Source organism: Gallinula chloropus (assembly GCF_964237585.1).
Source record: "Gallinula chloropus genome assembly, chromosome: 5".
Classification (NCBI taxonomy): domain Eukaryota; kingdom Metazoa; phylum Chordata; class Aves; order Gruiformes; family Rallidae; genus Gallinula; species Gallinula chloropus.
The window spans coordinates 70,756,963-70,888,416 of record NC_140090.1 but is presented as its reverse complement, the minus strand read 5'-3'; the positions used below and the strand labels follow the sequence as shown (position 1 = coordinate 70,888,416).

Here is a 131,454-nt window from a genome sequence, read left to right as displayed (position 1 = left end):
ACCCAGCCCCCAGCTCCTGGGGACCTCCTCAAAAAGTACTCCTTTTTGTGCAACACCCCCTAGAAAGCCCTCTCTGGGTGCAGACTCCAAAAGTAATTAATAAATTATTTTTTTCCAAAGCAAATCAAAGCTGGAGAGCAGGACCAACCTCCCTCATGCTCCGTGTCCATCCCAGCAGACTCGGGGTCAGGGCCGGGCACACGGTGGCTGGGGTGTATCCTTATTTTCCCCTTCTTTTACAGCCAAGCAGGTGGAGAACAAGCGCCTGTACCCCTGGAAGAGAGCAGGGGACCTGACCCTGACTGCGGGGGAGGAGAAGGAGGGTGAGTCTTCACACTTCCACAAACCATCTGGGATCCTGGGTCTCTGAGATTTGAGGGTGCAGCAGGTGGGAACTCCCCTGGCACCAGGCTGGCAGCAGATGCCCTCTGACACCCTCCTCACTCCACATCCACCCAAGGCAGCAACACCAGAGCCACTCTGCTATGCTGGGAGGGCGAAACCCCACTCCTGCCCAGCCGGTTGGGTTGGTCTGGATCTGCGAGGAGACCTGCGGGAGTGGCCAGGGTGAAGCATCACCCCAGAGATGTGCTGGGGCACAGGGACCTGCTGGCTGCTGTGGGCTCTGTGGCCTCGCCAGGCTCACTGGCCTTGCAGGGGCCAGCCAGGCTGGAGTTAAGGAGAGAAGAGAGGTCGCATTTAAAAGATGCCATACTCGTTAAGTGTTAATTGGTACCTGGAGTCCGCGGTGTCACAGGGACCTGAATCATCTGAGAGGGGACGATGCCACAGATGGCAGTGCATTCAATGAAGTTCCTCCAGCTCCCAATTGCTGGGGACTGGCAGGCTATTTTTGGGAAGCATGGCTGCAGGATTTCATCGGTCACACGCCCTTCTCAGGGCACTTGTGTGAGCCAGGCTGGCTCTCCGGGCAGCTCAGCGCAGCCTCTCCCATGGCTGCGTGGCACCTCCACGCTGTCAGCACCACGCTGCTGCTGCTGCGTCAAAGATACCACAATTTGTCCCGTCACTGTGTTTGGCAGAGTGCCCCTACTACCACCCAAAATGCACAGCGAGGGTTGGCAGTGCCAGGAGATGGGAAGTCCCTAGAAAGTTAGGAATTGCTGGGGAGAGGGGACACAAAGTATTGGATGGATTTAAACATGGTCTGGAGAAGCGTGAGGAAGGTGGTGGTGAGAGCCCAGCGTGCTGGGAGAGGAGCAGGACAGCATGCTGCTGCCACGCTGGTGCAGGCTCAGCATCCATGAGCATCTGGCCATCTACAGAAGCAGGATTTCGGCTGGAAGAGCTGGGGCTGGCTGGAGCAGGGGGTGGAGGTGGGAGCCAGGCTGAGCCGTAGGGTACGTCCAGCAAGCAAAGAACTCAAAATGTACTTGGCTTTTATTAACTCCACTAACTGGCTGAGATAAGACACGATTCCCACTTTACAAGTGTGCACTGGCAAACACTCCTGTTAACGTGTCAGGCAGAAAGCCTATGGATCTCTAATTGCACTGAGACCAAGCCAGGGATGCGACTGCTTTAACCAGCAACCCAGGCACAAGCTGGTGCCCAGCTCAGCTCAGTGCTGAGAGCATCTCCCTGCCTGCTCCCCGACAGGGATGAGGCTTTCTGTGACCTTAGCTTAAAGCACGAGAAGTCGTTACTGAAAACACATCAAAGGCAGCAGAGACAGCCAGCATCAGATTGCTTAAACATCACATGATTTAAAAATCTCAGTCCCTCTCCCAGGAGAAGATGAGGATGTATATGGGCATCCAGAGTTTGTACTGTATATACTGTGCCTAATGTCAGCATCTTCTGTTACCTACTGAGTTTCTTGATCCTCCTCATGCACCTGTGCAACCCTTTGGGATTTTTTTGAATGCTTTGTATGAATCGATGCTGATTCAGCCATCAGTAGCAGGTACTGTGTGACATCCAAGGGTTTGAAGGCAAAATAATCGTAATTTTCACTCCCTTCCAGCCTAATTCTAAGATATTTTTTTTCTTTAAAGATTTTTCCACAGAGAAAAGTCATCCAAATCACAAGTCTCCCTAACCAACTTGCCTGGAAGGGTCCAACCAGCTCTGCTGTGGCTGGCCAGGCTGCAGGATGTCCTGGATGCCCCTGAGAACCTTGCTGGGTATTGCCAAACTTTGACCCCAGCTACTGGCCCCAGAGCTCCTGTCTGGGAAGGGACTGTGCCCTAGACCCTTTGATGCTCTGTTTCTTCTAACATTTTTATTTTGAGTGTCCATCCTTGTCTGCCAGTGGCAGGACACTGATGCGGCCTGGCTGCTTTCACACTTGGCTGCAGCAGCCCCAAATCACAGCTCCCATCTGAATCCCGGCAGCCTGGGTGCAGATGGGTCCTTGGTGAAGAAGTGTGGGAGGCTGCACCCAGACACCTCCCACAGGGACAGTCCTTGTCCCCATGAGGTTTGTACACAGAGACAGCCCAGGGCAAAGCACAGCTCCAGTGGTGCCAAGAGGTGCAGGAACACTTGCCTGTCCTCTCTGCTCTGGGGACAGCGGAGAGTTACGGTGTTTGTTAGGGAATGGGGTTTGAAGATACCAGTGTTTCCAAGGGAATGGTCCAAGGGCAGGATTTCCCAGGGACCTGGCTCAGGAGAGATGGGGTTTCCAAGGGTATGAGCTGAGGGGTGGGGGTACACTGGAGAAAACAGGTGGGCAGGGGAAAGCATGCAAATAGATCAGAGAAGCAACACAGAAGGAGCAATAAGGGTGGAGGTTTTGCAGTATTCCCAGCTCAACATATACAACAGCTGTGGTCCAGCACCCTCATCCATGGTAGTTTTCTAAATACAGCCATTGCTCTCTTTATTTGCCTTCTCTTTTACTGTGTTTAACTTTCGAGCTCACCTGAAATCTTACTGTAATTTTTTCTCTGCCAGGTGATGGTGATGCTGCTTCTTGGACAACCGAGAGCAGCCCCATGGCCCCACGGGAACAGGAGAAGGGGTGAAGCAGGGCGAGCCACTGGCGCAGCCCCACCGCCGCCCACGCCGTCGGCACGTCTGGCACTGCCCTGACACGTCACCAAAGTGTCACTCACCACATGGGAGATCCCCAAACCTTTTATCAGCAGCCTGTGGCTACATGCTGCCCTTGGTATGGCACGGCACGGCGAGGGGACCATGACCTGGGGGCACGGAGGTCCAGTGCCTGCAGTGTTCCTGCCAAATTCACACTGGTGGAAGCAGGAAAAATATCCACCCCATCCTTTTGGAACTGGGATGGGTAAGGGGTAGGATTGGTGGAGTGTTTTTGTTTTGCAGTGCTCTGTAACACAGCAAGGTGTGGGTTTAGGTGCTGTGAGGTGTCATGAGTAACCCACAGGCTAGAGAGTGAGCATCCTGCTCTGCTCTGCAGTGGGTATTGTGTGGGTGTGGGTGTTGGGGGGGCAGTGTGTGTGTGTGTATGGGGGGGGGGGGTCTCCTTTGGTGTGTGATTTCTGACATTGTCCCAGTGGTATCACATTCTCGCAGCTGCCATTTCCCCACATCACAGGTGTTATCTTCTCAGTTTGCTCCCGTGGCAGCACCAGTGTAAATCACCCCCTGGAAAGACCTGGCAGGGTCTGGAGGGGGCTTGAAAGGGTGGAGGACAGGACAACCTTAGGTTTTGGTCTGCAAAGGCTCCTGGAGGCACTTGCTCCCTCTGCTTTCTGGCTAATCCCACTATAATCCTTTTATAACATTCCACCTGCCTTTAAAAGTCTGGTGTTGCCCTTTTGGAAGGACAAACCTGTTTTCCAAGCGGTAATTGCACTGCCCATCTGCCAAGGGCAGGCATTTCTCACTGCACACGAGTGGTATCAAGATATTAAAAAATTGTTTGGAGGGCTCTCACATCTTTACATCTCTTTTTTTCTTTTTTTTTTTTTTTTTTTTTTTTTAATGGACCCAGTTGTGGTGATGGGCTAGAGCTGGTCTCCAGCAGTTGCACCTCAGAGAGGGAGCAGATCTCTGACAGATCCTAAGTGACTCCTAAAGGCTTAGCTTTACCGTGGGATCTGAGAAGATCATGAGCTCAGGCCCAAGCAGAGAAGCTGCTGCTGCTACCGGGGTGGTTATTCTGGCAGCACTACTGGGCACCGTCAGCCCTTGCAGCCCCTCTGGGTGCCCATGCAGGATGCCCAGCAATGTCCCAGCACTGCATGTGGGTCATGATCTTCCTGCACAACCACCTTGGCTAGGACATGCTGTGGGTTGCAGCAGAGAAGCAGAAAGCCTCCATCCCTGCGAAGAAACATGGCTACAAGGAGGAGAGTTTTCTTTTCAGCATGTCTTTTCCCAGTCTACACCAGCCTTGTCATGACTCTGCTGAGGCCATTGCTGGAAGTCTTCTCTATCATCACAGGTCCAAAGCGTTGCCTCTACAGAGTGGCCAAAACCAGCCTTGGGGTCTGGCTGCCCACTGGTTTGGGCATTAGAAGGTCAGGGAAGAAGTGGTTACCAGCAGTGGGCTTTCCCCAGCCTGGTCTCAGACACTTCCCAGTGCTCCCTCTTTCCTGATGACTCTCATTCCGTTGGTGGGTTATTTATGGGGAAGAATCCAGCCTTACAGATCAAACATTACCCTTGTTCAAGGGATGAAGGCAAAAGGCTCATGGAAAAAGAAAAAAAAAAACCAATCTTGAGGAGAGGTTTAAAGAAGATGTGTTTCACCATGTCCTGATCAGACTCATTTTCTCACTTTTTCGAAGCACAGATAGACCTCCTGTGCCACAAAACTTCCATCCTGATTTTGAAGAGGAAGAGCAGAGGAGGAGGGATGTTCCTGGGTTTCATTCCCTCTGTGATAGTCATCTGATTTGTTTCAAACTTTTTGATGAAAGTTTCAAATTCTACCCAAGGATTTTGGAAGGAGTCAGAAGGGAAGTTTTGCAGGCAATGCTTTATTGGCTTGTGAGTCTCTCCACTCCCAAGCATCCCTTGCCCATCAGTAATTAATGACCCTAACTCTCCCCAGCACCACAGGCTCTCCTGACAGGCCCCTGGCTGACACCCACTGCACCTGCCTGCTGTCCCCATCCCCAAGGACCGCTCTGGGGCTGTGGCAGTGCTGGGGTTTGGTCTCATGTTGCCCGATGCTGCAGTGGGCACAGCAGGCAGTGGGGAGGGTGTGTTGTCTTTGAGATCTGTTGTTTGGTGCCCTCTTTTTCTGGTGTGTGCTAGAAATGACTAAGCTAGAAGGGGTGTAACTGTTCCCTCTTGCCTGCCCCCATCCTGCCCAGCTGCACTGTTCACCTCAGTTCCATTTGTGCTGCTATTACCACTTAGAGTTTCATCCTCCTGGTACCTCTAAACCTCCTGCTTTATTCCCTTTGAAATCCCTCCTCACAAGCAACCTGTGTGATGCCTCCTGATCTCCTCTGGCATTCACTAAACAAACCTGAGCTATGATCTCTCCCTTCACAACGAGCAATTTTCTGTTCCCCACCACCCCCACCTCCTAATTGCCCCCCTCGTTCTCCATCTTTGCAACTCTAAGTTTTGTCTCGGAGGCTGTGAGCTGGCACAAGCTCTTCCTGGCTCTTACTACTCCCTCACCATTCGTGCTCGGCCTTTCACAGCGGTTGCTACGCAGTCCTGATAGAGAAATCATAGAGAATCTTTCGTGCCCACCCCGAAGGGAGAGCAGAGTACACATATGGTGTAAAACTGCGTTGTGCCAGCAGAAAAAAGCACATCTCTTGGTGGGTGGATTCCCTGCTGAATATTCCCGGCGGCTCTGGGTGGCTCTGTAAGGGATCTGCCAGGGTGGGTGGGAGGATGGACGTGGTGAAAAGCCACCCCCCCTCCTATCCCTCCACCCCCATGAGTGTGTCCCTGGGGAAACGGGCCAAGTGGAGGATCCACTTCTCTGGCTGCTGAATGGAAAACTTTACACCACTCCAAGGAGTGCCCGGACTGATCCTTGAGGCTAGGCTGGTGGATAAAGAGAAGGTCCTTTGGCATTGCTCTGGGTGGGAAGAACTTGTAATGTCTGCAGTGTGCAATTGTGCACGCCCTAGCTTTTGGGTGTTGTATGGTGACATCGAACACATCGCTGAGACTTGTGCTTCCTGCACCAGGGCTGAGGGGCTGTTAGGACAAACCTTGCAGGATGCACTGCAGGAAGAATGTGGGATGAGGGACAGCTTCAGCTTCTTCTCACTTTCAAATATCTTGTCTCTACTGGGCAGCCAGTACCACCAGCCATCGTCTCTGCCACACTGGAGCAGGAGCAATGCATTGAGAGACAGCTCTTGAGTCTCACAGTGTAATTATGGTTGCCTAATGATTTCCTTGGTTTTCTACCAGCATCGCCCTCCAACACCTCTGTGGCTGGCGGCATGGCTCATGGCTCTGTGGAGCACCAGCACGCAGTGTTTGGCCCAGGAGCTGATGCAGGAGGGTTTTCCAACATTTCCCAAGAGCAGAAAAAGTGCAGCAGTTCTGGGATGAAGTTTTGCTCATCTTTCCTTGCTCAACATCAGAATATTCAAATAAAAATAGACTGGTCCTGCTGCTACACAAAACACCTGGTGTTGAAAGGGGGGGGTGAAACTGGAGGGGATCTGCTGGCTCACTTAGTCCAACTCTTGCTATTCTGAGCAGCCACGTCATATAATCCCCATCACAAATTTCCCAGCCTCCCGGCAGCCCCCACCAGTTAATACCCATTTGTTTGTGTGCCAATGTTATCTGCAGTTTAAAAGCTATTCTCCTTCCCCAGCATTTCCCTGGGGCTTCCCCCGCTCACTGTAACTAGGAAGGATGGTGCATCCTCCCAGGTTGATCCCTCCCAGCATCCCTGCCTTGGCCCCAGACATGGCTGACCATTGTGCTGGTGCTGTTGGTAAGCCCCAGCGTTGGGGCTGCCAGTGTGCTGCCCACAGCCACCCCATGCAGATGGCTTCTGATTTCTTTCATGTCAACCGAGATCTCCGTGTCTTACACCCACCATATGGCAGCAATCCCTGCTGCTGCCTGTCCCGACTCCCCTTTTGTGTGGGGCTGCTGAGTTGGGGGGGGGTGATGTCCCCAGCCCCTCTGCTCATTCGCTAATCCTCACCTGCTCCAGTTCCACCAACAGCTTCTCACGTGGTGCTGTCAGATACCTGCCCGAAGAAGAGATTTGATCTGTTGCATGTCCTGGCCAGAAACATGGCTGGCTGTAAAGGAAGAAATCAGTGTGACCTGTTCCCAGCACTTTTAACCCTTTCCTTGCCCCATGCCCTGGCCTCTGACTGTTGTTTCCCCTATACCCCATATGCCATAGGATCCCCAAAAAACCAAACTTCTTGCAGAATAAAAAATGAAATGCCCCAAACTGACACACAGGACAGGAGAGAGTGACTGCTCCCCGGCAGGGCCAGCCAGGCAGCACCTTCAGCAGAAAAAGGTTTTCTCTGTGTTATTGACTCACAGCCCTGCGCTGGGTATTTCCCTTCCCGGGCACTCCCAGGGGCACCCTTCACTCAGGGCTCACAGAACACACCACAGACCTGCAGGCACCGAGTCTCAGAAAGCCGATGGCAGGCAGGAGGAATACAGTATTTCTGACTACTGGACCCAGGGGCAAATGACTCGGTCTCCACCAGCAGTTTGAATCCATGGCTGCCAAGAGACCCTGATGCCACTTTTCCCACCACCTGCTCAGGCTGCCAGACTGCCTTGCCACAAACACCACTTCGGTGGTGCTGGGAGATGCTGTTTGCAAAGATACTCCTCTAAATCCAACCAGAAACACTCTCAGCACCTGCAGGAAGTCGATGCCTGAGATTGGTTCAAACCTGCCCCCATCTGTTTGGCTAAGACTGCGAAGGATGTTCCAGCCCACAGGGAGATGTCCCCATCCCTCTGAGCACTCACAGTCTCCAGGGAGTTGAGAAAAAGGATTTATGGGGGTACCTGGGATCAGCAACCAGCTTAATTGTTTTCAAAATAGTTGGTGTGAGTCAGCTTTGGAGGCTGAGGGAGGGAAATGTGAACGAGGTGGGGGTTGTGGTGGCAAAGCAAGATAGAAACAGCAAATCCTGCCTGGGGATGGTGCAGGAGGCTGGTGGTGGGATGGCACCAGCACAGGCTCAGTGCCAGGATCCAGGGCACAAGGGGGCTGAAGGGGACACCATGGAAAAGCAAGGCTGGCTTGATGGGCAACCGAGCTAAGCATTGAATTGTATGGAGGTGTATGGGATGAGGCCATCCAGCCCAGCTGCCAGCAAGAGCAGCGCACGGGGCTGTGAGGGCCTGAAAGTGGCTGGAGAAAGGCAGAGGTGGGGGCTGCAGGGTGAAATCTGAGACCCAAGATGGGCATTGCCAGTCATTCAGGCTGAGCCCAACCTAGAGGAAACTCGCTGGATCCGGGCATCAGCCCCTGCCCGCTCCCTGCCAAACCCTGCCCTGCGCAGGTTTCACCCAGCCGGGCAGCCAGACACAGTGGAGGTTAGAGCAAAGACATAAATAAAAAGGTTAATATTTTCCACCCATCTCTCCCAGTTGCCAGGCAGATCGCAGCTGTTTCATCCCAGTCACGTTGGCCGCAATACTCGTTGGGTTGGTATTTAATTGCCTCTCCCTAACGACACATTAGGCAGGGTGTAATTTGCCTGCGCTGGTCAAACAATACAGATAAACCGGGTTTGCACACAAAGGCAGTGGAGCGGGGAAACTTCTGCTCGCCCTCGGAGCCCGTGGCTCCAGACATGGGCGGGATGCGAAGTGACGGATGTCTCGGGCGGTTGGGAGGAGGAAGGACGATGTCAAAAACAGGAGACTCACACACATGCTGTGGCGAGCTGGGATGAAGGTCTGAGTGTGCCCAGCTTGCCCAGTGTCCCAAGGGCTGGGCTGCCATGTGCCAGCTCAAAGGCTGGCCACACATTGTTACAGCTCAGCGCACCCTTTTCCTTGGGCCTTCTTTTCTTTTCCCTGAATTTCAGGTGTAAAGATACTTTGAGATCTCTCTTGCTGCTAGCTTTTAACTTCAGTGGTCTGAGCACATCTATGGGAGATGGCAACTTGGTTCTTGTTTGGGAACCACCCATCTAGAGATTAAAAGCCCGACAGGTCTTTAATTTAGGAGACAGAAGGGCTGCCATTGCACCGACGTGGGCCCTCAGTGCTTCTGGGGACCTTGCCTTCAGCAGAAGCAGGTAGAAATGAACAAAGAAACAAAAGCTCTCTGGGGCAGGAGGAAGCCAAGGGTGCGTCAACATGGAAAAGCACAAAGCCAGCAGGGAAGCGAGCGGGGTTTATTTATAAACTTTCTAGAGGACAGCGGTGAACAATGGCTGGGCGTTTATTCATCCCACCCAGAAATGGAAAAGAAGTCTGGGTCTGTCTGCCTATGGTGTGGCAGGACAGGCTCCTGAAGGCATGAGAGGGGCCCGCCTGAAACCCAGCACATCGGCTAGCTGGATGTTTAAAGCCACGTGGGAAAAGCCAAGCACAAGGGTGAGAGCCCGGCCCAAGCAAAGCAAGTGTGGGACTGCAGCTCCCTGCTGCCCAAGGCAACTTTACACACATATAAAAATCGAATCTATGTACCAGGGAAATTCTTCTAAGGACTCTTTTAGCTTCAAAAATGTTCTTTTTTACAAAAGATGATGCTTGTGCATTTTTCTTCCCTAGCAGAGATGCCTGAGGAAGGCAGCAATCCTGGAAAAGAGGAACTGAAAGATGGAAACAACCAAGATGCCTTTGCTGAGAACTTCAGAAGTTTTAATGCGTGCGTGCGGGTCTCCACACCTACGTGTATGCACCCACCCTCATCACCCCACACTCCCAGCTGTCCTCCTGTCCATGCTAAATGCTCTCTCTGGTGACTGCAGGTAACGAGACCAACAAGGGAACTCAAGGACAGACACCACACCGACAGGAGAGCAATGGGATGAAAGGAGCTGTCAGGAACTTGGCGTTATCCATCCCACCCGTCAAGTGCAGCACTGGACATCCCTATAATCCAGCTCTGGATCCTGGCTCTAAGGCAGCTGGCAGGAGGAGCATCCTTTATCGCTGGAGTGGCCATCCCAGCCCCTGGCTACAGTCTTGGCAGCACTTCAGTTAACTCGGGACCTAAGAGGTGCTGTCATTCCTTTAGGACCAGGAGAGTTACAATGTCTAATCCTAAAATCAATTCATAATCACATCTATCGAATTAGAGGCAGCTGTCAAAAATGGCATAGACATGTGTGTCTTCCTTGAAGAGTCTGGCTGGCTTTGCACAGCAAAAGCTGCTGTTCAGTCCACGTGCTGGGCACAGGCTGACACAGGGGAGCACTGTGCATGTGCCAGACCTTCTTCTTTCTCCTTATGGGAATGTGCCCCATTTAATCTGAATTTTTCAGATATTAAGCCATTTGTGGGCTGCAGAAACCTGGGCATCAGGGCAGAGAGAGCAGCCTTTGCAGTTTGTCTGGTGGGGAAAAGCTTGTTGCTAACCCACAGATCTGAAGAATTTGCCCTTTCAAATCCCATCCGTAAGTGGGTTAGTTCTGGCTGCCTCCGCCTGCCTGGGCTGCAGAGCAGCATGTCCAGTGTTCCTCCTGCAGCCGGAGTCCACATCAGCCAAGAGACAATGGTGATGGGCACAGCAGCTCCTTCTCTAACACCCCCCTGAATGTCCCACTGCAGCCCATGGCATCCAGGACCACACCACGCTCACATGGTGCCCAGGCAGCAATCACACAATGTCCAAGGCTCGGCTGTTCCTGACGGCTCTATTGCAGGTCTCAGACTCCTGTTCAAAGTTAATTAATTACAGTAAGAACCACTTGGCCTCTCTCAGAGATCGCCAGAGCAGGGATCATCATGCAGGGCTAATTTGCAGCCTCTCCTTCAAGCACCTACTTGGGCATGGAGAGGCTCCTGGTGAGGAGCTTCAGTTCCCAGCCAAGCAGGAGGAGGGCTCGGAGCCGCCTCTCACAGCGTCCCCTCATTTCGTTAGGAACAAAAGTCGAAGCACCAAAGATGCTCCAGATCACAAGTCTGTGTTAAAACCTAATGGCATTTCATGATCTTGCCACTGCACAGAGCCACCTAATTTACTGACAGCTGAGACGAGGCTGTGTGAGCCTGTCCCCTCCACAGGCTTGTCACCTCTTTGCAGCGCATCCGCATCCCGCCTTTCTTTAACACCCTCTGCTTAGTGTCCAGGGCTGTCAAGGCAGGTGCTGCTTCACTTGTGGTGCAGGTGGCATTCATACGGGTGCTGAGGGAGCACAGCACTGTGTTTCCAATCACCCAGATACCACGTCAGCTCTTTCTAGTAATATCAGCTTCTCCAAGCAGATGGTTTCTCTGAGCGTCCGGTAAATCAGTGGTATTGACAGCCTTGATTAGATCTAAGTGACAGCAGAGACTGCACCTTGGGGTATAACCCCGCTTTGGGCAGCACCTGGATTAAAGGCTAAACCTTGATCTCACAGGGTGGTAAGGCAGTACCTGTGGCTTGCCAAAATCCACACCAAAAAGGCACTGAGGTGTGATGAGCCTCAGCAAGTGGGGTTCAGGGGAGGCTGGGAACTCAGACCCCTCCCCATGAGCCTTTGACCTGCTAGCACAGACCCTTCATGGGTCAAGGGCTCAGATGAGATTATTTTCACATAGATAAAGATGCTGATCAGAGGTGTAAACCATACTGATCTCTCCAGCCAAATGCGATGCCTCTTACTACCCTGTGCAGCATGTGACGGGGGACATTCACACCAGCACCCACATGGCTTAAACCAGAGCAAGAGGCTGAAAGGAAGAGAGAAGGCTTTTGCACACCTAAAATGCCCAATCTAAGAAAACCATCAAGAATATTTCTCCTTACTTCCCCTGTTCACACAAAGTTCATTTTAAATGAGGGGATGGGCCTCTTATTTCTTGAAGTATTCATAAAAGCCTCAGAAGCCCCCAGCATCCTTGCCAGACCAGCCTGGCTACCCCAGGTATCCTTGCCAGACTGGCAGGCACGAGAGTACAGGCAGGATGGTCCGGCTGCTACTGAGACAACACCATCCTTGCCCCAGGAAGGCGTTTGGGACATCTCTAGAACCATAAAGCAACTCAGAAATCAAGCCAAACAGAGTAAGTCACCCCAAAACACCTGGTTATAGAAAAAACACTCCGATAACCAAATATTCTCCCTTTACACAGACTATGGCAGAGCAAAGTCTGCCCAGTGTGCCTCTTCCAGGTCATTTGTGAAGTTGCTGCCATTAAACAAATGCAGGTAGTAACAGCTCCAGCTGAGGTGAACGATCGCATCGAGGTGACGCGCCAGCCAGGAGATCGATGCTTAAATGGATGTGGTTACTTACAAGATGTAAACACTGTTGAATACATCTAAATAAAGTCTAATTATTTATACAGCCAGTTGAATGTTGACTCTTACCAGCTTTAAAATAAAACTGGAGCCAGGCAGGGTAAATGATTTAATGTCTCTGTAGATATAATTAGCATGTGTAATATGTATATACAAATATACATAAAATAATTAATAATTAGGTATCTGTGTTTGAGGGAGCTGTCTAGCCAGATGGAAAATGTACTGACAACACTTTGCTGCTGCCTGCTATGGGGCATGGATGCCTAAAGTCACTGCAATAAGAAACAGGTAGATGGTATTTGGAGGAGTTATTCCCTCACAGTCCCCATCTGTTGAGTGGATTTAATGATCATAGAATCATAGAATTGTAGGGGTTGGAAGGGACCTCAAGAGATCATCGGGTCCAACCCCTCTGCCAAAGCAGCTGCCTAGGACATATCACTCAGACAGGTGTCCAGACAGGTCTTGAATATCTCCAGAGCAGGAGACTCCACCACCTCCCTGGGCAGCCTGTCCCAGGGCTCTGTCACCCTCACTGTGAAAAAGTTCTTCCGCATGTTGGTGTGGAACTTCCTGTGCTCCAACTTGCAGCCATTGCCCCTTGTCCTATCCCCACAGAACACTGAAAAGGGGCCGGCTGATTCCCCCTGCATCCCCTGCTTAAGATAATTACAGACTTTAATTAGGTCCCCCCTTAGTGGGGGAGGACTTCTCCTGTCCATCCTTTACCTAAAGATGAGTTGGGGCTGGAAGTGTCTGACCCCTGAGGGGAAAGCACGGTGCCTAAACCATGGCTGCTGCTGCAGCATATCCACAACATCTTCTGTAGGTCGTTTTTCACATCCAGCAAAGACACAACTCAGGAAACAATGAGGCTTTGGTCCTTGGGAGCATCCCTGAGGCCCCCGCACAGCAGCTGCCTGGGGACATGTCTGTCCCCCTCCCACACGTGCTAAGGCAGAGCTTGGGCTGCCTTTACCAGCCCTGCTCTGCTGCGCTCCCACTTGGCCCACACACCTCTCCGCTTGCCCTGCGGATCCCGGAGACGCTGTCAGATAAGCAATCCGTGCAGCAAAGGGCTTACCTGCTGCTGCCTCCTTTCACCCCAGCGCCTGGCAGATGGCACACAAGGAGCGGCAGGGTGAATGTCCTCAGTTCATTGCCCCTGCCCAGCCCGTGGTGCGGGCAAGGCAAGAACGAGTCCTTGCACCTGGACTTGCTGAGGGGAAGATACCACGCGACTGACTGCACGTACAGTGGACACATGTGCAACTGCACCTAGTAAAGCCATGTATTTTCCACCTTTCTCGAGGCACTGGCTGCAATTCCTTCAGTGTCCCCAGGCAGGCAGCCCCTCGGCGCACAGAGGGGCACGGTGACAGCCACTGAGGCAATGGCACAGCGGCAAGGCAAGCCCATCCTGTGGCCTCAGGTCAGAGCTGGGGCCCTTTAGAGAAAGGACTTTAAAAGTGAGCTACCCTCACAGGCAGGCACAGCTGGGACCCGAGCTTATCGGAGTTGAATGAAGCCCTGCGGCCTACAGAACCTCTCTTGTTCAGCTGTCATGGTGGAGGGAAGGGAAGGAGGTGTCGTGCCGCCAGCTGCTCTACCACACTGTCTCCCAGCCTTAGTGCTGTGGAGACGCTTGTGAGATGTGCTGGGGCAGGTCCCCACGCTGCCATTAACGCCAGGAGACCCTTCACATGAAAACATGTTTATTAAGGGTCTGTTAGCTGCTCTCAACACCCTGGAGACCAAAAACCAGCACCCTGCAGCAACCTGCCCTCCCCCATCCCTGGTGAGTGAGAGAGAAAGGGCGTGGCCATGGGGATGTTCTACTGGGAAACTTGACCCTTGCAAAGTCCTCAAGCATAACAGCCAGCCACTGTGCTGCTGGGTTTTGGGGGCTGCTTTCCCCCCTGCAGCTCAGGGGTTATTTGGCTCTTGATGCATCAAACCAAGGGCTGAACAAGCAACTCACCATTCATGGCTGTTCTGGCATCAGTGAGCGTGCTCAGCCATTTGAGGGAAATCAGGCTGTTAACTCAAGCACCTCACTTTAGACAGCGTTTCAACTCTCTGTACCTTTGGGAGGAGAGGGCCGAGTGCTGTGCCTGATGAGGAGGTCAACACCAGCCAGCAGCTTCTTCTCCCACTCAGAGCCAAGCCCGGGACAGCGCTGCCATCCCAGAGAATTTCAGCCACTCCTCACAGACTCCATCCACTCACCAGCCTGACAACCTGGAGCACAAGTATTGTTTTTGCAAATAACATTTGCAAATTTTTAATTTGCATACCAGCATCATACCCAGCATCATCACAGTGCAGAACTACAGGGGCACTGAAACTATGCCACCGAAGTGGGCAAGGCAGAGAGGTCCAAGACCCTTTGGCATCGGTGGATATCTGCCCCCTGGAGAGATGAGGAGCCTGGGAAGGGCCTTCAGCATCCCCTGATCCTTGCTGGGGGGGGGGTTGAGGGTTTGAGCAGCTCTGGCCCAGTGGGGATGAAACCTCTCAGGTCAGTGACTCTCTGTACCCTGTCTGGAACTGACACAGAGCTGGAAGGGGGTGTCCCCTTCCTCATGTGGCCACGGAAGCCTTACCGGTGACAGCAAATGTCTCTAGGTGAGGGGCTCCTCCCAGTGCCCAGTTGAAGCTGGCACATCTGCTTTCCTCAGTCCCAAAGCCCTCCAAAACAAAAGCTTCCCTGGGAGCTCAGCACAGACCACAGCCATTTCTGTGGCAAAACTTAAACACAAGAGTAGGCTGGAGCTCCTAAACTTTGAGACAGAAGAAAGAGTTTCAGCACCCAGTGAAGCTCCTGCAGGCCGGTAGAGGATGCTGAGGTTCTGGCCCTGAGTACCAGCCAATGACAGAAATGCTGGCGCATGAATCATACCCCACCCCCATCCCACTCCCCAAAACTCCAGCAGCATCTTAATGATGAAAAAATGAAGGGGAGTCAGTCTGGAGAGACACTTGTGGGGGGAGCATCGTGCTGTCAGCATCGTATAACCACAGAGGGGAGCTCTGTGTACACACCAGCAGCCAAAACAGCCCCAAATGACTTTTTTCCCCTTTTGTCACTGTTGATTTTTGGCCATTCTCACACAGCTACAAAGCACAAGGTGTCTTTCACTTTTCCAGTTGGACATGACAGGAATAAACCACATATAAATAAAAGCTGATGCTCACCCTACGCAGGCAGGGGAGAACAGGAGAGCTGCACACGGGGTGGATGGTGCTGTTACTCCCGTGGTGCCTGTGCCCGCTGGTGCTGGCAAGTGCACACCACCCATGTCCTGTGTCTGCATGGGCTGTGACAGTGACCCCGTGCACTTACCCTGTTGCACAGTCAGACCCTGTAGTGACTGTGACCAGGGACTTGGCCGGGATGACAGCACGTGTAGTCCCTGCTTGGCCAGCGGCACTGTGTCCGTGGTGCGGCACAGCTGGATTTAAAGGCTAAAGCTGAGAACCCACACGATGCTGATGTGCTAGTGTCACACCCAACCGTAAGCTCCTAGAGGGGAAAACACCTCATCGGTCTCTTGTGAGCTCAAGCCTTTGGTTTTCTCTCACCAAGTTTGATCCAGGGCTAACACGGACCAGTGGTTGGAAGGAGAAACCAGGCAAGGCAGACCAGGGAAGAAGTTCTGTTAAACACAGGCTGCAGATGCTTCCAGCCATCATTCTTCCCTCCTGTGCTTTGTTTACAGACAGATCCCGAGTCAGAAACACACTGACACCACCTTCCACTCCTTTAAAGTCAAATGTGCCTTTTTCCTCTCTTGGAGACAATTCAGAGCACCTGTCCTGTTGACCACCATGTGTGAGATATATTACATAGATATATTACTATATACTATCTATAATAGATACCCATCCTAAAATACGCCTCTCCATCCTCTTCCCCCTTTCCCCAATTTTCCATGCACAACATTAACAGTCTTCCCCTTCTCTAGTTTGACTAATACAGAAAAACGATTGTAGCAAATCAGAAGGAAGGTCCAGCTTGCCCAATATCCTGTTTCCCACAAAGCTGAAGGGAGGACACTTGGAGAAAAGCGGAAAACCAGGGTGAGAGTGCAGCAACACTCCCTGAGACCTTGCCCGCAGCCTCAGCAACGCACCGTTCAGAGCCTGAGAGCGGGATCAAGATGCCTCGTGTCCCTTTGGCAGAACTGACCCTCTGAAGAACAAGTGGACACAAATGGGTGGGCAGCAGCAAAGCACACCAGCCCCTTTAAGAGTTACAAAAGCATAGTACAACCCTCCAAACTGGCATGGTTGAGCTTCCAAAGCAGCAGGTTTTTCTGATACTTCTAAATGTCTTCACTGTAGACCCTTGTAGAGACACAGCTGCCATGGCTTCTAGTTCTCCATTAGCACACCCACAGCTCACCCGATGGGGAGATCAGCAAGGATCTGCCCTGACCCCAAACCATCTGGAGATCTGTGGCTTCTCAGCCCCATCCCCCTACCCCTGCACACCTTCTGCTGGGGTCTCCTGTCACTTCTGGCGCTGCCACTCAAGAACACTGAGCCCTCTTGCAAGGATGCTCAAGAGAAAACACTGAGTATAAGGATATTCTTCTGCTCGGTACAAAGAGTTTACAAGTGCAAAAAACAACGAACATTAGCGAGCTGTGAAAGTATGAAAGGATGGAGGGGAGGAGTTTTGTCTCTACTGCTGGATTTTGAAATGAATCAATAAAGACAACGAATCCCACAGCCAGATGTCCGCTTTCATCTCACCGCACTGGAACAAAGCCCACAAAATCTTCACCAAAATACTTTCTTTGAGAGCTTTTTGTTAATGGCTTTCTGGCTGCAGGGGAACAGGCAGCAAACGTGAAGGTCTGATGCCATCTAAAGGCGGCTTGAGTTTTGACGTTTTAAAGGCAGTGCTTGACTTAGGGACTCTCCATCACAATTGCAGAACGTGAACTCTTGAATTTACGTTGCTCCCTACAGGCACAGAAAGAAGAGAGGCACAGCCAGTTGTAAAGGGACTTTGAGAGTGCATTTTACAAAGAAATACTGTCTCTTACTCCCAGGCACAGCATAACTGCCCTATGTAGCCTCCACCACCGCAGAAGCAGCAGTGTGTTCAAAGGATTAGGGATCTAAGTGGGCAATACTGGGGCTGGGCTGCAGAAACAGGGCTGGAGGCACAAGCTGTGACCGTGTTTGCCCTCCAGTTCTCATAGCCAGACTTCGCTTTGCTCGCTCACAAGTTGATGGAATTTGACAGAAACTCCCCATGCTGCCTGCTGATCCAGGTGCAAACTGCTCAGTGCTCTTGCACATACTGCCACACATGCAAAAGGTAACAGTAATGTCATCAAACCCTTCCCAAGAGCAAGGCTGTAGAAGTTTCTTCACGTTCCATTCTGGCAATCTTTGCTCTTAGAAACCCAGTTTTGCAACTGAGTCTCGAGGCTGTGGCAAAGGGCTGAGCAAACTTTGTGTTGTGGATGTGCTCTCTGCTATTCCTCTGAGGGTCTGTGCAAGTTCAGCCAGCCTGCAAGTCTCTGAACCCAGGAGTTTAGACAGGCTCTGTGCCAGTGAAAATGTCAGAAGGGCTCATCTCCACCAAACACCCTCTTGTTCTTCCCTGCCGGCTGCTCAAGCCACGCACCAGGTGATGCCCATGGGCCGACTGTGCCCCAGCTGCCTGCGCACACATCACCAGGCAGCTTCTAATTAGCGCTTTTCAGTGAGTCCACCCCCTCATTTAACGTACTGGATCTCTGAAAGAACAAACGCCAGCCCACACAACCACCTGGTGGGCGAGGGGATGAATTTCCCTGCCAGTTTGCAGGAAGGGAGAGGAGGAACATCAGCACTTGTATCAGAAGTTTCCATCAGACCCACGTGCCCGGCCTGGGACATGGTGGCTCTTTCTCCCTGCCCTCAGCTATGTAGCCGTACATCGTATTGGGGAAGCTTCCACGGGCTGAGACAGTGAAAACTCCGCCATTCTGCAAACCTGACATGGAGAAAATAGACACCCCACAGCTAAAACCCAGCAGTTTATGGTACGTGCTCAACGCTGCACATCCAGCTCAACTGGCAAGGCAGGGAAATATTGGTCAAAGTGGCCTATCACCACCATCGCTGTGGCATTATCTGGTCTCCTTGCAGCATCTAAAGCCTGATCTAAAGCATACATCCTTCTGCAATTTTTGCAAGACAGGCAAAATCTGGTTTGCTATGTACCACTTGTCTCCAGAAAGGGTGGGAGCCTGTAAGAGAAGTCAGCAGGTGATTGCTCACACTGCAATACATTTTAGTATGGCCAGAGACAAAAGTGGGGTAGAAAGATGCAGAACTCATAAAATCCTGTTATCCCATAGAAGGTTCTTAGAATGCAGCTCGCGTGTAATTCCTCGTAGCACACATTGCTGCTTCTCTGTATTGCTCTTTCTTGGGTCAAGCAGCCTAATGATACTTATTTCCTACAGCATCAGTGGTCCATTTTGCAGCTTGTCTTTCTGAGGGCTCCTGCTTCCCAAGATTTAAGCCTTCATGTATGCTGTGCCTTCTACAAACACCTACTTTATTCCCACACTGTGGCTTGTGGAACCTGAGATCCTTTTCTGTAACACTGAGAAAGAGGAAGATCTAAGTGCAAATGAAGGGCCTGCTGTGGTTTGCACACTCTGGGGAGCAGCGGGAGTTCCAAGGAGGAAACCATAGATGCACTTTGCCTTACAGCATAAGCTGCTCTGTGGTGGCATTTCCATGCTAGTGCAGCATTAAGCAGGCTGTGGATGCTCCAGGAGACAAACAATAGTACGAAAATCCATTGGACCTTGCTTAAGATTTATTTAAAATGCTGAACCGAAATTACCCTCCCACACAGGGACTGAGTTCATGAAACTGTCCCCACACGCAGAGGGCTGGAATTGGACTCTCTTGTAAACAAAAGCAAAAAAAGGCTGATCTGTGGAAGGACAATGAAAAAAACATTTCTCAAAGTCCTTATAGACATTTCGTAGTCTTGGTCTAGCATTAAAAACATAACACTGCAGCTTCTGCAGCCTCAGAGGCTCTGAGGTATACTATACACTGTCAGGGCACGACACAGAGGTCTTCAAACAACTTTGCATGAAATCCTTCCCTCCAACCCCCCTTTGTTTTCATTAATAACTTCCACAAGCTATTTCCTTGCTCTGTACTTACACAGCACGTAAACCACCCAAGCCCTGTGTCTCAGGTCATCATATGTAATCCCACGCTGTGGAGCAGAAGACCAAGGAGATGAGGAAGCATGCCCTGGGAGAGGAAAGCCACAGCACAAACTCAACCAGGGCTCCAGTCAGCACCATGGTTTTGAGCACAGGCCTGTCCTCCTTCATCTCCAGGATCTGTGAGGGAAAACAACTGTTCTCCAACACGATCAGGACGTGTTCTTGCATGGCTTTCAGGATAAACACAAGCAAGAAGCATCATCAGGATAAATTCTTGAGCAGTAATGTGTGTTATCAGAGCATCTTTCCTGGAAGTGAGAGATGTAAGAGCACAAAAGGCTGCGATACAAACCCCATCTATTTAAAATACTGTTTATTTGTGATTTAACATTAATTAGCATTACATCTATGAGCAATTTCAGATAACATTTATATATTTTCCACAGGACACAAGAGTTGGCTGGCTCATTCTTTATGCCAAAGCAAGTAAATAGAGGCATTAGCAAAAGGTGCAAATAGTTCACGGTTGCATTTTAAAAAATATTTATGCACATTGCATTCATTTCAGATATATTTTTAAAAAAGTTATGAAAAGCGTAGTTCACAGGTTACTGTTTCTACATATGTTGTAATACAACACAAATAATGTAGAACATAAAAAAAATAAAACAAACAAACCCCAAAAACAAAGTAAGCAACTGAAAGTTTCCACTATGATTAAGAACACTGATTCCAGTATTTAGTGATAGCTAGAAAATTGGTTCCAGGATCCATTCCAACATCGCATTATCACACTTACACGGTCAAAGCTAACCAGCCCCCAAACATGCTATAATCAACATTTTTGCATGCCAAACCACTCTCCAGCCATATTTAACAATGATATATTGTATAATATTTCAACCGGCAATTTGGGAATCACATGGATCTTTAAAACGTACTTCCTATCGCGATGACTGATTTACAGACAGCTTGACACAGCGAAGAAAACCCTATGTTAATTTCTATGTTTAGTTTGTATTTACAATACAGTAAAAGTACTAAAATGACAATATCAGTAAAAAGGAGTAAGCGGCAGGACCGCCCTTACCCCATGGCACTAGGCTCCGATTTGCTCTGGGTTCATCCAAAGGACAACACGGACTCATGAGACCCTTTTAACAATTCAAATGAAAGTGAAGGGAAAAAAAAAAAAACCCCAAACCCACAAGTGTTGCACTCTGTATGAATCCACACAAATTATTTAAAACATCTAATATGGAAATGTCACGTTGCTGATTTAATAAAAATATCCCGCAATCCATATCATATATTTAAAAAAAATAATCACCAAGGCTTTAACTTTCTTTGTCTCCTCCTATTTTCTTACTATTTCACTTTCCCTTTTAACAGCTTTGTTTCCTTCATTTGGTTATGTTAAGAGATTATTTTTCTTCATTCATTAGCAATACCACGAGAGGAAAAAAAAAACCCAACCCACAAGTAATTTTTAAACATGAATCCAGTCCAATTTTATATGCTTTCATCCTCTGATTTCTAAAGTCCCTGGATTCCTGAACTATATTTAAGTATACTCTAACCCAAGCATTCTTAAATACACTCTACTATTAAATGCTGGGTTCACATGCTTATAATACCTTTATACTGAATGGTATACAAACATTTGAACATATAAAATCTTCTTTTTGTTTCGCCAGTTAAACTAAATTATCAATGTTAAGTGTATAAAACCCCCTTTATTGAAAAATAAGGGTCTCCCCCCACCCCCCAACTGATAGAATAAAAAAGAAGTCTTCAAAAATTATATCTCACTAAAATGAAATATTTGGCAAAAAAGTTATTGAAGAATGGAATTCTTTAGACATTTTGTATAATTCCAAATAAACTTTCTCTTACACAGTTTTCCCCCTAATATTATGTGCCAGTGTATAATATTTCTATATGATCTAATCTTAAAAAAGATTTAAAGGTGTGCTGTTAATATGCACCCACTCAAACAGGGGTACAGGAACATAAAATATATGGTCAAAATCACAATACAAAAATGTATGGTCTGGTTACCAAATGAGACAGCAGTTTTAAAAAGTCATATGATCACTCAACAGCAACTTTAATAAAGACTTCAACTGCACTGAGGAGTTTAAGGTCTGCAAAATACTCTAAGCAGAACTTGCTGCTGCATACCGTGACGGTACTTGTTCTTGCTATGAAGATAATCGAGCACCTGCCAGTGTAGTTCTACATGAACCTAATGGATGTTTCCAACCTTCATAGCATTTTTGGACACAGTTAAAGTGAGAGATGATTTATTTAATTTTCAATTATCATGAAAGGGTTTTTTTGTTTGGTTGGTTGGGTTTAAAGCAAAACCTCTTCCAGTTCCTTTTCGTTTAGGTTAAAAGTCCAGTTACTGCACACCCCTAACACTACGCTGTTAATGGTCAACTGAAAGGTTTAAAATGTGCAATGTCTCCTCACAACAGAGCTGCACTTACACTTCTACTTTCTCCTTCTTTTTGCTCTTCTTCAGGAAAGACGGGGTGCGGAATTTCTTCTTCTTCTTCGACGGGGATTTGGAAGGCGACCCTTCAGGGGACAGGGCCTCTTCTATCTTTTCAGAGCTTTTAATTGTAATCTCTACGCTCTCCACAGTACTAGTGGTTAACTGACTGACCCTCTTGGCGAGATCTTCCACGTCATGCGCGTCTTCCTTGCCGTTCACCACCACAACTGGCAACTCCACAGATATTAGGTTAGCATTCTGGGTGTAGAGGTCTTCGTGATTTTCTGAAAGGACAGACAAGTTTGCAATTATTTATGCACACTGTCATGCAGAAAACTGGTATTGAAACAAAGTCTGTGAGTCTGGACTGTGATTCACAGAATGAAACCTGAAGTGCTTAGATGTGTTTCCCCCCCTTTCCCCCTTTATCTACTCTCTTATGTCTTGTAAGCAGACAATAGCATGCAAATATCATTAAAGGAAAATAGGGTGAAAAAGCTGCCCTTATCTCTGCCAGGTGTGTGTGTGTGTGTATGTATAACTCATATATATCTCTCTATCTATCTCAAGCCCTACGCAGTATATACAGCTGTGGTCTAGACAGCATGTGTGTGTTCAGTCTCAAGCACACTCAGAATTACACTTTACTGCAAGAGACTGATTTATGGAAACACAGCCATTCCATACAGGCACCTTTGGAGAAAGAGCCTTTCAAAACAAAGTCCACCTCGGACTTCGCTGGAAATGTCTTAGGAAATTAAACAATCACAGAATTGTAGGGGTTGGAAGGGACCTCCAGAGATAATCGGATCCAACCCCCCTGCCAAAACAGGTTCTCTAGGACAGCTCACACAGGTCGGCATCCAGGTGGGTCTTGAATATCTCCAGAGAAGGAGACTCCACAACCCTCCTGGGCAGCCTATTCTGGTGCTCTGTCACCCTTACTGTGAAAAAGTTCTGCATATTGGTTCAGTAAAACAAAAATATCTATTTCCTCTATCTCATTAAAAAAAAAAAAATCTAATTTCTGTATGCCCTGCTTTGGTTTCATTTGTGAGAATTATGTATGAGAAAGAAATTGAGAAGAACAGTATCCTGGACAGAGTCCCACCCAGACTTGGTAAGAGAGGGGTCTTTTTGCCTCAGACGACTTCACACAAGTGTAAGAACCCAGCAGAAGAGTGGATGACTCAGGGTATCAGGGCCATTGGCATTGTACAGAAACTGCATGGAATACCTTCTAATTTTTCTGGGACATTTTGCGGGGATTGAGTTTGTGACTGAATTTGTGAGACAGATGACCCATCATCTGAGAACAACTCCTGTTCAGCATCTGCAGGACAAGATGTGAATTAGTAGCCATGCAAAAGTAAAAATCAAGCAAGAATGTCAGTGCTAGTGCTGCAAGATTTACAGCTCTGCTAGCGTTGTGTTCTGCATGCTGACAACATCAAGAAGTTACAGTACACAGCTTAAACTCTATAGAATTATGGATTTACACATTTATTTGCTATCCACCATCATACATTAGTTCTTTAATAGAAAGCATTGCAAAGGGTGGCAGGGTTGCATCCTAAGTAGCACGCCTCATGGTTTAACCTAGCCTTAAGTCACAGAGTTTGCTGTTATAGTAAGCTACTATTGCCCTGAACGTGACATACAGTAAAATTGTTTTAGTACACAATCTTAGTGAAGAAGAACACATAATAAGTGTTAAAAAGTCAACACGGAATTAGTAATTCCCTGTGGAACACTAGTAGTGGAAGGAGATGTAAAAATTGAAAGTAGATGAGTCTTGCACATTGGGAGGGAAGAGGAGAAATAAAATTAAAGCAGCCAAGACCAAGCATCTCAGTAAACTTTTGCTCAGCTGGGCACAGATCTGACTTGGATCTAACATTGCCATCAACTTTGAGGAGGCTGGACTGAGATGACCTTCACAGTCTCTTCCAACTTAAGTTATTCTATGATTAATGGCTTTTCTTTTTTTTGGTCAGAACGTGTGTTTTTGTCAACCCTGTTTCTGTGCAAACCTTTCATTGCTGTAATGTCAGCACTAACCAAAGTAAAAAATGCCAAAGCATTTGACAGAAGATTCTGCCATTTCAGGGAATGATCAGTTCCAAAGTAATTAGCAGCATATAATACTGGCAACTAACTTGTATACCTTTTTTTACAGTAGGTATCTTTAAACTAACAATGGGTTCATTATGAAAATGTGAACCCTGACACTGACCTTCCAATCCTTGCTGCTTGCGCTCAATTGTTTTCTTGTACTCTTCCAGTTCCTTTTCGGTGAGATGGCTGAAGGGGTTGGGTGGTGCTGGTGGTGCATGCTCGTCCTCTTCAAATTGCATTGGCTGGAAAAGAGAAAACAACAGAATTTAACATTTACAGAAACCAAGCAAGCAAGATATACATGGTTAATGACTCTCCCCTGACCAAATTTGGGTCACACCAGGTTGAGAGGGAATCCAGAAGAAAAACAGATGCATCCAGGTGAACATTACTCGATTTAGTAGGCATGAATGCTGACTACTGAGCTGCAAGCCACTATCATTTTCAGCAGCACAATCATTATTTGAAGATATTGTTTTGTATCAAGAGGGAGAGTTTCGGAGAACTTGGCTCAACAGCTTACACTTCAGGGACTAATATACTCTGCAGAGGGTGAAAGGCCTGCAGCAATGGGGAATAAAAATAAGGCTTTCCATATCATTCTGCAAATGCCCCAAGTTCTAGGATTTTTTTGGAGCAAAAGTAACTGTGCTCGTGCTCTCACTGGAAGAGCTCTTCTGAGATGAATCTTACAGTGACAAAATTAAAATTACTCTCATGTTGAAAGCAAGCTAATTTGGAAAATATTACTGTTGCCTGAAACAAATAAGCAGTGTTATCTCCAAAGATGATTGGAAATAGATGTACTAACCCACAGATGGTTCAAAGCTCTTAGAACTATAGAACTGCAATTGCAATTCAACACAGTTTTATTTAATAACCTTCTTGGGGATGCCCGCACTGTTTGGCAAAAAGTATATTCTACTGAAGAAAAGGTGAGTGTGGACAGGTAAGAAACTGGAAACCTTCCCAGTAAGAAGTCTGTTTTTAATGAAAGCTGCCTTCTATGCAGTCCCATCCCACCTTTTAAGCTCAATTATTTCTGAGCCTCAATCATTTCCTTTAGTGGTGGTTCCACAAACTGATGAAAAGATTAGTTTTGGCATCATGTTCATCACTCCTAAGCTTAAATGGTCTTTAGATGGGGGTCCTACTTCATTAATTGTACAGGCAGGCAAATGTCTCATCTCCATTTAAAACTAACATTTTAAACCTCTGAAATGAAACATGAATAAAATGCACCTCACATCCAAAATCTGGCATTAATCACTTGTAACCATTTTCTTTTGTAAAGAAAAGGGTCAAAACTGACTCTTAAAAGACAGGCAGCCAAACAACCAAATATTTATAAATCAATCATCTCCTACTCACTGGACTTGGCTTTTTGTCCACAACGATTCCAGCCAGCAGCTGAGACTGTGGTCCTGCTGTCTTCAGGTCATATCGGTTTTGCTCCCTTATCTACAGGGAAAATAAACTGGGTTAGAAACAGATATGTGTCTTTAACAAATCCTATGCCCACCAGCTTTGGAAAACTGTCTGGAGGATCAAGCTGTATGCTGCTGCACCTCAAAATTAAGATCTCTCCTTGCACCTCTGAAAGCACCACGTATGTTTTTTAGCCCTTTGAATACTCCTAAATATCCACCATAGTCCCAGTTCCCACACTTCATGCAAGCCAGTATTTGGAAGTGAGCTCCAAGGAACAGCACGTCTCTGAACTTGTTCTCTCCACACCCTCCTCCCCAAATAAATGACCCATGTTAAGCTATTGGAGAGATCTCTGATAACAAAGGTTGGTAAAGCTTTTCCTTCTGTGAAGACCTCATTTCCCCCCTACCATGCCAACAGCCTCAGCATCACACTGGTGGTGCTTAACAGATTGACAGATCAGATATAAACGTAAATACAAATATAGACCATACAAAGAGCAATTCCACAGCAGAAACACAGGAATAAACTATCTAATGAGACAGTGACATGCATGAACTTAAAAATTGTGGTCTGCAACTTGTGTTATTAATCTCTAAATGATTAGAGGGTGCCTTTCCAGTTCTAAGGGAGGTGCTCCTTCTGACTCCAGTTCAGTCCCCACGGACACTGATACAGTGCTTTCCAAGCAAGAGAAAAATATGTAATCAAATGGAAAGTGCCCTGAGTATCTGTTAATATAGTTATGCCAAGGGTGGAGTATTTGGTCAGTCTGACAATCAATGTCTTATGTGCTGGAAGGGAAAAGCAGTGAGATACTTGTGTTTACAGAGCAATCCAACAATAATATCTCATTTTCTTCTTTTTACAGACATTGGGAAGCTGATTGGACCATAAAAACACCAGCTTAAGTGCTAGGAGAATTAATAGAGAACCAAGTGAGACTACGGTCTGAGGCTGAATCACGACGCTGATGACACACAGCAAATTGGTTCATGTTGACACCTAATTATCCACTAAATGAATCTGAAATAGCAGGGATCACCATTTCCGGTCTATCATTTCCAGAGTTCATACTCATCTTTCATCCAACTACTGCACCCAGGATTTATATATATTGCATAAGCATCTACAGACCTCCTGTTTATCTTACATTTCAATACATGCTTTTTAGTGCCAATAAACACACACAGTGAAAGAAGCTTCTTGGGTGAATTCAGAACACTTGAAAATGTTATTTTACTGCTGTGGTGAAACATTACTTGAACATACAGTTTCATTTGGAAATGTTGCAACTTTCTTCATTACTCTACTCTTACCTTATTTCTCTTTTCCAGCACTTCACTTGGGTTTGTGTTTAGAGGAACAAATTGGTTTGGATCTTCAATTTTGATTGGCGTTCCTCCGCTGGTCTTGGAGGAGTCATCAGCTTTCATCCACTTAAAGAAAAAGAAAAAGCAGCTAAAACCCCCACCATGATGGGCAGGAACAATTCTCAGTGTTGCCTTAGTGTTAAAGAAGAGATATAAAGAAAGGACTTCCTGAATTTATTCTCCATTCCACATGATGCCCACAAAATGATCCTAGCTCCTTACAAGTCTGTATGCTGGCCCAAGAGGATTTAAGCTGCCTTGAACACGTATCATCACAATTGCCTTTTGTAAACACTGCAGAATGCCGTACTGTGTACTAAGGAAGTCACATTTAGAAAGGCTCATGCTTCCTAGTAACTGGCATACGGGTCCACCAGCTCCAGAGCCCTTGCTCACGCCAGCAATTCATCCGCCAACCCCACATTTTGTCTGTAAGTTTTTATTCCCTTTGTAAAGCAGGGTTTTAAAATCGGTGCCTGAGGATGTCCCTCCCAAGCTGAAGTCTAGAAACTTGCTGGTCTGCCAGCAGGAGGAGCTGATGCTTTTACAGTGTGCCATGCGACTGGGAGAAGCCTGATAGCAAATAACATGCTTCCTAGCCCCAAAAGTGCCACCTCTCTCCAGGCTGGAAACACAGCAGAAGCATCTTGGTAAGCTGAAGGAGGAGGAAAAGTCTCATTCGTAATTAAAAGTAGTAGCACGAACAGACTCTTTGAAGTCTGTTTTCAGCAGGCTCACCAGGAGGAAAAGGGCAGTTAGAGAGGAATTCGAGCTTCTGTCTCCCATGTGAGCGAACAGCCCACACATGGTTTTAAACCTTACTGTGTTTGATGGAAAATTCATAGCACAAAAAGGTATGGTAGAAAAACTGTTTCCAACTTCAGGAATCAGAAGAGCTTGTAACAAAAGGGGCAGCACTGTTAAATTTTATGGTAAGCTGTTACTCTTCCAAAGAGTTGACCCCTCCCTTCCTCAAAAGCGGGGGCCTTACAACTACCATCATTAAGTCTCCCCAAAACCTGTTTTTATTTGCTTGATAAACTTATTTGAGAATCCTGTTAGAGATTTCCTCATCCAAACAGTGCATAATTCACTTTCAAGCAGCACAAAAACCCCAAAGTGACTGACAAAAATATCTACCTACCGTAATCTTAGTCCTGGGACTGGTTTCCCCGTTCCAGGACTCCTCAGGCACGTTAACTTTCAAGTATGTGTTTGGAGAGTTCAGCCATCTTGTCTTTTCCCTCTGCTGCCTCTGTGCCAGGAATTTCAGGGGGGAAAGCGGGACTGTATCATCTTCGAAGGAAAAGGCGGTCACAGTGGCTGGGATCTCAACGTCGCTCTTATGCCTGGGTTTCTCCCTGACTAATGGTTGCCTGTAGGCATAGCCAGTTCTGTACCCCTATGGAGGAGGAAAGCAAGAAAAAATGTTTAAAAAATTAAAAGAAAAAAAATATTCAGTAAAAGGTATCCAAAGAAGTCATGGAAGTTCTGTTTAGCATATATAGGGCAGCACAAGTCCTCAGCTCTTCAGAGAACAGGCTCGTTGTATCATTCATCATTCATTCATACTATCAACATTCGAGAGACCCACTTAAAATACAACACAGTAGCAGCTGGACAGGAGCCCACTCACACCTCACCTGCCTCCCACCTCTGTGACCATCAAACGAACCTCTGCTCATGTTAAGAGCTAAATAGAGCTCATGAGGACAATTATCTGTCCTGGACAAGAGCACGTCCTGGTTCAGGACACTGCCCCATTCCTCACTATCTGTACTGAAGGCTGACCCAGAATTCACAGTGGAGTGAAGTGGGCATTTCAAACAAATAATACATTTCCATCTTACTTCCTAAGGTTAGAGTTAGTAACAAAATAGAGAGGGAATCTGCTAGGTCTATTTACTAGGTGTGATTAAAATACATTTTAACTATTAAGCCACTCTAAAGAGGAAATAGGTTTCTGAGATGGGCTGAGCAAAATTTAAGTTCAAAACATTATAAATCCTTCTCAAGACAGAATATTACTCTTAGATAACTTTAGTTATATCAGTGTAAGCGAAGCAGAAGAGATTTCATATACAATCAAAGCTATTCCATAATATTTTTTTCAAACTCACAAAGAACCCAGAAACCATCATTTTTGACCTTTACAGAAGCTAATCCTACAGTCTCAGAACTATACAGGAGTCTATATGGACAGCGCCATCAACGTGCTCTCACCAGGTTGTCCAGCATCCGCATGAGCGCTTCAAATTCTTGCTCCCCGACTTTCCATTTTTGTTGTGAAGCCATATTAACTCCTCCTCCTCCTGATGCTGCCACAGCATGTGTGGTAGGCTTGAACTTCTGCAGATCCAGTAGTAGGAGATTGTCTATCCCACCTGCCCCAGCTAATGCATGAACCTAGACACATCAACAAGAGCAATTCATTTGTTGAAAAGATGTTTTTGATTCTCTGCTTTTCTGAATTCACAGGACAAACATACTTAAACATGTGCTGCAGCTGTTTCTCAGGCCAGTTTTCTTCTGTGCAGAACTATTAAAATATATATAGCAAGTGATTCTTACAAGAAGGACAAGATATGCTCATAATTGCACACTACATTTTTATTTTTTCATTTTTATACCCATTTCCAAATGAATGAATGGTCAACCTCAAAATGAATGGCAAGGCAAGGGAGGAAAGGAGTGGGAGACTGCCATTCACACCTCCCAATGCCCACTTGGGAAGACAGGATTCACTGTGTTACAGTGAGGACATTTTCAGTGGTCTCTCTCCACAGGTTGTAGATAATACCTAGATACCCAACTACATAGTTAAAGGTTAGATAAAACAGAAACACCTGGTTTTGGGACTCAAGTAATTTTTAAATACGCTACCCTCTACCACTGCCCCAGAGACCTTCAATATATTTGGCTTTACAAATCTTGTGATCACAGGGAGAAGCCTCTTTCCTTGTCACAACATTCAGCTTGGATAAACGAGCTGGATGTCGAGAGACCTTAAGTCACACTTCCACATGCTGTGAGTACCAATGACTCTATTATCTGACAGATTCCCTGCATGAAGCTCACTCTCCACAGCATGGAACAAAACCTGTACCCTTCAGAGTATAACACCACCGGTACGCATTCTAGGAAGAGCGATACAGTCAGGTTTTGTGCTGTTCCTTTTATGTTGTCGTGACTACTCCAATTTCACTGACTTTTACCTAATGTATGATTACTGGATTCCACAACCCCAAATATTTTGTAATATTTGAGATCTTCCCACCCAGGATGTAATCTGTAACTCAGCAGCATAAGTGTTTGAAATGAAATACAGATAAATTCTCTCTTACCTGTGTTTCACAGGCCAGTTGCACATTGAAAATATAGTGGAATGCTTCTTCCAGTGTCTCTCCTAGTGCTACCACACCATGGTTTCTCAAGACTAATACCTAGTAAATGAAGAGACTAATGTTTAATGGTAGAAACTGGCGCAGAACATGAAAATTGTTTATGAAGAGCGTGAATCAGGCTGAATACCTTGCAACTGGGTCCAAGAACTTTCTGAAGCTGAATTCTCTCTTCCTGTTCATCAAGAGATCCCTGGTAGTTGTAATAAGCAACATCTCCCAGAATCAGAGCCTCTTGTGATATAGGAAGGATGCCGCACTTCATAGATGAAACCTGTTCCAAGAAAGTGAAGTGCTGATGATTAGGAGAAAAAAAGAAACTCTTAAAATCCATATCTCAACCACCCCAGCCTTCACAGGTTGTGCTTTGTGTCTTTGCTAGAAGACAGACAAGCTGCCTATAGTGAAAGCTTAGAAACAATGCCTGCCCCCCTCTACCCCGGTCTAATTTGCAGTAGGGTGATAGAGCTGCTGCTACCCAGCCTAGGGACAGTTTAATTATAGGAAAAGACAAATTATCACAACTATTTTAATTTTTGTTAATTTTATCCATGTTTAATTTGCAGCATAAGCCTATTAATATTTTTTTCCTTCTTTCCCACATTTATAAACTTCAAGCTAGTATGTTTGTAAATAAAAGCTAGTTTAAAAGAAGTTATCCCTTCCTTATTGTCTGTGGTCATGAAATACATGTATGTGCTTTTATACATAAAATAATATGAATTCATCTATCTCAAATGAATTCTTTCAAGTCTCCTTACAATTTTAACATCATTATACAAACAATTTTTAACTTAAGTCATAGTTAACGTATAAATAGTGAAGTTAATCCAAACTAATAATTCAACCACTTAAAAATGGAGTTGCATAATGAAAATGATGGTGTATACAGCATATTATATGGTATAAGATGCTATAAATGGAGTCTGTGTCAACTATGTTCTATACAGTCTCCTCAACCAGAGTACAATCCTATCCGAGCATCAATTTATTCCTATTCCTTTCACTGTGGTGGCCCAGCTTTCCTTCTCTGCTTAACTGATAAACTCACACCTTCCTTTACAGAGTTGATGTTAAAAACCAAAATAAAATTGCCATAAGCAGTGATTCAGATTCAGAAAGTTGATCTGAGTTTGCAGTTCTCTTTACACTGGAAGGAAGACTCACAGCTGCAGTTGCTGGGGTATGTATGTGTATTACACATCTGACGTCAGGGCGTGTGGAGTAGATGGCCACGTGTGGGCTGAATCCTGCATTGTCAATACTTAGAGTCGTACTCCCCTGGTCAACTACATCTCCTAGGATGTTTACCTTAACCTGGAAAAGTCAAACACAGGAATAACATTCAAAAAGCTTGCAGTAACTGCCATTATCTACACACTGCCCTCCTTTTCTTACTTGGTACCAAACTACCCCCCATCCCATGTAGAGTACCAAAAATAGTAGGAGAACAGCTGTGACTTTCTACATCAATAAACCATTCTGCTGTCCAAGACCACGACAGTTGTTGGAAGTCCAGCCATGGAACAAGAAAAGACCCTGACAGAAGTTTCCAATATCTGAGAAATTTCCAATAAGAAAATAAAACACAGAGGGAGTTTTCAATTTCATGAGAGCACTGAAATGATAATTCCAGGGTAAACAAATAACAAACAGCAGGGTCATATGAGGTCTTGTCCCCATGTTTGTGTGTAGGTTCTGTGTTTGCCGGTGCGATGCTACCAATCCCAATCTGCTACCCCTTCCAACCAGAGGTAGCTTCTTCACTGATACGTACTGACACGAGGAACATATGGCAAGTTCTGCACCAGAAGATGCATGATTTAGCAGTTAACATTGCTTAAATGCCAATCTGTAACTTCACCCACCTCTGCTCTTGGGGTTGGGGAAGATTATTCAACTTTATTTTTCCAATTGTAAAGATAAGAGCTGATTCTACTAACACTACTCCTACGGAGTTGTTCCACACGTACTACCATATTGATGGGTTATAAAGGTTACTGCTGCACTGAGGCTATTGGATGAGCTTCATCAGACAGGAAAACAAGACTTTGTTGCTCCATGCTGAAGCTGAAGACAAAATGACAGAAAGCAATGCTAAACCTGAAAAAAAAAATGCTGAGGACAAAGATGTACCAGTATCTAAATAGTTAATCAGCTTTTCACCCAGTGGGTAAATATTAAAAACCAAATAACAGCGTGATTACAGTGCAGCAGCCACAAGAGTCTTTTAGAAAACAGGTTGAGCCTTGCTGGTTATTACAGCAGGTCAATCACATACCAAATTAGATGCTGAAGCTTCAGAAAAGGACAGACCTCTTGGAATGATTAGAATATGGTCATGTTCTTTGCTTACTCTTACCTGCAAAGGAGGAAGAAAATGGATTACTGATCTATGTTTAAATTCATATTCAGGGGAAAGATAATTGGAATGAATAGGTAAGAGTCCAAATAAAATTGTATTTGCTAAAATACTTACTGTGATATAGGCATTTGGCAAATGTGCCCACCCAAACAAGTCAGCCAATCTATATAAACTGGCTAACTTGCAACGAGTAAGCTTTTCTCCCTTAACAAAAGAGGAGGTATCTATCCCAGGTAGATCATTGATGGGTGTAATCATTCCATGGCCTGAAAAACAGATTAAAAAAAAGATGATGGACAATTAAATAACTTCTAGCTATGCCACAACCGTCCAGAAGCAGTATACTTAAATTGTTAGCACAGCAGTACCAGCAATTACTAGATTGAACTGCTGGGATTTCCAAGGTCTTTACTGAAATGTCTGTTACTTTAAGAAGGTAGGAACCATACCCTGAATCTAAATCTTCATCTTTTTTTCAAACATGAGAGGTGAAATACAGATTCCCTTTAAGTACCACTTGGATTTTGAGCGCCCTACTGATTCAAATCCTACACGGGGGCTACTCTGAAAACTAGAGAACACATTCTTGACTGACTTCTGACACCAGTATAACTAATTTGAAGAGATGTCTCAGTCTGAGCACCTTAATTTAGTCTTAATGAAGAAATTAGGAGTAGTGCAAAAGCTCTCGAACTGCTGGACAGAGGACTTCACTTCTTAACAGAGCAAGCACAAAGAGCAATTCACCTCTGACTTGTGACTACAAAAACATATACACCCCTCCCCTTCAGCAACACAGGATACCCCTTTGAGAGCTACAGCCTTTGCATACAGGGGAAGTTAAGGTTAGCAGAGGTAAAAGTAATTTTGGTTTTCAACAGAAAGAACATGCACTTTCAGCCTACTTGTCCTGTCAGAGTCCCTGGGCAAATGCAGCAGAGATTAACAGCTAGACCTGGAGTCTCACCGACCAGCCAGAGGCAAAAAGACAGGATTATTCGGGGACTCCGTTGTTCTCTTCCACTTACTTTGTTAAATGAACTCCAATGAGCCATTTTGGGATCAATTTTCAAGAGACAGTGAATGCTGACAGCTGCCACTGTACTTCAGGCTTGTAAGCTCCCATAGGATGTCCACCCACAGAACTGAAATCCATTTTAATGTTTCAGTGCTTCATGACTTGGAAAGAAGAACTTGGGTGTTAACTGGAAGATCCTAGTGACATCTTTCTAACTAGAGTGCATACTATGAGCTGTTTTTAGCTGTGGGAGTTGCCTGTGTAACGATTCAGTTTCCCAGGCTATTCCCTCTTAGCTTTGAGAAAAAAAATCATAATTTATATGCAAGGGTAGAAAAATAAACAGCCAAAGTTGTGATGTATTTCACATCTCAATTTACCCATGTTCTAAACTGTTAGTAGTGAAGGGGTGCAGCATTTTGATCCCTCTCAGCTAAATATTTATTAACAAACTCTTGAATAACTGAGTGCAACGACTGCAAACATTTTGGGTATCATTATACAAATCGGAGAATTTGAGAGAAAGGAGCCTAAAAATGATAGCTAAGGCCACCATCTGCACTGCTTCACAGCTGAAGCAAGCTCTGACAGAACTTTTAATCAAAGCAAGCCCTGGTGATAATAAAAAAAGGAAGAGAAAGCATATGCAGTTATAAGTATAATTCACTTACTGAGTGAAGAGGAGGAAAACCCAGCGAAAGAGCTCGCTGTAATGTATTCAGCAATCTGTTGTAACGCAAGCAGTCCAGTGGGGTTATTGCCCTTCTTCATTTGTTCCTGAATAAGGCATTCCAGATCTTCTCTAAAAGCCTGTAGAAACAGTTGAGAATCATCAAGAAACCTGGCTTTGATAGAGGAAGATTATTATAGGTGGGGCTGGCAGCTCTGCCTGTTATTCATGCTACACGACACTTCCTCTTAGACCTTGTTTTTAGCTGCTTATAACTTCTCCAAACTTTAACACTCTGACCTAAACTCTGCATGCTAAGTATTGGCATCTTTGGGGGGTTAACTATTTCCCCAGAACAAGACAAAACATTACAAAAATATTTTTTGTAAATGATAACCTCCTCACACTATTTATTAATAATTAAAGGGTTCTCCATATTTTGGAAGAGGTACTTGAAATTTGATCAGGATGTGTTGCTTCTAGTGCTGGATATTTTTTAAATTCTGTAATCCCTCTGAAAATCAATCCAAAATTTGATAAAGTTCTAAACAATTGGAAAACTGGAGCTCATCCATGCTCAAGTAGTATCACAGATATGCAAAAACTAGAAGGAATGCCAGGATGTCATGTCCTCTATTTCTTTCCTTCTCCCAAAAGGAAAAAGCCCTTCCCTCTTCACTTGTAAAAAATGTCCACAACCCCAGGAAACAAATTCTTGTATAATATATCATATAAAAGGTTTTCACAGTATCAAATTTAATATACTACACGCTGTTAACAAAGCCTTTCCCTTCTAGTTTATAGGCAGATCAACCACTATCCACCACAAGCGCCTGTCCTACTTCAGCCCTGACATTTCCAGGCTGAGTAAATTCTGTTCCTTCAAGCTTTCCTTCTAGGTTATATTTTCTAACCCTCTTGTTATTTCTTGGCAGCACTGTCCAGTTTTTGTCTGAACGAGCAGTACACAAGGCTGCACGCAACACGAGCTGAGGTGGATTGTGAAGGCTCTTGCTGGTTCGTTCCAGAAGGACATCTGGTGCCTTCACCATGCAGCTGACTCCTATTGTAACTCCAGGCTATTCCCAGTATGGGATTGTGCCTTTCAGCTTGCCTGCCTTAGCGGAGTACTTGCTCTCAATCAAAAAAAAGGAAAGTAGTTCTGTATGGCAAATGCAACTTCTTCACTGAATTTTAATTCAGACCTCCAAACCACCCACTTCATTGGGCAGAATCTACCAACCTCAAGACACAGTCTTGGAGTCTCCTTCTCTGGAGATTTCACGACCCATCTCAATGCTTACCTGTGCAACTTGTCCTGCTTTGGCAGGGGGGTGGGACTGGGTCTCTTGAGGTCCCTTTCCAACCCCTATGGTTCTGTAATTCTGTGTTCATCAACAGTTTTGACTTTAGAAGAGAGCGAGTGCTACCAGACCCCTCAAAAACAACCTCAGTACTCCATAGAGTTTTCAGATCCCCGTGCATTTCTTTAGAGTGGTTATGTCAGGATTGTGTGTACCTGAGACTTTCCAAATTTCCATAAGTAAAGCCTCTAAAAATTCACATGGACTGACTAAGCAGTGCTCTGCTACACCGATGTCTCAGTGCAGCCCAGATTCTGCACACAGCATACCCCAAACAGCTGAACCACCTCTCGCTAGCTTGAAGATACACAGGCAAATTCAGATTTCTCTCTTTAGCAGCTGCTGTAGGTAAAACCTGTGCAAGCAAGGGGAGGGAACAGATGGAGGAAAAGGAAAGAAGAAACAAGGAATGGAGTAAGGAAAGGAATCTAAATGGGACTGGGAGAAAAAAAAATGGAGGTATGGGAGGTGGATCAGCACTGGAAGCCCTTAAGGGGAACTAATAGGGGGTGATTATAGGGAAATAATTGCCAGAAAGGCAAATAAGGATTTGTGGAAAAGAGCAAGTGTTTGAAGAAAATATCCCAACTCTCATCCTTCATCTATCAACAGATGACTATGAAACCCGCTCCAATCTGATTCAACTCTGAAGATGGCCATCAGCATTGTGACTGCCTGAGTTCCAATGGCAGCACAAGTGCCACCCTTCCTGACAAAATGATGAGCACTGTCCCCCGCCTGGAACCTGAACGTGGCTGCAAGTCTAGACTGCTCTAAGTCAGACATGCAGAGCATGTTTCTTCCCTTGTCCCTGTTGCCCACAGATAATAATCTTTAAGCATACCAAGGTCATCTTCTCCCTGTGCCTCTTTTGGCACAGCATGGCTAGTTCTCACTAGCAAATAAAATTGAGCATTTTTGCCTCTTCTCACAGCCCAGCACGCAGCCCTATGCCTTTTGTGCATCCTACTCATACTCTGTTGAGATGACAGTTATTATTTATCTGACAAGATTTTCTCTGGGCAGATAATTACTGTAAATCCAAGTGCTTCACAAGCATTAACTCACTAATCCTCAAAACATGCCTTTAAGATACAGCAGGGTACTGCCATCATTTCCACAGAACAGCAGCAAGGAGGTTGAGGTCAGATACTTCCCTGGGTTTGGGACATTGATTTTGAGAGGCCCAGAGCCACATTTGCAGAGCACTGGGCACTAAGTAGCCTCCTACATACTCAAAACACAACTCTCAGTGAAAATTCAAGTGCAGCACTGAGTGCTTAAGGCCCAGTTGTACCTCAGGGTAACAAGGGGGACACGCAGAAAATCATAACCTGATGAAACAGGTGATTGAGCATCACCCATGACAGCCCAGTTTAAATCCTTGAGGCTGGTGAGTACCTGAATCTGAGCACCTCTCACTACAACTGAAGTGGTTTTGAATGAAATTCAGATGTGTGTGATCTATATAAGGCATAAGGATTTTTCACATAACTAGAAGAAATCGCTTTAGTATTCAAACAGGACAGAAAGAAGAGCCAAGGTCCAACCTTTCTGTTCTACCACCCTGCTTGCAAGAGGTACTTCCTTGGCTCTGTGCACATCATATCCCTTGCGTTAGAAAAGGCTTCCCCCAGCCCCCAAAAAGAAACCCAAAACACATAAAACAGACTTTCAAGCACCAGCCATCCCAGCACCAGCTTGCTTTTCTGCTAATGGTTCACCATGTGGCTGCAGTTTTACGGCACTTTCTCCTTCTGTTACTGTGATCTATCAACATAGACAACAACTAGCCAATATTTTTCATCAACAAGCTATACACTTTCACATTCTGTCATTCCAAGACACTCAATAACTCCTCAAATATTCCTGAAAGAGGCCCCCCACGAGAAAGCTCTGCCATTTCACACTCTGCAAGGTTGAAATACTCTTTCAGTCTTGTTTACAATCTGTATGTAAGGAAACTGCACATTTGTAGCCTCCCAGGGGCCATGTGGAAGACAGAATTCACAAAATTTATGGAAGCATTTGCTTGGGAGGGGATGGAGAAAAATAGTTATCTCCGTTATATTAAATCACTCTCACTTCAATTCAACAAGGACTATAAAAAGGATCTGCAAAAACATTCACAGCAAACCCTTATTAGTCATATTCAGATTTTTTTTAAAGCTGTAAGAGTAATATTACTTCTACAGAAGAAAAAAAGGTAGTGCAATATATTTCAGACAATTTTTAATGGAATTTTTTTTTCTTTATTTCTTTTTGTACTTTTAATTCTGCTTTCTGGTCATGCTATATTCAGTCTCCGGAGCTTAGTTTTGCTCTCTGAAGCTAAGAGCAGTGTATTATACACTTGCTGAGGTTACTACAAATGAGGATTCAGTGTTGTATCAACAATTTTGTTAAACTGGACAAGCAGCTTTCCTTAGAAATAATTTCAGAATTCATTGAAGATAGGTAGGGTGAGTAGAAAATATGGAGGTTTGGGATGAGCTGTAAAACAGAGGTGAGGATATGGATGAAGTGCACAAAGCACAGTGTGCAATTTCTCAGCATGCCAATGTGCAACAATCTTTTCCAGCAGACCAGTCTTGAGCATCACACAGAGCTCACACACATTCCTCCATGCGTACTTATGAATATTTCAATAGTTTTTCATTCACTGCTTCAGACCTTTAAAACTCAGATCTGTATGTCCTTAGATAACCACTCCACATGTGATAACACAACCTTCCTCTGTCTCCAATAACTCATAGGGGCTCATGGGAAGGGCATGACCTCCTTCTGGAGAACAATTTCCTTTAAATATTAGCTATTAAATGAATGCTATTTATTGGAGCTTTCACTGTACAGCACTTATTTTGTAAAGCCACTACCATGCAGGACTCTGAGATTTCGGGATCTGCTTCTGGAAACCTACCTGCAGCAGGAGGCCACACAGTTTGATTTTGCTTTCATTCACAGGACTGTAACATATCTATGGCATTCTGCTGCAACTGCCCACAAGTGACCAAGTAACGGCCACGCTTGAGAGAGATGTTTTCAGAAGGATGACAAACACACTGCTCCAGCACAAAGCAGTTGTTTTTCATGTAGAAAGGTCACTAGTAATTTCAGATGTAGTATCTGACAAGAAAACGCTGACAAAGTTAAAAATGTACTGTCAGATGGATGAAAAATGATGTTATTCAGCTGTATGCTCAGCATTGCTCAATAAAGAGAAAGTTTCAGCTCTGGGATTTAAATACCTCCTTGGGCAAGTGTGGGGTTTTCATTTTAAAACACTAAAACTTTAGACGTAAGATGATAAATAAGAGCAGTGATTTTTTTTTGCAGCAGGGACCAAATCCCAGGTCAATCAGCACAGCACCTCATGGCTGCCCATCAACACCACTTCTGGACCAGAACAACCTGCCTGTGCCTGCACTGCTGCTACAGCAAGGCTGCCTCCTGGATAACCCACGTGGCTGAGCATCATTTCACATTTGCACAAACATCCTGCTGCCTTCAGTGGGCTTAACTGCCCAGCCAAGCATCAGCATACCCCCTTTCTTGTGCCAAAACAGCCATTCGAACATCCTATTGAAAGTTTGCATAGGAAAAGGTCTATGGTGTGAAAACTGGGCCCATGGCAGCTCTTGGAAAGGAGGCAAAGCTGTCGTGGGCCCAGTTTTCATACCACTGCCCAAAAGACACACAGCTAAGAGGATGTTGAGCAGAGCTTTTATTTACCTGGCAGCAGACAGCCACCTGAGTGAATAGCCTGACCTTGGTATGCAGCAGCCTCCTAATGCCCCTGGCACTACTGGCAGCTGAGGCAGTAGTTACTCCAGCGCAAATAATGTTTCCCTCTAACACCATAAACCAAAGCATCCCCTGAAAAGCCAAGCCTGCCAGCTGCTGACCTGGCTGCCCAGAGCTGTCAGTGCCCAGCTGCTCTGTTTCCATCTTACCCAGCTTCCAAATGCCACTCTGCTACCTTGCACCGAGGCAGCAGTTTCCCCACAACTCACCAGTAAAAATAAACAGGGTAGCTCAGCCTGTTCCTAAAACCATCTCAAACTCCACCGTTTCTAAACTCCCAGGCAGCTCTTTTACACCATCTTACACAGCCTCCTTAGAGAGTACTGCAGCCTGCAGAACAGACATAGCTTTTCTTCTTAGGGTCATTAGTTGCATGATTAGGTCAAGGTCTTTCTGACATCATAAAATTACTTCTCCAGAAACATTTGCAATCATCTTGCAAATATGCATCATAAACTCCAGCAGTTTAGATGCAAAAATCTTTCAACTTAAACCTGCAAGGGCTCTCTGAAACTCACGAGTGAAGTTAGAAGCTTCAGTTCTGACTCATGTGCTTCCATTTTCTTTCAGGAGGACAGTCTTAGAGTGAGCTGACAGTATAACCCGGGGCTCTTAAGAATCAAAGCTGTACTTGCATGTACCAGTGGACAACTGGCATTTTTCAGTCAACATAAGCAGAAAAACTAGAATATCCAACTTGCAAGAAAAAAAACCTATTTTACATATATAAGCATCTCTATATAGGAGAGAATAATAACAATGTTGCTAGACAATTTTAGTATTAAACCCTTCATATCAGTAGGCAGCTCTCTGAGGCTGTTAAGAAGTATGCAGGCTCGTAAGTATATTGCCTATCTTTCCATGCTGCTTCTTGTCTGTTGATCATTTATTTCTCCATTTAGTCCTTATACACTCAAAAGAGGCAAAACACCATAATAAGAAAATTATTTTCTCTACACACATAGAAGAGAATGACATACAGGTTATCTTCAGCTACTCCAAACCATCGCAAATCTTTGAAGAGCAGAAAGCACATGCTCACATCAAGACTAGTAACAGTAAAGGTCCAAACAGTCTGATGTATCCACTCTGCAGAGAAGTAGCTAGAAACACATGTGAGGTTCCCACATTTATAATAGCAGCGCTGCTGTTAGTCTAAAAGCTGTAGCATCATGCAAGAAACCCTTTCAGCCATTTTCACTGCTGCACATTTTTGACCAGAGTTTATAGATCTTAAATATTAAAAAAAGAAAAGAAAAAAAAGAGCTTAATTCAGCTTATCTACATATCAATGTGCCCACCCAGCCTTTTTAAACCAAACCACAACCGCTGAAGAAAAGTTTCAAACCTTAAACTGGTATTTTGTTCTTGAGAGCAAAGGGAGGTTAATTCTAACTCTCCTGCTGTAAGTGCAGCTGCCCACGGAGAGAAAGGCCTTCAGGAAACAGCCGACACGACTTCACAACCGACTTCACAACAGGCTGTTTCAAGACTGGCGCTTAGACACAAACAACCGGCGGTGCCCTAAGTGGAAAAGGGTGGAGCTGGCCACAAAAAAACCGCCACTGGGTTAAGGCTGGTGAGGAGAAGATAAGAGTCACAGAAAGTGTTTGCTAAAGCTGTGAAAAATAAAATAAAAATAAAATAAAACAGGGGACTTCGGTGTTAAGATAGAACAGGCTCAGTAATCGATGTGGGGAATTAGGTAAGGTTATAATAATCTCTTCACTTCCAGTGGGATGGATGCAGCGGCTCGGCAAGCTGGCCCCATACAGCGCTCAGCCTGTGCTGGTTTTTCCGGCTCTCTAGGTACATACAAGCTCCTCTGCCTGAGCTGAAGTAGCATGTTTATCCCTGTGATAACCAGCCTTAAGATACCCTATGATTAAAGCAAACCCCGAAACATTAAACTCCTTTGCAAAGCCCATCTTCAACACACCCAGCTCCCAAAGTCCCAGCGCCAGCAATCCCCATGCTGACACAGCTGCTGCCATGGCACAGGGGGTCTGGGTCCCTCCCTTATCTTTCCTCATGGAGTAAAGCCACACCATGCAACTTGCTAGATGGAATCTAACTGCCAAAATTTAAAATGCTAGAAGAACTTGTTGGGGGTCTTACATGTCCCCAAACATAATTAACTGCTTTTTTTTCAGTAAGCCCAGTAGTAGGGCAGGCAGGAGCACACATGGTGGTGATACACCAGGACAATGAACAGGCAGAGCTCTTGCAGGGTGTTATGGATGCAACCAGGGAGGAAAGTCATCAACTTAAGGCACCCAATCAAACTTGAAAATTAATACAGCTAAGTTATTGTTATCCTTTACTTGCACTGCAATGAAAACCCCTCTTCTTGCTCTCACCAGATCAACTTGATACCATTTTTGGACAGAGTTTGCAAGACTAGTGAATGAAAAAGATGGTGGATTGCATTACAGTGCATTTTATTTTCCATCTCTCTATCACTTACCTAGGGAATTAACTCAGACTGGAGTGTTATTTACAATTAATAACCTCAAATACATACAGGACCATAGAAAAGTTGTCAGACAAAGGAGGATGGATATGCTTGTTTAATGATTTGAATAATCTAAAAAACATGGTGCCAAAAGGAGTTAAAGGTAACTTTCATTTCTAACATCACAAAGCCAGGAACAGCACAAAACTCTCAAGCACACTTGCAGTGCTGGTATGTGTCAGAACATGGATACAAATTTGCCCTATCACAGCTATAGAAATGGAATTTAGGCAATGGGATTTCTTGGATTCTCACAGAGATCCAGTGGATGGGCTTGAATTAACACAGCATTACCCTGAGCACACATTCCCCCCTCAATTAAAGTGCTGAACTTGCCTGGCCCCCCAGTCTGCCCCAGGCTCAGTAGGATATGGTCATGGCTCAGAAGGGGTCTTTAAGAGACATTTTCTGACATGTCTTAAATGATGTGCCAAGTTGAGCTCATCTCCCCTGGTAAATAAAATGCTGCACAGGTCGTATGACAAAAGCATGTGATTAAAAAAGCTATTGTGATGAGAAGAGGGTCATGACTCCCCAGCAGTATGTCATGAAGATGTCAGAGACGACCAAAGCCAGAGAGAGGAGGGAGCTGCAACGCCAGCAGCCCAGTGAGGAGGTTCCCAGGGGTTGTACAGGGTTGTGAGCCCTTCCTGGCAGATCTGAAAGACTTTTGAACTTCTGGGGAAAGAGCAGAGGAAGCTGAAACATGTAAGGAACTGAAAGGACTTTGATATTTTAAGAAAATAAGCTGCCTCAAAAGGGAGGGGTGCTGTGAAAATACTGCACGCTCACTCGATGCAAAGTAAAGAAAGCTAGGCAATTGCAAAAGCTGGGGGAAAAATAAATCAAACCATCCTTCATCTCTGTCCTGATGGTTTGAAAATAACACAGCCAGAATAAAAAAAACCCACCTCACGTGTGGGTGGGTTTGCTTGTTTTTGAGGAGAAAAATCTGCCTGTGTGCTGCATGCTAAGGCAGACTTCTGAATAGAGGAGCTGCTAAGCAGGACATACCTCCCCACTTTTTTGTGCAAGACCAAGCTGGCATGGGAGGCAGGGGCGTGTGTGCATGTACAAGGCAGGAAGGAAGAGAGGCAGAAGAGAGAAGTACATTTTTAACCTCAACATACCTCCCCGTCCCGATTTTGCAGTGTGGAGGACTAGACCTTAATCAGTGCCCTCATCTAATGGCAGCGCCGAGCCAGAGCCACGCTGAGCGCCCTGCAGCCACGATGGACTGGTAGGCACTCTACATCCAACATGGAATTAAAGCAAAGCACGGTGAGATCCTGCTGGCAAACCACTCAAAACCAAGCAAGCTCCAAATAACTGTGTGTTTCATGTGTAAAAATAGCAAGCCCACATGCAATGGTCTCAGCAAGCTGCACAAAACTTTCATTGGTAAACTGAAAACATAAGCTAGGCATTTAGATTCCAACATCTGGGCATTTTTATATTTATGTAGTTCATCCATTCAAGTCACTTTATACACAATTTTGATTACTCCAACTATCTCTCATATAACTGTATATCTTATGTACAAGAATGCATCCTCTTCCATTTCTGCTCTGGCCTGTAGCTTTTCTCCAAATACAATAATATAAAGTTTAAGGAGTGATGCTTATTTCCCATCGGGTTACACAGGTAGCTAAAGCCTGTAGTTAACCTTCCTACTGGTTAGGCAACTGTTTCGTGTGCACTTACTTGACTGGAAGCAGCCTGACACTGCTGCCCACCTGCAGAAACTCCCAACACCTTCCCTGGCCACTCTGGGAATGCTGTGGGGAGTTTCTGTATACACACAGAGCAACTTGATACTGAACTGTTCAGTTTTCATACACCTTAATTGCACAACCATTTCCTTTCTTTTTTTGGTGTGTGTGGTTGCCATGGCGAAGGCACCATCGAAATGGAGAAGGAAATGAAGGCTAGGAGGACTTGCATATCATAACTGAAGTACAGGACTTGATAATACAGCAAATAAGCGTCGACTCCTTAAAAGACATAGTTACTCTGTGTAACAAGCAATATAAGACTGGTTAGCATATAAAAAGACAGAACTTTTTAATTTCAGAGTTAAATTGGAAAACATAAAAATCCCAACTCCACCTTTTCAAATTGTGGGTCTGAGATACTTGACCCTTAAGATATCCAACACAAAGCAGTAACGTCAGTCCACTGCATAAATGCATTGCCTTTCCTTTAAAAATGCCAGCATAGTACCTGAACCTTCCAGACGTGCAGACAGTATTGAAATAAATGGTTTTATGCTAAAAATTGGCCAGCAGTACCACTGGATGCTATCAGACTGCTCAGACCTAGCTCATCTTAATGTGTTTCTACCTAACAGACACAGAACAGCAAACGTGCAGGTTCTATCAGATTCTCCATGGGTTACACGTAGTATTAAGAAACACATCTCAGAATGCACTGATAATGTCAGGACATTCTTTGTGGACAGTGGTCATAAAACTCTTGTAATCTGTTTAAGACTTATTATGAGCAGACTCTAAGACATTAGCAAACATCAGAGGTAATGAGAATAGCTTTTCAGTAGCTTTTAAATTTTTTAATTTAGGAAAGGGAAATCAGAGATTAGTCAGTCGTCAGCTTGCACATCAATATGTGCATCAAACAGCACATCAGAGACGTGCAGCAGTTTGATGTCTGGAGATGTCTGGTCAGGGCTGTATCCCTTACAATAACATGCACTGCACAAAACATACCGTGGATCCTAATTTATTTTCCTGCTAAATGATTTAGATTTTCTTACTTGAAAGAGAGAAAGAAAAAAAGCCTGTTAATAAAACAGATAAAATCAGTACCTAAGCTTTACAGTAAAAGACAGTGATTAACCCTTTAGTTTTATGCCATAATTCTTTGCTCATGTTCAGACAAGTTCACCTCGAGTCCATACATGCTTGTTTATTTTTAAGAAAAGTATTATCCTTGCTACATACATTACATACTTCCTAATACTTGCCAGATGATGAGTCAATGACTGTTTCTCTGATCTGAATGTACATATCAAGGCTGGGTGAAGATATGAATACATGTGTCTGAGACTAGGTGAAGATATAGCAGCAAGCAAGCTGTGCTTTAAATTGGGTCTGATAACCTCTCTTCCTCTTCTTCCAAACACCTTCAAACCATTTCCTCCTTGTCAACTCTGGAACTAACCAGAGAAGCAACAAAACTCTATGCAAACTTCTAATGCAATGTAATTCTACAGCTACAGAACAAACCCACTATGCACAATACCAGTTATTTCAATCCTAAACCTGTGTTATGCAGACTGGTAAGAGGAAAAATGCGTTCTGACCCTTTTGTGACACGTATTATGTTCAGGAGGGGACAAGGTAATTATTTTCAGTCTTGACTCTCAAGAACACTATGCCACATGGCAGCTGGAACCTGAAAGAAATAATGCAGTATCCAAACTCAAATTAGTTATGAGATTCAACCGAATGTCCATCAAGCACAGATACTGCATTAAACATGCTTTTATTTCCCCACCACCCAAGAAACCATTGCAGAGTTCCTCTAAACTTTCTATTTCAAGAAAAGAGACAATAAAAGGAGATACTTAAGTGAGGGTTAGCTCAGACACCTCCTCTTCATGCCTGGTCACACACTGAGCTCCCACATTCCCATTTCTCCCTGGCAGATGCCAGGAGCCGAGCAGGCAGCAGGCCCCTGGCTTATTTGGACAACTGCTCCCTTACACAACAAAAACTTGGAACTTACTGGCAGCTCCAAACAGCCACTTTACAAAAAGTGCTGGGGTCAGCTTCCCTTGCAGCAGGACACGAGCAGCAGCCCAGCAGCTCTTCATTCTCCAACCTTCTATTAACCAGTTACCTAGGCTCAGGAGTTGCCCCTCTTTATCCCTCTTCCTAAAATCTGCACGCTAGCATTGTATCTATTAAAAAACCCCCAAACCCACAGAGGCTGTGGCAAAGGGACATTTCTTATGTTAGGCAGACTTGGCACAAGGTCACCCAAACCTGTTGCCAAGGTCAGTTATGCTCATGAGATCCAATACTGCCATCAAAAGGGCCAAAGAATAACTCACATACAAACCCAAACAAGATCTCTGTAACTTATTTTTATCTGTTAGGCTAAAGATCTAGTCTTTGCTGTGAGTATTGGCTGTTCATAACATGAATATTTTAACAGGAAGGAGCAGACTCTGATCAGATTTTATAATTGAGTGTTTAACATAAAATTATCATGATTAAAGCATAATGCAATACCTCCTTAGAGTATTTTCTTTTTTTTAAAAAAAAGATTGTCTGCAAAACCAAACTTACACAAATTGACTTGCAAGTAATAAATTCCTTAGTCAACAGGTTCACATTATACTCAGAGCAAGACACAGATCCAAGAGGCACTCCATGACAACACTTTAGCAAACAATCCTGTTATTCATGGATGACTATAATAGGGTGATTACTAACAGCTGTTTGCAATCTCATTACATATGAAAAAGCTTTAAAAAACCTGCAGAAGAAGCACCCCAACTTACAGAGGAACCAAAGAGAGGAAGATCTGCAAAGCTGCTTAACCCCCTTCCCAGTCCCGTTATCCTCATTACCCACAGTACACCCCAACACCCCCAAAGGCTCACCCTTTCATAGTCCTTACTCCCTACGGCTTCAAAATACTCAAGGCAACAGTATTACTTTCCAATGTACTTGTCAGGTTAAACACAAAGAATGCATGCATTAAAATATAAATTAAAACCACTTTCAGGGTGGTTCCACAGATTTATATGTAGCCGACAAGCACTGAGCTTACAGAACTAGCAGATGAGTGCCAATATGGCCATGTATGGGTATGTTCACCCCCAAGGACATGAAAAGAAGACACAGTCTAGCTTTTAAACAAACTTAACCTAATTAAAATTGTTAATTAAAGCATTCCTAATGCAAATGATAGGTTAATATTCAAACCCAGAAAGCAGAACATTACCCAATGCCCTAATTTGTTCCTATTTGACTGGTGACTCCTTCACTTTCTTCCCTGCCCCTAAGTATTAATTAGGTACCCTGCAGCCAGCCAGATCTTTCTGCAATACTGCAAGGAAGCATAAGACCATAAAAGCATTAGAGGAAAAAACAACACAATAAAGGCTGCTTGTTCACAGGCAAAAAACTGTGCAGACAAAATGTTGGATGATCTGTTTAGTGACTCTTCTTAAAAGATGGTCCAGAGCTATTCTAGCTAGCTGTGATGCAGATTTCTTTTTTTAAGTCTCAGAAAATTAACCAGGAATCTCAACAAAACAATACTCCTTCATTCTGATCCCCCCCTTTCTCCCAACTCACAGGGCTCTGCAGTATCTGAGTGACCCTCTTCCTTTGCTCCATCATATTGAAGTCCTGCCTCAAGTCAGGAGACATGTTTCTCTCTCGAATATACTCCGGGTCATTCTCGTTGATGCGATCGAAGTACCGCTCTTTGTGAGGCATCGTGGCCGGGGGAGGAGTAGTGATCACCACCTGACTGGCATCAGCACTCATGCTTCAACACTGAGGATGGTAGGCTTCACCTGAAACAAAGAAGGAGAAAGAAAGACTAACCATTAAAAAGAGGGCACTGAATATAACTCAAGTCTGGACACAACTAACGTTCTTTTTAACCTCTGTAATCTCTGCAGAGCAAGATCAAAAATTAAAGAAGTAAGAATCATAATCACAACAATAATGAAAGATTTTAGAAAAGTGTTTAAAACCATCAATGATTTCTCTGATAATGCATAGCCATCACTATTCAAGTTCAAATAGAAACCCAGCAGCATACAATTAAGAATTATGACATTCAAAATGACCATAATATATTTTATGACAAACTTTCCTGTATCATTTTACACTGCATTCATCAACTCCCCCACGGCTTTTTATATAGCTCTCCTTCCTGACATGTTCAACCAAACACACCCCGAAGACGGGGCCTCTGTTTAACATCCTCTCAGAGCTCAGATCCCAACTCGAACGAAGACATTCCTCAATTACAGCATTTCCGAAGCATCTTGTAACCCCAGCTTAAGGGGAAGGCGCCGGGCTGCTGGAAGACTGACAGGGGATGTCTGCAGAGCTCCGCTGGTGCCTGCGTTTTCAGGAGGAACTCAGAGATACTGAGGGAACTGCAGAAAAGGTTGTACGTTGGGTTGCACAGGACTGCAGCTGCACCCACAGCAAACAGCTGAGTTTTAGCTTTCCTCCTCTTGTGCACCACGATCCTCACTAAAGCTCATTACATTAGGGAAAGCAAACCAAAAAACTTTCATGTCTTCATTTAGGAAACCTGATAAGCACTTGTAAACACAAACCAAACTGGATCAAAAGCAGGAAAGCAGACACCTCAATATAAAAAAAATCAGGCTCAGAAGCACTCAGGAACACTGTTCCTCAAATGGGTACTGAAGAGGGATGTCTTCTCAGGTGAGAAGAAAGAGAAGCAAGATTTGTAGTAAGAGATAGTGTGTTATGAAAATACGTTTTAACATGTAAATATCTAGATTCAATATATTTAATATAAAAGTATTTGCATGCAAATGTATGTGGTATGTAAATAATTCACCTCTTCAGAGGAAAAAAAAGCCAAACATGAAGGAATGAGAGATGTCAAGCAACATTAAGCTATCGGTGGTTTAAAGCATCCTTGCTCTGTGGTACAGTTCTGCATCCCTCCTTTGGGTCAGCAACTTCTGTTCGGGACGTTCTGTAAACAGTGAACTGACACGGGGCATCTGAACCCTGCCAACTACAACCTTAACATATTTTCCAGGTGAAACATTTGGGGACATCCCTGTTAAACCCAGTTTCAGTGACCCAAGCTGTCCTCCTGCCTGTGACAAGCTGTTTCAGTCCTTGTACTACACCCTCTTCTGTGCAGCCACACCACAAACCAGACTGGCAGGAGGATGCAAACTGGTTTTCTGCCAGTTTCCCACACTGACGCCCAAGAGGCTTTGCTGGCATGCTGCAAGGGACAGCACAAGGATGGAATCCTAGGGCACTGCTGCCCTGCTACCAAACATATAGGTTATGATACATTTGGGGATTGAGATGAAGTACAACCAACACCCTTCTAAAAAACAATCACTACAGGTTGTCATTACTTTCTTTCCACCGTCCTCCTTTTTTGTTGTTGTTGTTTTTGAGGGAGAAAACACACTCTGGGATGCAACATTATCCAGTGGCACGCAGAGCTCACAAGATGTACCTGCCATACTGGATGAACATACTATGTTCTGGGACACATTACTCACATCCAAGCTCTATGAACTCTGACAGTGTTGTTACAGAGGCTGTGGAAGCACACCAGTGAGCTTTGCACTTGCTGCTTGAGTACCGCTCAAGTTCATTCTGCATTTACTGACTGATGACTGTGAAGACTGCTGCGTGCAATCAATTTGGGGATGCTGGGGAGAAGACAAGGGGCTTGCTTCAAAGAAGTGGGGGTTTGGGAATAATCTAGTAGAAGTATAAAGGGGCTTAAGTTATTCTAAAGAATGAACTATTGTCTTTTCCATCCAGGAGCACTGAAGCAGAAGAATAAACCTCTTGGGACAGTGTTTGGGGATACTATCACAGCTCAGCATCCCTCTGTTCAGATTAGAAGATACACCCTAATAAATGTAACCATATACAATGTCTTCCCCTCCCCCTGAAAAGCAGGGTTTAAGAAGTAAAAGAAAAAAAACACCATAAGAAGACACAAGACCATGAGCTCACTCTTCAAATGCCACAAAGTATGAAGACCTTGAGACCAGACTTCTCAACCTACACAGTTCTCCATCTGCAATGGGGTATAGACCTCTGAGTCACAACAGACACCTTCCAGCACCTGCTGGCAACTCTAGAAAAGCAGTCTAGAAATGCAGATGGCAAGAACCTTGATTGAACTGGCAGCCAGCTGCGACTCCTGCTCTTCAGTTACTTCTTCCCAGAAGTTGCCATATCCAACTGTTTTTTTCCTAAAATGCTCCTGAATCCCATTAACCCCAAGTGGCAAATAGTTGCTCAACTGCTGATCCACTCGGGTGGTTGGACCAACTACACGCATGTCTGAACTTCAAAAACTTATTGTTATTATTATAGGTTTACAGGATATAATTAGTTCAAGTCCGTTACTTTGCAATTCATTCTTACAGTGAGAGAAAAGCCCATTCAGCAGTAAAGAGACACAAATGTGACAGGCAATACCTAAAAATCCACAAAAGAGATTTTTCTAATTGCTTTGGACTTCATTTTTTTCCCCTCTTCCCTTTCTGAGTGGTTTGTTACCTCTAGCCATTAAGATTACAACATTAAAGTCCTTGTACTACAAAAAAACCCCTCAGTTACTGAACATAATATGGGTATTGGGTCCGGTTGTTCTTATTAGGTCTGGTTCAATGCCCGCTCTGTTGGGCCCAGGCTGACATTCATATAACCCCTACTGTTCTGCTGGAAAAATTTCAAACAAATCAGCCATTCTTTTATTATTTATTTGCATCTTGCTCTGATTTTTTTTTTTTCCTCCTTTTTTCTTTTTAAAAAGGACACTTGTTAAAAAATGTGCTCAGCTTTTGGGGATCTAAAAATCTGCACCTCCTTCTCAGCATGGGACTGGCAACAACACAGAAGTATTTACAGAAAATACAGATCTCAAAGGCTGGGAATTGCGATAGGGGATTCTCTCCACTTCTCCATTTTTTGGGTGAAATTCTTTTGCCTAAAAGAAAAGTCAGCTTTGCTGTAAGGCTACTTTTGGATTCTACCATGGTGATCATCTTCCTGTGTGGTACTAGCTTGTGTTTCCTAAGTGTGCTATGCTGCTTGCATTGGCAAGACTGGTGCCTACAAAGACCAAGGCACAGGTGGGAATGAGGGATCCTACACCCCTGCAGCAGCCAGGCACTAAATGTAGACTGCTCAGAAAGGATGAACACACACAGAGAAATCAAACGTAAACTAAGACCTCATTTTGTCCTGGTGGGAGCCATCACTCTTGCTCAGCTGACTCACACATTTTAGCCCAATTTAGCCCAACACACATAAGCTGTCATGCCAAGATGATTCAAAGTAAACTGCTCCTCTGCATTCCTGGCCTGCAGCTCAATTACTCCAATGGGAGGCAAAAGAAACTAGGAAGAGCCAGTGATTGTGTCACTTGTTAATCTAACTCTGCTTCCCCCAGCCTAGTTAGGCTCTCCTAGTTGATACTGAAGTGAACTTTGATACTGCTACAGAAGAAAACAGGTCATGTCCTCCCATGATTTGATCCTTATATAGCTCATGGCGTTGGCCTCCCTATTCTGTTCCGTATTTTAGACCTGTAATTGGGCTACAGAGAGAAACTAGTACATTGCACCTTCGTCAGGAGGATATGCATTTCTCTACTTAGAAGTAAGCTCTATTTAACAAAAGCTTCCAATTTATTCCAGGAACTTGGAACTGTTGATTTTAGGCTGCAACATTAAGTCCTTAGAATCCCCATCTGACACTTTGTAAAGTCTAAGTAACATGCTGTGCTGCTTTTGTTGGAATAACTGTTTTCAATGCCAAATCACAAAAGCAGCTCAAAAATAATAATGAGGTCAGAGAAACAAGGAGGACTGAAGGAAAAAAAAAAATAAGAGCAAGAGACCAAATGCAAGGAAAATTTATCTTGCCAAAGAACACCCCAGAAAGCACTGACTTGATATGTTTACATCTTATATGCATTCAGTACGTTAAGAAAGAATAAATACCACCGTAAGAGAAAGACAGAGCAAGAGAAAAGAGGTGAAATCGTTAGATCACCTAGCAACAAATCTTTAACCTACCTTCTATGCTGATTTTTTATGGCTGTTTTCAGACATCCCCATTCAGTTTCTCTATGCAGTGCAATCCATCTCCTGTTTGAGAGTTTCCAGCACTGCAAACCAGCAGTGCGCACACCGCATCGCTAACGGGTACGGCTGATTTCAGGTCTGAGCATCTGAGCTAGACTGTGCTGCATCTGAGCGTTCCTTCTTTAAGGAGCACCTTGTGTTTTTCTGCTCTTGCTATTTCTCTCCTGCTTGTTTTTAAGGAACAGCCTGGTCTTTCTTCCCCTCCTCCAGTATCTTGTCTGCCAAGAGACTTGTTGGAAGCAAACTGGGTGTCTCTTGATCTCAGTTCCAGCCTCCCTATGAAACAGGCAGGTTCCAGTCTGAATCAAAGCCTCAGCTTTAGCCAACACCGTCAGCTACACAAGTAAGCTGGCAGAAACACGCCTAAGGAGTATGAGGGGATGGTTAAGAGGAGAGGGTCACCTTCGCTATCTTCTGGCATTAGGAAGTCAACTGTTCATCCTCTCTCCTGTAAGTGTTAGTTATGACATAGAATTGAGTAATTCAACCTGTTCTAGGGAAACAAATATTTTTGGAAAAACACCTTAAAATCTTTTTGTTTTATTCTCCTGATCAGGGCATCAAATATCATTAATATTTGACAATATGTTGACGTATATATATATATTTTAAATGTTACAAGGGGGTTAGGTTTCATTTATGTCTCACCTTACACACTGGTCAGATAAGTAAGGTGTACATTCAGACGTAAGATTTTCTAACTGCAATGTGTAAAATGAAAAATACTTCAATTACACTAGGTAAGTAGCTTTGTTCAAGATTATAGTAACTGATTTTACTAACAAACAGTGATTCTGTACACAAGCACTCAAGTCAAACTGTTGAGTTACACTCTTAAACTGACACAAGGTAGTATTTGCAATAAATAAATAAGAGCAGTCACACCTTCCTCTAACCTTCCCAGCCATTCAGTCTTTCTGCCTCCCCAGCCTCATGCCAGTAGATGTCTGTAAAGTCAGATGGTGGAACGGGTAGGAGAAACTACTCTTTGGATGAGTTTGAATATTTGTTTTAACTTCTGGGTTTTTAAAATGGTTTTATTTTCAGCGGTATCAGTTCCCCCAGCCAGCAAACCACACATCTACACAAGTGTTTGTTCCGAAACAAAGGCGGTGTTGATATGGGGGTGTCTATTACTGCTTCTTCCAGCAGCGACACAGGCATAAATAACTTCTCATACTACAGCCCAAACGGGTTACAAATCAAATATTCTAACCCAGCGCTGCATATTTCATTCAAGTCCTTCTTTACACAGAGTAAGCTAATGAAATAATCATCATCTCCTTTCAGATACCACATTAAAGAGACTGTATGGCGGCAGTACATACTTTTCCTAAGGAATAAGAACTTGAGTGTATTTGAACCTTGGTTTTGTGTTCCTGTGTTAAATCTAAAGCATTCTTTTTGCCCAATTATGTACTGCAATATTAAAGTCAACATAAATATTCAAGCTGTGCAAATCCCACTTTACTCAGTGTAAACAGGAACTGATCCAGCTACTCTTTACTGTCAGAAAGTGCGATGACGTAGTGGGCTACTGACAGCCACCCAAAATATGAGGGCTATACCTCTACCTTTAACTGAAGATGTGGTGTCTTCTCTGTTAAGGACGGCTCCTTATAAACACACCCGCCTGGAGCAGGTGCAGTCTGCACCTCCACATTTGCAGGCCAGCAGCCTGCCAACATTTTTCAGCACAAGCAGTGCAGGGAAGAAAAAAAACCCAAGGAACCCAAGCCTTAGAAGGATAATTTGATGTATCCAATATGTTCTACCACATGGCTGTAAGTGCTGTTTGCATGTGTTAAGTCTCATAAACGAACTTCTATGCTTAACCCTGTAGACCCAAACTACTGTGAATCATTCACGTTTTGGTATTCCTTCACTGCTGTGTGAACAGTTTTAGTGACAGAGAGAACTCTGGATGAGCAAGTTATCCAGTTAGTATCATCCAGCGACAGGATGACAGAAGACAAAGCCAGTCTCGAAAGCACAACCCCTAATTCAGATCCAAGTACTGAACCTCCTATGCTGAAGAAAGGCTCTACACAACTGGGCTATTTCCACTGTTTTATTGCACGACCCTTAAGCAGTCAGCAGCATTAGAGGCCTCCTTGCTTCACTCCTAAAAATAATGTTTTCTGTTTTATTAGCACATTGTTAAGGCTGTGCAGACAATAAGAACACTTGGAGATTATACTGTTCTTTACAAAAAAGATTCAAGTCAGAATAAAGCCTGTCACACAGCTAAACCAGTCACAGAGAAGTTAACAAGAGGAGGAATTGTGAGCTTGTTGGTGAAACGATGCACAAAGGTACTCCTGCATCTCCCCAGGAAGGGATTGGCTGCACTGGAAGAAACAAAGCATAGAGATGTCAGAGTGGAAGCAGGGGATTCATGTCACACCTTAACTATACATTATAAATACTCTTTTCTCCTGCTGGGAAGTTGCCCACACCAGTTTTCTGTAACAGTATGACAGAAGTAAATATAAACTATTAATTTGTAATGTCAAAGAGACAGAGTAAATTGTCACCCAAATCTCGCTCTACAAGGTCAGCCACCCACAGATATCACTTGGTTTGTGGTTTCCCTTTCCCTAAACTTGTTACTTTAAAAGCAAGTTTTCTTCGCAGTAGTTGTATTTCCTCCTTTTACTTGTTATTTTTAACAAGTTTTTTTTATACATATTTTAATCTAATTCACTGCAATTTACCAGAAACAGTTTTAAAGCCAAGTTATATTTTGCTCAGCTGTGTATTATTTACATAGGTAAGTGTCTGCATATATCTTGAAAGAATATTAAGCTGCATTGTGGAGTGCCAATAGCTGTCACCTCTGCTCAGGTACACAGGGCAAGTGGTTCTATGAAGTGGTGTGGAGTCCATGGATGGGGACTTTTTTCAAGGTAATTACAAAAAAAAATTGAAAAATAGCTTCCCTAAATTGAATAGAAACACCAGAACAGCTATAAAATTAAATTATTTGGTAACTGTAAATCACTTCTGTACTTACAAGACTTGAAAAGCCTGTCAGTCCTACCTCACACCCACTTTTCCTCCTTTTTCTTTCATCTTTTATGTTACACTGAAGTTGGTGAAAGAGCTCAGTAAAAAGGAGCTCAATGATGAGAACAGAAGTTTCTCGTGGTTTAAGCTGTTTTTCTACGGCGGCATTAAATTTAAATTAAGATTTTTAAATTAAGATTTCACACAGAGGACATGAGACCCCTCAAAAATATCAAGCACTAACTTAAATAACCTGCTTCTGTCCGAAGGCAAGACCGCTGCTTGCAGAGTGGCCTCCCAGCAGCAGAAAGCTAAGGAGATGTATGGGAGCTGCTGGGGAAAAGAAAACCTCTCCCTATGGCACATGCAGAAAAGCTGCTCTCCCACAAAGCACAGATGCACTCAAAGACAACAACGGAAATGAAGTCACTTCCCCCTTACCATTCTTCTGCTCATTCCCACTTTGCTGCAGAATAAAAATCCACCTGCTGCTCACACAACTCCCTCCTCCTCCCCCCCCCCCCAACCTTCTCTGCTCCAGGGCATTTCAACATGAATTGCTTCAGATTTCCAAGCTGCAAGAAGCTTTATTCCCTTACAGTGTTTTGGACTTCTGCAAAGAATAAGGATCTGACTGCAAAAGACCTCTGGCAAGGATCCAGCCAGGACAGTGATGGCAGAAGTGCCTCTGCTCCTGACCACGCTCAACCTGTAACAACTCAAGTCTCTTCTGGAAGTTATTCCTTTTGGCCAACCCAAATGAGGACAAAGCACTGTCTCTTTCCTAATGCCACCTCAGAACTTAAGACACTACAGAGAAGAAACTATTCATCCAGCTTTAATCACTTAAAAAACTATTAAGAATACACCTGCTAAAATCATCCCTTAACAGCAGTTCTAGAAAGCACATAAATACAAGTGTAATTCCACTGTGCCAGCAGACCATGGGACATAGGAAGGTCCAGGCCCTCTGGAACATCTCCCAGCTGCATAGCCTGCTCCATAGAGACTGCTTATGGGTCAGTGCAGCCCTGATGGGCTCTCCCAGGCTGGCAGTGCTTTTCAGCTCTCACTGACACTGTTTTGTTACCCTTTTTTACAGATGACAGTGTTTACCCATCCACATCAAACATGTTTAGATCCTTGGAACAAAAGCCATAAATATTATGAGCCAATATTTACATATTTCAAAGAATCCATTAGTGATCTTGGCACTTACTGGGCATTAACGTCCTGTCTTTATCCACCCCAGACAATAACTGATACTCTGCAGAGTAGTATCAACATGGGACACAAGTAAACTACACTTGCAGAGCAAAAATCAGATGATTTGTGTTTGATCTTACTTAAGTCAGGGAACCCCACAAAATAACGTTAGGGAGCTTTAACCCTAAATGTATATTTCAGACCTGTTTCAAAACCAGAAAATAAGACAAATCCCAGTTTTCAATAGGAACACCTGCTTGGCTTTGGGGTTTTATTTTATTATTTTTTTAAGGATGCTGATGAAACTCAAATGCTGCAGCACCAATGCAGTTTCAACTTTTGGTTCTCATGACCCAGCTCCTACCCATGCTACAAAGAGAGAGTAGAACACAGGGTGTGTGGGAAGGACAGTGTTTTGGATTCATCCAGTTTTAGGTATATCTGGGATGTTGGTAATGAAAAGCAAAGGCAGTATTTTCCAAAACACTGCAACTTTAAGATAACAAAAAGCTTTGTAAAAAAATTTTTTTTAAAGACTTATCTCTGCTTATCTGCATAATCACTTGTGGCTAAGTTAACTAAAAATATTTCACGAGTCAGTAGGCAACAGAGAGCTAAATTAAAAGATTACGTCCTGTTAGTACTTATCCCTATTAAGCTGTGAAAGTACGCAAACACCAAACCCCCACACATACACAAGCAGTGGCTGAAAAATCTCCCTAAATCCTTTGAAAAAGATGAAACCTGGGTTCCTTTACAACATAAACCAAGTACCCATGCAACAGTAAAAGCTGACGGCATTCAAAACCTTTCACATTTTGCAACTCTTCCTCTCCCTCTTGCAATGCTAAGCCTCCAGCTTCCTCCAGTGACTTTTTTTCTTGGGCTTTCTCTGAACTGCACAGATGCAAGGGCAGACAGTTTCATAACTCCACGTACATCTGCACAAAGACTGATGTAGAAGAGCCAAGTTTTTAATGAAAATAATTTTTCTAAAAACCCCGTTGATTTACACCAACCTGGAAAACACCATTTGGAGTAACTAGGGCTACTCTTGGCAATCTGCAAAGGGCCCTCCTCGGTCACTGGTACAACGTGTGACATTAGATATCAGGGAAAACTCTCATTGATCCCAGGACACATCAAAAGCCTTCTTGATTTACGCCAGTTTGATTATCCTGAGAAATGTCACGGCCAAAGCAACTGCCTCCTGGGTTCTGCTGGAGGGTCAGAGGCTGCAATAGTGGGCAACCCAGATGATCGACACAAGGCAACTGCTGGATTTTACACATGTTTACACCAACAGCTGATCTCGTGTATGGCAGCACGCAGCCAAACCTTTTTATAGCCCAAACCCCTGGAGTTCATCCGCTTCACATCAAATCCTGACCTTTAGCACCACCAACAGCTCAGCGAATACCCCCATTTAAGACCACCACCATGCACTGCCCATATAGAATTGCAGCTCAACACCCTCCGTGAACGGGAAACCCACCCAACAGCTAATCTCCGTGGGGACATTTGTAACTGGAGACTTAAGAAAGGCAGACAAAATAGTGCCAGGCCTTCAATCATAAAGTCTTCAGGACAAATTGCATCTTCATTGATACTCTATGCACCACACCCCACACGATTCCCCCCAGTTCATCTTGGGATTTCTGAATCCCTCTACTATAAATTTTAAATAGGGAACAATAACATAAATCACATTAAGACACAAATACCAGCTTGACCATGTCAAAACAAATTGGCTAACTTCTCAAAAAAAGGATTTTTAACGTTTTACTGATCTGTATGTACATCCTCATGCTAAACAGAAAAGAACATTTTGAAAAAGCTGATTTATGGTAGTTTTAGTCAGTAACTAAGAATGATTTAGATAAAATGACACAATTGCATATACTGATTTCACATATGAAGAACAGGCAGAGTGGGAACATTATTTCTTCAGGTTTTTAATCCTGACTGTGCAGCAGGCACATTACCATTGACTGGCCATGAGAAACATGGAAAAAAAAATCCCTGGGCATCTGAAGAAGAGCTACATGTTTATTAGAATAAATGCTCAAAAAATGCAAGCTACAAATAGACATGTAGAGGGAAGGCTGTTGGTTGGACTTTAACAATTGGTATCAACTGTAAGTCACTATTCCCAAACTATGCTGACAGTGTATTTTCTCACCTCTTTCAGTCTCCAAAGGATCATCCTTTTTTCTTTACTACTGGAATTAGTTTTGCTTTAAGAGACAAGACAATTTTTCCCCTCCTTGGTCCATTTGTAAACATAAATGTTAATGTATGTTAAAGTGTAACATGAAAGTATTAACGAACACACAGAATTTGATTGAGGTTATAGTTGCATACCTAATCCATACAAAAGTATCTTTAGAGAACTTAAGTCAAGCACACCTTATGCTACAGGTTTTCATGTCTTCCTGGTTGGCTTGAGACAATCCCTCCCCTCCCAATTCACGTGTTGCAGCTCCTCACCTCACAAAATACCATCCCTAGCTGTGCCAGCACACCTCTTCATGAAGGTAAGGTCTAAACAGCACACACAAAAAAACCCAGGGGTAAAAATAATTTAGGGGAGAAGGGAAGTGGAAAGTATGGAGCAGAGAAGGGCCCCATGAAAGTTCAGTGGGCAGACAGGCCCTCCTCCTTGAACATTAACAAGGTAGGTACTTAATTAACTGCATTCAAAGCATGTGGCTTTAATTATCCTTTCCAGGAAAATCCCTACAATTTATGGTGGTACGACAACTCTTCTTCACTCACATTGCTAATATTGTTTCCTGCTCACTTTGAAAGAATTAAAAAAACCAACCAGCTACCTAACAGCTAAATACAAAAGACTTTCATTTGCAGTCAAAGGAAAACCTATATAAATATGCACATTAATCTCAATTTACTTGGCCTGCATTTGACCTGCTTCTCATCTCTGCCGCCTTTCGCTCACGGTACTAGAAAAGCAAATTGAATTTAAAAAGCCAAAGGTCTGCTACTCCTTCAGGAATGGAAAACTGCTCCACTGAATTTCAAGAAAGCCAGCCTGATGTTAGAGCGGCATTTTGGACTTAACCACGGCACTGATCAGAGAAGCAGGTGTGACCAGAGCAGTGGCCAGCACAGGCCTGAGCAAGTACTCAAGATTTACTAACAACAGCACATAGAAACACAGAGGAGGGTATGGTGAGTAAGCATTAAGCACAGTAGAGAATAGTTGTTTAAAAGTAAAAAAGCAAAACATGTAAATACTTTATAATTAGGTTACTATTATTTTCTAGTGCATGCAAGCATTTACCTACTTTTAGCTCCTAACTCCCATCATCACTTGTAAGCACTGAGTCTAGATAAGAGACACACCACAAGAGACTACTCCAGTGTCACAGAGAACGGATGCGCCCTGGCATGCCACACAAAATCCTAGGGACTAGTGTTCTAGAAAAAACCATCGCAGATGTTCACAAAACCAGCCAGCTATTGAACACTTCTTGAGATGAAAACCTTCCTCTCTCATGTCCTAAGCATTTGCATGAAGCATGAATAAAACTGGCAGATTTTTCACATCTGAAGAGGAGCCAGTCCAACGTACCAGGAACAGGATTTCCTAGCAGCCGAAGCGGCGCAGACCCACACCATCCACCACAGACAGCTTCAGGAGACACTTTTTACTAAAACACGGTCATGCAACTGAAAAAAAAGCTTCCTCATGGTATCTCTTGGAGGAGAAACAAACCAGGCACTCAAATTAGTTGTGGCACCCACAAGTAAGAAGTCCAGTTGTGAAGATCTTGATTACAGTTTTGAAGACAAGGTGCTCCCTCAGATCTTTTCCCAAACAGTTCTTCCAGGTTTGACTTTTGTTTGCAGTTTCAAGATAGGAACATCTTACACAGCTAAGAGGGTTTTGCACTGTTTGCAGGAAAGTATAAAAACACTTTACAATAGAGAATTTTAAGTGGTCTTAGTTCTGCAAGATCACAAGTTCAACTAGTTATGTGCACTTACACTGGACTGGTTTGGGTCATTATGCTATGATCAGATGGAATGAGCAACTTTTACATCTCTTTAACCTCAGCACCAAAATCCTACATCTTTCTCTTCTAACCAGATACCAACTTTCATAGTGTGCAGAAGAAAAACTTTTTACCTTTGTACCAAGTTTGGCTTAAAGGAACCAGTAGGCTCAAATGTTAAGTGTCAGGAGTGAACACATGCACAGTGTGATCAGGTAAGAGGTCATTTCCATAGAGCTGCAGGTGAACAAGCAGGTACTTGGAGCTCTCACTGGCACACAGCATGAGCCCAGACACAAGTGCAGAAATTAATTTAGGCCTTGAAAAAAAAAATCTCCCAAAATAATTACACTGAACGTATGACCAAGCACAACTTTGCAAATATGGACAGTCAAATGGGAAGTTGGACAACCATATAGAAGACCCAATACTCCTCTTTCTTTTAGTAATTCATGTTTGTACCTATGGTGGTAGTACTTCCTGGAACATGACCAAACAAAACAATAGTTATGTTTGGAAATTTAAATTTGTAGTATAAATTTTAAACCATCATGAAACTCTCAAAGCATACTAAAGGCTAGTCAATGTTGAAATGTATTTGTAAACAGCATAGGTTCATACTTCTCAGAAGAGATGACATCCAAAATTCCACAAGTGCCAGTGAACGATGACCTGAAAGCATCCACAGAACTGGGAATTGTACTAGTAGGGGCAGAATAGCTTGAATTTTTTTCTTTTGTGCTTTGTTCTTCCACTTCTAGCTGCAGCATTATCACTAACAAAAAGATAAATCAATTCATAGTATCATAGAATGATATGAAATGCTTGTGATATTCAAGCAATTCTATGTTAAAAAAGAAAAAAAGAAAAAAGGAGGCCAAAGCAAAAATCTGAATAATTATTACATGGGCTCAGAGTATCAGTTAAGAAATATAGCTGCTCTGAAACATTTAAAAAGAACACAAAAGGGCCTCTACAATAGTATAACCTTTGCCTCTGTCTGCTAGCATCACAGTTTACATGGTTTCCATGGAAACCCTCTGCAAACATATGAATGTGCTTGTTGCATTAGACATCGAACAGAAAATCCTTTGTAGCAACTCTGGAGGGCCATGGCCAGTGCCAACCTCCCAGCAGAATAATGCCCTTCACTATGCCTTGCCCAGCAGGCTCATGACACACACTCTCACATGGCACAGCTGCTGCCACCGCTTGTTTTTCCTCAACTGATAAAAAAAAAATAAATAAAAAAGAGAGAGAGGGATGCAAATTATCACTATTAAATATTTCTTCCTGCATGGAGAACCTGCTTTGCCCCCATCAAATTGATGGCAAAGTCTCTGGCATGGACCTGCAGAGTGAGGGCACTGACTGGGAGGCTTCCAGCAGGCTTCCAGTCAGAGCGTCAGGGAATACATTTACATAATGAGGAGACAACTGCCCAGAAAGGGAGTGCCACAATTCTTCATCATAACATGTTTTTGAGGAAAAAAAACACGTTAAAAAAGTATGCATGTAATTCTCAGCATGTGACAGGTACAGCAGAGCAGGCGACAAAACTAGTTTCATCACCTTATCATGATGGAAAGTTCAACAGATCTACAAATAACTCATCTACTGGATGAGCTCCTCCTCCAGCCACGGGGGCAGGAAAATTCTACCCAAGACAGTCTGAACTACCATCAGGAAGGCTAGTTTCCTTTTCTGTTAAGGGTATATGTGCAAGGGAAAGCTGAGAGACCAAGAAGCATGTTTCTGTTTTACAAAGGAGGAGCTATGGGCAAACATCTGAATGCTGTGTCTGATCTGATTTTCCTCACAATGCATGTCCACTCTGCAGCTCTTACATATTTTATCAGCATTGAAATAAGAGCACTGCTAATAAAAATACATCTTTAAGACTAACAGCAGATATAGCTGGAGCATACCTTATTTGCAGATTAAATCATTCCCTTATATCCTTGTTTCTCTGAAACAAGAAATTCCAAGTACAGCAAGTTTGACTCTAGTTTCTAAGGTATCAATGGCGTAATTTAACTGCTTACAGATGTGCACAGTTTCAGGAAGGACATGGGCTCCAAAGACTGCATTCAGGATAAAATCAGGTCTGCAGAGTCTGCATGGGAGGTGAAAGTCTGCCCATCCCCTTCCATGCACAACTGGGGAGGCCGTTACCTTCTTGCTTGTGGCTGGATACTTCAGCCACGTCCAGACACTCTCTTACAGTCACAGTGACCAAAAAAAAAAATCAATGATGTAATAGTTTTGTCTTAAAAGCTGAAGAATGAAGAAAGGTTTTGTGCCAGGAAGAAAACACAAAAGCCAAACATTTACTTTCCCACCACTGTTTCTACATTTGTTTCTTTCCCTTTCAGAGGGGGAAGCCCTCCATGCTCAGGCACGGCCACCCTCACTCACACCCACCACCAGCCCAAGCAGCCAGATTACCTCTGTGGGAGACCAACCTCTCCTTTTAGCTTCGCCTGCGCAGTGAAGTAATGAGGGGATCTGTCAAACCCCACGTTCTTCTAATGCTCCAACAGCCTATTGTTCTCTTCCCTCGGCGAGATAAAACGAGAGCCGTGGTTTCCTGAGGGGAAGCGAATTCCCACCATGAGTCGCAGGATGTTGGCCAAGGGCTCAGCTTCACCGGGGGCCAGCCTGCCCTGCAACTCGGCAGGGAGATGGGGGGGTTTGTTTTTGTTAGCAGGCAGTTTGCAGGAACATCTGCTCAGCAAAGCTATGGTGTGGCTCTTGCCCATCACCACCCGCCGGCCCTTCCCCACAGATCTGTGCAAACCCATGTTTACTCCCCCTGCACGTGGCTATTAATTATACAGATACTATACTGACAGTACTACAGCTAAAATTTGGATCCTAACAGATCAGAGCTTATTATCTGCTCCCCTCTCCTTTAATTGGAGAAAACATAACGGTTGACCCTGAGCTGTAGTAAGTTTCCAGGGAGAGGGGAGCCACAGTGTGGACTAAGGGCAGAATGGCCCAACAGCAGGGCTGGGGCACCCATCCATCCAGCATCACATCCAACATGTTACAAGTAATAATGTTTGAGTACTGGGATGGGAGAGAGGACGCAACAGACAGAAATTAATCCAACAATACAGGAAATAGGATCGAGAAGTCACTCATTTTATATTTTCACCACATCCTCTCATCCAATAAAGAAGTGCACTGAACATCATTAAGGTCCCGCTAATGAGACATCCAACTGCCCAGAATACAGCCATAATGAACATGAGCTCTGTTTCCACCAAGTCTACCAGAAAGATTTGTAAGAGCCTGCTTTCCCACCAACACAAACACATGACTCCCATTAGCTTTAATAGAGGACGAGCGCATTCAGTGGGAGAGAAATTTCCCAAGGTTGCATAACTGAGCGGTGGCGAGCTGAAGACATAGTATAGACTGCTCAAGGAAGTTAACCATCCCAAAACTACAGTGACAGGCCAAACCCCTTCAGGATTTTCCTATTAATTTATTCAACTCTTGCCATAGTTAGGACTCCCTCACTTTAGGCCAGAGAAAATACTCAAAACTTTTCCTATGCCAAAATTATGGAAAAGGAAGTCAGATAGTGGGATGTTTAGCTCCTATTTTTAGGCTGAAAAACATACAACTTGAAATAAGCACTTTCTTTATCTTAATGCATTGTCCCCAAATACTATTCTTGACTCCACGGTATGTAAATTCTTACTTCTGTAACAATGCAAATTTGTTGACAGGATGATAGGTTAAAGTTTATCTTTCAGGCTGCTTCCCTTGCACCAGTCAGAAAAATCTAGTTCTGTCAATTTATGTCCCTTTCAGTGCTCAGCCAGGCGAGGAAACGGAACGGAGTGCCAGAATGTGGAAACAATGCAAATAACCTAATGCCAGAACAGAGTGCCTGATTCCTAAGGCTAAACTATGCGTACCCTCGCAAAACTTTGGGATTAAAACGGCATCTCTCAAAACTGTGTTCAAGAAAAGCCTCAATACCAGATGTTGAAAACACGATTAACTCACTAAAAGGTAGAAACTTTTCCTTTCTCTTTTCTCCTTGGTTCAAGTTCATACATTTTGAAATATTTGGGTGCTCTGCCATTGTTTTGGACAACAGAAAATTGATTTTCATAGGCAAAATAGTTAGTCATATGTTTATCATAAGAAATCTCTCTCATGTAATCTAAGACATCCAATGCTAATGTAGTATATATTAACAAAGGCTGCTTCGTGCCTTCTGCTTTAGCTTTAAATGAGAACAGACTACTCTATTATCTCCCACTGCAATGACCAATGCAGGAGAGTATCGACTCCGCTACTACTCGTACACGTGGTAAAAGTCCATTAGCACACATACTCACAGAAGTTGAGCTGCTTTGATACAACAGAGATAGGAACTAGAGTGAAACAATTGCTGCAACTGTGTGACTGGTGCTGGGCTGCGTTTCAGATCCACGTGTCAGAAATATATCTTCCAAATTAAATCAATTTGTGCTCAGCTGTAAAAAAAAACCAAACCCAGGAACAAAACAAAAGCCACACAAAACCCAAAACAACCCCAACCACAAAACATATTCTATTTCAGAGATAAAATTAAAACCTCAAAGGCCAGCTTGGCAAACCATGGTACTGCAGCACAGCAGGATCAGCCCTGTGCCCGATGAAGTTGAGCTCACTTTAGCTGCCGGCAAAGACTCAAAACTGAGCCCAGTCCCACTAAGGCTGGCATTCTCCTTGCTTTAAGTGGAAGCAAAATCAGATCACGTGTCCTAAAAAACCCAAATATAATATTCAGAACAACTGAGGCAAACAAGCTAAGTTACAGTTTGTGCACATACTGACTGCACTGGAAAATGTCATTCAAACACAGAAATTGTAACTCACCAGTCATGTCGCGACACTGAAGATAAAAATCAAATAGAAGACAATCAAAATACAAGACAACTTTCTGCAGCATCCATCCCTGACTGTTCTGTCAAATACACAAGGGCAACAGCACAAAGCATCTTTATGACAGGAATAAAAGGCTCTTTAGACGCTCCTTTTATTTTTTATTGAATGAACCCACTCTTACACAGAGTTCACGCAACGATGTCTCGAGCTTTAGTACTGCCAAATCCTTTATTTGATTAGTCAACTAAGGCTTGTAAGTCACATGCAGAACAATCTGAAATATTAAATGCGTGTCATTACTTCAAGTAGCAAGTCAGGTGGTTAAGGCACTGGACTTTTAGTATATTGAGATAGAGAGTCATCAGGAAGACCGAGATATTTTCAGTGTTGAGCCATAACTGACCAAAGACTCCTCAGCTGTAATTCCCCAGCCAAACCCACAGGGAGTTAAGAACCAAAGCCACAGACTCCTCCCAGCTACAGCAATAGCATTTTGTGTGGTTGACTCTTCTCACAGAATTAGTAATCTCTACTAACAGTGTTCCTCCCTCCAAGGAAGGACATTCGCACCACACCTCCCAATTGTTTTAAAAGCATATATATACACACAAAGACCAGGTTGAAAAAGATACCATCAGATCCGGCAAGTTCAGAGAAATCTTAAGTACTTTTCAAGTTTATTCATGACAAAAAGGGTGGAGAAAGAAACCACAGCTACAAGATTGACAAACACAAACTTATTTACTGGTTTGCAAAGCAAATCATGCCACCAACTTGTCACGTAACCCACAGGGAAAATGCAGCTGCAGACTCTCTGGAACAAGATATTCACTGAAATTAAATTGCTCTGCTACTGTATCAGTTCTTAAAAACTGGTTGGGACTTGTGGCACTTTTAACCTCTCAGTCAGACAGACACTAGATTAAAGTGAAGTAGGAAATAAATGAAGCCGAAGCAAAAAAGCATTCAGTTTCTAAAGTTTAACAGCTTCTTGCACTACAGGCCAGTTAAGAGTACTGTTCTCATGTATTGTTTAGTGAAATGGACACAGTTGGTTACTGGCCATAAAAAACAACTGCAGCTTTATAGTTTCTTAAATATCTACCAAGAAGATACATCAGAGTATGAAACCCAGAATCGTGTCCCTGATATTTAGACCTGTCTGTCAAAACACAAGGGGACTAGAACACCTTACAGTAAAACCCCTCCAGAAAGCTTTCATGTATTGGACTTTAAGTACTGCCTTTTTTTTTCCCCCTCCTCAAACACCACCCACTCTTCCAAACAAATAAGTAATCCAGTGTTGCCCAAGAATTTTAATCATTTCCATAACTTCTGTTACCTGCCAAAAAAAGTACTTTCTGTGAGATGGACAGGACAGGATGTCTATGATACACGTGTATTTAAAATAACATGAACACACTTATATACACACACGCATACGTATAACACATGACTTATGTAATAGTTAAAGCTTGTATAGCTATAAAAGCTAGAAGCCTTTGAAAGAGGCAGCCTTTATTCTTTGAAGTAACAGCCATGGTTCACGCATACTTGGCTCTCTGGCTGAGATTTACAATCGAGTTACTACAGCTGAATTTCCTGCATGCTGTGTGAGCCAGGCTTGGTTTGGTGTCTACCTGCGCGCTATTAGCCATGACAGATGCAAGTCTGCAGAGGGAATCCCTTGCATGGAAGGCTAAACTGGGATGAACTCCTTTGTATTGCTGCACACAGAGTCACATCACTCTCTGCAAGAGTTTGGCTGATGTAGGTGCTGTGACTGACAGCCTGGCTCCTTTCAGAAGTTGTGTAAGGTTTGGGGTTTGGTTTTGGTTTTTAGGGTTTGGGGTTTTTTTTGGTTGTTTGGATTATTTGGGGTTTTTTTAAGATCTTCATGTGTCAATCCTTCCTCACTCCACATAGTATCTTTTACCACAAATAATGGCTCTGGTTTCTTAGTTGGACCTTTGAAATGCTCATGTTGTGGTAGAAGTAATTGCACAACACAAACTAGCAGGGACATTTTTCAATGCATTTGTACAACTTAATAAATGAAGTTATTAGGACCAGGTCTTGAAAACACAAAAACATTCTCTACTATTTGTTTAAATAAACAATCTGCTCTACATATCAGCCTCTTTATAAATATACAATAAGCAATTACTGTGTATCTGTAAAATCCCTAGGACAGTTTTAGCTGCTTTGGCAAAAGAGCTCATAGATGTTCCCTGGAGTAAATTGCATGGCAACATAAGCCTGCTAGTAGGGGAGGTCTAACAATTTCCATCAAACAACAGTGCATTTAGAACAATTTAATAAACAAGGGGAAAAATACCTGTGGGACCTACAGGGAGGAACCTAGTAAAATATTATTTTCAGCACTAGATACTACACATTTTTCCACTGATTTTACATCTGAAACCAGCATGCAGCAGCTCCTGACACCATTAGCGCTCAGAATCTACTTTTGACAGCATTTTTTGATTTGTGATGGGTGGTTTGTTTTTGCATTGTTATGGGCTGGGTGAAGCCTCGAGGCAGACACGCAGCCCTGTTGATAACATGCGGATTTTCCAACCCTGTGATAAATTTCCCATAACTGCTGGCCTGGAACATGATTTCAGCAACTTGACTGTTTCACATTTAGCTAAAGCAGCATCAGCCCATTTCATATAGCAGCTCCAAGACTGTAGATTGAAGACAACCATTTTAGGAACAGATTACTTTCAGTGCTCAACTTCAGACTCATATTTTCAGAAAATACTGACTGTTGCTTTCAGAAAGCCAAATCTCCCCTAGCAGATTTTTTTTTTCCCCCAAGCTGGAAATCCAAATTCAGAAATTATTTTTGGAAAGAGCATTTGGAATTTGAATAGTAACGTCAACAGTGCTGATTGTTACAGCTCAGGACAAGTTTAATTTCGTATGTAAATCCTAGTAAGTGTAGGTTTTTCTCTACCACTGCATCACTACTGCAGAGAGGTCTGTGCTGTTTTCAAAGCCTAAAAACTTGTCTCTCACAGCTGCAAAGGAAATGACAAGAGAAGCAAAAACACAGCCAGTGTATATCAGCAATTAATTCCATCCACAACTGCCCAGCTGTTTTGTGCACAGAGGAACCGGCCTGTTTCCTCTCTGAGCTTTTGCCACTGAAAGCTGATACGGCGCTTTCAGAGACGCAAGCTGCTGGTAACACGTTAGGAATGCACGCGAGATCGCACGGAGCTAAAGGAGAAATTAAATCCAGACCAGAGCCTTGCGTATCTGTGCTATGAGGATAAAGTTATCTGGGGGAGAGGGCGGCGGAGGGGGCACGGGGATGGGGAGCTGCTGGCAAAGCCAGGCTAGGGAGCGCAGGGCGGACACAACTGCCTCTGGCTGAGTCAGGGCAGGACAGCCTCAGAAACCCGCATGCCTGTGTCAGCTCTGCTGAGATGTTTTCACATTGGCTGATGCCAAACAGGTGTCTTTTGGGGCACTTCACAAAACCCTTTCTTTTACCTTGGGATCAGTGCTTTTGCAATGAAGAGGCTGGAGACTTGGCTCCATCTTTACTAGAATAAGACTCAGTGGACATTAATTACTACTTACTGGTAAATTATTACTTGTTAGTAAGCAATTTTACTGAGTTACGCAGCCCTGAATCTCCAAAACTTGAGAATTCAGGCCTCTAGAGTCTGTCCTATGAATAAACCCCCCCTCTTGGGATTTCAGGAAAGGCAGGATGAAATGATAAGAAAGCAGGATGCTATGGGGTAGCATCTATAAACACCACCCCATCAAGCACCTGGAAATTTCATCCCACTCTGGAATAAACTCACCAGGCTACACAACAGCTCATCTTTTTCCTCTAACACATTAAAAAACCCCACCTAACCCAGATGCATTTTTTCCTCCCTTAAACCAAGCCAGCCCTATTTAAAAGTTCTAAATTATCCAGATGGATTCCTTATTGCTGGGTAAAGCCACACACAGCAAGGCTCTTCTAATATATACTACTGGCATTTTTTCCTTCAGCTCCCATACCACCAGTTGAAAGGATCATCTTTGCTCTTTACTAACAGCAGCTCACCTCTTGATGCTCTGGACCACTCAACTAGGGGCAACATGCCCCTACACTGTACAGGTGTTCAAAAGACCAGAAGTAATAAGAAAATACTTGCACCTGACAGTTTTCAAGATGAGTACCTAAGGTAAGAAGTAACTAGTGAAGGACTACTCCTTCCTTTTACTAAGAGGCATGCCAAAAGTACTACCTTGCATATTTTGCTGACCAAATTTGTCCTGCTAAAACTCCAGGCTAGTGTCCCAGTGTGTGGAAAGAAACACACTCTGCAGGAAAAAGACTGTGATACTGTTACGGTCACAATAACAAAACTGATGAGAACAACATTCTTTTAGCAAGCAAGACTGATGAAATATTTAAACATTACCTTTTTGAGTATGGATGTCTACACTTAAGATCTATGCTTCTGGAATACTGGTATCCTGTCTGAAACATCTACACAAGCATGCAGCATTATGAATAGGAAAATACAGAAGGACACGACTTCCAAGAATTTACAGTTTCTCAAGGAAAGTAAATTCAAATCTTATAGTTGACTGGAAAATAGGAATTTGTACAAATGGCTTGAAATACTTTCTCTTTTTATTCCCTTGGAACCTCTGATTCAGCAAGGGGTAAACAGAAGCATCACAAAGTGTTTTTAAATTGGAAGGGCATCACACTTTACACTGAAAGTAGCTGCTGTATCTTCTTGTGGGAGTAGTTCCACTGCTGCCTGAAAGCAAGAACAGCACTCATCATTCTTGCAATTTCACTTTTGGCACTTTCTTGCAATTTAACGTCTCACAACATCAGGTAAATCCATTGGGGATGATTTCTTATGCTGCTGTCTGTCTGCTACAGCAAACCCAGGCTTTTGCATACATTAGAAACACACACAGAAAGTTCCTGCATGTGATTGATCCAGTTTTACACTGGGTAGAAGGTATAGGGGGGAAGGATGTGGAACCAAGAGCACACAGCAGCAGTTGCACTGAGCACAGGCACACAGTCCAGCTCTCCAAGACTGCTAGTTTTTTCCACATGAAGTGCTGCAGTACTACTGGTTATCATAGAATAATAGAATCTTCTATATTACTTAATACATTATTTATCAAAATATCAGGCAATACAAACAAGGCTATATATAAACACTTAATATATTTTAATACATATTATTATATATATAAGCATTTTTAATCTATAAAAATCCCAGAGGGATTAAAGGCTTTATCAGACCTTCCTCAAAGACATTTCAGCAAACTAAGGGATGGTGACAGCGCTGGAGCTGCTTCTCAATAAATTGCATATCTTATCAGTGAATCTCATTCCACCCACAATTATCGAAAAGAGTATTATATCAATAGGTATCAATTTTAAAATTGTTCCTTGGGCTCAGTTTTCAGTAATATTTTGATAGAAGGCTGTGAGAATACTGGTAGGTATTAAGGTGCAACAGAGTAGATTTCACTGCATCAGTAAAACTCATCTGAGCACTACAAAATAGAAATTATTCAAGTGAATCTTGCAGGTGCACTTATGCCAACTGACTAACCAAAACCAGCTTTTCTGAGACTAGTCTCTTTCTTCTTTTTCCTCTCCATTGAAAAGTTCTCTCCTGCGTTGCAAGCTTATACAGGTTCCATACATCGCTTAAAAGCATGGAAGATGTGTTCCAGAAGTAAATACCACATTTCTTCTGCTCTAAGGATTTAGCATTTAAATTCAGGCATGATGCTTCAAGCTAGAGACAAATTTAAGTGACTAAGGGTAAAATTCAGAAGTAGAGAAGGCTCCAAGCCTGTGTCGTACTATTTACATCCCAGAATAGACTTACTGTTGAACAGTAGCGAGGTTAAGTGGTGCACAGCTCTCAGATTTGCTACACAGCAGAATTTCATGGTAAAAGAATTGAAAAGGGGTTTAGAAACCCCCCTAGTTTTCACATTCAGCCACAGCAAAAGGAGGCTGCATTTACTCATGCTGTAAAAGTGCCTGCACAAATGGACAGGCAATACGTGTAAGCATATGTTGGAATAATTACTCAAATATGGAAGGTGCTTGACAGCACCTAGGAATACCCAATTTACATAATGGTTAAGGATAAATAGCACCCATCAGAACTTGCAAGAGGAGTTCAATGGGTGAATGACCACGTTTCATACTTCATCGGTAAATAATTTGGGTCACTTGGGATGATTTAAGCTTTTCTCTCTCTGGAATTTGAATCAGGAACAACGTTGCCCAATGTCTAAAAGTTCCCAGTCTGAAAGGAAAATTCCTAAGTCCTAAAGTAATAGTGTGCATTTATCATTCATATTATGTATTAACTACTGAAAGGTAACGTTTTCACATCCAACATTTGCGTTTGCGAATTCACAAGGTCCTAGATTGCGATTCTTTTTTGTTTAACTTTAGGTATTTGCATAACATTTGAATCCATTATCTAATTTAAGCCTCTCTCTAGGATGAAGTGAATAATCTTCTAGACTTCACTTGCTGCACTGCAGACTTAGTGATTGCAACAGAGGCACATAATTCATAAGCAGACAACCATATTGCAGACATCGCAAGTTATGCAAGACGCACGCTGCTCTCAAACACTTGCAAGCTACATGCAAGACTGAGGAAACACATCAGAGGAGATCGCTTTGCTATTTTAAATACCAAGGGGGTGGGGGGAAATAAGGGCATATGGTGGATTTAAAAAACAAGAGCCTACCTATTAAATTCCTGTAAATCACACAGCACGATGGGTAATACATTTTGGCACGTGTTTTTCTATGCGTCTCACTTACAGGCAAAGGGGTCTCGTGCTCTGCTCCAGTCCACAAACCATACTGAATACTGATTTTCTGCACTGCGACACAAGGCAGCATAAAACGAGTACTTCCCAGCATCAAGCAAATACCAAGATCTGGCAACAGTGGTGTGAGTGCAGACTGAAATATGTGGTGAGAAAACGTCACCAGGCACGGACTAGCTTTCAGAACATCAACTGCAGAAGTTGTTAACATAACAAACATTAAATGAAAATACACATCTGATTCCTTAAAAAAAAATATAAATAAAAAGTCAAGATGTGGGGAACGGAACAAGAGGAGAAGCAACAGGAGCAGGAATGGGGGAAGCGTAGAAGTAAATTTTATTTGGTTTGTGATCAAAAATATAAATTTACGTGATTAGGAAAAGGTAAATCCACAGAGACTACTGTATAGCAAACAAGTTTAAGAGAAAATGGTGTTTAACAAGTCCCGTAAAAGATTTTTAAAGCAACGTTAATGCTTTCCCTCCCACTCCCAGTAAATTCTTGAAGCTAAATGTACATCTCAAAGACTGTCTTCTGTATTTCATTACTGCTGTCAAGAAAGACAAACGATCCAACAAGTTAGCAAGTGCATTACGCAAGTCACACTCCTGGAGACCAACATGGTACTGAAATCTTTACTTTTCAATGTTAGTGTGACACATAAATAAGAAAAGTACTCCTTTACACTAGAAATCCTTTAACAGCCATGCTGAAAGTTAAGTAAAAGCAACAACAAACCTCTTGCATCCATCAGCCCACTACAAGCACCTTGTTATACTCACCGCAGTACGTTGTAAATTACAGTGAAGATGAAAGGATTTTTTGAATACTTTTCTAAATCATGCCAGTGTATCAGCACTCACCTGCAAAAAACATGCTTTCTTCCACATGGCACAATGTGTGCACAATAACAATGGTGCAAAGTCCATGTTTTGAAGAGAAATAGTAACATAAAGATACCTTCAGTGTACCTCTCCAAAGCCTGAAGGACAGATATGGCCAAATATTCCAGTGGAAGCAACCTGACCTCTTTGGCAACAGTTCCTGATTACAGGATTCCTTGGTAAAACATTGCTATATAGCTGGCAGATGCAGGAGAGGGCTTTGAGTCTGGTCTAGTAAATCTGTTTCACTTTAAAGCTATTTCACCATCATTAAGGTATTACATTTTTTTTTTCGGTTTTTTTTTTTTAACCACACTACACAAATCAGTTCAAAGACTTCCCTCCCTCCCCAGTTACTTATCTCTTCAAACATCCCACAGGTCATCAGCAAGTTTACACACAATTGGTGAAATTCAAGTTCTTCCTGCTTAAGACAAAAAGCAGAAAAAGAAATCCTCACAGCCTTATGGCTTTGTGCAACTATTTACTCATCAAAACAGGTGTATCAAACAGCTCTTTCTTTTAACCAGCTATTTATTCACTTCTGCAGAAAAAGTGAAGTTGGTAAAGTGCCTGTTTCTGCTTTCAATTAATGACTTTATACACTTAGGATGAACTAGTAGGAAAAAACCCTGATGTTTAATTCAAACTTTTCACACTGAAGAAATTTAAAATGTATTTGGTCTACATGCAAGGTCAGACACCTTAAAGAGGCTGAACCCATGAATGAAAGTAAGTTGCATGAGGCCACTATTAGTTTGAAGAATCTTTTTTTCCTGAACCCTTGTATCCAATGCCAGGATGACACTATACCTTACTCATCTTGTATCCTCTTACCAACAGCAGCATGTTACCAGCCACATAAAAAACTCAATCCAACCCAACCAAAACAAAACCCAAAGCACTGTCATCCAGTCAGCCAATGAAGAGAGGAGAAAACACTTGGCCAACTTCATAGGAGTCTACTTACCAGCCACCACATTCAACACAAAGTAAGCAAGCTTTACCTTATTGTGGTCAGAACTTGACCAGAACTGAACAAACTTTCACATCTCAATTAATGCACATCAGCAGCCATGGATTTTGACTACCTGCAGGTCATTTGGTGCACTCAACGCACCACAGTAATTTCAGTCCACTATTTCTTATGATCCAATTATTTGCTGACATGTAGATTTCCTGTTTGACATGCACACATGCACTTTCCTCAAATCATGAGATAAAAAATACATACCCCCATGTTTACCAATTCCATGGCCTTTGTTCCTAATGAAACATACCAACTTGCCTGTACAGACCTGCTGGTCTGTGGTACTTTTGACTATGTCTGGAATGCTTTTAATACATTGAAACGGTGTTTGCCTGTTTTCCTGCCTCTGATCCTGCAGCAGTTTTACGTAACAGATCACAGTTGCCAGATCAGTGTTGTCACATGCAGTTCCCTTCAGATCTCTTGGGCTACTCCTGACCATTTGCTACTTGTTTTTTTTTTTTTCCTTTTAATTATTTTTTAAAGTTCTAAAAATATTTTCTACCAACATTTCAGTTTCAGACCAAACCTCAAAATATCACCTACAAAGCAAAGTCCCTGCATTAAAACTTCTCAGGAAAGTCAACTTGGATACAAATAATTTAACTTTAATTCTGTGCCTTATCTTTGCAGGCACTTTACAATTCAATCATGTGTCAGCTCTCCAGTCTGTCTGGCAGGGCATCCATTTCTGAGGTACTTGAAATGATTCAATTTAAATGATTTATTGTAGGCTCTTATATCTTTAGGAAATTGTTTCTCAGAATATCTTTTGGCCAGACTTATTATACTTTAAAATTTAATTTCTGAGAGGTTGGCAACGGCTTTTTTTTCTATTTTCTTTGGACAAAACTTCAAGTTTTGAAAGATGTCTCTTTGTTTCTAAGAGATTCCTTAACTCTGCTATAAACCCCTCCTTATCTCTTAAAAATAAAAAGTAGCAGCAAAACCAAAAAGTTGGAAGTCTTTGAGAGATGAATCTAACTTATAATTCACAGCCTTTAAAGAGACACTTTACTACCTGCAGGCTTCAACTTCCTTGTAACAAATCTTCTCACTTTAATGACTAGCAAAGGCAGAAGGCTGGCACAGGAACCGCAGCGCTCAGTTCCCTGGCTCAGATGTTACCAGGAAACTTGCAGTTCAACCATGCAAACATAACCATAGTCTAAATTTCCATTGGGAACCAGGTGAAACCAGCTCTGCTATCCCAGACTCCATGCCAACATACTGAAAGGGACACTGATGCTTTCCAAAGTCACTGCCTTCTACAGGCTGGAGACCGGTATCAACAGGCTTCCTCCTTCAAAAGCACTCATGAACTCACCTCCTTCTTTACCCTCATGGCAGCAGGTTACTCCTTCAAACATGGAGGCCATTTGTTGACTGTATTATAGCCAGGATCAGAACTCTTCTGAGTTAAAACGTGTTTCAATATATTATGTATATTTTTTTAAAAGAACACATATTCAAAGACTGCAAACAGGACGAGAAAAAGGGGGGGTTGTTCTGTTGTTAAATTGTAATATTTAGGTGGTGAATGTTTTAGCTTATTAAGAATTAACTCAATTTTGAGTTAAAGCCTATGTCAAGTATAAATGGTCTAATGCCATCCCTACAATTAAAGATGGTCAACTGAGAAGAAACAGATCTGATTCAGTGGTGATCAGCCACTTATTTGTGTAGTTGCACTATTGTTAATCCAGAAACATTGATAACTTCAACTTAAATTTAAAAGAATTACACATTACTACAATTGCCTGTACAGGCAAACTTCAAACCAAACTTTTTTTACGTGAAACACATCCTCCAAATTGAGGTGTAGACGCCAAGCTTTAATAGCAACTGGTCAGCACTAAAAACAGTTCCTGCATGCAGACAGAGTATACAGAAATCAGACTTGCACTTAGACTACATAAGAGATTTTATTTTTACCCCCATCAACAAAGAGTGTCCTTAGCCTAAAGATGACACAAATCACGTTTCCCAGCACTCCACACTGATAACACGCAGAGATTATGGCCCTGAAAGGCTCAGTTAATGGCATAAGGCCTTTAGAAGGAACAGAATGAAGAGCGTGTCAGCTGCAAATAACTCAACCGGCATTGTTTTAACCTGACGTGCCAAGGTACACAACTAACCCAAATCTTCAAACTAGTTCCACATTTAACAGGGTTTTTCTATGAAGAGTCACTGGTCATTAGCAGACAGAGAATCCCTCATGTTATTCCAACTGAGCTGTTAAGTAGTAAATCCAACTTCAGCAGAGGGCAAACAAAAAGCTGTATGTTTATTAAACTGACATTCTAAATATCAACATTTGCTAAGGAGGTCATCATTACTGAACACAGTTCAATAAATGAAGGGGAGGAGAAAATCCTAAAAACACAGGCTGTTGAAATTATTAGATCAGCACTGAGTGGAAGGGAGTTTTAAGGCTTATAACTACTTTGGAAAAAGTTCACTTTTTAAACATTTATTCTTCACTCACTCCACTCAGCTTATGAATAAAGCCAAACCAGACTGTCTGGATAAAAATCCAATCTCCACTGCAGTGTCACATGAAATATTGATATATTATTTATCTAAATATTTGGTATCACAAGGCAAAGCTGTATTTAAACATCTAGGTACATTTTTCTGTGCTCACAGAGATTCAGTGTTGTTAAGCCATCAAGCAGACACTTCTAAGCTGAGGAGCAATAAAAAATAAGTTTAAGTACCGTGTGATAGAGATAAGGTAACACATTTAAACCTGTGTTGTTAGTAATAGTTAAAATGCTAACAAAATAGCATAATTTTGCCTTTTGGAAATTATGTTTAATTATAAGCTATACCTGTTCTCTTGAAGATTTAAGTTTATTGATTTAAAATATGCCAGTCTGCAGTTTTGAAGAATTTTCAGTTTTAATTCCAGCATCAGTTAAGAAGAGCTGGAAGTCTGATGGCTATGTCACACGCTGCTGAATAATTATATCAACTCTTCTTTTTTTTTTCCCCCAAGAGCTGTTCTTCATAGTTAACAGGATTTGATAACACAATCTGTACTACTAACTTGTACCAGCCTGCTCATGTCAACAGAAAAAGGACAACTATTTTGTTTAGTGAACTCCAGAGTTCCAGCACTTCTCTCCCATGCTCAGCAGCACCCAGTCCCTGTAATTCCTTCTGGAGATGCCTGCCAAACTGCGTTGACCCCTGCTGCAATCAGAGACTTCACATGAATGCTGCCCTCTTCTTCCTCCCGCCTCACATGAAACTGCTTTATCACACGAACTGAGGAATTTGACAGGGAATGAGATATAGAAACTTATCTGCTGCCAGCAAAATGCTTCCACAATAGGGGCATTGGAAAGGGAAAACAGCAGAGCAGTCTAACACTCTTTAACATGTTCCAGGCACTCATGGCAGGGGAAAGAGCAGCACCAGCAATTCAGGATTGTTGCTTAATGAAAACAATGCCTTCAAATGATACACTGGCTGGGACTGCCTGAATGTCTTGGTCCTGAATCTACAGAATTTCTGCACAAACCCAAGGGTCAGCAGTGTACCTGAAGAAGCAGAAGCTTCAAGTACCCTATTCACATTTTAAAAGGTTGCATGGGTTTGGATAAGCCTTCCTTGCTTCTTCTTTACTACTATGGATCATATAAGTAGTGGTAACTCTGAAAGTATCCTAGGATGATGCTTGCCTGTTTTACTTTACAAGTTTCTTCATCCTCAGCAACTAAACTCTCCCCTACTCTAGCTTTCCATCACAGTGAGAATAGCAGTGCAAGTACTCAAGCTTAGTCTCTTGGAGACACGATGATCGGCTTGGTTCTGGGGATACAGAGAATCAGAGTCTGTTTTGTAATGGCTACGTGGAAAATTATGGTGTTTTAAAAATAAAGATTAAACCAAAAACACAATGAAAAACCACATGTGTAATAAATCAACAGGAGCTACACCAAGAGCAAGTGCTTTTTCAGGAGAAAGGCAACAACTGTAGAAACATTGACCAGGATCCTTTTGTCTTTTTTTTTTTTTTTATATTCTCTTTGATTACTTTAGCTTGCTCAATATATATCCCACATTGTATTTTATTTGTTTAGGAGTATCTGGGCAGAGCTCCAGTGCTTTGATGCAACTGGACACAGCGAATGGCTCAGTTCAGCATGAGCACTACCACCAATGGGGAAAGCTGGAAAGGTGGAGGATACACAGCACTGTTGTCACGTCCACTACACGACAGGGCTGAGAGCAGCCAAGCAACCATGGACCAAATTCCAGACAGTTCCTTCACCTCAGCAGGAAAGAAAGAAGTCCAACAAATAAAGGACTCCAGAAATATATAGTTGCCTTCACGGTGAATGCAGTTATCTTTTTCCAGTCTAGTTGAGAAAAATGCAGAATGCAGATACATTATGAGCAAATATTAATGTCTGCAGGTATGGATATTTAGTGACAAGATTAATTCAAAAGCTCAGATTTTTCTGTACTGAAACTTCTGATGCTTGGAACAGAAAAGCTTCAAACTGATTTGCTGTAGAGAACAAGGTGTCTGGTTACATTCTTTTATGAAATGTGCACAAACACAACCCTATGTTTAGTTTTGCTTTTGTTAACAGACTGAAAGATCAACTTCTTTTTATGAATATTTACCAGAAATAGGCATTTAAGGCAGAAATACACTCGTATCTCATATTCTGCTTCATCACTCATGCAGACAGGATTATTTAGAACCACTGACATTTGAAAAGCCCCACCTGGGTGACTTAAATGGCCCCAATTACAAGACTGACCAAAATAACTAAGTTCATTCTGGCCATGGGGCTCAAAGGGACCAACAAAGGCACATTTAACAGGAGGATCCCAGGCCTCTAGGGTGCTAAGGGATGGTAACTGACAGAAGACATAAAGAGTTTTCCACTTTTGCATGAAGTGCCATATACAAATATGTATTAAACAAGCAAGGTTCCCTTGCTCAAGCCTAGGAAGGGGTGTGCCTAAACAGATTTCAAGCTGGTGTTCATCCCAGTTTCTCTCTGTTGTAGTGGAAGGCTGAGGGCTGGTAGGAAGATGCAGATATGTGCTTGGTGTTGGTAAAAGACCGACATGTTGAAAGAGGCATCAAGAGCATGATTAAATGAGCCCCATAAACAACATCTAAACCTCTCTCTAAATTTAGAAAGACCAGGGTCCCTAAAGCACCAGAACTAGACCAGCCTGGTTCAAATCACGACCTTCACCAACGCTGCTACAGTCATCCTGCAAAACAGAGATCTCCCACAACATGTGTGTACATGCATGTTGGGGGAATGGGACACTAAGGACTTCCATATTAAGTAGGGGGGAGACAAAACTTCTGGTCAACTCTACATTAGTAATAAGCAAACCCCCCCCCCCCCCAGTTGTAGTAAGTGTCCTATTCTGCCATAGCTTGGCCTCTTCCTCAGTATTCTGTGGAAGGGGATTTTAAAAGTCTAATTTCTAGTAAAATAAGTAATGGTAACTGGGGCATAGAAGTGTGCTTTATATTAGATAAAGGCATTACCCACTACTCCCAAAAAGCATTAAAAAAAATCAACTTAAAAAAATTGCTGAATCTCGGAGTTTTATAAGATGATTTCAAAGAGTGGCCCAAACAAGTCCCTTGAATGTTTTAATAATTCAAGGTCTAAGCACTCTTCAGACTAACCACACGGGACAACAGAAGCTGAAGTGAGCACAGCTTGTCCAACAGCTCAGAGCCAACGCTGAGTTCCATTTAACCTGGTTAAATGGCTGAGAGTAATGCTGCCAGGCTCTCTGCATTTCAGAGAGAGCTTGGGGTTTGGGGTTTCTGTTTTAAAAGAAAAATCAATTCAGGTGATAAATTTGAACACAGATTGAGCTTAATCTTGTATCTGACTGTATTTTTGTACCATTTGACTTTAGACTGTTCCTTAGAGCAGGAAATAAAAAGGCAGTTGTTTTTACTGGGTTGTCCCATTGTTATAATGTGATGTACCAGATTGGAGTTATTGAATAAGCTCATAAACCCCCAGGTTACATTCTTCTTCATCTGCAGCCTTGCCTTTCAAGTGAGCTTTACTCTTATTAAAAGGATCAGAAACTGTCCTCAGGCATACCTTGTCTTTGAAGATGAAGCCCCAGCTACATTTTATGGAAAAGACATCTCAGTTCATACCTTTGCCAAACTGCGTGGCAGGTTTAAACAATTATGCAAGACAGTGGATTTCAATTCCAGGCTCCTCTTACTCACTCTCAAGTTTTAAAAATAATATTTTTCTTTCTGCTAGGGCACTCCTGAAACAAATGTTCCAAAGAGTGATGATCCAAAGGCATTAAAGAAAAAAGTTACAGTTTAAACAGTGTGACAGAGATTATGAATAAAGAAACCCTTCCCATATGGAAAAGTTTTTAAAAATTGACATTTCTTTTCAATATGCATTAATCAGAAAGACAGTAGTGAATTCTGACTGCTTCAGAGAGAAGAGAATCAAAACTCTTGGGATTTATTACACATAAGAGCAATTGCAAAGAAGGAAGAACAATCCTATGGGTTTTTAAAACCTACCATTAACGGTGTTTTCTCAAATGGCTGGGAAAGTCTGCAGTTTGGAGCCAGCCACATGTTACTTATCAATGCTTCAGATGCAGGGTGAGTAAGAAAGGCCGTGTCTGGTTCCTTTTGCAATAGGGAAAAATCCCTTTTGAAGTCTTTCTGAGCGACTGACGGGGAAGAAAGTGTCAGGAAAAGGATCTGACAGGTTTTGCACAGTGAGGGGTAAAAAGAAGTCTGGAGTAAAACCTCTTGTCTAAATTGGGCAGAGATAGCAACCTCTCCTGCAGCACTGGAGACGCCAGATAAAGAGTCTGAGACTCCCTTATATACTTTTTCCAGCCACACATGAATTCCTTCTTATGCTTTTTGCCAGCTTCTCATCTTACCAGGAGCATGAAGGAGAGGCCAGTCCAGTACAGAAGGGAACGTAGCCATGCTGGGGCACCATGTGCAGCAGACAGTCTTCCAAGTTTCCAGGAAAACAACTTGCATTTTAAAAACCCCAGGCATCACAAAACCCCTTCGATTTAAAGGTCGAAGTGATCACCTGAACGGTCTTAAGGTCAAAAGACTAAGAAATGACTTGAAATTAAACATATTATCGATTAACGTGTCACATCGTCATTTTGCTCTGAGAAAGGCTTTCTCTCCTATATTTTCAATTCTGTGCAAATAACTAACCTGAAGTTCTGCATTGCCTGCAATGTAAATGTAATTATCCACCAGCACGTCATTTTTACCAGCACTGCAAGTTGCTCTGCCCTTTCTTTTAAATTTCCAGTTTGAAGATATGAAAACAGCCATTATTTTCCTCATTCACAAAGATAAAAAATGCCTGATATAACCAGACCCTAACAGCTGAATTCAAAAGGGGAAATTTGAGAGATTACTTCTCTAAAAACTCTACTCTTATCTATAGCAAACTGCACAGCTAAAAATATGCAAACTTTGCATTAACTTCTCAACAGGGCAGAAAGCTCCAGAGTTCACTCCCTCACTCAAAGAAACAATCTTGTGCACTTCTAGTGGAAGGCAGCAGCTCATCCTTGGTCAATTTGAAGTGCACAGAAGAATGCAGTATGCTTTTAATAAAAGCCATTGTCTCTACATTTTCATAAACTGATAATGTTTTGATTCCTCCTTGCTTCTGCCTTATATACCTTGCAATTACAAGGTAAGGTGTACGGAGCATTTTGCAGACAGTTTTTCCTCTATTCGCTATGAAATACTTCCTCCAAATCAAAAAAATTCCCCCAACAAGAATGTGAGCCAGGTGTTAGCAACAGGATTATTTTAATACAGTCACTTTATTTACATAACAAGCATGAAAACATAAGTTGCAATGCACTGTCTGACTTTAATCGACTGGGGAGCTGTAGAAAACATTGGTAGAAAAAGATAATACTTCAGATAAAAGATTAGACACTAAAAGCCCTTAAAGATTGCTCTGCAAGAATGTTTGCTGCCTATCACTACAAAAATGAAATCCACACCACAGTATATGCTAACTAACCCACAAGTAGGACTTGTAAGACAGAAGTGTCTGAAAAAGGTACAAAAAATCCCTTAGTTGTACAATAGAGGTTACTGCTCGGGTTCTGCCTTCATACTCTGCCTTTCGTGTCTTCAGGAACTGCACATGTAATGGTCAAGTAACATGTTGAAGTCAGGTAATCACTGTTGAATGTCAAAGCTTTATATATCTTTGAGGATGCTTATGAGCTGGTCAGTGGTACAAGCAGGTAGCATTCACCTTACTGTGGCTAGAACCTGCAGGACACCTTGACATCCTTACACACAAGAAGTTCCATTACATCTTCAGAGCAAATATTAGGCAGTATTGTTCAGCCTCTTGCACGCACACCAAAGCTTTTTAATAAAACCACTTTAAAGTGGCAGTTTGCTAATTCAGCTCCCCTCCTCCCCCTTACAATAATTACACTAAACAACAAGCAAGAACACAGCCAAGAATTCAGACAATGAAATGTTTTAGCTACCTTGATTTTTTCCACAGCGCTCCTTGCTCTAGTAGTGTAGTTGACCTGTAGAACAGAAGAAAGAGGTTACTGACTCCTGGTAGGCTTTATTAGTGGAATATACACTTAAAAACTAGAAAAGCATCAGCACAACATTTAGTTTCTTGAACTCTTTTTTCCAGAATATTTAACTGAATTACATTTTACCACATTATCATATAATGCATTTTTCATATTAAAAAACATCTCAAAGGGAAGTCTCCTTTATAAACACCTAGTTGGAAATTTCACCATTCTGCCTCATGCACACCAGGTTACAGAACAGAATGTAAAGCCCAGTCTACCCGCTGCAATCTTAAATTAGAGCATAACAGCCACAGTCCACACTTTCTCTTCCAGCCCAGCAGAAGTGGAACTCCAGAGCAGGTGCCCTGTGCCCCCTGCTCCGGAGGGTGGGAGCGAGGGAAGGGAACACAATACTGCTCTTTGAAGGTTGTCAACCATTGGCATGCAAAGTAATCAGAAAACAACTGCCTTGCTTAGTGATGGAAAAGGATTGGAGCTGCTATGGGTTTTCTTCTTGCCTTAATCTTCTAACATAAAAGTAAAATGAGTAAATAAACCAGCAATTGTTTACTTATATCATCTTTTGACTTCCCAGTCTTTGAGCACAAGTTATCTTCAATCAAATCTGACAAATCTATTTCCGTCTACTTCCCTTTCTCCTCAAGCACTCCTTGAAGGAAAAGTAGTTATTTCCTAGGGGACAGGAGCCAGACTCCTTGATTTCATGCATGCACACAAATCATATGCTATATTTTCCTTTTTAAGATATGTACATTGCAAACTAGACATTGTATACATTGTGAAAACACTAAGCTCAGTCTACCATCAGCCTGTTAACCCATTTTTTTACATCAGGTTGTATCAGCCTCTTTCAACCACCAGCAGCTTTTCCTTGTTAGTCTTCCATGACTTCAACACAGTACCCTCAAGCATTACTGTTTTGGTCTTCTCAGTATATTGTACTAGAAATACCTTACCAGTTTCAACAGGCTGACTATCCCATTCCCCATCACCACTAAAACCTGAATCAAGTGACATTCTTTAGCAAAGAACCAATTTCCAAAAAAGCACCAGGTACAAAAAGAATGCAAGCAGAAGTATACAAGATTACTGTAAGACATGGTCACAAGATGCTCTGAAGCAAAACCCAAAACTTCCAAGAGAACCATGGTTTAAATAAGACACTACTGAATGTTGTCTCAAATCGTCTATGTTCCCTGAATTATTTTGCTACAGAAAGTCAGTTCCTTACCAAGTTGGAAAACAAGTGTTGCCATAAATATGGCATTATTTTCAGCAAGTTCATATTTAGGAATGAACAGTGTACTCATACACAGTATTAATATGGGTGAACAGCCACAAAACCATTTAATCTACCTTTAGACCTGACAGGAATACAAATGTAGGGGACAGGAGTGGCTCTAGCCAGGTGCTCTGCGTGGGGCTTCAGCATATTTGCTTATGTGGCTGTCCAGCCAACTGCTCCCTGGCAGAGCACACAAAGCAATGGCAGCGACCGGGGAAAGACGAGGAAGTGTATTGGCATCAAAATGTTGTGTTAGAGCAGGAGTCCTCCACAGCATCAGGAATTTAAACGCTTTCACGTGACTGTTCATTCTTGGCCTGAGCACGGTTTACTTTTCATCTACTTCACACGGCCAGAGATAAGGGAATGCTATTTCTATGCAAGTTCCCGATACGTTATTTTAAGCACAGCCATCGCCCGCAAGAAGAGCTCCCATCTTGAAGGCTGGCAGCTACTGTTTCTAGAGGGTATTGGTAGACCACTCCAACAGGAACATTTGAGAGTTCTCTCCAATTCTGTCAGCTCCATGTCCAATAGCACTGGCTGGCAGAGCGCAGAGGTGCCCATTTATGATGGCACTTAAAGCTGCTTTAGCCTCACCGGAGTTACACAGCACCGCTTGCTCGCTCCCACAGGGGCCAGTGTAGCCCCAGGTCAGTGCCGGACACCTTCTTGCTTGGCTGTATCTGTGTCCCCACCTCTGGGACCTACTGCTCTCAGCAAAAGGAGGCAGTGGGGGAAACAGCTGAAGCCAGAAGCCATAATGCTCCAAACATTCTATGCTTTTGAGCAGACTTTTCTGCCCTTTGTCACAAGCTCTTTTCTACAATCCCTTCCTTCTTTATACTCCTTCTCCCTATTATCACTTAATGCATTTCACAAGGTCTTCCTCTCTCCTCAATTAAAAATTCTTATTAAAATGAAACCCCAAACAAAACATTCCAACAACACAAAACTATTGTGCCACTTGGTGCCATAACCTAATTCACTTTGCTTTATTTGTCAGTCTTTCCACCCCACTCTACCCACCCCTCGAGTATGGGTAAGAAGCTTTTTGACATAGGCCCTGGCCAGCAGTTGTCCTCATTGTGCTCAACATTGTGTAGGCCATGTTCATAGCTCTTATTCATTAATTAAATGCCTCTAAGAGAAATTAATTCATACATCTGGTAACAAAGGACGTAGCAATGCAAATCACAACAAAGTAACGCAGATCATATCATGAATGGGAAAAAGAAAATCTGAAAAAGAGTAACAACAGCCACACAGTAAAGCAGCAACTCAAAGCCAGTTTTTCCCTATCAGGGCAATTATCAACTGAAAGATACTCTTGGATGAATAAATTTGGAAGAGATGTGGATTTAAACTCAAGATGTGACAACAGTAAAGCAAACATTGAATATGAGCAGCTTCCAAAAAAATTGGAATACATCTGAATTAATGCACAAGTGCAAAATCAGGCATATTACATAAATCCTAACAGGATATTGAAAATGCAAGTACAAATTAAATGTTAAAGGAGGACTTCAGCCCGTAGGACAAACGGATTCATGTGTCAGCGGTACCATTTTTCTTCTTGAGAATCCAAGTGCTAAAGACACTTGTTTATTTGAGAGCTAGCTCTCTCCCACTCAGAGAAACAACGTTTTAGAGCTGCATCCAGAAACTATGAGTAATACAATGATGGATAGTCAAGAAACTGATGGGATATCCCAAAGAAACAACTCCAGGAATGAAAAATATAATTTTCGTCAACTACTCATAATGGCTGATCAGTGTATATTAGGAAAATACACTTCTGGTTTGAATCCAAGCCTTGAGTATAAAAAGCAAAGCACTAGTAAATATTTAAGAGAATTTCGAGTTCGAGGCTGAAGAGCTGGCAACTAATTTCTTTTTTTAACAAACAAAACCATGAAAAGATTGTGCAACTCTAAGAGCCCTTAAGGAAACAATTGGGAATTTTTCATAACATGGTATTTCCTTATACCGCTGACCACAGGAATGCAAACAGTTCCACCAAACAGAGATTTCTTCATTGGAAACAACTGACAATCTAACCATGTTTCCATCTTTTCCACTCTCAGTGCTCAGCATACAAAATAGATGATATAATAGGATACAGGAGCATTGTACCAGGACCACAAGATACCTTTACTAAAACTCAACACCCAAGAGGCTTTACAAGAATATATTTCCTGAGGGTACAGAGAGAGATCTCTTATATTTAATTATTGAGTATCTTTGTCTAATCAGTATTTTTTGTCTATTGTTATTTTGACTTACTTGTTAGATCTTCCCAAATTACTGTTAGCATCCCACTGAACCAGAAACAGACCTCTAGCTCCAACCATAACTCGGTGTATCAGTACCATGCCTCAGTCCTGCAGTGTTCTCTGGCAGGAAGGCAGGTGATGCTAGCAAGGAACACTAGCATGAAAATATGGGTTGTTACTCAACTTGCCAAGCGGAGAAAAAGCAGTACTACTATCAGCATACACCTTGTACCTTATACAATATCCCCCATGTTAGTTTAATGAATATATTTCCTCCCCAACTTTTCTGTGTGGAAGTGTGATTTGAGGAACGTCAACTGACACCGAGTCCCTCCAAAGGCAGCTGGAAAAAGTGGCATGTTGATATAGGCAATGTCACTCAGTACATGTGGTGTACTGGCCTTCAGACCCTGCATGAGACCAAATGTGAGAGTATAATCCCAAGGGAAAGGCAAGACAAGCTTTGCAAGAACATAACTTTCTTGACAGCTAAATAACAAGTCACTATCATGGAGAAACCAATTCAGACCCTGTGCTGAGCTTCATGCTGCAGAGAAAGAGAGAAGAAATTAACATAATCAATGGTAAAACCAGAGAGCATCATCAGAACTCAGGAAGGCATCAGGAATGCTAAAAGGTACTAATCATTGGCACCCTGACAAATATCTGTCATTACAAATTTGCAACTCAATTAAACGAAGATTTTAATCAGGGCTACAACTGTACTCAATTCTCTCCAATGCAGCTGAAGGAAAGCAAGGGGAACAAGTCATAAAAACAGAATAAAACTGAAATGTGCCGCAAAGAGACCAAATTGCTTTCAGAAGGAAAAAACCAAACAAACAAAACCCATGAAAGACAAAGCTTTATGGAGGTATGTGCCGAATAAGGAAAGAAATTTTCCATAGTAGAGAAGTCTGAAATACGTCTTAACTTCAGATAGAGACGTTAAGACTTTTCTTGTGTGGGAGGGTGTTTACAATCTATGGCAGAGGTACTATTACCCTGGTAGTCAAGGAAACCACCCTTCCAATTACAAGAGTTCAATTTTTGGAATACCCTGATTAGGTAGTGTCATGGTTTAACCCCAGCCAGCATTTAAGTGCCACACAGCTACTCACTCTCCCCCCCAGTAGGATGAGGAAGAGAATTGGGAGAGTAAATGTGAGAAAACCTGTGTGTTGAGATAAGGACAGTTCAATAGGTAAAGCAAAAGCTGCAGCACAGAAGCAAAGCAAAACCAGGAATTCCTTCCCCACTTCCCATGGGCAGGCAGGTGTTCAGCCATCTCTGGGGAAGCAGGGCTCTGTTGTGTGTGTAACAGTTACTTGGGAAGACAATAGCCATAACTCTGAACTCTTTCCTTCTTAGTGCCCCAACCCCTTTATATGCTGAGCATGACATCATACGGTGTGAGATATCGCTTTGGTCAGTTGGGATCTGTTGTCCTGGCTGTGTGTCCTCTCCTGGGTCCTTGAGCACCCCCAACCCACCCACTGCAGCAAAGGCCTTGGCTCTGTGTAAGCACTGCTCAGTAGTTACAAAAACACCCCTGTGTTATCAGCACTGTTTTCAGCACAAATCCAAACCAGAGCCCCATACTAGCTTGCTGGGCAGAAGATTATCCCGGTGAAAACCAGTACAGGAAGGAATATGAAAAAATCCTCCATGCTCCTCAAGAAGAATGGGATACAGCTCTGGTGTCCCATGTGGACAAATAGGGCCACAAGGCTTTGTCAACTCGTCCATAATGGCACCCCAGAAGAAGAGGTGATATGTGTCTATACTTTTCTGAGATGATAAATGATAAAATAGCCATTGCAAGTCTCCCATAATATTATCAGGTACAAAAGCATTTACCAGAAGTTCCTGAACAGGAAGCTAAAGTTTCCAAGCTAGGTTTTATTTGAACTACTACATCTCTTGATCTTCTCTTTCAGACAAAGCACGCTGATCTCTCAAAGCACTGACCTTTTGCCACAGAACACTCGTGGTTCTGGAGAATCCAACTTTTCAAAAGTTACAAACATATGAAGCCTCCTGACCTTTTTTACATGATGAAGAGCTAAACATAATGGATACAAAGAAGCAGCTTGGTTTAATTGAAAACAGCACAGCAAAATTAATTTTTCCATTACCTTCACTACAAAAAACCTCACATCAGCTGATAAGTCAAAGTCTGACTGACTTTGAAGATCACTCAAAATCTATTCTATTTCTGTCAGTGTCCTAGAAAAACATCCACTAAAAGCTTTTAAATTTAACCTTACTGGTGATGCTGTAAGAGAACTACCCAAACTCTGCGGTAGTTAAGAGCACACCACATATTTCCACAATTAGAACATAGTAATATCAACCTACACAAGAAATTATTTGCTGGTTTTCATTAAAATGCACAGTTCACTTATTTTTTCCTACAGCCACTGCACCAAGATGCATGTTCAGAACAGCAAGAAATGACAGGGCAAAGTCTGTGTAACGTTCAAACTCAAGTTGAATCGACAGTACAATCAGTGGAAGCTCTGTGGTGTTGATAAAGAAGCAGAAACTGATTTGAGAGAAATGTTGTGAGTCAAAGCTATTGAAGACTATCTAAAAAAGCTTTAATTAATGACTTCTGGCTGAACTAAATACATATGAAAACGAAGATGTTAATTCACACCTTTGTCATCTGATAAATCCCACTTACTAATGGCTCAATACTCAAATTCGGTGGTGTAAAGAATATAGCTGCTGCTTGGTATCTATTCTTATATCACTAACTGTTTCTCAGGAAGACTGTAAAAATATTTTTAAGTGGGTATTTTAAGTACTGCATTATTAAACTGTCACGTAAATACAGTCCAAGCAGTGGGAAAAGGCAGTTTCAGAAATAATCTGAATGGCCTTAAGGATCCAGATGGCAGATACAGTTCTGCAACAGGCATCCTAACCAGCCTCAGGAAAATAATTTCAGTATTATATGCTTCTGCTCCCCTCACTCCTTTAAAAGGAGGTGAAGTCCCAATTGAGATGGGCACTAGCCAAGCTGTATTCATTCATATGTGTGAATATATTTAATCTTTTCAAGCCAGGCAAAATACAAGTGCTAACTGTGGCTTCAGAAAGCCTGTCAAGGAGGGGTGGACAGTGCTCCTCTAGACTTCATTATGAAAAATGAAAAAACCCACCCACCACGTACTACAGCTAGACACAATACATTGAAACAAAATAATTTACAAGCTATATTAAAGGTTTGGGTAATAGTGAACAGAAGACCCTAGCATTTTCCAGCTGCCAGAATGCCCCTGAACTTGCATCCCAACGCACTCCCCTGCTTTTTTACCTCATTCCACATATATTCTAGCATTCAATGTCTTCAGATTTTAACTCTCTACTGGAAGAAACAAACAAATGCATATATCTTACACTCAATTTTTAAGAGAGAATGAAGCATTCAAGCCCAGTACAAGTCCCTTCTCACCTTTTGTTAGCTTTCTTCCTGTCCCTGAGACCCGAGAAGAAATCTTTTACTTTCTACCAGTCTTTCAGTGGCAACTCTGGCTCATTAGCTTTTGCTACAGTCTTGTTCCTGCCATCAGATTTCACCTACTAACACATCATACTCACTTCACACTTTAAAAGTTGCTCTCAGCTTCTCACCACAAACCATCTACTCCAACCACTCCTACGTAGTGGTTTGCAGATCCCACCCTCAGCCACACAGAGTTGTTCAAAACTGCCAAGGCCGCTAACAAAATCCCTCCCTCCTTTCCTGCTTCACTCCTACTTCAGCATTCTGTTTCCAGCACCAGCCCCTACACTTAAAACACTTCAGCTTTGGCTTGCTCCTCCTCTTCCATTGCCATGTGTGCTCTTGGTACGAGAGCTGCCCCTAAGCATTGCTTTGGTTGACCTCCCATGAATCATAAATACACTGGCTTGCAGGTAGGAAATGGCCCTGCACCTACCCAGCCATTTTCATTCCCACTCTTGACAACCACAAAAGAACATTTTAATGTTTTTAATCACCTCAAACTCATAATCAGAAACACCGTCTTGGTGCTGCATGCAGACCACCTACCTCCTACTCTGTCCAAAACACCCACTACAGCGTCAAAGCTTCAAGAGTGCAATGGGCCCCTCAGTGAAAGGTTTCTGCTCCCTTGGGCTCCATCACTCACACAAGGAGGGACAACCAACTTCCCAACTCACTCAGAGGCATGCATTTTATGAGCCATTCTCATTAGACTTGCATGCAAAAAATACTTAAACATTTGCAGTTACAGTGCTGGTACAGCAGAAGTGGTCTGCCTAAGGATAAAAAGCAGGCAAGTTTCATAGAGAATCCTTCCATACTTTTTCAGATGAAGTAACAAGACGACCTAGCACGTCCTCACACTACATTCCACTGCACAGCATGTTTTTTTGCAAACTGTCTTTGCCACTTCAGTCCTAAAAGAAAAATGACCAATCAGGATCTTTTAACAAGTGACACTTGATAACTCGATGCTTCAACTACCTGAGCAGCGACTGATTCCTGCCTCATCCCATCTTCTCCTTTAATGCTGTATTGTTTTATTGAACCTATAGCACTTCTACACCAGTTCTAGCACAGCTTTCTCTTTCAGCTATGCCACTGAAGTGTTACTCCCATTCTACTTCAGCATCATTACTTCTGTGCGTTTCCAGCAAGGTTACAGGCATTATACAACTCTCTCCAAGACTGTCCAAACTTGTCTCATACCATGCCCAAAAATGAGGAAGGCACAGAAACACAAAGGAAGCCCTGCAGCTGAAGTTTTAAGGTGCTGGGGAGGATTTTCCCCACAGTCCCAAAAGCAATTGAAGAAGTTGTCCCAGTCACATCAAGGAACAGCACAGCCTCCCACGAGGAGTCTGTGTGCCTGATGAGATGATCAGATTATGTTTCACAGTAAGTGTCAAGCGTATGGTAGTACTACTACTTTCTTCCAGCATTAATTTATGGTTAAAGCCATTACTGGATTCATTCTTCATTCTTGCACCATTGCTGCAAAACTAATAATTATCAATGAACATTCAGATATTTAAATATTTTTCCTCAGCTATAAGGCACCAAAATCCTTATTTATTGAAGCAAGCTGAGTTTGGAAGTTAAGATTATGGCTTGTTTGTAAACTGACCAGCACCTCTAGAAAAAAAACTGGGTTGTTTTAGTATTCTTCATATGTTATTCTGATATTATAACCAGAAACTGTGCTTCTTCATATTCTTTAATTTAATCACTTTAATGAAAGGCTTAATCCAACCCCCAAACCCAAAAAGAATAGAAACCAACTACTATTTTTTTTAATAAACTCTGTATCTCACTTGTTCACTTTTGACTTCTACAAAGCTTAATTCATCCAACCTCCACCCTAACCCCTGGGAGCATCTTGTACTTTCCAGCCATCTGGACTATATTTACTTTACTAAGAAGAAACTTTAATTTGTTCATGAACAAAGAAAATCCTTTACTATCTTCCTGTCTTGCCTGCACAGTTATTTTCTAAGTTCTTATAGTCTTTAAAAAAAAAAACACCTAAAAAATTAAAAATTACTATGCCCTCTGGGGAGCTCTCACAATTTTCCTTGTGAGCTCTACTGAGGTCATACAGCTTCATTTTCTTTAACACTTTCCAGTGCTGAGCTTAAAAAAAAAACAACCACAAAACCCCCAAAAAGATAAATTACTGTATCTCTCCTCAGTTCTCACCATCTCTTCACAAAAGCCATTACAAAGAGCACAGAAGTTCACGTGCATGAATGATACCAACAATAGCAATAGTACCAAAGTGTTTGTTTACACACTAAAAGTGACAGTTTTGCAAATAAAACAAATTGTTGCCAAACTCAGATTGGAGACAATTTTTAGGAGGAACCCAGACAAATATCTGGTTTTGAAGCTGTACCCAGTTAGATGGCACCCTTCTCCAGTAGCTCACTGCCAGCGCAGGATTGCTGCATCTCTGTTCCTCCAATTTTTCTTCAAATATCTGTGCTGTGACCCCTCTGCCAACACTGTGGATACAAATGTGCTGAGGAAGAGTAGCAGGAAAAGTGAAAATTGCAGAAGACAAGAAACTAAAACTGTTTTTTTACTTTCAACCCCATGTTCTTAAAACCCATGTACCTTTACCTGGTTTTAACTGAGCTGCTCTATAATGCTTCCCTTTTAGTGCATTTTATAACCCTATTTTTCAAGGCACTCTATCTCTTTCAAATCAAAGATAGTCAACCATAGCTTATCATTAAAAGCTATTTTGAGGCTTTTCTCCTGCTCCACCAGAAATCTGCATCACGTTTTAACGAAAGCCAGATTGGTCCTTTTCTTACAGAGAAAGTCAAGGAAAGCAACAAGCAGTGCATGACACATGGCTAACTTTTTAATTAGGAATGAGAGGTTCCTGATGCTTGACATACACATCAAATTAATTTCAAAAATTAATTCAGTTGAGTGAGCTAGTTTAATACCTAAAATAAGGAAAAAATGCCACAGTATAACTATAGAATCACAGAATGGGTTGGGTTGGTAAGGACTTCAAAACCCAAGTAGCTCCAACCTTCTGCCATGGGCAGGGACACCCTCCACTGGCCCAGGATGCCCAAAGTCCCATCTAACTTGGCCTTGAACACTGCCAGGGAGGTGGCAGCCACAGATTCTCTGGGCAACCTGAGCCAATGCCTCACCACCCTCATAAAGAATGATTTCTTCCTAATATCTAGCCTAGATATTAGACATTTAACCATCTAGATGACGGTTAAAGAGAACTACCTGCTTCTATTTATTTTCAAGTTGAGCCTCTGAATTTAATTTAAAGAGGTGAGCCTTCAGAGGTGTGATGATATTTAATGATCATGCCAAATGTCTTCTTGTCTCTTCAGCAGCTCTTGTAGAATACCAAGATGATGATCAATCATAGATGTGTGGGAGACTGCACACCACAACATTACCACAGTAAATTCATTAGAGTAGGAAATACACAGTGTAGAGATTATAACAAGCTAGGAGCGAAATTGAATGTGCCCATGTGAAAAAATAACTGCTGGAATAACTCACCCAAACACCACCACATATAAGGCAGTTAAAATTTCACATAAAGCTCTGTGGCCACACGAATACTTGGACCAGCATATTTCAGGTGACCAAGCTAAGGCAGAAATATTTCCCTTGCAGCATTCACCTCTTCCATGCCTATGAAATAAGAACTCAATAGGGTGTTAACAAAGCCAAACAGCCTGCTGCCAGTTTCTAGATTTATTCAGAATTACCCTTTCCCAGTTTTTCCCTCCTTATCTAAAACTCAAAGGACTATCAGTATGATTAAACATAGTTTGTCATTAAAGTTAGCTGAATCATAGCAAAGATGCAACACATCTCTGCTTTAGGAAGCTTTGCCAAATTATTTACCAGAAACAAAACCCCAGGAGATCTGTTACAAGTTGAGCAATACTTCCACTAGCAAGGACGTTTTCCCTCCCCTTTATGTGATTTCAAGCTGTTCAATTTTTTCCCCAGAATTTGTAATTCTTTTTTACTTTTTGGAACTGAAGGCACGGACAATGATCAATTAGGCAACTGAACTTCCTTTTCTTGAGATGTAAGCTCAACATTTCACGTGCATTACTAAAAATAAGTTTTACTTCCATCAGTGACAACTCCTCACAGCTTAATCAAAGGAACATCAATCACAGCCTAATGGGCTCTGTTCTCTAGAGCACCTGAATTGGAAGAAGATCAGTAAGGGGAGATTGACTGCAGAACAAAAATCTGCAAAGAAGTGAGGACCAATACATTTGCACTTGGTGTGCATCAATTGGATTTTACTTGTTTCTGCCAGAGAGAATGTGAAGTGACTTGTTTCTCCATCCACAGCTGTGGTACCAAAGTAGTTTCTAAGGAAATGGGGCTGAATCACAAGGAACAAAGTTTCTGGTTTGTGTCACTTCTGTAGCGAACACAGTATCATCTGCAAAAGGCACGAGGCAAAATCCCTCCAAACCAATTAAGGAATCCAATCTTGAGCATCCTGAACTAGCAATTTCACGAGCAGCCTCACTGCCAAGGCATACCCATCTATTCGGGGAGGGAGAGCACAGAGGTGTAAACAAGATGCACACCCGCTCACCACCAGTACCAGCCTACTCCTCCCAACAGCAGCACAGGGAGAGACACTAAAAATAAATGCAGTTGGCACTTTATAGAGCTGCTTGTTCATGTGTGCTGCAGTTCCTCTATGACTTAAAAAAAAAAAAAATCTGAGTGCCCATATCTCATGGCTCCTCTTCCAGAGGGAAAACAACTTTTTAACCAGTGAGGCAGCTAACATTTCTTTCCAAGAACTCAAAGGGATCCAGGTAAAAGGTGCTGATTTTCAGAAGGGCATGAACCCCATGAACCCCAAGCAGGTTTCTTGCCACAATTTGTTCTGGACTTCAGTGAGGGTCTCCCCAAGCCTCCTCACCTGTGGGGCTGATGGCACAGGGCTGCTTTGGATGCTCTCCCTAGCTGGTGCTGCACCCCATGGACAAGGGTCACACTCAGGACACAAACAGACCCAAAGGGCAACTATGCCAGGGAATTCCACAAGATTGATTCCTCCAGACCAAAACAAACAGAATAGCTTGGAGAATTTAAAACTTCAGAAATACGTGATGCACTTCCGAAAGTCTGAAATGAAACATTCCTTCTACCAACCAGTCACACAACCCACTGCTTAGTAATGGGGTACAATGAGCATATGTGCCTGCAAGAGGCAAAACAAGTCTCGTTATCCATCATTCTCACAACACAGCAAGACAGTTTCTCTGGGTATACACTGGATTTTAAAGAAAAAAAGTTACCTTAAATTCACATTTCCAAATAAACCCAGGTCTCCTTTCCATTCAATAAAAACTGGACCATGAATTGAAAGTAAAATTGTTTTGAAGCACTTTCAATACAGGTCTTCAAGTGAGGTTAATTTCAGCTCCAGAGGGAACACTCCTTGGATTGCATACATGCTGCCTGGGTTGGGGTAGAGACAATTCTCTTGCATAGCTGTCTACTTCTCAAAAGGAAACCGAAACATCAGTTTTAAGAACCTGCTTCCAAAAGGGTTTGCCCGAAGGCTAGCAGCCCAGAGATACCAGCCCAGGCCTGAAATCCCAAATACGTTACCACAGGCCAGGATATTCTTTCCCTGTGCTATCCCACTGCAGACTGCATGTCAATACTCATCTCTCTCGCTAAATCAATGGAACCTATTTTAGGCACAAAAGCTTCAAAATAAATCCTTTTGACCAACCTCCCAAATTAATTATGCAAATGTTGTATGAAAGCACACAGACCATTATTGCTTCAAATTTTTAAAGCCCTGCACAGATACTCTAAAGGAGAGAAAGCAAATGCCTAATTATGCACATCGAATAATCCAGATAATTACTTGTCACATGCACAGCTCTGAATGCAAAATCAGAGTGATGGTTTTAGCTGTAAACACAATGTGGAAACGTCAAATAACTTTGATCTTGTCTTTGGCAAGAACACGCTTCGTTAAGATACCATTCCGTAGTCAATGGGATATATGTATTTATCAGGTTATTTTCCTGTTGAGCTTCAAAGGCTTTCCTTCCAAAAACCTACCCCTATAAGACATTCCAACAGAGGTGAATAATCGTATTTCCCCAAACAGAAGAATGCTGCTGCTCACTGTACTGCTAAAGCACCAGAAACAACAATGCTCCATTTTCTGCATTACTGTCATTCGAGCAAAGCATGACTGGTTTTGTATTAAAAATGCCCATAAAGGAAAACTGTACTCAAAGATTCTTGTGATGGGGGGGGACTCACTTCTTTGGAGAGAGGAAGTACAGTTACAGCAAGTAACTAACCCATCTCCTAACGACTGCCATGGAGACAAGTCCCCAGCAAGCACTGCAGGCGTATTTAGCAGGTAGGATTTTCTTCATTTCAGACTTTCTTCACACCTTGCAGATATAAAGCCATAGGAAAGGGAGGGCGAAAACTGAACAGGTAGCAGGAGATGAGAACGTCAAGGCCAGCTATGCAAGGGAGGCAGCAGGGAACACTGCCTTTCCCTTCATGCCTGGCAGTAGGGAAAGTCTTTGTACCACTGCCCATCCCATAAAGCACACGTTAAAACACATTTCAAGACAGTGTTATTAAGGGGAGATTAGGCTTTTAGTGAGAGCTCCACAACTCAAGCAGTTTAGTCTACCAGTTGGGAAAGGGGCAAATAAAGAATTTCAGTGGCTACATGAGGACAGTAGCTATTACAGGCATAAATGCAAGAAAACTGTCTGTCTGCAGGATGGCACCACAGTCTTTCCCTCCCCCAGTCCCCCACCCCCAGCTTTTCTTTTCTTTCTTAGACCTGCTGCCGCTTACAGGTAAAACACAAGGTACTAAACTTCATATTGGGATTGTATTATGGTATTAAGAACATCTATAAAGATAACAATACAGGAAAATAAATGCACAGTTTCTGAAATGATAGATAACTGCAATAAATTTAGGGGTCAGTCCAGAGAAAATACTGCTTCTGTAGAGTTTTTTCCTGGTTGGATCACCACATTAAGAGAAAAAGTGAGCCTGTCAGATACCGCTGCAATAGCTACTATAACAAAATTAACTGATGCAATCCTCATCTGTCATTCACCATAGGGATTCCAGCTTTTCCAAAGGGGAAAAGAAAACAAAAAAATCCCACACCCACAAATAGGACCATTAAAACTACATGTAAGTGTTATAAGTCAATTTACAGAAGATTTAATGAAGAAAAATACCTCAATTTACTCACATTGAGAAGACAAATCCCTACTTTGAAGAATGCCAGGTCTGTGCAAAGCTTCCAATGATTGCTCAATTAGTTTAACTTATTTTGCCACCAAAAGCAAAAAGAATTACGTTTGGACTTGGGAAGAGATTTCATTTAACAATACACACATTATTCCCCAAATCTGATAATCCTAACTCCAGATCAGTATAAACATTGCAATTTAACACAGATCAGGCATTCTCAAAAATAGAAGTTATCAGGGGGTAAGAACACTAGTTAACCTTTCTTTCCCCTTCACCAACCTTTTTTTTTTTCCCTCTCCCTCCCTTTCTCCCTCCCCCCCCCCCCGATACAGAAATTATTTGTAATTTAGTCAAACCAACTCACTTCCACAGGCTCCTCCAGCACACTTAGCAAAGCCCTTTTGGAAGGGGATTGTTTTTCCTCTAAACCATAAGTTGAAGTGATAACTGCACAGTTACAACAATAAATTCTAATTATAAATTATAATAAATATGTTCATTACAGATATACAAAGAGGATGCTATTCAGATTTCTATGGTCCTCCATCAAGAAAGGAAGGATGAAACTTCATTTTGTTTTTGTTCCTGCCTTTCCAACAAGATCCTCAACTTGGGCGAAGGGAATTTATTCAACAAAAATTACTTTAAAAATGGAAGAAAACGAACCGATCAGAGTGCTACATGCAGTGGTGATGCAAGACTGTGCTAGGTATATGTCAGTCAGCAGAATTAATCTAAGTCCAGATCTAAAATAAAAAATTACTACAGAAGTGTATGATTTCCTGAGCATGTGAACCTCAGTCAGTTTACACAAGCTCTTACTGATCTTTGCATCTCACTTGCTTCCACTGCTAAAACTGCCAAACTCAAGGAAAATCAACCCAGTAATTTTTATATTCTGCTTCTAAACCACTGCCACATTGAGAACTTGTCCATCAGTTACAAAATAGAGCAAAACCAGCCTAAAATTGACATCTTCACCCTGAGTCCAACTGTTGAATGTTTTAACGATTCAAGTCTGATCTTGATGTTTATCCAAAGCTTTTCTTTTTACTCTTATTGTAAAATTTGCCTATTCAGACCGTTTGGAAAAGCAAACAGAGGCTTGTTACTCAGCTGAACAGAAATCCTGCCCAGCATAACATTTTATTAAGTCAACCCTTAACAGCACGATTCAACAGCACTATCTGTGTTCTGGCCTCACTGTGTTGCCAGTCATCTGCTCCTTCAGTTGCTGTTCCATTCAAGGAGCTCCTGCTTGTTAATTTCTGTTAGCCCAAATCCACAGGTTTGGGTTTTGTAGGAAAACAACCTTAACTGCTTGACAAACACAGAAGGAAGTTGTAACATCGTAACATCTCAGGAACTTTCTCCTGGGTTTCCATCAACCTAGCAGAAGTCATGTACAAGTTTCCTGTTGTAATATTCCCCCTTTCCTTTCATAAGTAAGGTTCTTCTCATCCTCAGAAACAGGAAATCATTAAGTTCAAAATGTTTATACTAAATGAAAACATACATATTGCCATAAATGCTATTCAGTGACTACTGGGTGGTCTCAATCTGAACCCACTTTCTGACCAGCAAGTGCTTCCCTTGGAGAAATTATCAAAGCACAACCTCAAAGACCAAGGGGTTGGAAAGGTATAAACAAGCAACTATCATAATCACAGTTCAGGATTTAAAAAAAAATTTTAAAGACTTTAACATGCCCACAAAACCCTCCTAAACATCTGCTTTCAGTAAGTATTTAAATAAATGTTTTCTCTGAATTATATCAGGAATCGGCTAGTGCTGTTCGTTTCCTGGATGAAGTCAGTAACGTGCATTAACACAGCACTTTTGCTGCAATAATTAGTGGGCTCTATTTTGCTGGAGTGTGGCTGAAGAGGGAAATTCATAGCCCAGTCGCATCCTCCAGCGATAACCTTCCGAACACCATCTGCAACTACCTGTGAACAGTGCCTCAGCATGCCAACTTCTGGTCATACTGCTCTTTTTCATAACCTCCTAAACCACTTCACATTTCCTCTTAAATTTGATAAGCATTAAAAAAATAAATTGTCAATTTAGTACTTTGATCATTCTGCCTTAATGGGTGGCTCACAAAGACTTCCTGTCAACAGGACATCTGACTACAACTTTCTCCAGCCTAAGAAAAAAATCTGTCAGTTGTGATTCGAGTTTACTCATCCCAATTTACTACAGCTCGCTTTTTGCTGATATAAATTAGATTACAGGAGAAATCAAGTTCTGGTACATCACTACAAATTTTTGATTGATTTTTCAAAACTCTCTGCCCTTATTACAGGAAAATGTACTTCCTCCCAAGCTCAAGGTTTTAATTATTAAATAATATTGGGAGAAGTGAAGAACTCCCTTCTCTGAAGAGAGCTGCAAAGCAGTCCCTCAACAATCATGAGCACTTTCAGGAAACTCAAATGCTCCTCCAGCACACCCACTTGCTTCCCGTGAACAAGCAGTGCTCAGAATTATCTGGAGAGCCCTTCCAAAGTGCTGAGAACATAATTTCTGTGCATTTCCATGCTCTATGAATCACCAAGAACAGAACATGAAGCCAAGAAACAGCAAAACGTGCACACGTACAAACAACAAATAAGAGCTGTTAGGACTAACATTAGACCTACCAAAATACATCCTGAACATATCAGGAAGAGACCAACAGGAACTTACACAACACGGCACTTCCACGTGAGCCCCTCTACTTTTGTTTGGGCCCACAGATCAATACAAATGTCAGGAATTAATAAAGCTAGACGTACAGATCAGCTCTCCAGAGAGCAGCCACATCTGTTCAGCAATGCCAAGCTGCCAGCTGGATCGAATCCCAAAAGCCTTTAAAGGGTCATCATGCACAGCAAAAGCTCGTACTCGGCTAAAAACCTTTTAGCCTAGCAACTAAAAAGGTAATAGGTATTCTGTTAATTACATTAAGTAATTAATGTGTTTAGCCCCGTTAATTAGGATGCCTAATTTTAAAAAGCCTAAGAGCCACAGTATTTAAATTCCTGTTTTATTCTGGTATTGCAACAAATATCTACTCTAAACCGCTGCCATTCTCACGGCTGAGTCAAAAATGTGCTGTTAACACAAGCTGATCAGTTGAAATGGAGAGTCACAGTAAGTATTGCTTGCTGTGTACTGCATACTCTAAGCAACTTTAGGGTATGAATGATCAATTAAAAAATCCCAAATGAAAGACACCCTGGATGTCAGATGAGACCATTAAATGTAGAATTATATTTTATGTAGGTGCAGATTGCCAAAGCATCCTTTTCTTGTGCAGGAAGAAAACTCCACAGTAGATGATATTTGCTTCACTCCCCAGCATGTCCCTTACTCACACATTAGGGTCTTGCAGGGCATGAAATCCCCCATCAAGGTTTTGACACAGAGAGCTGTTTCTGAAATAACTTGTCTGCTGGCGTCAGTGGAAACTGCTCCCGATTTTGAGGTATTTGGAAGTAGTGTAGAACCATACATCCTTGGTTAAACACTATCTACAGTTTTTTCCACAGCTGTAGGTGGCCCAGTTTACCTGTGGGAAAGACACAGCTGACACCCTCAAACACCTTGGTGGGCACATGCTGAAGAGCTCCAGTGTTTAGGATTACAACAGCTACTGTATAGCTCCCCCTGCTCCAAGGGCATCACAGCCTGATACCCATTCAATTGCAGGAAATCTCTGATGCTCATAAGGTAGTTCCAATCCTTAACTTGCCGTCATTTCCCAAGGACAACCCAAAGGGTGAGGTCCAGGCTGGACCTCTTCACATGCCCCACAGAGCCATCTCCTTTTGTATATGAAGAAACCATTTTAACAGTGTAATTAAGATCAAGTTGTTGAAACTAGCCTGAAAAATTCATGTGAATTACTGCTGTGCAGTCTATTTTATTGAAAGCAAATTATTGCTCCCAAATTTTACTCCTATCAGTGAGCAGTACCCAGGGTTCCCTAACAGTATGAAAAAGCACTGCATCTGGCAGTGTTTGTCACTGCACACAATGCCTCAGGAGCACTACCAGCATTGCAGGGCCACTACAGGATGTGGGACACTACCCAGGAAGACACCTGGAATCGTTAGACTCCATTCGATTAGCAATTCAGCTATGAACTTTATATCCCTTTAAGCTGGGCTTATTAACCTCACTACACAGCACCCCAGACCAGCCATCTGGAAATGCAGATGTCATCTGCTCACCTTTGTAATCTGCTGTGAAGTTTTTTCAGATGAAGGCGTATTTCATCTTGTGGTGCTATATAAATAAACAAAAGTACTATAAACAATCGTTTTTATCTGACTGGGGTTATGTCATATGGTTTGCTTTCTTTATGAAAGAAAACACATACACAAAGTGCAACCAGATGCTGTTGGCAGAGAACAGATTTAATATGGACTCATTTCTGAAAACATGATTACAGATGTGGCCTACATCTTGAACCCAATGTTTAAGGAAAAATTCTCTCTATGCATAATAATTTCACCCCTCTCCTATGCTTTCTCTAAGTTTATTAACTCACAAAAAAACAGTTCCTGGAACTAAAAAAAGCTAAGAGGCCCTTCCCTCTCACGCTTCTGCCACAAAAATCACTCAGGCATACCCTTACCAAAGCAATGCTGAGCAAGTTACCCAGGAAACACTGCTTTTGTAGCAGCTTGCTGCTGTACCAGCCATCAGACAGCAACTCCACAGGTTAGAACTAAGTCTAAACTAAGCTTATTTAAGCCAAACAATGCTTACCTAGGACTGATTATATATGTAACATGTTTAAGAAAAATCTTTTCTCTACATACTTCTTCTACTCTCACTCTACCTTCATATAAAAGTAAATTATTACAATCCCCAAGTGATCCATGTTACTAAAGTTATTGCCTTAGCAACATATTTTTCAAGGGAGTTAAAGTACTTCAAACTAGGTTAGTTAACTACCAGTGAAATCACTTATAGTCAACAGTTGAAAGAAAACAAACTCCTTCCTTGAAGTACCTCTTGGTTGGGCCTTTGAAAGGTACAATTAACTCTTGCAGAGGACATCAACGCTTACGAGCACCTATTTATTGGTACCGGTCAGACGGCAATCTAGATTAATCAAGTATCTTCTACATGCAAGGTACTAGAGAGGTCATATGAAATGATGAAAAACTTTATAGCAGGAAAAACACTTCTATTTTCACTTACAAAATACAGTGTCAGATGATGTGAATGGAGCTTCACTTTTAAAAATCCTCATGACAAGCTAATTTCTAATCAACAAGTATGCAACTCTATTCACTTCTGAATGCAGGAAAATGGGACAACTGGATTCTTTCACAGCTGTTTTAAATGTCTCAAGCGACCTTTAACAAGAACTTGAAACATTGGTTACATCTGAATTGAGTGTAATTTTCAACAGGATTGAAAAAAAATAGATACTTGCATAAACACTGTCTTTAGTGATAGAATCGGATTGATTTAGCGTGTGGTTAGAACTAATGGCTTGTTCAGAGAGGGAACTTTGGCGAGGATGGATAAACAAGGCCATCTGAGCCCAGAGGTGAGCAAAGCACTTGTTTCAGCTCCACAAAGGAAACGTTACTTCAGCAAGTGAGGCTGCTGGACTGTCCGGGCGCTGAGGCTCAATTCTGCTCTCACCCAAGCCTTTCCAGCAGCTTTGGTTGGGGTGCTTGGTGCAGGTGAGCAGCTCTGATTAAGACATGTAGTCTTTATCTGTGAAGTGCCTAAAAATTACATTTAAACTTAACTGCTACAACCTTACTTAAGGTAGGTGCACTTACCCACTATCTATAACAGAAGCCTTGCTAGAAAAGCTGCTTCTTCAAACATAAAAGAACCCCCTGTTTGAGAATAGTTTGAGTGATTCTGAAGCCTACTGATGGACAGGGTAGGAGAAACAAACCAGGATGTGTGAGCATTTGTTTATTTACGTAAGAAGGAAGACAGATTGAACTGCTTGAGAACCCAAAACATACAGGTGGTTTCTGGACACATAAATAAATTAATGACAAACCTTCATTCATTTACTAGGTGCCAACTATTTCCCCAGGAACGGTGAATACCAGCAGCTGTCACATCAGTATGGGATAAAGTGTCTTAAAAGGAGAAAGACACGATACCACAGCATTTACACAGCTTGTTTAGAAAAGTTTAGGAAAAAAAAAAGTCTCACAGCCCAAGTCTTTCCTGAGGTTAAGTCAATACTCAGACAGGATATTTAAGTATGAGAGCAAGCTGAATAATGAGCTGAGAACTAAACAGAGAATTCTTATCCAGGTGGTTTCTGAACAGAGCTGAGGACTGACCCACTGTACAAGGAATCTGTATGCAGGCCTAGTAACCTCAGTGTGCTATTCTCAGTACTTCACTGAGGCACCTTAATTAGCCTACCAAGCCTGAGTTAGGTTTGCCTTGTTTTAAGGCTTCCGGCATCCACAGAGAGTTCTCCAAAAAGCAATTCAGAGCAGGAATATGGTTAAGGGGAGAATCTCAGATGGCCAAGCCAAGTGGCATGAATACCTCCTGCCTTTTCTCTAACTTACGGACTGAGCCAAGGAAAGATGCTGTGACCCAAGAGAAAGTCTCAGTAGCTGTGGATCCAAGTCCACAGCAAACTCCCCTCTGTGAGGCACTCCAAGGAAATCACTGCATCTCACAATCAAGACAGTTCTACTTTTATAAACACCACCACCCCACCCCAATCTATCAACTAAGCTAGAGAGAGCACTCTAATCAGAAAGCAGAACAATTGCACGCTTTCGGTCAAGTCTGTGCTCATTCACTTTACCACAAAGAACAGAGAAGTAGAAGATCAGATCCTCATACACTAAATAATATCACTCAGACCTCTCAGGAAACAAATTTTACACAATTGAAAGATAAATAATTTGATGCTCTCAGCTCTAACCTTTTGTTTTTCATACCAAGTTACACAACCTTGCAACCCTCAAACTCCACAGGCTCCTAGGGATGACTACAATTCTACAATGCATTCATTCTTGTCTTGCCTGTGGCCAGAAGTGGACACTGCAATCAATTTACACACAGATCCTACTTTTACAAATGCTTTAATAATTTAGGCACCTTAGGGCAAACTCCTTTGCTTTCTTACGTAATGTCCATTGCTGTAATCCACAGAAATACTTCCAAAAGTTTATCCTCAGGGCAGTATGTAGTTTTACCCCTTCTATCAGCTTTCTTTTTTCATCAAGCAGAACCCTCTTGTACCACATGCATATAATGGTGCAAAAACAGACTAAAAATGCTGTGTTCATTAAATTCGACCATCAGGACAGACTACTAGTGCACCGCAAGTGCTAATCTCAAATCTCATACAGCTTTTTGCTCCATGAGGAATCCAGTTTTCATCTTCCAAATTGCTACAAGATTAGCCACTGCAAGGGAAGTGAGTAACTTCTAACATGAGTAGTAAATAAGAATAAAAAGAGTTAAAGTTATGCAGTTGAGCTTGAATAAGAGAAAGAGCATTAAGAAAGTCTCTCTGAAATTTCTAAGAGGTAGATCAGGTATGCTGAGTAGCACATACAGAAATAGATGGGGAGAGGAAACACTTCTGAGCATTGTGTATGATTCAACTGTCACACCCAATTTCACCAATGTGCAAAGACACAGAAGTTATTGAAAATAACAAGGGGGGGAAATATCCCCAAAACATTCTAAAAATTCAAGAGGCCATTAAAATGACGGCTACAGTTGAACTTCAACAGCTTTGCTGTCCTATCTCTCAGTTTAGAAGTGTCAAAGCTAATACTACGCATTTTCCTCCTTCACCCCTCTCCTTGAGAAGTATATGCAGAAAATTGCAGCTCTGCACTCTCTATACCCTGAAAGATCAATGTTCTGGCATAGCAGAGGCAGCCAGAAATGGATTCAGCATCACTCGTCTTCTGGCAGTGCTCAGCATCAGAGAAAGAAAACCACTGGCATGCTCTCTGCCTTCTTGCCTCACGCTGTATTTCTGGCTGAGAGGCATAGTCATTTATTTATAGAATCTCTCTCAGCAAATTTGCTTGCGTCCTGAAGTAAGCTTTGATGCCTCCATCCCTATTTTAGCACACTACATTAATAATATTTTATTACTGTAGTAGAAGGGGAAAAAAAAAGAGATCCCATTAACAGCTAGCAGACAGTTGCAGCAAGTCAGAGGTAGCAGCAATCAAGGTCAAGTACTCACTGTGCCAAAAAGCAGCACTGCTTCTCGTGGAGCCCAAGCTGAACGCTTGGAACAAGGTTTCAGGAACCTCAGGCACAGCCAGGTCTATTATATTTGCCTCGGTTATGGTCCTTTCAGTGAATCTGGCTGCCTCCCACTGAATTTACTGCTCTAATGGCATTTCAGTCAAGACTTCCTGAGTAAGCCAGAATTCGGGATAAATGCATCAAGATAGGATACAGCGATTAAAAGCACTGCCCAAATCATCTGCTATTGCTCTTTCAATTACTTCAGACACTCGAGCTGCCTCAGTTTTAAACTCTGCTTAAAGCAAAATGAACAAATGCTGATAAAAAAAAAATCTGATGGAAAAGCCAACATCAGCCAAATCTTGGGATTGTTTGTTTCAATTATACAGAATCATTACGTCCGGTCCTTGGATCCTCTTTATTATACCCTCATTTCCCCTGACTGAAGAAACCTCTGAAACAAAAAACCCTCAGGAGCAGTAGTTTAACAAAGACACCATCCAAACTTGATACAGTGACCATATGAATGAAACCAGTGATCTGGGTATGGATAGAGTTTAAAAAAAAATAATTCCAATGGACAAAATGAAAAACTACATTTGACAATAAATCTTCTTTTTATGAGCAAGCTTAATACCCTTCCTCTTGGTACAAGAATGTTATACTGTCTTCCTTGCCAAGAAACAAAAGACAGAAAACCCACATAGAACTAGAACTGTATTAAATCAAGTAAGGATCAGATATACATACATGATATTTTCAGAAAGTTGGGGTGGCTTTTTCTGCATATGGCCTATATCTCACTAACCAAGACTTCTTAAGAATACCAGTGTTTTAAATGAGTCTTCAGAGCAGCAGGAGAAGTCAGAGCCAAGCCAGGGCTGTGGTGAGAAGAGACAACTGCATGGGAATTAACGAACGGGCCCCTCCACACAATTTACTATGACGAGAAAGCAACAGCCTACATGAATGCAAGCATGGCAGTCACACACAGAGCAGTCCCAGGCTGGGAGAGTACACACACCACCTTTCTCCTACAGAAACCAAGTGGCTGAGAACTCAAAACTATTGTGCTCAGGTGAGGGGGGTGTTTGCACCCAGCTCCAGACACCAATGCTTTGGCTGCCCAAACAACAGCAGAAGTGCTGCTGTTCCCATTCTGCACTTCAAAGGTGCCTGGTACAACAAGCTCTCTCCAAAGACATTCGGCTAATCATGTTTCAATTTCAGGGGCTCTGTTTTGGTTTATCTAACACCAAAATGCTACCAACAGCAAACAAGTTCACACCGAGGGCAATACCTACAACAGGCAAAGCAATTTTCAGAAGCTCTTTCTGTTGAAGTCGGTATCAGGTCGTTCAACGCGCTGACACAGCCAGAGCTGTTATTTTTAACCACAGCCACAGTCTATTTAACTAAAGCATCTTTACTCTGACTGAGCCAGTATTACTTTGATAAGACTCCTTAAGTATCTATGCTGAAGCCTGCATATCACTTCAAGCAAAGAAAACACAAACTTTTGAAGATGATGCTTCATTGAAGCTAGCAAAAGAGCAACAAGGAAAAAGAGAGGTGCAGGAAAAAGCTAGGAGGACCCAGCAGTGAAGACCATAAAGTGTTATCTACAGGACAGCTAGACACATGCTGTGAATGTGTATCAATCACCACCTGCACAGAGACACAAACCGGAACAATTTCCATCAACTCAAGCAGAAAACAGCTTTCTGCCATTGGAAACTCAGCATTACATTTCTAAAAATTCTTTTGCCAAATTTGTTTGTAGCAACACCAGGTTTCCTTACACATCATTTAACCGATGAGAACCTGGATGGAAGGAGAAGAGAGGCAATACCGTTTTCAAAGGCATGTAAGAGACCGCAAGTTACAGTCATGCAACGTTTTGGGATGCAGGCTGAACTATGCTAAAAAACTTACTTGTATACTTTTTCCTCAATGTAATTCTTCCTTCTTTGTAGAGAAATTTGTCTTGTAACATCTGTGTAAGGTTATTTCTAGAACCAAGCACAGCCCATCATTTCCTCTCACCAAAGAAATAGTTTGTCCTACATATCCCTGAACATACAGACACATTGTGTCTGGCTGATGCGATGAAGTTTTCTCACAGCGATATTTCACCTCCATTTCTTATACAGAACTATGAAATGGAACAAAAAAAACCAACCCTGAGACTGAAGTATGTGCCATTGTGCAGTAAAAACCTCTTTATTTTCTAATATAAAATATAGTTGTGCACCTTGTGCTGCAGATGTACCCCGCAGGCTCTGGAGATGAGGGGAGGCTGTCACAGAACACAATGCCAAGCACCCAACACCTCCACACCAGCCAGGACTGTTGCTTGCTGGCAGCCTCACAGAACTGGGATATGGGTGCGTGACATGCAAGTCAAAGCAGCCAAAGCAGCTCAGCTCAGCATGCTGAAATTATCTTAATTAAAATAATTTCAAATTCTATGTAGTGACTCCAAAGTGTTGTGTTTATATCAAAGAGGCTCCATTTAAAAATCACCATTCCCCCTCAGATTTTGAGAGTACTGGGAAGGTCGGAGGAACCTGGTAACCTAGCAGCTGCCACATAATATCTCAGAGCCTACAAAACAGCTTTTCCATTCTTACTTTCCTTTAAAAAGCCCCCTTGTAGAAGGCTCAACTCACCAGCTCCTTCTGGTACATTCTCACACTGCCTCCCAGTATGGGAGGTCCCAAGCAGGACATTGCAGAGCTGTCACCACCAAAGGATTAAGGGGCTGGAATCAACCCGAATCTCAGCACTGATGGTCCCCCATCTCTCTATGCCTACAGGTTCTCACCGCTGCCTTCAACACCTTGCACTCACTCTAGCGCTCACTCAACCCTCTCTTGAGCAAATTCCACTTAGAAAGGGAATTATAAGTTCAGGCGGGGCGGGGGAAGGAAGTATTCTGCTGCAATTCACAGCAAATTGTGGAGTTCAGCAAGGCACAGAGATGAGGGGGCAGGGCCACACTGCCAAAAGGGAAGAGCAGGATGTCCCCTCTAGCACGGTTACAACGTACAACCCAAATATTTTAATCAGATGTAAAACAGAGTACTAGAGAGGAGTTGCCGTGTTAAAGACGTGATTGTATTTATTGGAATGCTGACATGCAGACTTCTTATTTGACTGGGTTCTTATATAGGATTACAGGGCTTTAATTTGTTTCTTTAAATCAGTTTTGGAGAGAAAGAGGAACCCCGTAAAAGTTCAGAGAGAAGGTGGAATAACCTTGGAGGGAGTACTCTACCTTATGCTGCGTCAACCATAACAGTTTCCCCAGCACAAATAAATGCTAGCACACATTCTTCAGGTTAACTAATAAACAGAAGAGTCATAAAAAAGAATTACATACACTATGCATTTGCACACTGTAGCCAGTAATTCTGTAGCTTTGATTTCATCTTTGAACTATCAGTTCTATTGACGAGTAAGTGTCAGCAGCGTGCATTACAAAAGGAGTAAACAGATGACCTTTATCTAACTTTATTAATGTAATAAAAGGCAGACCATTCTTCCCCCCCCCTCCCCCCCCCAAACTTGCTTCAAAGAGAGTTTTATAGCCAACTACCAGCAGGGTGTGGACTGAAGCTAAAAAACTTTGAAATAGTTCCCTGTGAAATCTGAAACCAAAATACAGCAAAGGTCACCCCTCTGAAGAACCCTCTTGTCTGTAGGTACACTATAAGCAAAGCTCTGTTAGCTCAGCCTCAGTAATAATGTAATTCAACTTACCCCCTGGGAATAGCAACATCATTCTCTACTACAGAGATAGATTTACTGCATACAATACCTGTTACTATACATCTGCAGCATGTTTGATAATAGCCAGACACTAGCGTTACATGGTATACCTCAAGCTATTCTTTCTTGTTAAAGGCTACCTCGGGTTATAACTATGGCATTGTTATTCTTACTCCCACCATTAGCTAATTCTTTTTAGTCAACTTTGTGTGTAAAGTATTATGTGACACACAAGCCAATATTAACAGGAAAAGGAGAAATACGTCAGATTTTTAAAAGTTTTTACTATTTTTCCCCCTTAAGGAGATTATCTTAACCCTTTTCAACAGAAAAAGTTTCCAGTGGACAGACAGAATCTCTGAACACAAGTATCAGGATAATATAACCATTATACTTTGCTCTGTCTTGTGGACTAGCATGAAACAATTCAGACACTCAAGCTTAGAGATGAGTGCCACATAGTAACTGAGGCTGTTGAAAAGGGTTGCCCGTTGATCTGCAGATCTATATGGGCTAAGCGTTCTGTTTTTCCAACTCCAGGAAAAGACCAGGCAGCCAAAGCTCCTGGCACTGGAGCCACTGGGTGAACTTGGACTCCTGCTCACCTTGCCTACAGAACAGAACACTCCTACTCCTGGATCTCCTCTCAGAGCTCTCCATCCCTTTTGCTCAGGGTTATGTCATATGTGTTTGCCAACTGAGGAGAAATTTGGCAGTCTTCACATCTAAAGAAGAATTTCAGAAAGCGTAGGACTGGAATGATGATTGCCATTGCTGGGCAACACTCCCCTGGTAGAGAGGACATCTCAGTGCATTTAATGGTCTCCATTGGCCACTTTCAGTTCATTGCTGAAGAGACAGCCAACTGGAGACATTCTGACTTAAGATATTTTGAAGGACACAGGATTCCACCTGGCAATACGTTAAAAGTCACTCAATTTGATTGGAAGCACTGATGTGCAATAAAACTCTCACGTTAAGAATAGCAAGAAAAGGAACATTTTCTGCTTATCAGACAATTTGGAACGGCGTGGTCCTTGAAGAATTTACCAGTCTTTGAAACCCAGCCTTTAACCAGGAGTTGTCTTAGGGCATGTAAAATCAGGGACACTGCTGTTTAAAAACATCTCAGCTTGAGCAAACACACACAAAGACCATAACATGCATCCAACAGCCATTTAAAGAGGAAGCAGTATTTCAGTTTTCCTCCAAGCACTTGGCTCAGAGGAAAACATCTGATGCAAAAAGGGAACACACACTGCCCCTCTGCCACCTAAGGGCAAATTATCCAGGCACCTATAAAAAAAGCCTCCTGGAGTTTTACAGCTTAAACGTTTTATATAGTTAAACCAAGCTGTCCTGAGTTCACATGCTTTCTGTTACTTGCTCTGTTTTAACTAGGAAGCTACCTGGATTCGTTTCAAGATTATTTTTTTTTTCAACTAACCTGGGTTTGAGCACAGACTTACTCATGCTAGCACTACACAGATGTATTCAATCTCTTTGCTTGATGCAAAACTATTTAAGCAAAGTTCGAAACAGATTTTAAAATTAAAAAAAAAAAAAAGAGGAACCTGACTGCCAGATCACTGGGTTTGGTTTCTGCTTTTTAACTTATTTTTTTAAAATCCACAAATTGCAATGTGTTTGCAAGTTCTTCTGCATTCTTCTTATTTTTTGCTCAGTACCAGACCCATTATTTCGATCAGGTTGATATGTAACAAGCCAAACATATAAAAAAAGGCTCTTCTGATTACAGGCATATTTTGCTTTACAAACACAGTGCTGGCCAGTAAAGCGTGTATCACAACTTCATTTTTCTTCCTCATCTGCTCAGGATTAAAATTTTGCAATAAAAATATTTATGAAAACTTGACTGAGCCATCCACTTTGGACACTTTGTCTTAGAAGACGGATTTTTTGTGTTCCAAATCATGTACACACAGACGTATCTGCCAAGCTCTCCCTGTCACTCCAGTCCTTAAGCCATTTAACACAGAACATGCACGTGTCCTTCGAATGCCAAGTCAGCTATACGTCAAAGGCAAACAGCTCTGGATAGTCAATCCATAACAATCAGCACGACAGTAAGAAGCCTAATTTGTATTCAGTGCTATGTCCATCAATGGGAATGGGGGAAAAAAAAAACCCAACACATCAACACATACCCACAAATTCTTTCATAGCATCAACAATTTTAGGATTAAGAAAATTATACCACCTTTGGCACGAAAATACACAGTTTGTCCTAAGAGACAACAGCTCCCATTTAGTCAATGAATTAAACACCATGAACATCCTCTGCTTTCTACCCTGACAGCTGGATCAAAACAAATTTGAGTCATCAGAAGAGTTTTGCCTTTGCATATACTTTTAGACAAACAGGCATTTAAAGTCAGCTCCTGTTGAAGGCCAGAAATTGTATTGAACTGTGAACATTACAAAAGCAGTTACTCTATACCTGGGTATTTAATACAGCGCTTCATATACAATCAAGATCAAGAGCAGGATGATGGGCTTTTTGTGAGTACCATCTCAATTTAATCATGGTAGCAGAAATATCTATTTGACTAGTTATTCATTTATTATGGCAGTTCTGCCCAGGACAGTGGTTGAGTCACCATCCCTGGAGGTATTTCAAGAAAGAGTGGATGTTGTGCTTGGTGCTATGGTCTAATGTTGGACCTAGCAGGACTGGATAGATGGTTGGACTCAATGGTCTTGAAGGTCAGGTCTGGCAGAAAGGGAAATGGCACAAAGCTGTGCCAGGGCAGGTTCAGATTAGATGTTAGGAAAAAAATTTTCACTGAAAGAGTTGTCAGGGCCTGGAACAGGCTGCCCAGGGAGGGGGTTGAGTCACCATCCCTGGATGTGTTTTAAAAAAGGGTAAATCAGCTACTTAGGAATATGGCTTAGCATAGGACGGGAACAGTAGGACTTGATGATCTTAAAGGTCTTTTCCAACCTTGTGATTCTGTCTTTTCCAACCAAAACCATTCTGTGATTTCTATAACAATACATCGGAAGGGGTAAAGTTATATTCAGTTAACATGTGAGTGGTGTTAATTTCATACACAGCTTCTTATATCCTAAATTTCAGGAGCATCATAGAAATTGCAGATAATATTGCTGAAAACAGTCTTAGAAGCACACTGAGCCTTACCCTCCACACGCTACTATATCATGTAATCTCCAAATAAAGGTTCTATGTTCTAAGAATTGAGGGGTTTTGTTTGGTTTTGGGAGCACAGCAATATGGTACGTTGCCTAGTGTGTAGCAATAATTGGTCTATTAAAAGAGACCTGGCTTAAATTGCACTTGACTCCTGTTCTAGTGTTGACCAAGAGTCTGGAGAAACCGTTATGCAACTCACTAGTGCTCCTAAAAACGGTTGTGTGTTCGAGTCAGGAAAACACAAAGGTACTTGTGAGGTCATTACTTTTGTGTCATTGTATTCAGTTCTAGACAGAGCTGGATGCACTGCCTAGTATTGTCTTCTGCTTCCGTCCCAAAATCCTATTTTCAATTTCACTTAATTTTTCATACATTAGGTTGAAGGTTGCCTCTACTAAATGTCAGCTAGATCTGAAGGATCCCAGTCAAAACACTTCTATTCTTCCTGACATGATGGCTTCAGGACAATTTACTTTCCAATGCCATAGTTCAATCAATCTTTTTAATCCAGTATATTTTATTTGGAAAACACTGGCCAGCTTTCAAATACCAGACTTTGTGGCCTTACTGATGCTTTTTAGAAGTACAGAGGTTTTTGTATATAAATCCAAAAAGACTAAAAAGTTACATGGGTTACTAAGGAAACAACACTGAGTTACTGGATTATATCAAACAATTTATATTAACATCAGCAATGTCTCTGAACCCAATTTATAACTTCCATTGATCTGGAAATTATTTGAATTACACATGCAACTTCAGTACCAAATCTCTTCTTCAGCATTTTATCAATAATTCTAGAGCCGCCAAAAAAGCATTTCTCCAACAAAAGCCAGTGCACATTTGGAGGGGGAAAAATAATGTATATATTTCAAACTATATTTTCCCCTTCTTGCTTTCACTGCATTAGAAGTAAAACAAGCTTTATTGAAGTAGCAAGCTTTTCTATTTTGCACTCTATTTACCACGCAGGAGGAGACAGACAGGAGCACTTGGTTAGGTGGTAGTCACCCTGCTTCCAGAACTGTGCAAACACAGGATGCAGATCCAAATGGCCTCTAAACTCCATTGTATTTAATGTAGTAGCCGTGGATGATATGGGTAGGAACGTTTGTTTTCTGCAAAAACCCCACCACATCATGTAATAATTGAATATATGCAACAAAAAATAATTCTTGAGACAAATTGCTACAGATATTGAGGAAGATAACAAGTACAGATTGTCAAAGCAATTCAACTGAATCCTCTTTTTTTTTTTTGGCCAATACAGCAGATAGTTCAGCTCTTGGCTGAAGTGCCAGCTACCCTTAAGACAGATCTGTGCTAGGTACTGTTCAAGACAGTACAGTGACAATAAGAGCAGCAGTAGGCTGCCATCAACTCTACGGTAATCAAGATTGCCATGTACTTCAGCTGGAGATGGAACTTCAGGAGGTAGGAACTGCATGAAGGAAAAGGGATTTACCAGCTCTTAGCTGCTGCAGGTCAAGAAAACACAACGTGAAAAGCTACAGAGGAAGCTGGAGCTCTCACACCAGTTTGCAATTTACTGATCTTCACCTCAACCTGCTAACTGCCATGAAAACTACCTGCTGCTTTGATGTCGCTAGGATTTTGGCACAATAAATGATACAAGGTAAGACAAGAGCTTCTTCCTAGCTGAGGCCAGAACAGTTTAAGAGACTGGAACAATGAACGAGGCTATTATAATATTTCCCTAATTACACTTTGTTCCAGTTGATTGCATCCTTGCCAAGCAGAATTGACACTACTGCCATAGGACACATACTAAATTTAATATACTCCCAGAGTCCTACCTAACTAGATTCCCATATCACATGTACCAAACTGTGAAGATTTGGGGCAGAAAAAAAAACCCCAAACCAGAAGCCATCGTTCTCAAACTGAGGTTTGAGGCTCTCAAGCCTTATCTAACTCTTCAGTTAATCTGAAGAAAATGTCAACTTTTTAGCAGTAAACATTATCCAGTTTACTGATGAGGTGACACTCCCCACCCCCACCCCCCATAGTTGAGATTAAGATGCTTTCTTTGCTAAGCAAATTTATTCAAATTGGTTTGTCTTAACTAATAATCCAGACCACAAGTTATCCTCAAACCAGTCATGTACTTGCTAGGATATCTTTAAAAGAAATACCCCAATCTCATTCACGATGATGTACAATGACACGTGTTATCTTGAACACAGAAAAGAATTAACAGTATTCCCCATATGCCAAGTAACTCAAATTTAATACAGCAAGCAGAGTAGACTCTGTGGCAAAGAGATCTAACATTAACACACAATGAGTAAGTTACTGCTTGCTCCCCAAGGGTCAAGTAGCTTTTATTCATCTTCATCTGCCAAAAAAATGCTACACAGAAGACAATTACCGCCTCCCCCAAGAACCCTACCAGCAGCCACACCACCAGCGCTTATACAGCAACCAGCATTTCAAAACAGATTGGGGAAAAAAAAAACCCACCCCACCAGTCTGTGATGTAATGGGAAGCAATGTTATTTAATAGTATAGATTGAATTCTTCAAGTCAATACCAAAACAATGGCTGACACGGGTTTATGAAACAGCAGCACTACGAAAATGCAAAACTGATTTACCAGGGAAATAACAGCCAGAGGTTGCTATGGCTGCTGAAGTTGCAGGGCATTTTTTTAAGAAACTATTTTTTTTAAATCCAGTTTAGGAAAAAAAAAAAAAGCTAGCAATTTTATGCACAGGTCAAAGTCACAGGAGTTGTCCACTTCAATTAAAATTGTTTTTTTAAAAGCAGCATCATTCCACCTCCCTGGCAAGGACACTTGTTGCAGTTTTAACTGGCAGCAAGGATTTCAACAGGGGAGAAATTAGCAGCCTTCTGCCTTCTTTTATTTCAGCTTTTGGTCTGTAAAACATGGCACTTTCAAAATGAAACAAAGTAACAGTTATTTTTCTTTATGTTGTCTCACGCATGTTAGTTTCCGCTGGTTTTCACAGCAAACAACATCCTACACCAGGTCATATGGCCTGTACCGAGTGAAGCTGAACAAAAGCAGGCAGCCCCGCGCCCAATGTCACCTCTAACATCACATGCAACAGGGACCGTTCCAGCACAGCGGCACTGAACCCAGCTCGGCTGATCCAGCCCCGTCCAACAGCCCACGCTCATTTCATAACCAGCCAGGGGTCGATGGGTGAGCTGCAGTACACCTTGCTGACTGACTGCAAAACATCCCCATTCACCCAGGTCGCTCAAGTTCACCCTCTCTACATCAATGCAAAGCCTCTGGCCTGAGAGGCACCGCCTGGACCCCCTCTTTGGGATTAGATGATCACGGTGTACGCAGCAGCCTAAAAGCACCACCCTAAAATCAGCGTTTCCTTAAATAAAAAGGTCTGCTGCCTCAATCCTCAGGCAAGAGTCAAGGATAATGACTGATTTAACCAAGAGACCATTAAATCCCCAGATATCCTAAGGCGTAGCAGCACTCCATCTATTGGTCAAGACTTAAGGACGTGCTTAATCAACATCATCATGCCCTAACCGAAGTCATTAAACACTCAGCCCCTTAAGTAGCCCACCCCTTCCTCCCTGCTTTGGGCTTCACACTCTCCTAGCCAAAATTAAATGCAAGCAATAATGTCTTCTGAAAAATAATGCATCACTACAAGCACCAACGTGACAATCTGTAAAGCAAAAACCAGTATAGGCTATTAATCACACAATTATCATTGTGCTTCACTGAGGAGCACACGCACTCCTTACTGAAAGTAGGATTGACCAGCTCATCTGAAAACAGTTGAAGAGCCCACATCCTTCCCAGATTTCACACCTTCTTTCCCTCTAAGTACTGGATGCCGTTGAGGCAGCTCTAACCAGGAGCCTTCAGCCAGGCCAGTGATGTGATGGCATGTGCAGACCAGAGAACTCATTGGCAGAAGAAATGTGCGGGCAAACCCTGTCAGGACAGCTAAAGGGAGCCTTTCACAGAGCAGCCACATGCAGAACTGCCCTGGCTCACACTGCTGCCCCTTCCCTGCAGATCACACACAGCCATGTGTCCCTCACACCCATGGCTTCATTCCAGTCACCAGCAACCGGACCAGGAGTCAGGTGAGACAGCCTGAAGCTGGCCCAGGCTCACCAAAGCCCTCCTTTAAAGGCTAAGGTCACATTCACCAGCTTCATTCCTCTGGTACCAAGGCTCATTTAAGCAACTCCTTCTCCCACGCAATTACTATTCATCAAACAGCCAGGCTTTTATAACCTGTTGGGCTATTATTTTTTGCCCAGGTATTTCACTGCCATTTATTTTACCTATTCCTTTTAAAACTCAGCTCCTCCACAGTGGCACCACACTGACGAGGCATAATCCTACACACTTTCCCTCTGCCTGGTATCACCTCACTGCCTTCAAGACACAAGTCCAGGACCAAGTGGATGGACACCAGCAGATTCACCCTCAACTCCCCTGTCACGTAACGATGCTGAGAAGACAGAAGCAAGAAGGAGCCCACCCCCATGACCGGCTGCGGTGGCTGTTGCTTTTGTAACATGCATGCTCTGCTCTCTTTACAGAGCCAGTCCCAGGCTTGCTTCCCTGCTAAAATCACATCAGTTGGCCACGCAGCCCCCCAAGCCCGGGACAAACACCGACTGATAAACCTGCTCCTAAATAAGCTTTTCACTGCCAGGTGAAAACCGTGAGACCAAACCCAAGCTCCAAACTCCTGAAAGGCCCACCAGAATCCTCATTTCTGGCGCTCGAAGTTCAGCCGAATTGCGGACCCGCCAACACCAACGCGCGATGAAGATAACCCACAGCGCGGGGTCCTTCCTCCCTGCGCGGCCGCGGCGCAGCCCCGGGCGCAGGGAGATGCTGCTGCCGGCGGTAGGTGCGCATCGCCGTGACCAGCATACGCCTGCCTGCGCTTGGAAATCGCATTCCTGAGCTCCCCGCACCATTATCGGCGGCAGAGGTGGAGCCGTGCGCGGTTAAACGTAGGAAAAGCCTTGCGAAAATTAATTTTTTAGGAAGTTGGGGTTTTTTTTTGAGACTCACGGAGAGTCCCTGCGATGGACCAAGGGCAGCCCATGATTGCAGTAGTTACTTTCCAGGTTCTACTCGGTTAGCAGAGTTCCCGGGCAGAGGCGCATTATTTAAAGCCCCGTGCCTTCCAGCCCAGCGCTGAGGCAGAAGGGCGGCACTGCAGCATCTCCCCCGGCCCGGAGAGCAGCCCGCATACCCACGGAGCGGTTCCCCCCCGAGCCCCGCGGCGACCCGCAGTCCTCCCCCCGCCGCCGCCCCAGCCCGCTGGCAGCCACGGCCCCGCGGTAACCTCACGGCCGGGGGAGCGAGCCAGGCCTCCGGCCGCCGCCGCCCCCCTTCCCCAACCAGCAGCAACGCTTCGCCCGCAGCCTCACAACAGCGGGAAGGGAGAGGATCCCATCCCCTACCTCCCCTCCCCGCCTTCTCCCCACGCCGCGGGAGCGTTACCTCGGCGGGCCCGCGCCTTTGTGCTTCAGTCCATCCCTCCTCACCAGCGGCGGGAGCCCCAGCACCACCGCGGCGAGCGGGCGGGCGGGGAAAGGGGCGGCGCACTATGTGGCAGGAAGGGACACCTGGGCTCCTCCCCCCGCGCCCGCCCGCCCGCTGTGGCTCACTATTTGGCAAAGAGCAGCGACTCGCCCGTCGCTGTCTCCCCATCGCCCCGAAGCCAAGTTTGAAGCCGGGGGAGGGTGAAGGGGGCGCGATGGTTGAAGCCCGCTCCCCTCCCCCGGCTTCAAACTTGGCCGGGGGGCGGCGGCACTGCCAATGTCCTCCTTCCCGGCCGCCCTCCATTGTTGTGCCCGGCTCGGCTCCCCGCGCCTTGGCCTCGGCTGTACCTGCAGTGCGGGGCGGGCAACGCCGCAGGTTCCCGGCGAGGCATCCTCCGGGGAGCGGTTATCTCCGCAGAGCCATGGCGAGCGGGGTCTGACGCGGGGGGACGGGGCTCTGCAGCGCCCGGTGCACAGCTAAGGGGGAGGAATAAAACGCGTGGGATCGGTGAAGAAAAAGAAAACCGAACCCAACCCCAAAATGGGAAAAAGACTTGTTTTCAGATGAAAATTTAAGGGATTTAAACAGTCGTAGGGCTGAAAGGCAGCAGAAGGCTTCTCCAGATGGCTCATGCTGCCAAGGAGAAGGATCTCATGCCATCCGCGGGGAGAAAGCAGCTCTGGCTAGAAGCAACCTGCCCGAAATGCCATCCTTATTTTGGCAAAAGCTGCCCTTTCTTTTCTTACTGTTTGCTTTGGGGGGTTAGGGTTGTTTTGGGTTGTTTTTTGGTGTGGGTTTGGTTTGGGGTTTTTTGTATTCTGTAATCATTCTACTTTGCAGCTGAAATCATCTCTGCTGTTGTTCCCCACCCAAAGTTACTGGTTTCTTGGTTTCGGGGGCAGTTTGCTTACATCTGAGTGGTTCTGACCAGCCCTGGGAGTTTCAGAAGCACTGGGTGATAGTTGTCCTTTATATGCAAAAAAAAAAAAAAGTCCATATTTTAATTGTATTTTTAATTACTTCTAAAACTCAGAGTTTGTCTAAGATATATTTGGAAGGCTTAAAAGTTCCCTTTGAAATCGGCAATATTGCTTACCGGTGTAAAATTACCCTGACAATTAACTTCATAGAGGTTCGGGGACAAAACCTTTTAATTCTGTGTACTGCTCACATTTAAAAGCCTTCTTGGAGACTGTGATCATGGGGAAATGAGCAGGGCTGGAGCAAGGGCAGGGTGAAGACACCACATGCCTGCGGCTTTCTTGTCATGGAGTCACCAAGGAGAGTCCAGCCCATCGGTGTGGCAGCTACAAATCCCTCACAGAATGGCAAGCAAGGCCCCTCAGGAGCCTTGGAAAGAGGTCCTTGGAGAAAAAAAGTGCTTGAGGCACCAAACTATTCAGCCACAGAATGTTTGATTTGGATATGAAGAGGATGCCGGATGCATTTTACCTTTGCAAATTTATAACCAGTGCTGAGCTGACTCTTCCAGACTGGACCAGTGCTATGGGAAGCTGTAGGCACCGGCCACTAATGATGGGATGAGGTGGTACAGCATCTGTTATTTAACACAAGACCTCTAACTATCTGGTGGCTGTAGAAAATTAAAGCTTACCTTGGGCACAGGAAGAACATGGGTGAGTGTGTTTAGAGACACCTACGTACATGCAGAGTGAACTATGAAGGTTGAAGCAATTGGCTTTCACTAATTTGCCTGTTTATTCAGTATAACACTCATGGGATTAGTAGGTCTGTTCCTTGCATGTTCATCCCCTCTTTTGTTTGTTTCCTTTTAGGAAAAAGTCCAGCTGTATCATGTTTTAATAAACTTTCAACCTGAAAAGGCCAAGAAATAATAAACTTTAGGTGTGGTTTTGAAAGCGAGGGTGATACTGCGATGGATCAGGATCAGGACTTGCTGTGCTCTGGTCCAGACAACTGCTTATCTAGCAATGGTGCTGGCACAAGAGCAATTGGGTATGAACTGGCCACACAAATTTAAGCTCAAAATTATATGAGAGTTGTTAACCATTAGAGCAATTGAATTCCGCCTTTCCCCAGGGGGGAGTATTGGGAATGGAAAAATCTCACTGCTTTCTAGATGAAGTTTATTACAGTCATTATATGATGCATTGTCTGCAACAGCAGGGGACAGACTTGATGTCTCAGGAGCTTGATTTGAGTGCTGAGGTGCTGCATTGATCACACACCTCGAGATTTGAAATTCAGAGACAGCAGTTGCTTATCCCGGCAGAATGTTTGCAGGCATGTAAAGAGGCCTTTCATGTTTATTGTAGGGTGAATTTTCTTCTCCTGGGCATGTGGATGAATTTTACTTTAGTCCTGGGAAGATTATGGAGATGACAAGTCCTCACGATGTAGGCCATAAATGGATTACAAGTGGGATCAAGAAGAAACTTTCCTGCATGGGAGAGACTTCTCCTAATAGTTCTGGAGGTTTTGATCCCTCCTTTGAAAGAACAGGCAGGTGCTGCTGGAGAATCATTGGCCTTGGACGGTTCTAGTTAGGCAGGTCTCCATGCTGCAGCTCCTGGAGGATGCTGCACAGGGAGATCTCTGCCTGGCCTGCCTGCCTGCGGGCTGCCACTGTGCCTGGGGCCAGTGGAGTAGGAGAGGTAACATCTAGTGCAGGGAGGGCTGGTAACAGCCAGGACTCTTCAAGTGGGGGCTGGCTGTAGCTTAGTATTAAAAAAAAACCCAAACCACAGAACACTTAATGAGTGAAACCAAACCTGTAGTAAGATAACAGGGCACTGAATTTTCGGAGAGAGGGTCCTCAGACATACATCCAGCCCTGTCATGCTCTCTGGACTTCACAGCACTGATCCCTGTCTGCTGTGTTAGCGAAACCCTCTCTGTACATTTCCTGCTAAATACATTGCAAAACCCCCCACACCACAGGTAAAGTGTTCCCATTTTGGGAACGCGATGTGGCAGAAATTCTTTGCCAACTTACATGGTACTGCAGCCTTTTCACCCTCCATGTCTAATCAGTGGACCTAGCTGAGCTACTCATTAGAAACTTGGCCAAACCACAAACATTTGTTTCCTTGCTTTATGCCAAACTCTGAGAAAGGAGGAGGGAGTGGCATGGAGCTCATGTTAATGAGTTCTTCATTCCCCACAGAGAGATAATCAGAGCACTGCTCAGAGTTTCATCAACATTTTTTATTAGCACTTTAATGACCTACATGTTGGGGTTTTTTAAGGGTCTCCTTTTTTTTAAAGTTTTTGGGTTGGGTTTTTTTTTTTTCAGCTAAGAGCTAGATAATTCCTCATGCAGCTGTGGTTTAGGAAGCAGCTCAGGGGACGTGCATGCCAAATTACTTTAGCTCTAGTTAAAAAAAAAAGTATCACAAGGTTTTATGGGTGCCTCCTTTTTCAATCAAGGGCATTATGTCCTCAATCCGTCTCTTCTGGGTTATGTGTGTGGGGGTTTGGTTTCTTTTGGAATCGTTGCAGCTTCCAGAGCCATACAGCAAAATGCCAAACAGTGGTGGTACTGCATGTTCCCTGCAGACAAAGGACCGTAACAGCTCACTGATCCCGGTCACTCTGGGAGGCAGGCTCCCTCCAGAGCAATGGAAGGCATTTCCAGGGACCAGCACCCATCCTACAGACCGCTTCAGTTTCAGCTGGCTGTATGAACAGCAGTTTCTAAATGCTGAGGGCTGGAGCCTTTTCCACGATGCTGCAGGGTAGACCTCTGGCCAAGGGATTCCCCAGTGCCTGCTGAGGAATCTGTGACCCCACGCTTGTGGTGGGAGACCTCGCCGCAGCCATCTATACATTACAGTGAGAGCTGATGTCAAGAGAGTGCTCTTGACTTGGTGGAGGCTGCCTAGAAATTGCCCAATGTCCTGTACTTGCAGCTTTCCCCCTGCAAGGAGCCACCATGGTGGCAGTTGTGGCAGCTGCTCCAGAGGCCCTTTGGTTTAAAAGCGAGAGAGCTGCTGGACTTCTGCTGTCACTTAGGAGGGCCATCGGATGGAAACTGCTGCACAGTTTCTTCCCATGCCTCCCCCGCTCCCCCGTGGCCAGATTTCCTTCTGGTCTTCTAGAGAGAGCTGTGAGAATATATACATTAAAGACAGGGATGTAGTCAAATAGTGCAAGATAACTGAGGTTACGAGAGCATTATAAAGGAATACTATTTACTTTTTCCTGAATCAAACCCCAAGTGTTTCCTGTCAGACCTCAGTACAATGGGACACAAATGTACAGTCCATTACGTTCACATTTCCTCTGAACAACCGTCTCTTTCCTTCAAACACAGGGGACAGGAAAGGATGCTTTCTGCCCCCACTTATGTCTCTCCACTGATTTAATCTTGTTCGAAATGGGATTTGAGACATTCAGCATTTGCTGTCTTCAGTAGGATGCCTCCCTTCTAATGCCTCAGGATGGGAGAGAGATTGTAAATATGGAGGAATTCCTTTGAAATCAAAGAGAGCTTCACTGGGTTAACATCAGCATGAATGGAAGCAAAATGAGGTCCATGGGGAATAAAATGCTAAGGCTGGGAGCTGGGGGAGGGGAGAGAGGGAAATCAAGATTCACAGCACTAGTCCAGAAGAATAGTAGCTCATATCATATAAAAATCCCATAGTTCTCATTTCCTCCTTATCCCTTCAGGACAGGAAAGAACATCCTGCTCTTCTAATATGAGCAAACTACAAGTTATTTTTGGAAGCAAAACCTCATGTTCAGAGCACATTTTAAAAAAGATGTCTCTAATCTGTGACGCTGAGGGTGAATGTGAAGCACAGCACATCCTTCTGCATCAAGAAACCACGTCTGTTGGCTCAGCACCATCTACACTTGGGCAAAAGGCTTATGTTGTTTGAACAAGAAGTCAGGAATTCTTTGTCAGCATGTGAACTATGACTTGAACCTCCTCCTCTAACAGGGATGTGCAGTCGTCAGACTCATACCTGGTGGGAAGCCCAGGATGGCTGCCTGGGGGAGAAGAGCATGGAAGTGCAGAAGTGGAAGGTCAAGGGCTGGGGCCTGTGAGTGTTGTATCAGTAGCTCTGAAAAAGGCTTTCTGTACCTATCCTGGACTCCAGGCTAGGTGTCCACTTTCTTTGTTACCCCCCAAAAAAGTGGACTTAGGACAAAGATGGAATCACCCCCACTCTCAGTGGTGATGTATATTTGCATGCTGCATGTGTTGTTCTAAGTTGTTCCAACTCAGGACCTGCAGAGGAGCCTGTGGCATAATTTCCTGGATACAAGCTTTGAAGTTTAGAGCATCAAGTCAAAATCAAGGCCTTTGGGGCAAACTGTTGGATTTCATATTTGATGGATGACTTGAAAGGACAGCAGAGAGCTGAAATCAGCCTCAAATTTGTTATATGCATAAACAATACTAATTCACAAATGTTTTATCTTGGAATCTGTGTAGGTAACTCTAAGTCCCAAGTAAATTTTGAAGTAAATAAGATGGAAGAACATATGTTAGCACAATCTCTAATGGTAAAGATAAACAAATCGTAGAGGAGTTAATCATTTACCACCACAAGATTACAAACTGCTAATGTACTGTAAAAAGAGTTCCACTTTCCCTTTAAAAACCGTTCATCGAGTACAAGATTTTTAGCTCCTCTCAGTGTCAAGGGCCCCAAATACCTTAGCAGGCTCTTGGGAATGACCTCATCTGTAGTTTCTGAGCGTATTCCCAGGGATGTGTAATGCTAGGAAGAGCCGGATCGAAAGCCAGAGGGCAGGGGCTTGCTGCCCGAGCATGACAGGGCTCCCCAAAGAGCTGCAGGGGCCAGCAGTGCCTGTGCAGAGCTCCCTGCACTCGTGTGCTCAGCACAGAGTCCTTCTGTCGCTGCAGCCATCGAGGGCACGCTTTAAAAAGTCCACCCAGAGAGATTCCTATGAAGTCAGTGGATTGCTCACATACTTACAGTGCTGATTTCTCTGGCGGGACAAACTGTGTTCGGTGGTTTTCATACTAAAGGACATGAGATTGCTTTTTGCTGACTGCCTCGGTTTGTTCTCAGACAGGAAGCAGAGAAGGGCAGTGGGACCCATGATCAGGTCTGTACAAACAGATGCTGGAAACTCCAAACAAATCAGTCACAGGGGTATGTGGAAGCGTGTGAGAGAAAAACCTTTGCTTGCCTTTGCCCGGCAAATCTTGGTAACTCTTCAGAATGTGTTTTAACCAGCTCCCAGCCTGTCTCCCTGCTGATGGCTTCCCATAAATTGCAAAGTCAGTGGTTTTAACTGCAGTGTCTGAACTCTCCGGGACTCTGTGGGGAAAGATAAATGAATCTACACAGCAAAGTCCAGTGTCAAAGCCATTTTGCGAAGGGAGATAAAGAAACTGTGGGGGAGTGAAAGCATGAACTCCCTTTAACAACAGTAATCTGTAATTCTATGTACCATCACTTACATACTAGAAAATACTACACAGATCCACTATCCAAGTAGAGGTCTGAATGTGTGTAAGTGTTACACAGCAGAAGCAGCAGCTTAAACTACTGTGCAGAGAACAGACCTTGAATTGTCTAAAGATAGATGGTGAAAAGATGTCAAACATCAACAGAAGTCCCTAGGCTTCACCAGAGTGGAAGATATATCAGTACAAATTGAGTGTCTGGCCCCCTGTAGCTCTGCAAATCATCAAAAAAGACATTAATGTCATTAGCAAAACCAACAAACGTGCCTATACTTATTACTTGTTTGTAATAAGATTTGCTAGCGTATAATTAGCAGGCTGCAGAAGTCTTTTATGACCTCCGAGAACAGTCTCTCTGCCTTGCTGAGGTTCACAGGAAAATTCCCGTTCTTTCCATGTTGCTACAGCTTCCCTATCAGTTTCTGCCCCCTCAAATGGACTGACATTAGCATATGCAACATGTCGTATAAATCCATGTGAACTGTATGTGTATACACACACACACACATTAGTTAGGTTTGATTATTTATTCTACAAGGATAGCCTTTGATCAGGAATGCTTGTTTCCCAGGAGGCAGTAACACTCTTCTGCCAAGCAGGACAGTGAGTTATGTTGTGGATTTGTGGTACATACACAGAGGATTACCCATTAGCTGGCCTGAACACATCTTGTTTTGTATGGTTGATTAAACCAGTCCTCTGTCCTTCTGGTGGGACACTTCTTCACCCAGCTTAAGCATGGCTGTAGTGAGTTATTTAAACATGTGCCTAACCAAGGGTATGTATGGCTCAAGGGAGGATGGAATGGGATACGTTCTTGTGTAGCTGCTGAGCTAGGGACCTGATTTGGATCCCAGTGCCAACAATGTGAATTGAGTGTCAGCAAAGGACATTGAACAAGATTGAAATTTCTGCCTCAAAAAGCTGGAGGGACTTTTGTCTTTAGTACAGGCTTGGATGGTGCCGGATGGGAAAATGGCACACAAATAATCAGCCGACATCAAAGAAGATGAGAACACCGGTGTTGGAGTTGGCCTCTTGTCAAACCAAACTGCAGCTACAGATCCAGCATCCTGCCTGGCTTTCAGGTAGGAAACCAGCTCCAGACCTCACAGCTCTGCTCCATTTTCCTACAGTCAGGGGGGCTTTTCAGAGCTGTTGAATGTATACATGAGAAGCGGTTGTTTCTCTTCCTTTTCCAACACAGAGGTGTGAAGAGGCCAGCATGCAGAAAAGAAACAGGGCTGTGAGTCAGCTGGGAGTTTCTGAGCATCTGACTGATACCTTTACCCTGAGAGAGGGTCCCAGTTGCTCAGGGCAGAGCTGGCTGCTGCTGGGAGCCAGCTCTCAGGGAAACAGCTCAGTTACTGTGCCCTCTGAAGCTAAGCTCTGTGGTGTGGGTGCTTTGGAAAGCCGTCGTCGAGGGACTCGTTTCATAATCTGCATTCTGTCACTTGTGCTGCTGCAGTGCTTTGAGAAAGCTCCTCCTGGTTTACAAAACGGACTGTCGGGGTGGTTCCTCCCCATCTCATGGACAAATAATACTGTCCCTTCACTTGTGGTATTGTTATCAATGATTTAAAATGAGATAGCAAAAATACTTTCCATGCTGTGTAACTAGCTTCCTAGCAGGGAGATCCAGCTGCAGATATGATACTAATGCTCTCGTGCTTTCAAGGATTATCAGTGTAATTTTGGGTGGTAACAGAAAGATAACACTGAATATTAAAATAAAACCCAAAACAACAGATGTAACAAAACAGGACTCCAGTTGTGTTGCTGCTATGAACTTTATCTGTGAACACAGGCAGGTCTTTGGAAGGAAACATCAAATTTTCATCCCCACACATGAAAGTCCAAGTTTTCAGATGTCCTGATGGACTTAATATATTGTCTTTAAATCCTGTGCTGCAGATATTACCATAACTCATAATCTCTCTTCCACCTGGGTGTTCATTTTCCCAACCCTAGACTGAAGCATCCTGAACACTGATTTCTCCAGTAGGATTCAATACTTCATGTTCCTCTTTTGAAACCTGCTAGCAGGCTGACAACACCAGCCAGCTTTACTTGCAGAGTCCTTCTAGATTGTGGGGAACTTTGCTTTCTCTCAGACAAAGTGAAACTAGTGATTCAAGACTAATGAACTGCTGGGAATACTCTGCTTTATCAGAGGAAATAGTTGGAGACTGAAGTCTTGGTCCCTAACAAGTCTTTGCGAAGATATTAACATGTCTTGCCAAGACTTAGTAATTCCCTCACAGCCAATGCAACATTCCTCAGAGGCCATAAGGCAAGACTGGAAAGGGGGATCATATGGCTGGGTCCAAGCTGAATTAGCTACTCCAGAGAAACACCCTGAGTGTGTGACTTCTTTGCAGACACAGATCTAAGGTAACCAAACCTACCAGTTTTTGATTAATCCATTGAAGACATCTATTGTCAAGATGCAAGGGAGGAACAGATTTTCAAAAAGGAAACTAAAACCTGCCTGTACAATGTGATATTCTTAGGGAAATAAGTGTTCTTGGGTTTAAAAAAAAAAAAAAAAAGAAATTGGGGAAGAGGATATTGCGGTGCTGTGATTAGGATTTGTTTGCCTCCTCTCCTGGGAGAAAACTGTCAGGAGAAGAAAAACAGAAAAATACTAAACATATTCCTTGCAATACAACTGATTATACAAAATACTGTCCTTCTGGGAGCTGCCTACAGTAGGTTAAACCTGACTTTCAGAAGATGAACAGCGGGTTTTCAGTTACGGTATTTGAGACCTCCAGAGTGGGGATTATGAGAAGATAGTGTAACTCAGAAGGCCCTTTTAACACATGCTTTTTACTCAGCAGCAGGATGAACAAACCCTCAGACTGGTACTCTTGCAAGCACTCAAGGTATGTGCTGCAAAGGGCAGTACAAAGATTCCCAAACAGGCTCCAGGAGCAGTGGTGCATGGTTTGGGCTTTGCGGGGGGGAGCAGTGCGTGGCTCCCAGGGTGTTACCATCGTGGTGGCCCTGCTAAAATGCCCTGTGGCTCATTAGCTGTGGGAGTAGCTTTGCTGCTGGCTGGTCTGGTTACCTCTGTGCCCCACGCCATTGCTGGGCTATTTCTCCAGCCTGAAAGGCAGTGGGAATTTTACCAGCAGCTTCAGTGAAAAGAGGCCAGCAGGCAGTGCTTGGCATCTCCCCCGCCAAGGATCTTTACTTGGTTCACCACTCATTGTTCTGACAGTTGTCTCATTTATTCACTTTTTACATCAAAATCCATTCCTCTAAAGCTTATGTTCAGCCTTAAGCTTCAGCATGTGCTAATAGTATTAATCATTCTGGAAATAGCTCTGTCTGCTCTGCTATCAGTAGCTATCTTGCTGACACATTATCCTGGCTCTACATCTCCTCCCTGCTCTTTGGGGGCGACTCTTGAGCGATTGAATAGGTGCAGAGCCTGGGAGAGGGGTAGGAAGGAGAAGGAAGCTGAGGGGGGTGCCCTTAGGGTTGAGTGTGTGCCAAGGTGCACTTAGCTGCAGAGTGATTCAGACGTGGTTTCATCTGGAGGGTCTGAGCTTCTTCTATGCATCCCGTCTGTCCTGGAGAAGACATCACAGAACACACTCAGGGTGGTAAAGATGGTCTAGAAACCTCCCAAGAAGGGTCCTACTGTCACAGGCATCAAGGGCAGATGGGACCTGCAGATAGGAGAGGCAGGGCTTGGAAATGCTCTGGGATCCTGCAGATCAAGTAGGTGTGGATGTTGCTGTGTGACCAGCCCATATGGTTTTGTCTTTTACTAGCCAGACTTCTGTATGTGCATCTCTTCAGAAAAGGGAAGAATAATCTGTATGGCTTTGGATTTTTCTCCTGTATATACTAAGAAGCAACACCATGTGTGGAATCACCAGCACAGAAATTTAACTAAGGCTAAAAATAGTTTCCTTTTGCTTTCTTATTCAAAAAAAGCTAATGCCCAGTTCTTGGATTCTCATAGTTCTTTATTCAATGGACAGTCTCCACATAAAAAGGTCATCTTGGGCAATGTCATGTTCCCTTTGCAATTGCCTGAATGACATTTTCTCTTCTTTCTGATCATATAACATCTTACAGCTAGCTGTGCAGACTGTGGAAGAATGCCAGTAACAGTAGTGGGGATGCAAGTAACACATTGCTAGCTTCCTTGAATATAACTTAGCTGTTGAAAAACAAATGATGGTTACAAGCATATGACCAGTCACCTGCCTGCTTCCTGGCCCATGGCTTAAGAGCTTCAAATTAGTACAGAAATATCTCACAGTTAATTAAAGCCTTACTTTTATGAAGGTCAATAGTGATGACTCTGCCCATGACTGCACACAAAAAATTTCCAGCACAATTGGCAAATTGCTTCTCATGTTTTAGTTTCCCATTTTTAAATTGTACAAAGTACTTGCAGACCTGACAACTTTTCCACAATCCACAGCAGATGCCAGGAGAAAAAAACTGCCCCGTGGGGCATTTGGTGGCCTTGAGTAAACTATGGTATGCTGCTGCTATACTGCAAGATGCAGATGCTGAAACAGTCCTTGAATAGGAAAACGTGAGGTCATTTTTTAGCTATTGTCAGTCCATTGAAATGTAAAATGCATGGGACGTAAGCAGGAGTGGATCAGAATACTGCTATGGCAATCGTTTCAGCAATATTATGCTTTTACATGCAAATCAATAGACAAATTAATGAATTCATCCGAGATCATTGCATCTCTGTTTGATGCACTTCAGCAGTACTTGCATTTTTGTGCCCTAGGATCCCTTAGCACATGTTAAAATACTGTATTGGTAGTTGAAATTAACTTAATTACCTGACATCTTCAGCACTGATCATCTGTTTTGACTCTGTGGTCCTTGGGGTAGTACTCTTCCCTCAGCTCAGCGTACTGTAAACATTAACAGTGAACCAGTCAGGAGAAAATAATCAACTTGCAGCCTCATCTTTTATCCAGCTAACATTTTGTCATGAAGTATGTTTTAAAAGGCTGGAAATGAACATAAAATTGAAAGTTAACCATGCTGCTTCATGACTTTTACTACAGTAGCAACAATACCCACATCGCTGAACAAATGTACTGAGAAAACTGTCAACACCATTTGGGGAGAAAGCAAGTTCCCATTCAAGTTGCAGCAGTACTGCCCAAGTCTTTAAAAATGTCAAAACTGAGTATTTTGTTATTTTTGTTCCCTGTTTTTGTTATTGTTACCTCCAAAAATGCTGCATGTTTCTTGCCTTACAGCCTAAGGTATCCTATTCAGCCACACTGCTTTTTAATCAAGTGCTTTTCTTTACCTGTTGCTTGACATTAACCCACTGCTCCTCCTCTGGATCCTCTCCTCCATCCCTGTGCTCCCCTGTGCCTTCTGCTGCTGCCGGGCTGTTTAAGTTAACGTTACTTTCAGAAGTTCCCTGTTAATCAGCCCGAGCCTGCTGGCACAAGCTGTCAGCAGTATTCATTTCTCTAGGCTCTTGCCTTATGTTGCATTGCCTTGGCAACAAGATTTAGCAGCAAGGCAACAGCCTTGAACTTGTCAGAGTCTGTTGCAACGCGCCGAGCATGTATTACTCTCCAGCACCTCGGGTTGCTATAACAACTACTAACAATAAAACTCATCTCCCAGCTTTAAATACAGGAACTTTTACAGCTTGTTTCCTGGCAGAGCTGCAGCAATATTATGTGAATCCTGGCTGTGCTTGTTTTGTCTTCTTCTTCCTTTCTGCACATGATAGCAGCCTCCAGGAGCGAGGTGTCGAGGCACGGGAAGGAGCTGGGTGGTGGGTGCTGCAGTGTGGGCACGGCCAGAGCTGAGAGCAGGGCTGGATGAACCACTCAGCTCTGGGTGAACCAAACACTGAGTGACTGCAGGGACATTGGTGAGGCACAGAGCCCCAGCAGCAAACCCCCAGTGCTCCAGACTGCGGGCTGTGCACCGCACGGTGATGCTCAGCACCTGCCCACACTAGGCCTTTGGCTGCAGCATTTTGATTTTTCATAGAATCATAGCTTCATTTTGGCTGGAAAAGACCTTTAAGCTCATTAAGTACCTTGCTCCAACAAAAGACACCCTGCATGGCTGGTAACAGCATCCTGCGGAGGAGAGGGCAGCTGTAAAAGAAGCACTTCTGGTCTCTGTGGCACAAACCTTTCTCCCACTTTGGCTGGCATTGCTGATGATAATAAAGGAGCTGTGCTAGCATGGAGAAACATGCAGAGGACCATGATTGTCTCCATGTCACCCAGCCCTGCTCAGTACAGGCAGTCATGACACTAGTGTCACAAATGAGGTCTGAATCACTGGTGTTAGGTATTGAAAAAAACCCTCTCTTAGCAGAGACAAGACCTGTAGTGCCAGAGGAGCCCTTTAATGAATTAGGAACATTTTCAGTCAATGGAAACACAAGGTGAGGACGTAAAGTGACCCAGTGCAGCATCAGGAACTGTGGAAGTTTCCCGTCAGCTTGCCTGCTGCCCTGTCACACCTCCTTCCTGTGGCTTCATTCATGAGGACAGTGCAAAGCACTCATTCTTTTCCTGTATGTCACAGCCATGAGTATCTCGTGCAGATTTAACATCATTCTCATTTTTCCATAGCTCGGGTCATATTTCTTCAAAAGGACAGAATTCATAACCCACGACTCGAACAATGGGAAGGCTTGTTTAAGAATAACTCAGGATACAGCACGTTTTAAGTGCAGTGAGGGATGAAAACAGGAACAGGAAAGAAGCAGCAGATCTTTCCTCATTTATGAGTGAATCTCAGCTCCTGCAGCCAGGAATTACTTGTGGTGATACTGCACTTGGTGAGGTGCAAGAAGAGAGAGCTCTTCCTGAGCAAAGGACTGTTAGGTTTAGACACATTTAAAAATGTAAAAATGGTGCTTTCCATTTCTGCACAACTGCTGCCAGCCGAAGGACAGTGGTTGCAGGTGACGGGGTGGTGGGTTTAAACCAGGGCTGTTTGGCTGGAGGTCTGATCGGACACTGCTGCTCTCCAGTGACTGCCACTCTGCAGAGCCAGAGGCTGCAATCCTTCAGGGACCCTAAGCACAGAGTACTGCCCAGACCCCCAGGTCTTTTTAAGATGACCCCAGACAGGACCCCACATGGGCAATGATTTCTTGCTGATGGTAACAGTGCATGGCTGAAATGTTGCAGGCAAGGAGCATCCCTGGATATGCACCATCTTTGTACAGGAGCCCTTTTCATTGCTTCATTTACTTTTTCAGGCTCACACTTTCTCCTACACAGAGTTTTGAGTAAACATTGCCCTTACTGAGTTGCTAAGAGCCAAGGGATTGACCTAACAGTGACACCCCAGCCCCCAAAACTTCTCTGGAGTTCCTCACATTTCAAGTTTCATGTGGAAAAAAAAATCAGCCCAGTTTTTCTGACTGCTAACCTAGAGCTTTGGTTTCACAGACAAAACCAACTAATCAACCATA

General features: G+C 43.1%; 1 protein-coding gene across 1 annotated transcript; it reads right to left on the bottom strand.

Moving 5' to 3' along the window:
* Positions 1-19,822: 19,822 nt before the first annotated feature.
* Positions 19,823-117,552, bottom strand: ADD3 (adducin 3). The gene is made up of 15 exons (XM_084265024.1): positions 117,521-117,552; positions 82,430-82,474; positions 47,426-47,649; positions 34,414-34,552; positions 32,839-32,990; positions 32,641-32,721; positions 31,527-31,676; positions 30,490-30,633; positions 30,303-30,401; positions 29,182-29,364; positions 28,103-28,360; positions 26,905-27,024; positions 25,526-25,615; positions 24,273-24,396; positions 19,823-22,320 (listed from the first exon to the last, which is right to left on the bottom strand). Exons 3-15 carry the CDS (start codon positions 47,618-47,620, stop codon positions 22,025-22,027), a joined length of 2,031 nt encoding a protein of 676 aa, XP_084121150.1. The 5' UTR covers positions 47,621-47,649; positions 82,430-82,474; positions 117,521-117,552; the 3' UTR covers positions 19,823-22,024.
* Between the last annotated feature and the right edge of the window lie 13,902 nt (positions 117,553-131,454).

What these genes read in the sequence shown, in the direction of transcription:
- ADD3 (XM_084265024.1), bottom strand. Translation starts at nt 47,620, where the DNA reads ATGAGTGCTGATGCCAGTCAGGTGGTGATCACTACTCCTCCCCCGGCC. An exon ending in ATACCCCAGCAACTGCAGCT is followed by an intron (nt 30,634 to 31,526) that starts GTGAGTCTTCCT and finishes TTCTTGGAACAG; the next exon opens with GTTTCATCTATGAAGTGCGG. An exon ending in TGCTGGAAAAGAGAAATAAG is followed by an intron (nt 25,616 to 26,904) that starts GTAAGAGTAGAG and finishes TTTTCCCTGTAG; the next exon opens with ATAAGGGAGCAAAACCGATA.